Source organism: Oryza glaberrima, chromosome 12 (assembly GCF_000147395.1).
Source record: "Oryza glaberrima chromosome 12, OglaRS2, whole genome shotgun sequence".
NCBI lineage: Eukaryota > Viridiplantae > Streptophyta > Magnoliopsida > Poales > Poaceae > Oryza > Oryza glaberrima.
The window spans coordinates 15,152,101-15,295,364 of NC_068337.1; the positions used below are offsets into that span (position 1 = coordinate 15,152,101).

General features: G+C 42.2%; 10 protein-coding genes, 2 long non-coding RNA genes and 2 pseudogenes across 15 annotated transcripts; 8 read left to right on the forward strand and 6 right to left on the reverse strand.

Moving 5' to 3' along the window:
• Positions 1 to 2,885: 2,885 nt before the first annotated feature.
• LOC127756305 (uncharacterized) lies at positions 2,886 to 6,964 on the reverse strand. The gene is made up of 2 exons (XM_052281678.1): positions 6,264 to 6,964; positions 2,886 to 3,560 (listed from the first exon to the last, which is right to left on the reverse strand). Exons 1-2 carry the CDS (start codon positions 6,962 to 6,964, stop codon positions 3,008 to 3,010), a joined length of 1,254 nt encoding a protein of 417 aa, XP_052137638.1. The 3' UTR covers positions 2,886 to 3,007.
• A 1,134-nt stretch (positions 6,965 to 8,098) lies between these two features.
• On the reverse strand, positions 8,099 to 15,799 carry LOC127757301 (uncharacterized). 2 transcript variants are annotated; one of them, XM_052282803.1, is made up of 2 exons: positions 15,268 to 15,799; positions 8,099 to 8,985 (listed from the first exon to the last, which is right to left on the reverse strand). In XM_052282803.1, exons 1-2 carry the CDS (start codon positions 15,774 to 15,776, stop codon positions 8,373 to 8,375), a joined length of 1,122 nt encoding a protein of 373 aa, XP_052138763.1. In that variant the 5' UTR covers positions 15,777 to 15,799; the 3' UTR covers positions 8,099 to 8,372. The 2 variants fall into 2 exon arrangements, with proteins under 2 accessions (XP_052138763.1, XP_052138762.1); XM_052282802.1 differs by lacking the exon at positions 15,268 to 15,799 and adding an exon at positions 12,092 to 15,226.
• Positions 15,800 to 21,433: 5,634 nt separating this feature from the next.
• On the forward strand, positions 21,434 to 23,767 carry LOC127756766 (uncharacterized). 2 transcript variants are annotated; one of them, XR_008013301.1, is made up of 3 exons: positions 21,434 to 21,821; positions 21,892 to 22,164; positions 22,253 to 23,767. It is a non-coding gene; the product is annotated as an uncharacterized LOC127756766 (long non-coding RNA). The 2 variants fall into 2 exon arrangements; XR_008013300.1 differs by having other exon boundaries at positions 22,110 to 22,164.
• A 4,098-nt stretch (positions 23,768 to 27,865) lies between these two features.
• Positions 27,866 to 33,392, reverse strand: LOC127756306 (disease resistance protein RGA5-like). Its single transcript, XM_052281679.1, has 3 exons — positions 32,584 to 33,392; positions 29,120 to 29,855; positions 27,866 to 28,810 (listed from the first exon to the last, which is right to left on the reverse strand). Exons 1-3 carry the CDS (start codon positions 33,390 to 33,392, stop codon positions 27,866 to 27,868), a joined length of 2,490 nt encoding a protein of 829 aa, XP_052137639.1.
• Positions 33,393 to 34,510: 1,118 nt separating this feature from the next.
• Positions 34,511 to 36,277, forward strand: LOC127756740 (uncharacterized). Its single transcript, XR_008013298.1, has 3 exons — positions 34,511 to 34,729; positions 34,788 to 35,033; positions 35,208 to 36,277. It is a non-coding gene; the product is annotated as an uncharacterized LOC127756740 (long non-coding RNA).
• Positions 36,278 to 43,368: 7,091 nt separating this feature from the next.
• On the forward strand, positions 43,369 to 44,621 carry LOC127757893 (uncharacterized; annotated as a pseudogene).
• A 5,284-nt stretch (positions 44,622 to 49,905) lies between these two features.
• Positions 49,906 to 56,643, reverse strand: LOC127756307 (disease resistance protein RGA5-like). The gene is made up of 3 exons (XM_052281681.1): positions 55,844 to 56,643; positions 49,998 to 51,939; positions 49,906 to 49,926 (listed from the first exon to the last, which is right to left on the reverse strand). The coding sequence occupies exons 1-3, from the start codon at positions 56,641 to 56,643 to the stop codon at positions 49,906 to 49,908; spliced, it is 2,763 nt and encodes a 920-aa protein (XP_052137641.1).
• Positions 56,644 to 63,084: 6,441 nt separating this feature from the next.
• On the forward strand, positions 63,085 to 64,682 carry LOC127757408 (uncharacterized). Its single transcript, XM_052282907.1, has one exon. It carries the CDS (start codon positions 63,144 to 63,146, stop codon positions 64,296 to 64,298), a length of 1,155 nt encoding a protein of 384 aa, XP_052138867.1. The 5' UTR covers positions 63,085 to 63,143; the 3' UTR covers positions 64,299 to 64,682.
• Positions 64,683 to 64,759: 77 nt separating this feature from the next.
• LOC127757406 (disease resistance protein RGA5-like) lies at positions 64,760 to 72,343 on the reverse strand. Of its 2 annotated transcripts, none has more exons than XM_052282906.1 (5): positions 71,645 to 72,343; positions 71,340 to 71,404; positions 70,376 to 71,245; positions 66,340 to 68,429; positions 64,760 to 65,343 (listed from the first exon to the last, which is right to left on the reverse strand). In XM_052282906.1, the coding sequence occupies exons 3-4, from the start codon at positions 71,182 to 71,184 to the stop codon at positions 66,371 to 66,373; spliced, it is 2,868 nt and encodes a 955-aa protein (XP_052138866.1). In that variant the 5' UTR covers positions 71,185 to 71,245; positions 71,340 to 71,404; positions 71,645 to 72,343; the 3' UTR covers positions 64,760 to 65,343; positions 66,340 to 66,370. The 2 variants fall into 2 exon arrangements, with proteins under 2 accessions (XP_052138866.1, XP_052138865.1); XM_052282905.1 differs by having other exon boundaries at positions 71,611 to 72,343.
• An 11,938-nt stretch (positions 72,344 to 84,281) lies between these two features.
• LOC127756309 (uncharacterized) lies at positions 84,282 to 87,187 on the forward strand. The gene is made up of 5 exons (XM_052281685.1): positions 84,282 to 84,286; positions 84,461 to 85,142; positions 85,221 to 86,788; positions 86,896 to 87,012; positions 87,100 to 87,187. Exons 1-5 carry the CDS (start codon positions 84,282 to 84,284, stop codon positions 87,185 to 87,187), a joined length of 2,460 nt encoding a protein of 819 aa, XP_052137645.1.
• Positions 87,188 to 96,070: 8,883 nt separating this feature from the next.
• LOC127756750 (AAA-ATPase At3g28580-like) lies at positions 96,071 to 98,009 on the forward strand. The gene has a single exon (XM_052282126.1). It carries the CDS (start codon positions 96,202 to 96,204, stop codon positions 97,735 to 97,737), a length of 1,536 nt encoding a protein of 511 aa, XP_052138086.1. The 5' UTR covers positions 96,071 to 96,201; the 3' UTR covers positions 97,738 to 98,009.
• Positions 98,010 to 120,565: 22,556 nt separating this feature from the next.
• On the forward strand, positions 120,566 to 124,183 carry LOC127757624 (putative cyclic nucleotide-gated ion channel 7). The gene is made up of 3 exons (XM_052283183.1): positions 120,566 to 121,640; positions 122,449 to 122,979; positions 123,360 to 124,183. Exons 1-3 carry the CDS (start codon positions 120,762 to 120,764, stop codon positions 124,173 to 124,175), a joined length of 2,226 nt encoding a protein of 741 aa, XP_052139143.1. The 5' UTR covers positions 120,566 to 120,761; the 3' UTR covers positions 124,176 to 124,183.
• Positions 124,184 to 124,346: 163 nt separating this feature from the next.
• On the reverse strand, positions 124,347 to 130,599 carry LOC127757625 (uncharacterized). The gene is made up of 10 exons (XM_052283185.1): positions 130,284 to 130,599; positions 129,990 to 130,162; positions 128,705 to 128,863; positions 127,779 to 127,928; positions 126,964 to 127,107; positions 126,375 to 126,531; positions 125,576 to 125,748; positions 125,249 to 125,304; positions 124,872 to 124,974; positions 124,347 to 124,489 (listed from the first exon to the last, which is right to left on the reverse strand). Exons 1-10 carry the CDS (start codon positions 130,489 to 130,491, stop codon positions 124,400 to 124,402), a joined length of 1,413 nt encoding a protein of 470 aa, XP_052139145.1. The 5' UTR covers positions 130,492 to 130,599; the 3' UTR covers positions 124,347 to 124,399.
• A 625-nt stretch (positions 130,600 to 131,224) lies between these two features.
• LOC127756315 (uncharacterized) lies at positions 131,225 to 131,822 on the forward strand (annotated as a pseudogene).
• Positions 131,823 to 143,264: the final 11,442 nt, after the last annotated feature.

Here is a 143,264-nt window from a genome sequence, read left to right on the forward strand (position 1 = left end):
TTTGTGATCAGTATTATAACAACCTTTTTAAGGTTTAGTGATAGTGTCATATAGAGTTATCATCAAGATATTTAAATACAAAACTCCCATTGCTAATTGTCCATATGAGATACGCTCTCAAACAAGTCCTACCTCTGTTTCAGGTTATAAGATTTTCTAGCATTGCCCACATTCATATAGATGCTAACGAATCTAGACACCTGAAACAGAGGAAGTAGTTAGTAAACAAGATTGGCCCAATATATAAAAGCTCAGTGTCGTCCTCGCGCGGGCGGCTTGGGGCGAAACCCTAGCCGCCCGCCGCCACCCCTCTTCCCCCTCTCCTTTCCCTCGCGGCCGCCGGAGCACGTCGCCCGGAAAGCCGGGCGGCGAGCCAGGATGGTGGCGGCGGGGCTAAGCCCTAGCGACGCTCCACCTCTTGCGCGAGAGAGGCGAGGAGGAGCTCCGCGAAGACAACAGTAGCACCGGCGAGTCCCCAGCTTGGGGCTGCAAATCCGGTGTCGCCGCGACAAGATCTGGTGTCTCCACGGCCGGATCTGGCGCCGCCTCGACGGATTCAGCCAGGGGCACACGGCGTGACGGGGGGCGACGGGAGGCGGCAGCGGGAGATGGTGTGAGCAGCGGCGGGGGACGGGCCGGATGCGTCGTCGTTTGGCGCGGCTGAGGGAGGTCGGCGTGCCAAGGCCTAGAGGCTTGTGCGGCCAACACCGACAGCAGCTGGAGGTGGCGTCCACGGCTTCGGCATGCACGGGCGACGGGCCGGACGGCGACCGTGGACGGGAGGAGGAGGAGGACGGCGATCGTGGACCGTGGGCGACTGATAGCCACGGCAGGAGGATGCGTGCTGTGGTGGCAGGCGCGAGAGCTATGCCTGTGGTGCCAGGCACGGCAGCCGCGCAAGAGTAGGCGCGGGAGTGGCCGGCGGAGAAGGAGGACGTCGTGGGAGATGGCAGGGAGGCTGTTGTGTCCCGCAAGAGGCCGGCACGCCCAGCGGCGGGGAGTGGGAGACCGGCGCGTCCCGGCAGGCTGATGGCAGCGGGTGCTGCTGAGCTGATGGCGGCATGCAGCGACTGGCCGATGGGGGGCGCCGATGCAGTGATGCCTGCGCGCCGGCAGAGGCTTTGATGGCGGTGGAGCATCGAGGCGTCAACGGTCGATAGGCAGGTGGCAGATGGCAGGTGAAAACTCAGCCCGGCCTCGGCCGGGCCGGCAACGGTGGCGCTTGAGCGTCACTACCCTCCTGAGGGCGTTGTTGTGTTGTCTCACCTTCTCTGGTGGGTTTGCCGGGCAAAAACCCAGTCAAGGTTCTTCTAACCTCGACGGTCGGCGGCGGTTGTACTTTCATCATTTCTCTCCCTGGAGACGTCGTCTAGGCAACGCCCTTGCCGAAACCACCCAAACAACTGTTGCAAGCTCGTTCTAGAGTCTCTTCCTCTTGTATCGGCGTCCTAGTTTGTACAAGTTGGCCACATCGGAGGGCCTAAGGGGGAGAGCGGTTCCATTCTTCTTTCTCACCTCTCTCCCTGAATCCCTGAGATATGGATAGAGCGGGGTTTTGTGTCGGTTGTAAGAGTTGGGTTCTGGGCGATCCCTTTTGTAGCTCCTTTATTGGCCTTGCGGCGGTCGGTCACGTTTAGTGGCGGCCGGTCCGGTGCTGGCTTTCTCTTGGGTTTGTGTTTGGTGTGGTAGGCGGTATATTTTTTTTCTTTTCCTGGTTACGGCCTCCCAGGGTTGTAATCTTGTATTTTTTTTCTCTATCAATATGAACTTCGCACTGTCTGTCTGGTGCGAGTCGTTAAATAAAAAAGATTGGCCCTATAGGCTTAACTAATGTCCTTGCACATAGCTCACGAGGAAATATGCGAGGTACTTTTGAACCATATATATGAACATGTACAGTTCGTTATGTCGGACCGGTCTCACGTCGCATATTGTACTCCCGAAAAAGTAACTGTTGTGGCCATGTGATTTTGCCAGCAAAAAGAATATCCAAATCTCAGATTGAAGTTGTAAACAAAATCATCCAGCTATTTTCCCTTGTAGAAAATTCCCTGTTAGATGTAACAATTCTCTGATTTGAGTGGCAGCTTGATTTTCACCATATATAGAACCGGATTTTCTACCTATTGAGAGCAGAGTAGCAAGTTGAGGTGCAGTGGTACTTGAAGGCTTTTGCTAATGGCTAGTGTATTTATACTGAGGACAGTTAATTCGAATAAAAAAGTGAGAAAAAGATGAGTCAAGAAGCAGACCTCTAAAGGTTCGTTCAAAGCTTTATATATAGGGTGAATAGCTAAAGTGCTCCTCCAAGTTTCATGTAAGGATCAATTTAATCCTTAATGTTTCAATGTGTCCATATTAGTTCTTCAAGTTTTTATTTTAATTCAAACTTATCCTTAAACACACATAACCAATAACTCTCTTGATAAATGACACTTATGCCCCCTCATTCACATATATAAGAGAAAAAATTGTATGCAATGAATTCTTTTTATAGATAAAATAAATTATGTACTTGCAAATATATACGATAGCCATTAGGCTCAATTTTCATGTGCACATGTTGAAAGAATGGGAAGTACATATGTAATGTTGTTTGTTCATTTTGATTTTCTTTTTTCTAGTGTATAGTTGTATACAAACTAAAGGCAAAAGAGATATTTTCTAACATAATTGTTGACTAAAAATAGCCATATGGCATATTAAGTGGGCCCAAGGATGATTTTAGGCTAAAACAAATACTTAGAGGATCTATGTGGATAAAATGAAACCTGAAGGACTAAATTGAGCCTTCGATAAAACTTGAGGGACTAAATTAGCTATTCACCCTAAAATTATATGTATGGGTATGACCCGCACTCTAGCTATTTTATCAACACCCTCACTGGATTTCATGGCAATAGACAGCCACTAAAAATTAATGTTCTTATCGCATACAACGCTGAATAAAGGACGATATAGTATGATCTCGTTGCACGAGTAATAATAATAGAGCATATATAACTAATTAATACCACGAGTCGCAGCAGCAGCAGCAGCCACCGATGCAATCATCATCACTTTCAGAACTAGACACCTTAGGAGGAGGGCTGAAAAGCCTGAAATCCTTGATCTTCAAACACTTGTTCCTCAGCTCCTCCTCCTCGTCCATCCTCAGGTAGGCGACATTGGTAACATCAAGAGATCGCAGCTTGGGGCAACAGTTCAGTACACTCAGGATGATGGGCTTGGTGAAGGTGTCACCAAACAAGGTGAGGGATCTCAGGCCATGCTTCTTCGGGACCGTGAAAGCTTCCTGGCTCTCATCATCATGGTAGTATGTGCTCGCTAAGCTTTTATCGGCACATCTTATCGCGAAGGTCTTGAGATGGATGCAGGATTTCATGGCCGACTGAAGGAGATGCGCGAAATCGTAGCTTGGACGCGCAACGTAGTAGAAGCTGCATTTGAGCACAAGCTCAAGCTCCTTGAGCATGGGGAACTTTTGTATCACATTGGTGAGCACTTGACATGACACGTCGTAGTGTGTACTCACACGGAGGCTTTTCAAATATGGAGCCCTACAAAATTAAAGAGCATCGGTATTAGATTTAGATAGTAAGCACACTAGGTATATGGTACTGATGTTATATTAAGCGTGTGCCAAAGAATTTATAACAATGCTTTCGATTAATGATAAATTAATCATGCAATACATATTCGCGTGTGCCAAATAATTTATACCAATGCTTTTGATTAATGATAAATTAATCATGTCATACATATTCCTTTTTTAACAACGAGCCATGCAGATCAAAACAATTAAACCTTGCTCCATACGTTAAATAACATAAAGGAAAGTTTAAAACATAACATAACACCAACATGATCACATACCTTAAGTCCAAGAGCGATGCATGCACCGGTTCTCTCTAATGATAGGATTATACTACCAGTATTATTAGGGGTAAATTAATAATTTACTAATAAAATGATTAGGATCACTTTGTTATTTATGTTTTTTCAGGCTAAATCAATTTATGATCATCCATTGCGCTAGCATCGCTCATATTCCATTGGAAAAGAGAAAAATAAGGTTGAGCCAGTCCTAAATGAAAATTATACCCCTCCGCACCTTTTTTTTTACAATAATGCCCCTCTACATTTCTACTACCGCTAACTGGAGTAGTATAAATGGATCTGAACCCTTCGATCAAATAACATGAATGGTTTAAATTGTTTTCCACTACCAGAGTACCAATAGAGAATAGCATAGTGGGGCATTAAGTCCAAAGCCATAGTAAGAGAAATTGATTAAAGCTTCCCTCATCAACACTGCACCTAGAAAGCGTACAATAGGTACTGTGTATATTGTTAAATGTTCACTACTACATTCCTAAAATATAGTAAGGTTTTTTAGTGTTAGATATGGTTATTGTGGAATTAAATTGAGAAGGTTGTGATTGGTTGATAAGAAAAGGTATGTAGAGTATTTGAATTAATTGGTTAAGATAAGAAAAGACTGTATGTATGCAGAGACTGTGGTATGCAATTGCTTATTTGACCCTGTTTTGAAGCCTAACTACCAATATGACCCTATTTTTTCTAGTTTGCTTATTTGACCCTACTTTTTTAAAACGAACACTCCGTTTGGCCCTGTTTTTTAACACTGTTAAGTTTTCATTTAAAAATAAGAAAGAAATACAATTATTTTTCGTAATGACCAAAATACCCTTGACCAAACCCTATCCATATCTACGTCTCTCCCCGTATTCCGTCTCTATCTCTCTCTCTGAGTGCTGGCGGCGGCGGTGGCTCGTGGAGGGAGAGTGGCGGCGACCGCGAAGTGCTGCGGCGGCGGCGGCGGCTCGTGGGGGAGGGAGGGGATCCGCGTGGAGCTGGCTCGCGGAGGGAGGAGCGGCGACGCCGGGCTGTGGAGAGAGGGAGCGGCGGCGACCGTGTGGTGTGGAGGAAATGGCGGCGGCGGCCGTGGGGGGATCCGTGCCGGCGCCGCCATCGTAGGTCGTCTTCCTCATCGCCGAGCCACCGCTCCTTCGCCGCCAGCGGAGGGCCGCCTCGTCGCCGAGCCGCTAGCAGCGCTCCTCGTCGCCGAGGTGCCGCTCCTTCGCAGCCCCCGCCAGCGGAGGGCCGCCTCGTCGCCGAGCCGCCGCCGCTCCTCCGCAGCCCTCCGCGTCGCACCATCGAGCCGCCGCTCCTCCCACCACCCCTCCTCGTCACCGAGTTGCCGCTCCTCTGCAATCGCCGCTCCTTCGCCACCGGCGGAGGGCCGCCTCATCGTCGAGCCGCCGCCGCTCGTCCGCCGACCTCTGCATCCGCCGCCAGCAGCGGTCCTCCGCGTCGTGCCGCCGAGCCGCCGCTCCTCCGCCGCCAGCGGAGGGCCGCCTCGTCGCCGAGCTGCCGCCGCTCCTCCGCTGCCGGCCGAGGGCCGCCTGCTCTTCCGCATCGCACCGCCAAGCCGCCGCTGCTCTTCCGCATCGCACCGCCAAGCCGCCGCTTGTCGGCAATGCTCTGGTGAGAGAGAGAGAGAGAGAGAGAGAGATAGAGGAGAGAGTGGATAAGAATGAGTGGGAGAGGATAGATGGATGTACTAGGGGCATTTTCGTCATTTTACCACTTAGTTAACGGTGTTAACTCGTCTTAACGGAATAGGGTCAGCTTTCCTCTTCGATTTTGAAAAGCAGGGTCAAATAAGCAAACCCTAAAAAATAGGGTCAAATTGGTAGTTAGCTTTCAAAATAGGGTCAAATAAGTTTTGAATTCTATATTTGTTTTAATTTAGGAAGGAGTGAGTTTTATAAGAAAAAATATATGCATATACTACATGTCATATACTGATATACATATATATGAGATGAGATCAAGTTTTACCTTTTCAATCATATATATTATTTGTTTATTAAGTTTTGTATATGCAATAAAAAGAACAAACAAAAAGAGTAAAGTTTACAAAGCCCCATGTATTTTGATTTAGGTTGCACAAACCACTTATATTTTGACGTGTCACACCACATGTACTATATTATAATACTATATATTTATCATAAAACACGCCGTTAACCAATTTTTCTTAGATTTGGTATACACATGAATATATCCTAAACTTACACCCAAAATTTATGAGTTGGTTCAATCCATCGTCTATAAACGTTATACCAATCAAAGTAAATACCTTTTCATATATTGTGCAAAATATATTGTTTTAATTAAGTTAGTTAATAACGGTGCAGTTTTCTATGAGATTTACTGTAAAGAAAATTGCATACCTATCGGAGAGGTAAAGCAGAAGCTTGTCGTCGGCGCGTCCCCAGAAAGCCACGCATTCGCCGGCGCTGCGGTCCACGGCGGCGCGCGCCATCTCTTTCCATCCCTTCGGCTCGTACTCGTAGTCGGCGGATTCTTTTCTTGGAACATCGTCGTCGTCGTCGTCGTCGGATTCCTCGACGTCGACGAAAGCGTCGCTGAAACCGAAGAAGTCGTCGTCGCTGCTGCGGTTGGACTGTACGGAGGCGGCATCATCGCCGTTGTTCTCCGCGTCGTCGGAGTTGGATTCCTCGACGAAGGCGTCGCTGAAGAAACCGAAGAAGTCGTCGCTGCTGCGGTTGGACTGTACGGAGGCGGCATCATCGCCATTGTTCTCGGCGTCGTCGGAGTCGGATTCCTCGACAAGGGCGTCGCTGCTGCCATCGTCGACGGGAAGTCGGCGGAATCGCCGGCATCGTCGTCGTCGTCGTCGCTGAAGCTGGAGTCGGCGCCGTGCGCGGCGACGTCGCTGTGCAGGTCGATGCGGCGCCACAGCGCGGGTTCGTCGCGCGCGGCGCGGCGCCACGCGGAGCACGCGAGGCCGGCGCCACGGAGGATCTCCTCCTGGCCGGCCGCGGCGAAGACGCTCCACAGGAGGTCGCTCGGCAGCGCTGCCCAGTCCTTCGACGACGCCGCCGGCGGCGGCGAGGCGGCGGCGGGCCATGACTTGCTCGCCGCTAGCTAGGGTTTTTTTTGTTGACGCAGAGCACAACGTGTCTACGTCTTCGTGTCGCCTCACAAGGCGTGCTTATATATGCAAACACGTGGCGACGCGGAATCCTAATTTTGTTTTTTTAATCAGCTCACTCCCCTTCATATTATAAGTTTCATATTATAATTCGTTTGATTTTTTTTCAGTTAAACTTCTTTAAATTTTATAGAAAAAACATATTAGTACAAAACAAATATATTATCAAAATAAATTCAATGTAAATTCAATGTAAGATATTTAATAAAACTAATTTGATATTTTAGATGTTACTAAATTTTCCTATAAATTTGATTAAACTTAACAAAGTTTAACTAGAAAAAACCAAATGATTTGTAATATGACACGGAGGGAGTATATTCTAATCGTGCGTGTCACTGAATGTGCTGTATCAGAATTGTATTAGAAACAGGGTTTGAATCTTTGAGGTATTTTTATTTTAGAGCTAGAGCGTAATAGGAGCAATTCAATACTCACGACTTTGACAACATTCATATGGAGTACAACATATCAGGGTTTACATTATGTCGGTAGCCGCGTGGTTTCCGCTGGGGTACGATGATAGAAAAATCACGGTAACCTCCTTAAATTCAAATAAATTTAAAAATAATTTTAATTTTTAATAAATTTTGCATAATTTCGTACCGTTTTTCACAGTTATACCGTCAGGGCGCGCGCGGTAACCCCGGCCGGCGGTCTGGGAAACCCTACAACATATGCTTCATGAGAAAATCGAAATATCATCATGAACTGACAAATGAGCATTGCCATCGCAAAATTCACCCCTTTTGTTTGACGTGTCTAAGAGATTGCAGCTTGGGGAAAACCGTGGAGGATCCACCTATTATATGAATCTAATTCAACTCAAGTGGCATGTGTTTTCATAAAACTTTAGCTGCATATCTCCACTACATACATGTCCTGGGTATAACACCTACCTAACATTTTAGTTGAACTACATGACTTGATTTAGAATAGCTACATTAGCACAAGCTGAGTTGAGTTAGATAAGTTACATTAGCACAAGCTGCACTAACAGGGGATATTTTGGAGAGCACCAACTAGAAAACCAGAAATAACAACTAAGAATAAAACCAACATCCTAACAACGCATTAAAAAAACAGAGTGAAGTGCAACAAAAGAGGCTATCACAACATTCTGCACGCTGTTTAACAACAGGGCAGCTAACAGGTAGCTTAAAATCACGAGCTTACAGCCACAAAGGCAGCTAACTTAACCTCGGATCATACAACCAGTTAAGTATTGAACTAGAGATAAAAGTTATTGGCAGATGTAACGCATGCCTTCACCTACTTTCATGGTTCTTATTTTCCCCCCACAATCTCAGCCAGCTCACCAATCTTACCTAGAGTTCAGATCGAGTTCTCCTGATCTGCGCCAGTCCTCTTGCATATCAGAGTTCCCATTCTCAGGTTCATTTTCATCATTAAGGAAATCTTCAGATGGATCTTCATCGTCCCTTTGAGCATTTCCCCATCCATCTTCACCCTGCTCTTGCATCATCTCATGACTAGGACCATCTTCGCCTTGGGACGCTGCAGCATGGGCCCTCAAAGGGCCATGACCTATCATCTCCGAGTGCGCTTGGGCCTCCGCTCGAGCTTGTTCGGCCATTGCCATACGCATCTTAGCTTCAGCAGCCTCACGACCTGCTTTCTCCCTTGATTCTATCTCTGCTCTTAGCCCCATCATAGCTTGCTTTTCCTCCATTAACAAAGCCTGCTCCAGCATGAGCCGCTCCTCTGATCTGAACTCACCGATGGCTCTTTTCTTGGTCATTATATTGTACGCCAAAACTTGTTTCTCAAAAGTAGTTGTGAACTCAGCAATTTTGACCAGAATGTTATGATCCCATTGCTGCAGGCGCGAAGGAATCTGTCCAGTTGTGTCACTGTCAAGGATTCTGTCATCTTCTTCAGCCTCATAGTCAGCAACCACATGGTAGGGTAGTAGCCTAGTATGCACAATACATAAGATGGTATCAGTAACTTCAGATGTCATGAAGTGATCAAATAATCTAAAAGTACTGAAACCGCACATTTGAGCAAATAAACTCAATCCAAGTTATCTGCCAATTCAGAACTTATGCTCCAACATGGCATATTTGAAAATATCTAAGATCAAAAATGTTCTTGAGTGAATGGTTGTTAACATTATCCTGTCAGAAGGATTTATATAATTGAATTCTCTGACATGTAAAGTGAAAATCATTGATTCCCATAGTTGTATTTTCACTGACAGTTGATAAAGTGCACCCATACAGGTAAAAGAGAATTGGATGAGACAGGTGAGATGGTCTACCCACATTGGGGACCCCCACCATATTCAGCACATAAAGAATTTGTGCATCACAACTAAAATGTTTGATCATGATTCTATGAGCTATTTCATCACAACACTCTTGGCTGCACTCCTTTGCATCCTTGCATGTGATATCACCAGTGAAGAGTGTCTTTCTTCTATCACGAGGCTACCCCTTCAAAGCATACAAGGCTATTGTTGGGATACTGACCCAGAAGAATTTACAGGTCAACTGATTTTTGTTTTGACATAACTGTTAGTGTAATATTTTTTACTCAATGATTTATCAGACTTATCAGTTGTTTAATGTATTATGCAGTGTTAAGAGTTGTAGGCCCATATGCCATGAGGAAATACGGCTTCACTCCTGCTATACTAACCACTCTTTAGTGACATTTGGATAGGTGATGGGTTTAGGAAAAGCATATGGAGTAGGATACAAAAGACTGGGTTTGGCAGTCTGGGGTTATGGCCTTATGGGTGTTGATGTTTAATTCTCTTCCCATATTTTGTAATCACTCCACTTATTTTGGTTCGGAAAATAAAAGTAAAAGGAAATCACAGAAAAGAAGACCAGATCAAGGAGCGAGAGCAGTCGAGATTAGCAGCAACATTAATTAGGAATACAACCAGCTGAATGGATGTGCAGCTGGCAAAGAAACGACGATCCTGTATCAATTCTTCACGCCATCTTGCCTAGGAAATCAGATGGCGAGTACCTCAGAGTCAAAATGAACTCAAGGGGATGATTCATGAAGGTGGGTCTTCAGCTGATGGCTACCAACAACAGAACAACCCACGGAGCAACAGGCCCAGTGAATGGGTGTCAACAGCAGAGACATCACGCTAATGCTCAATAGGTGAGTAAAAAGGTGCTGATGCTCTTTTTCCACAGCCCAGCCACCCAACCAAACACACATTCCATTGTGTTTAGGCTTTAGAATCATGAAAAAAGAACCCATTTTTATCACAAATCCCAAATCAAAACCCACTTCTCTTCCTTTTCCTCCTAAGTCATAACAGGGATAGGAGATCCCCCGAACCCCCCTTTTCATTCCCACCCCTCATTTCCGATGATCCTAATGCCATCTTCTTGGTACGTATATATTATCATCCCTCAGACGCACGATGAAACAGTATAATATGATCAGCAAAAGCCTAAGGGTTGGTTACAATAAGAAAGTACGAAACCTTTCAGACCAAGAAAACAGCCAGCATTGGAAAACAGATACTAAAACTACAAACACAACTTCAGCAGTCGTCAGCCAACAAACTTTTAAAAGTTACACAACTAACTTAAGATTCAAGTATTAACACTTCTTTATGATCTTGGAGTAAAATATAAAAATAGTCGCAATGAATTAAATAAAGTATTGACCTTAATAAGAGATGCACGCCACCTAATCCACCTGACCACTGACAGATTTATTTGGAAAAACTAGTAACAGTACTGTGAATGTTAGCATTTATCACGGAATGGAAAGAAGGAAAAAATTGCCATCTTAAAGAATGATGTATGTGGTTTTGTCTATTCAACTTCATTTATGTTGCATAACTCATGATTGCTTGGACTTCATGCTTTGCTTATAATAACAGAATCAGCACAAGAAAATTAGTCACAGAAAAAAGAATGGATTATGAAAAAGAAAGGTTAAGGATGACTGGAGAAGTTACAAAGACATCCTTATCAGTAGCACAAACATTCTATAGCAAACCTACAATAAAGCAATCCATGAAACCACTCAAGTTACTATATGGAAAATCAGTCGTAATTACAACTTAATATAAGTCCAGAAACTAAAGTATGCCACGTTAATAAAATCTTAAATATACATGAATCAAAACTAATCAAGGACTATAGCCCTAAAAGATAACCAGCAATTCGTGCTATACTGGTCCTAATCTTCGCAATATGAGTTTCACTCATGAGCCACATCCAGGGTATAAAATTGATTGTTTAGAACTTTAGATACATGCTTGCCAATTCGGTATATTAGGTCAAGCTTGTGAAGGGAGGGCCAAAAGGAGGATCTTTGCCATTGTCTCCTGTAGTATGTGCGCTACTGCAAATAATTTTTGTTAACCTTTTAGCTGCTTTTGTGGGAATTTGCCTTGTTGATCACTTTTGGTATATCCAGTTTTGTTCTACAGTAATATACCTGAAATTCTGAACCTGCCTTGCTGTTAGCTTCAACAGGTTGCTAAGCATTAAACAGTGGAGCTGTATTTGTTTATATTCATTTAATTTGAACCATCGGGAAAAGGGAACTGCTAAATCTGCCTGTGCTCATAGAATTTTTTTATTGTGCTGTCTGTTTATATAGACCTTGTATGTGTTTACTCTTGATTTTGTTTTCTGAAATATGCACAACAAGACCTTGACCAGGAAAAAACGTTGCCCTGGTTCTCCAGTCCTAGTATTCACTTTTTTGGACAATTTTGTTTGATGTGTTTTCCCAGAGTTCCAAGCATTAGCATGTAACAACACGCACAATCCACCAAATAAAATGGAAATTACGTAACATTTCTTAGACGTTCCCAATTTTTAATCATCAATTGAAACCCCAGAAACGGCAAACAATCCAGACAAGCAAGAATAGGCAACAAATTCATTTCAAATGCTAATGCTGGAATCAGTACAGGTAAAAAATAAAGATACCCTAATTTCAGCCAAGCAAGCGAAACCGTACTGATGAAGACTATAGGCGATATCATGGATAATGGAAGAAAAAGGAGAAAACTTCGATACGATTCCCCACCTGTTCACGGCATCCTCGACGGACTGGAAGGGTGTCTTGATGTCGGGGTTGCATACCTGCATCACGTCCTGCAGAGCCATCTCAACCTCAGGGCTCTGCACCCTTGCCACGGCTGCCACCGCCGCCTGCTGCTGCTGCTGGAGGGACGCCCACGACTGCAACAGCGACGGGCCCCAGGAGTGGATCTGCTGCTGCTGCTGCTGCGGCGGCGGCGGCAGCTGCTGGGGCAGGGGTTGCTGGAAGCGGATCGGGCCAGGCAGAGGCAGGTGGGCATCGATGTTGGAGGGGAAGAAGGACATGGCTTGCTGTGACAGCTGCTGCGGAGTCGCTGTGTGCCCTTGCCCCTGCGCCTGCGCCTGGGCCTGGGCCTGCTGCATGAGGAAGATCTGGCGCTGGTGCAGCTGGTTCTGCACCACGGTGGATGCTGAGGAGGTCGGGGTGGAGTCCGGGCCAGGCAGGGGCAGGTGGGCATCAATGTTGGAGGGGAAGAAGGACATGACCTGCTGCGACAGCTGCTGCGGCGTCGGCGTGTGCCCTTGCCCCTGCGCCTGCGCCTGGACCTGGGCCTGCTGCATGAGGAAGATCTGGCGCTGGTGCAGCTGGTTCTGCGCCACGGTGGACGCCGAGGAGGTCGGGGTGGAGTTCGCGGCGGCATCCATGGTGGGGGCGGAGGTGGATTGGCTAGAGGGGAAGATCTGGGGGAAATGGTGGGGCTTTTGTTTCGGGCAAAATTTGTTAAACCAGTCCTAAACTTTTTTGGAAAGGATACACCAGTCCTAAACTTGCCAGTTGGATGTGACTACGCAGATACCTTTTGGGTCAAAACCGTGTGGGTCCAAATGGAAAAGGTAGTAATCTTTTTTATGTGCTCCGCTAATCAAAGCAGTGCCGGTGTCAAATATTTCCAATTTAGTATTTTAAACATGACTATAACATTGGTAAAAATGGTAATATCTAAACAGAAAATGTATATTTTGGTAGACGCCACTTCAAAACATGGCGTTTCATGCCACCCAGATTCTTAAAATTGGAAATATGCCACCCTGTAATTCCCTTTGTTTTTAAACAACGCAAATTATATTTAACAAAATAGATTATTACAACCCTGTTATTGAAAAACTACCAAAACTAGGATGATCTGCCTTCCATCATGCAAGGTAACAAATAGAACTCCTGTGGCAGGCAGCCAACCAATTTTCAGAAGTTACACTATTAAACTTATGGTCCAAGTATTAAGCTTTTTATGGTCTGGAAGAAAAATGGTTGCTGTGAATTTGACACCTTGAATGCCAGAGGCATCAAAAGGAAACAAATCTAGAAGCGTGCATACTGTGTGCCCAACTATACCATAAAAAGATAATAGAAAAAGATCTAGTTAATATGTGCACTAAAAATTTGAAGGAACTCAAGTAGTAATTGTATGCAGTTAGGCCTATTGTCCACAGACAGAATATTTATGTTCTCAAAACATATTTATATAATACTCAATAATCTTTGCACAGACATCCTAACATTAAAATCTTTTTTCCCAATTTTTCTCATAAAGAGTAGTTTCATACAGAACAAACTTGTTGGTACATAAATTGGCCCCAGCACCCAGAAGCAACTCTTTTTCTCATGAAAATATTTGCACTAATAGGTGCAGTCATATTTTTCTAAGAAATCATACAAAGATATATAAGGTATACCCCTTCCAGTGAAAAATATGACAATTTGGACATGTCCTAAGTCAAAACTTCATACATGTATATCTTTTCAAATATTTGGATTGTAAGCAAGAAAAATGAAAATTGTATGTGTAGATTTGTTACAGAAAGTACTTTTGTAATGGAGTTAGGTTTTATAAATACGTTGCAAAAGAAATTAGTGGTCATTGTTGCATTTTGAAAACCATGTTAATTTCCAAAACTTATTTTTGACAGGAGGGAGTACATATTAGTGCACAAGGCTCCATGCAAAGAATGAACAGGAAGCTCTCATTGTAGGGTGGTCGTTGTGCCTCATACATCTCTTGGAATGCAATAGAGTTCCTATAAATGTTCCCAATACAATATGCCCTGCCATAGTTCTACCTAAATCATTATACAATATAGTAAGATCCGAGCAAAATAAAAGAGTTTTCTACTACCAAAGAAAATACTACTAAATAAAGTATTGACCTTAACAGAAGATGCATACCATTTACTCCACTCAACCATGGACAGCGATTATTTGGAAAAGCTAGTAAAAGTATTATGGACCTTTGCAATTTTGCATTTATCACCGAATAGAAACAAGGAGGAAAATTTGCTATCTTAAAGAATACTGAATGCAGTTTAGTTTATTCAACTTCGTTTATGCTGCATAACTTCTGATTGCTCTGACTACATTCTTTGCTTGTATGCTCATTAAGCATTTTGAGCAGAATGCTGAAACAAGAATTTTTCAGTCACTAAAATGGAATGGATCAGGGAAAAGAAGTTAAGAATGACTAAAACAGTTAAAAATCTTATGTGGGTTAAGAATAACTGGAGTTAAAACATCTAAGATAACAATCTGCTAAGATAAAGCAATCCATAAAATCACTCAAGTTACTACACGAAGAAACCAGCTTGCAATTACTGGTTAGTATATGACCAAAAGCTAAAAGTATGTCACCCTAAATAAACAAAATCCCCATCAATAAAAAATAACCAGAGGCACATATCCCGAAAAGTATGTCACCTGCAATTCGTGCTAAACTGGTCCTAAATTGAGCCACGAGTTTCACTCATGAACCACATACAGCATTAACAATCTGCTGTGTGGAAAAGAAAAGACAGACCTCAACCAGGCCAAAAATTTGTCCTGATCCTCCAATCCCCTTATACCCCTACTATTCACTTTCTGGGACAATTTTGTCTGATGTGTTTAACAGGGAATGAAGATTAATGTTAAAATTTCTAAGACGCTCCCAAATTCTAATCATCGAAACCCAAAAAATGGGAAACGATCCGGGCAAGCCTCAAGCCCGAATTGGCAACAAATTCATCCGGAACGCGTAGCCTAAATCAGTATACAGTTAAAGAATTAAAGGACCCCAATTTCAGCTGACGCAGCGAAATCAAATGGATAAGGATTACCGGCAACATCGTGGATAATAACGTATATAAGAAAAAAAAAAAGAGATGCAGAGAAATTTGGTGCGATTCCCCCACCTGTTGACGGCGTCCTCGAGAGACTGGAAGGGCGTCTTGATGTCGGGGTTGCACACCCGCATCGCGTCCTGCAGCGCCATCTCCACCTCGGGGCTCCGCACCCTCGCCGCGGCCGCCGCCATCGCCGCCGCCTGCTGCTGCTGGGGGGACACCTGCGACTGCGACGGCGACGGGGCCCCGGAGTGCGGCTGCTGCTGCTGCGGTTGCGGCTGTGGCGGAGGCTGAGGCGGCTGCGGCTGCGGCTGCGGGGGCTGCTGGAAGCGGATGGGGCCGAGCGGGCGGAGGTGGGCGTCGATGTTGGAGGGGAAGCGGGACATGGCCTGCTGCGACAGCTGCTGCGGCGTCGGCGCGTGGCCCTGCGCCTGCGACTGCGACTGCGCCTGGGCCTGCTGCATGAGGAAGATCTGGCGCTGGAGCTGCTGGTGCTGCGCCGCGGCGGCCGCGGCCGCGGCGGCGGCGGCGGCGGAGGAGGAGGAGGAGGTCGGGGTGGGGTTCGCGGGGTCGTCCATGGGCAGCGAGGAGGGGGGTGGGGTGGGAGTGAGATCTGTGGGGGGAAACGGTGGTGGAGATTCAGTTTCGGGCAAAATCTGTTACATTGCACTGTAACACGCGTACGTTTTGGGAGAAAACGGTATGGATCCGAACGGAAACGGGAAATTTTGCTGGATTTTTCACAATTTGATCTTTTTGAAAAAACTTACACCCTCCGTTTCAAAATGTTTGACACTGGTGATTTTTTAGTACGTGTTTGACCATTTATCTTATTCAAAAAATTTAAGTAATTATTTATTCTTTTCATATCATTTGGTTCATTGTTAAATATACTTTCATGTACACATATAGTTTTACATATTTCACAAAAAAATTTTAATAAGACGAACGGTCAAACATGTGTTAAAAAGTCAACGGTGTCAAACATTTTAAAACGGAAGGAGTATTCGTAAATAGACCTCTGAAAAAACTTATCCCAGAAATGATCCTTTTTGGGGCGCCAGCCACTCTGGCGCCATCCTTGTGCCGACCTGGCAGGGCGGTGCTGAGGTGGCAGGCGGAGGGCGCCAGTGTGGCTGGCGCCGCCCCCCCCCCCCCCCCCCCCCCCCCCCCGCGCTATTTTTTCTTCTCTTCTCCACTATAGCGTAGAGGAGAGAGATGTTCAACATTTTTATTTTAATTTTTTCACACTTAGGAGCACACAAAAACCAACTATGAAAAAAATAAACTCAAATAAACGAAATACAATACGTGACTTGTAGAATTTTCTAAATCTCTACCGAAAATAGGGGTTATTCGGGTGTCATTTCTTAAAATAGGCGTAACTTTCTCATACGGACTCAAAATTAAGCAAATAATATATCCACGAACATCTAAAAAAAGGTTGCATCCGATTCTTGCAAGAGACTCCATGGAGTATGGGCTCCAATTGAGTGTATGAGCTTAATGGGTATTGTCAGGGTTATGGATACCACACACTTAGTAGTAGTTGACTACATCTCGACAGGACCCACCACATACCATGTCTTATATGGAAATTGACTTCAGATATGGAGGGAGTTCCAGATAAGAAAAGACAACCAGAGTTCTACATGAAAACGACAAGGACTGCTCGGATTGTATCCATATTGGTTTTACTAGTTCTACTTGGACAAGGGGTCACCTATGGGTAAAAATACAAGGCCCCCTACGAGGAGAGGGGACACGACCAACTCAATCAACACCCACCACAATATACGGAACAACAGAAGCCACAACATACAAGCCAACATACGCCAAGACAAGACGCCAGATATCAACTTCAAGGATAAGCACGGCTAGTCCCCTACGGTGTCTCCGGACACTGTCAGGAGAGACGAAAGCGCTATCTCTTATCTCGCCGGGCACGGATTCGAGGAGGAAGATTACCCTGTTGTCGACTACGAGTCAGACCTTCAGACCGCCATGTCGACAACAGTTAGATAGGCTACCCCACATTTTGTACTAGTGTGATTATAGTGAATAAGAGCAATACCGGCTTCGGCCAACATGATGTAGGGTTATTACCTGACAATTCAGGGGCCCGAACCTGTATAAAAATCCTCGTCTCCGTCTCTTTTACGTCAGTCTTGCATATATCCTAGCACCGACGATCCCGATACCATGCAAATACCAGAATTGCGACATCAAACGTCGACAGTGGCGCGCCAGGTAGGGGACTTTGGTGCTTCAGGATTTCGATGAGATAGGTTCATGAGATGGATTCTCCAAAAACAAACTACTCGACGACTTCGACTGTAAAGAAATCTAACCCGACTGAAGTATGTCCCTCGACGAGATTGGAATCATCGTCATCAACTATTCGATCAAGTGAGATCGACCAAGCTTCAAGACGACTTCGCCGCGGATGACGGTTCAGCATCATCTACCATGATGTCTCGGCCTTGGTCGACTACTGACCTCTGGTGCCAAAAATTACGACGGGAGAGCGCCACGCTTCTGTTCGTCGAGTCCGACTAAATCCGAGAAGATCTCGGCCAGTTGCCAGCCGGTTTGAGTTTTACTCGGAGACGTACATGTACACGAGTCTGACACAAGCACACAGTAAACCAACTGCTGTGCATCGGGAGTTTTGGTGATCTCACGTATGTGCGGCTGTACTGTTAGATGCATTCACGTCCAAACAGTATCGCTACACATACATGCGCCAATTATCCAAGGTATTTGGTGGACTAATTTATTAAATTAATCCACCAAATCCGTAGATACATCCGGCATGTATCTACAAAGTACGCAATATTTTACACACAATTTACCGTACCTATTTTCTATATTTTATTATGTTTACCTAGACCATGTTTTTTATACAATATCTGTTGCGCAAATGTCCCCGATGTTAAATCGACTATGGTCTAACGATGGGGGCTCGCTCTATTTTCTTCTGTATAAATCATGCTTATTTACGGTTTACATAATGCCTGATATTACATTTGCTCGTTACATCCTGATAATACTATAAGCTCCATGCAGTTTTTTGAGTACATACTCGATATTATCTGCTATATGTCTTGCCTTCTAGAAAATATTTTTCAGGAACAATTGAGCACTCGAGTAGGTTGTGGTCGAGTACACCGCATTATTGAGAACAATCTCGACAAATGCAGAGTCGTCGCGCCCAACCTACCAACGAAGACCAACGACCTATCTCATAGCACCGGCCATGGCTGGACTACTCAAGAAAAGGTTGTTAACGGATAATTCCTCGCGAACGTCGTCGTCTTGATCACCCAACATGATTGCGAACGGACATCCGGATATGCTACAAGTTGGGTATGTGAGTCATGCTGGCCACATGATACGCACATGTAATAAACCAACTCTAGCACCTCCATTCGTGTTCGAGAGATAATTCTACACGTTCGCTGGTTCTCAAACCAGTACGTAGCAATCTCTCGCACCGTAACCTCCATTGGTGTTCGAGAGATAATTCTACTCGTTCGCTGGTCCTCGAACCAGTACGTAGCAATCTCTCGCACCGCAACCTCCGTTGGTGTTCGAGAGATAATTCTACTTGTTCACTGGTACTCAAATCAGTACGTAGCAATCTCTCGCACCGCAACCTCCATTGGTGTTCGAGAGATAATTCTACTCGTTCGCTGGTCCTCGAACCAGTACGTAGCAATCTCTCACACCACAACCTCCATTGGTGTTCGAGAGATAACTCTACTCGCTCCCTGGTCCTCGAACCAGTACGTAGCAATATCTCGCACCGCAACCTCCGTTGGTGTTCGAGAGATAACTCTACTCGTTCGCTGGTCCTCGAACCAGTACGTAGCAATCTCTCGCACCGCAATCTCCGTTGGTGTTCAAGAGATAACTCTACTCGTTCGCTGGTCCTCGAACCAGTACGTAGCAATCTCTCGCACCGCAACTTCCATTGGTGTTCGAGAGATAATTCTACTTGCTTGCTGGTTCTCGAACTAGTAAAACGTAGCAATCTCTCGCACCTTAACTTCAGATGGTCGACGTACGACTACATCAATAACGCAGCGGTCCTCGCACCATGACTTTAGATGGTTGAGGAACAGCTACGACTGGTCTTTGACCGGCAGCGTAGCGGTCCTCGTACCATGACTCCAAATGATCGAGAGACACCTACTCACTGGTTCTCAACCAATTAATCGTAGTGATCTCTCGTACATTTACTTCTAGTGGTCGAGTTACGACTACTACCTGGTCCTCGACCAGTGGTGTAGCGATTCTCCCACAATTTCCACTTCTAGTGGTTGAGTTACGACTACTACCTGGTCCTCGACCAGCGGTGTAGCGATTCTCCCACTATTTCCACTTCTAATGGTCGAGTTACGACTACTACCTGGTCCTCGACCAGCGGTGTAGTGATTCTCCCACTATTTCCACTTCTAGTGGTCGAGTTGGAACTACTATCTGGTCCTCAACCAGAGGTGTAGCGATTCTCCCACTACCTCTACCTCAACAAAGTTGATATCAGGTACATAATATCGCCAAGTGTTTTACCCAGAGATCCCTTACCACGACGACACCTAGCGTTGAAACCTATCCTCATGACCCTTTACGCCGTCTTGACAAGGCCTCCGAGGAACCTAAGGGGACTTCGACTGGGGACGCCCAGGAGTGATAAGGCCTTGTCGGATCCTGTAGAGACGAAAGACCATGTAAGATCTGGTCGTGTAAGAGTTCTCGCCGTGCGTATTAACCAAGCCATGTAACCGGAAATTGAGTTTTCCAACTTCATGGCTAGGGGCTAGGATTAGTGCTTGTTCAACCGAGGCAGGTCAAGGGTCCAAGAGCCTTATCCTCCGAGAACGATTCTCGGACGACAAGGCTGGGGGCTAGGTAGAGTGTATGACTCTACAAACTGACTGAGCAGAGTCGGTAAAAGAGAAGACGCTACTATTCAAAACATTGGTTTGTAAGTTTAATTTATCTTCAATTTTTCCATACATATTATAACATGTCACCCTTTGAGCATTCGCTCGGCGGCTATTTTTATTTAATATTCTTTTCTGAGTATTGATTTCAGGAAAATTCTATTCGACATTGACGAAGACTCCATGTCTATATGGTTCTATACCAAGATCGACTAAGGCGAGTACGACCAATGTTGACAAGGCTCCATCGCAGACTCTACGCCTTCTCGATCGCTCGAGAACGGTTGCTGGATCTCGACAAGGAATACGGAATGAAGAGATGGTGTACCTGCCGAGATAAAATTTCTTGACTTCAATCCAAATTCTCGATTACAGCAAGACGGGAAACTTAGTCGTATGCTCTGTACTTTCTTGGTTGATATCGGAGATTGACTCAGACAAACCCTTTAGGTGCCCGCACGAGGCTGACAAAGGAAGTCTAACATTATCTCTGAACTTACCGAGAACGGTCACTTGAGCTCGATAACAGTTACTCCATGGTCAGCGGTCGAGAATATGAATTCGTTCTTTTGCATTGAAGTCGGGGGTACTGTCAGGATTATGGATACCATATACCTAGTAGTAGTTGACTACATCTCGGCAGGACCCACCACATATTATGTCTTATACGGAAACTGACTTCAGATATGGAGGGAGTTCCAGATAAGGAAAGACAACCAGAGTTCTACATGGAAACGACAAGGACTGCTCGGATTGTATCCATATTGGTTTTCCTAGTTCTACTTGGACAAGGGGACACTTATGGGTAAAAATACAAGGCCCTCTAGAAGGAGAAGGGACACGACCAACTCAATCAATACCCACCACAATATACGGAACAACAGAAGCCACAACATACAAGCCAACATACGCCAAGACAAGACGCCAGATATCGACTTTAGGGATAAGCACGGCTAGTCCCCTACGGTGTCTCCGGATACTATCAGGAGAGACGAAAACGCTATCTCTGATCTCGCCGGGCACGGATTTGAGGAGGAAGATTACCCTGTTGTTGACTACGAGTCAGACCTTCAGACCGCCATGTCGACAACAGTTAGATAAGCTACCCCATATTTTGTACTGGTGTGATTATGGTGAATAAGAGCAATACCGGCTTCGGCCAACAGGATGTAGGGTTATTACCTGACAATTCATGGGCCCAAATCTGTATAAAAATCCTCGTCTCCGTCTTTTTTACGTCAGTCTCGCGTATATCCTAGCACCGACGATCCCTATACCATGTAAATACCGGAATCGCGACATCAAACGTCGACACCGCCGCCGTCCCTCTTCCCCCTCTCCTTTCCCTCGCCGCCGCCGGAGCACGTCGCCCGGAAAGCCGGGCGGCGAGCCAATATGGTGGCGGCGGGGCTAAGCACAGATCCACTAGCGGCTGCGGGAGGAGAGCCCAGGGGCAGACTCGGTGATGGCTGGTGGACGACTGTCGTGCACCGGGTGGAGTCCGGCGGCGGGCGGCGCAGCCGCTCACTTCTTTCTACCACGCTGCCGTCATCGTGGTTGTCCTCCACCAGCTCGCCGTGTGGTCGCCACCTTCTCCCCAAACAGCCGCCGATGGACGTCGACTCCGACTTGGCCGCCGGGGACAAGCCCACCCAGATGAACCTCGAGGACTAGGTATTCCCCAATCTGATTATCCTTTCTTTCTCCTCCCTATTCATTTTTTTCCTTTTTGATTTGTGCCCAGGAACCCTAGTTCATCCCAATTTCAATTTATAGTGTCGATGCCGAACTGGAGGAGCTTCGTTTTTTTTTATTTTCAATTTCGTGCTCCAAGGGCTCATCCCCATCTATCAATTAAAATTTTCATGAACGCCAGACCTTATTAGAGATGCGGATTTTATAGTTTCTGAAAATGCACTGCCTTTCTTATCTTATAAACATGTATTGTTGCTGATGTACCAGCATTGCTTGCCAAGACAAAAACTTTAACGAATACAATTATGCAAGCAGCGAGGCCGTAAGTACAAAAGCTCTAATCAGTTTTATATCACTGTACTTGCTATTCATTTGGTCTTTACTGAACATCCCTGAACTTCAATTTGCAGGTTTGACAGCTGGTTTCATATTTTAAGATACCACTCAGTCAAATTCTTGTGGTAAATATTTTGCATTTGTATTTTCTTCATCATTGAGTTCTCCCAGGAGCTTTTTCTACTTGAGATTTAGCTCTTGTTCTGAATCTTTGGGATCAACAGAGCAATTTAAGTGGAATTGTTCTCGTGATTTTGTTGCCAGCCTATCTAAAATACATTTTGTTTTCTGAGCAGTACAGATGCATGAGCAGTACATACTTCTGCGGCAGTAAACGCAGATATGTCCATGATGAATTTTCGGGCTCTGATTCATTGATAGTGCTAGTTATATCAGAACTTATTTGATGGACTAGCTGTTCACATCTGATGCATTTGTTGCATTTCTGGGCCTTTTGTATTATCAATGAACAAATATGTTTGAATGGATTCCTCTTATACATGTGTCCTCAATGATTTTATCTATAGATTTTAAGGAAAAAATTGTTGTTAGGCTAGTAGTTTTCTGAATTTTTATGCTTCAACAGAGGAGGTCGAATGATGCCTGAAATGCTGAACTTCTGTTTTTTTAGTACTGCCACATGAGCATTGAAATTGTCTAGTTCAATAGATCATTGTTGATTGGTTAGTATTTTTCTGAAATTCCCTAGTTCTTGTAGAGCAGCACAAATGAATTTTCTTTGATCCTTCACTGAATCTGTAGAGCTGTTTTTTTGTCATCTCATTTGTGTGGTTTTGTTAGTACTTTAACTAAATCGAAGTCAGGGCATATTCTCTAACAATTGTGGCTAGATGTTCCTTTGCGCTTAACGTATTGTTGTTGCTTAAACATCAAGGTATTCCTTAGTCTCCTTTGCTCTCTGACTATGTATTCCAGATAAATTTAGAGCTGCTATGGCACTTGTGAAGAGTGACATTGGTGGTAATATCACGATAAGCATCCTTTTTTGCACGACACTTAATAGTACATTGTGTTTCATTCCTCATTTTCATTATTAAATTTCTGGTGTTATCTATGTGATAGATGCATGAATCATATTTACTTTAGTCAGATTTGCTTACTTAGAAGTTTGTGATAGAAGCGGCTCGGGTGAAATTCAAGGAGGCGACAGGCTTGACGCGATGGGCAGCATTGCACTAAGGGCTACCACGCCGAGCATTGCTGGCCTCTTTGGTGATTCAAGCTCTGCATATCGCCTAACGGTCGGGTCGGCGGAGGCAGGTGCCTTCCACCTGGTGCACGTTCGTGGGAACCACCTTGAGAACATCGTCAACAGTCTTCCTTTTGCATGTCGACATTGTTCTATCGCCAGAGTCAATTGTTTAAACTAGTAGTTTTTCTTCCGAGTATTTTTTTTTACTTCTAGATTAACTGTGTAACATTTTACTGGTGGATCATATGATCCACTGTAAAGTCTCCTTGTAGTTTTCAGACTCACAAAGTCAAATGATCCGGTGAGATTTTTTATTATAGAATGTAAAAATATGCATGGCAAATAAATGTATTGTGATGGTTGATAATTTTCTACTTCCATTTTTTACTTAGTGCATTGAAATAGATATGTGTTAACAAATCATGTTTAAGGTAGTAAATAAATTACTACCGTGGATAAATTTAATGTTTGCAAAATTTTTACTCACCTTTTTTTTCCATAGATTGAGTAAATATATTACTAACCTAAAGAATTACAAAAGTGATGTAAAAACTATACGGGAGTGAAAATATTACTGACCTTAACAAGTATTATCATGCCCCTCACTTGTGAGGAGTAAAAAATTAACTGATGTATAAATAGGCCTGATATTGGTCTAGAATTTTTAGTAAAATTTTTACTGAGAAGGAAGTATGCGGTATGAGGGAGGCACTTGGGGAAGATGCATCGATCCTCATGGGAACAGAAAAAACGGAGACAGGAGGCGGAGTAATTTTTTTACTTTTTGGAAGGTGCGGAGGTGGGGGCGCCAGAAAAAACGAAAATCTCAGAGGAGAGGGCTGGGTGGCGCGCTAGCTAGTTGGTGGCACGTTACTGGCGCTACGTAGCGTCACCGTATATATATCTTGCTCCACACACTGGCCTGGAAAATCTACTTAATTCCAGTGCAGGTCCTAAATTTTGCTCTTGGGTTCAAAGGCGTGCCAGTTCGTTTGATCCTGTAACCAACAAGAAACAAAGAAAGAAATAAACGAAGTTAAATCCATAAACGATAGCCGATCGGCTAATGGCCGATGACATATCGTTTATCCTTGAGCCGATGTCATCTTGAATTCGATCGGCGATGAATAATAAAGCAAAATAAGATTAAATCTACTCGATCGGCTATATATATCAGAAATATATAATCTATGTCTTGAAATATATTTAAATCAAGGGATTGGGATAGATCGAACAACATGCCGAGATAGTATAAATCACTTATATCCAAAAGTACTTCAAGATAGGGATTATATATGCTCATAGCTTAGCCGATGAAGATAGGTCTAATATGTATCGGCTATTGCTCCGATACTTCTCTATATTAAGATATTAAAACAAGCAAAATACACCGAACGGTAGGCTTAATATATTTTAGTGCACTAAGATCTTAATATAAAGGGCAGATTTAATATATCAAGTAACAATATAGATGACATGATAACTTAATCATATAAGATCGGCTAAAACCCTGACACTATCTCTATTGATGATCATAAAACAAGCTAGATATTATGGTTCTAAATATTACCTAATAGATCGAACCTAACCGATGCAGCATTAAGCATAACGAGAAACAAAAGATCTAGGCAAGTTGATGAAAACCTCTTGAAGATGACCGATATGTTATATAACCTAGATCAACGTTGGCATCTAACCCTAATGGTCGCTTTCTGATGGCAGATGTCAGCTGATTCAAGGTTAGATGACAATATTGATAGAGATTATATAACATATATGATAACTCGACGATTTACATAAACAAGATTAGAGTATCATGAAGATGTAAGCACTAATCCCGAGAACGCAAGCCGCCATAACAAGTTTTACCTCTCACCGGAGATCGAAACTGATGCAGCCCAACTCGAAGCAAGAACTCGTCGAAAATAATGAAAATAGAAAAGGGTGGCGATGCGCCGAAAGTGTTATTGAACCGTCGTTGTTGTTTACATGGGATCGGGCTATATTTATACCCGAGATATATAATGGGTCCTTGCCGGACATGACTCTTATCTCTAACAAACTATAAGATATGAACAAGTCTTTACGGCAGACTCTTACCGGAACATATCTCTAAAGAAACTATTTAAAATATCTTAATTAATAGATACAATTACTTTCCTAGGACTCAATCCATACGTGACAATACTTGGGCAACACGTCGATCAAACCTGAAAACAATCCTAGAACCAACTCATCGGCATCGGCTACATCGGCTATTCTTTGTTCGATCCAATATCAGCCGATGTAGGCACTAGCCGATGCTCATTGTAGCCGATGTGTACTCTCTTCCTGAGAAACAATCCTCCGCCAAATCCGCTTCGATCTTGACCTCGAACTTGATGTATGATTTACCAAATTTGGTCATCAACAACATAGTATTTCTATACATCTAAAGTTTATACACCTAAAGTTTATAGACCCAAATTTTATAAGTCAAAAGTTTATATACCCGATTCAAATTTGAATTTGAATTCAAATATTAGTTTATAGACCCAAAGTTTATAAGTCAAAAGTTTACATACCCGTTTCAAATTTGAATTTGAATTCAAATATTAGTTTATAGACCCAAAGTTTATAAGTCAAAAGTTTACATACCCGTTTTAAATTTTAATTTGAATTCAAATATTTTTTATATACTATTTCTATATATAAATTTTTCCAACTTTGTTTTTTTATTTTTTTAAAATTTATGGTGTAGTAGGAAGAGAAGAAGAGGAGGAAGGGGGAGAGGAGTGTACAGGGGGGATGGGGGTCCCGCAGAAGGTGACTTTTTCACTGGGGTTTTCCACCAACGAAAAGAACGAACAACTGGCAGGGCAACTTTGCGAGGCTATCAACTTTGTATTGATTTAATTACAATCAATACAATGATATAATCAGGGTCGTAGATTGGATAATTAGTTTTGGAGAAAAATCATTTTGAAGCTCGCTAAAATGCATGCATGCATGCATGAGTGTGGAGAGAGAGCAGAGAAAGAGAGAGAGAGTAGTAGTGATAGGTAGTTTTGCGAATTCTGTAAAACACACTGAAGACACGTATTGGAACATATTACTTTCATGTATGAAACAAAGAGTATTAATGGATTGAAACATATGATTATTTTTTTATCAGAATATAATCATGTGACATCTTGTTCTAAAGATTTAATTATAAAGAATACAAAGGTGTGATCGCATTGTAGATTGAATAAGTAATTTACGAGAAAAATCGTTTTGAATATCGTTAAAGGTGCATGTGTGTCATATTGGAGATAGAGATATAGGCTTGGATATTTGCATGTGTGTCAGAGGCAGCATAGTTATTGTCCGCTCGATTTTTCTCCTCGTGTCCGGGCATCCGAAGATGGAGAGTGCTACAAATCGGACGTCTAATATTTTTCAAAATATCGGACGGTGTTGCACTGTATTATTGCAAAATGTTTCACATGTTGCACTCCTCGATAAAAAAATGTTTCACTTAAAAAGTTTTAGATGTTTCATCGATCGAGGAAGGTGTTGAACTGTACTGTTGCAAAATGTTTCACATGTTGCACTCGATGAAAAATGTTTCACTTGGAAAGTTTAAGATGTTTCATCAATGAAGGAAAAATGTTTCATCGCTTCAACTGGAAAGTTTCAGATGTTTAATGAATGAAGGAAAAATGTTTCATCGCTTCAATGGAAGTGTTTCAACCAAATGCAATCAAAACATATTGATTGCAACATGAAGATTCAATATGTGCAACATCAAATCAAACCAAAATGAAACACCTTAATACAACGGAGTGCAACAAGCTAAAATAATAGGATGCAACATCCCTAAACTCCAAACAAAACAAACCCACCTCCGTCTTCTCCGAGAATACAAACCCACTTCAATCTTCGTCAACTCTGGTCGCCGGCCCCTGAGAAAACCTACCTCTCTTCTTCTTCAACTCCGGTTGCTAGTCCCCGACGAACCCCTCTCCTCTCCATTCCGCCGCGATGGCCGCCGCTGCCGCCACCCCCAACTCCCTCCTCCTCCGACGCCCGATGGCACCCAAGCTGGCCACGGCAGCCTCGCCGCACCTTCTCCCCACGCGGGCTGCCAGGAATCTCCTGCATGGTGGTGGCCAGGCCCGCGCAGTCTTCCTCCTCCCCCACCAGCGGCGGCGTCGCCGCTAACCGCGAGGTCTTCAACTTCGCCGTGGGCATGGCCACGATGCCGCTCTCCGTCCTCCAGAAGCGCAGGCGGAGCTTGTCCACTACCATAGCTCCGGCATGAGGAAGATAGATGGAAATGTGTGGGGAATGGAGTAAGTAGTCAGTGGGGAGAGAGAGAGAGAGAGTTAGGAAGTTGAAGGGATAAGGCTAACATGTGGCTGGTGGAGTTGAAAAGTGAACCAGTAAAATAGATGGGATGGTGGAGTGCCGACCGATTTTTTTCCAACTGCCAGACGTTCGGCTTAAAGCATTATAGATCCGAAGATGCTCCTATGCATACTTGGATGGAACCAATCCTCGGATGCCTATCGAGGGCTTCCCTAAATGAAACCAACACATTATTGTAATCAGATGTGATTATGACGTCTTCAAGGCTGTGAAGGTGCTGAATGCCATATAGAGACTTGGTATCTTGTTCTGCCTGGCCAAAAACAATAAGATGCATAATTCTAAGCTTTGGCATTGCTCCTGGCTCGATCGACAAACTGGAGGTGGAGGATCCGTAGGTCAACTTTAGTTCTTTGAGAACTGAAAATGATACACTATCTATAATGATCTCCATGCCAGGAACCATGAACACTTGCAAGTCAAGGTAAGCGAGGCAGGGTAACCTTGAGAGAACTCGCATATCATCACCCTTGAGTTCAACGACCTTGAGACACAGACTAGTTAAGGTCTCAACCTGTTGTATCCAATATGGAACCCTGTGGAACGCCTTGTAAATGTGACACCTCTGAAGGAATTGTGGAGGAGGAGACCAGCTGCACAAGAAGCTAATGGGTGGTTGCCTGATATTCCCCTCTAGAACAACTCTGAAATCTAGACAGCGGAGGTTGCAGCCGCCCAATTCCCTGAGAGAAGTGGCAAGAGCAGCAAACTTTACCATATCTATCAGGTCATCTTCATCGTTGCCTCGACGGCGATTGTAGATGACACCAAGCGTCCTTAGATTGGTTAGCACCCCAAGATGTCGGATGTTTTCAACAGAGCAATTGCAGAAGTTAATTCCTTCAAGTGTACGTATAGAGGTCAGCCTGTTAATCCCCCTGCCGAGCTCTTCACTCCCTGCAGCTCTCAGATGCCGCAATGATGGTAAACAAGCATCACTCAGAAATCCACCCACGAGTACGAGATTAGTGCCGCAATTTATGTCAACCACTTGCAAATATCGCAGTTCCCCAATTGTATCAGGAAACTGGAAAAAAATACCTTCCAACTTCAGATACCTCAATTGAAAAAGGTTACATATAGGAGATAAATCGTATATTGCACGGAATGAAAAATAACCTTCTATTCTCAGATGTAGAACCCTCAAGGCTTTAAACATGCGAAGACGAGGCAAGCTTTCACCACGCTGATGGAGCCAATTCCCAAAATAAGTGATAGATCGGACTTGATGTAAAGACTCACTTGCTTGGATTATGTTACCACAGTTTGATCGGTAGCTGAGCCGGCGAATCAAAAAGTTACTTCGTCTTGAGCAATCTTGATCAGTACTAATTACAGTCACAAAGTTTTCCTCTATCGACTTCTCAACAATAAGATCAAGTAACAAATTGTGCACAACACGACAGGAGACAACCTCACCATACTTAAACTGAACTGGCTTTATCAGGCTTCTATTTACGAGGTCTCTGAAGTAGCTCTCAGCAATATCTTCCAGGTCTCGGTTATCTCTTTGGGTAATAAATCCTTCTGCTATCCATTGTCTTACTAAGTCTTTCTTCATGATGTTAATGTTTTCAGGATACATATGAAGATATAGGAAGCACGTCTTCAGATCCCAAGATAAATTATTATAGCTAAGTTTAAGTATATGCTTCATCCATTTAAAGTTAGGATTTGTTTCCAGTTCAAACCCCATAGAGTTTTTTATCTTCAACCAATTATCCAGTTTGTTAACTTCTCCTTGACTAGCCAAAAGACTAGCTATGACAACTATAGCCAACGGAACTCCTCCACATTTTTTTAAAATATCAACAACAATTATGAGTTCTTCAGGTTCAGGGATGTAGTTATCTGACCCATATATTCTTCTGAAAAATAAGCTTTTGGAGTCCGTCCAACCTAGTGGTTTCATCTTATAGACAATGCCACGGAAGCTTGAGCAGCAGGCATTTGCTACATCCTTTGTTCGCGTAGTTGTAATCATTCTGCTTCCAGTGTTGTTTTCGACAAATGCACCACTAATACTGTTCCATGTTTCTATGCTTGATATGTCATCGATTATAACTAGGAACCTGAGAAACAAACAAGCTATAATCAATAGCAGAAAACCATAGATATCTATAGAAAACCATATCAAGCTATTTTTGTTATAAACCATATAGTTAAATCCCTGGCCTTCATACTCATTGGTATATCTATATCTACACCTATCCCAGGCATTATATTGTCCAGATAATAAACAGTTAAAATTTCTATCAAGTCTACAATCAGATAGAAACGATGACTGAATGCAGCATGGGTACAGAACATGCGCTGCCACAGAAAATATTAGTACAGATTCGTAACGCCCATTACAAATGGTTCTCGGTTATGTAAGTTGAGCATCTTCATTGTTTTCAGCGATATGGTCAACTGGTCAAGGTGATATTGTTACTTAACATATTACTGAAAACAACAAGATTTATAGGTTTCAAAAGAATGCCCTAAAACAAAATCAGAAACTACCACATGGTAAACATGCTGATGGTGTAATAAATCAAGATAATTTAGTATTAAACCTTAGACATTAAGTTTTCAGAACATTTATTTAGTGAGGCATTTCGATTATTATCAGCAAGAACTACACATGATGATTATCAGTTTGTTGCAAGAATAAATTTATCCATTTATTTTTATTTTAGATATATTTTATGACAAGAAATTCATTATTCATCAAGAAACAAAGTGGCTCACACTGAAATCCGACAGTATTATCTAAAGGACCTTCTGTAGTCCTTGTTGATATAGTACTAGTTCAAGGTCCAAACCTACTTACTCATTGTTTTAGCAATACTAATATTGTTCTTGTGTGCAACAGTACAGATCTTGCAAACTATAGTCTTTTTATAGCACTTGTGTGCAACAGTATTAGGAGGTACAAAATTAAATTTCTAGTGTTTATTTCTGGTATAATTTGGTACTTATGAAGTATCAAATTTTACATAAAAAATATAGTACCTCACAGTATCTTTATCAAGTACCATAAATATCTCACAAGTATAATGTACCTCTATAGGAACCTTAAAGAGCTATTCAATTGTTGTTGCTGCTGCTGCATGTTATTGCTGTCATTGTTTTTGCAATTTTAAACCTAGTTCAATGTTATACTCAACATAATTTACATTGAAGCTGAAATCACTCATCAAGTAGTAAGTTTGTGTGCTAGTGTGACAATTATGATATTTTATATATAATTCCTTTTTTTTTGCAGCAGTTGCTAGAAAACATTGGTTAAAATCTTTTGTGATGTTTGATAAAAAGGAAAAATTAGATATACAGTTATTTGATGGTTCTTCATGTAATATTTGCATATGATTTGTTCTTTTATAGGGAATAAAATTATCATATCCAATCACAATATGTTAAAAAGAAAAGAAGATATATTCCCTAGGATCAACCAACTATCCTTTCGTTGAAGAATTGGCTATCGGCTGATTTTGTGGATTGTGGAACTAAAAAATAATTCTTCTGACATGTGTGTAGAGTTGTTGATAAACAAATAGATGCAAAGGGGTGGATTTTTTTTCGAAGTTCTGACTAAAAAGGACAATAATTCTTTAAAAGCTTTCATGAAAGTAAAAGGTGGCGCAGGAGTATTGTGAAAAGAAAGTATTAAACAATGGGGAATGCACAAGTTTTGCGAGGAAGTTTGGGTTGTTAAAGTTACTTTGTGAGTACAATATCCTAAGCCATATGTTATTAGCAATCAACAAAAGCGATCAGTTAAAGATATGGTTTTACAGGAGGCCTTCCGATGAAACTTCATTGAGAATGAATAGGAGCATATTGAGTTATGTTCATTACTGGAGAATGTAGAATTAAACTTTGACAGCGACGGGTTATCTTTGCCTGACAGCACAAATGGGAGATATTCTCTACAAGATCCTTATACAGAATATAATACATATGGGTTTTATATGGAATAGTTTTGTGTATGGCAATAAGAGATAGATTACCCGATGGCCGCTCTCTTTTACCTGTTTTTATATAAGACTCTTGTATTGGCTTTTTTTTTAAGTAAAGTTGAATTGATATTCTTGTGAGTTTCTCAACTGTTTAAATCCCAGGCCATTGGACTTGACAATTCTTAGAAAATTCCAAATAAGATGGGGCTGGCAACGAACTGGCTCCACTGTAAGTTTCTTTTATAAAACTATGAAACTATTCTTGTAGTTAACTAGGAAATATTAAGATCTCGAATGTGTCTTTTGCTGTAACAAATTTTTTGTGATGTAGTTTTTGTATATATGTGGTTCCTCTTTCATAGTTTGCAGAATAGTATATATTTGCCAGAACAACTGAAACTTGAAGAAAAACATTGGAACATTTTGCTCAAGCTTTTGTCATATAATGTTGGGAACTACAAAAAAATTTCATAAATTTTAGAAGCATATAATGAGGCCAACTATCTATTAGGTCATCTTTGTCCATAAGGGCATTATGGCCTTTTTTTTTCAGAAGCATATCTGCTGATACGTATCATTAACATGACTAGGAAGTTGATTTATCGATCGTATATAAGGAATAGAGACAAACTAAATGCAAATAATTGATTGGTACTGAACTGAGTGCCAAGGAATATAATTCTCTTTAAACACCTAACTAGGAAAACCCAAAATATTATGGAATATTATACCAAGCTGTTTGCTACATAGACCTTTGATGGTACACTAAGTTGTTGTGATCCATCCATTGCCAATTGGAATAGTTGTATTGACACAACGAAATAGAAACATAGTAGCATGCTCTCAATTCTCATACCTCTTGCAAGCGAGTTTTTCTCTGGTTGCGTCGATGAGACTTTGTATATCATCAGCCGATCCATCGTATTTGAGTTGTGAAAGAATGTCCTTTAAAATCACTGACGCGCTACGGTTTCGTGAGGCAAACACAAACACCGCGCACTCAAATCTGCCATGGATTTTATTATAAACCTGGATGGCCAAAGTTGATTTACCAAGACCCCCAAGGCCCACAATGGAGAGCACCTTAGGATGCTGTCCTGACTCTCCTTCCATGTCCTCCATTAGCAACTGCGTAATCACCTCACACGGGACATTGATGCCGACGAGACTATTTGCCTCTCCACACAGGACAGGTGAAATATCATCATCGATTTCGTCTATCTGTCTCGGATTAGAGCTGATAGACCCGTCAACGTCGAGATTGTATCTCTCTACTCTTTTGACTTCCTCGACAGCATGATCCTTGATTTCGTCGATTTTGCCGAACAAGTTAGGGAGCATCAGCTCCATCGTGTCAGTGAGCAAGGTGGCCTTGTCAACTGCAGTGCCAAAACTGTGCATGAACATGTCAATTTTGTCCTCGACAAAGTAGGCCAGCTCACGTACCTTGTTCCTCAGCTCCCTCTCCTGAATATTCAGAGCCTCCATGTCAGGCAGCTTCTCCAGTAGAGCATTCATGCAGCTCAACTCCTCTTTCAAGTTCCAGATGTTGTTCTTGAAATCAAATTGGGTAGAAAATTGGAACTCTGCCAAGTCGTATCGACACACCTCTTCCAGCTTCACCAGGAGTGAGTTCATCACCCCAGTCGAAATGTTCACGGCCATGGCTCGATCAATTCCTCTCTCTCTCTCGCTCGCTAGCTCTTTCTTGATCTATGTATGTCAGTGATGTTGGCACTGCGTTTGAATGTCAGTAGCTAGCAGATCAACCCTCCAGTTATATAAGATAAGATACTAGCTAATTAATTGTTCTTTTTTTTTCTTTAGAATGACAGCTACTAATTTGGAATGTTCACGAACTTTCCTACGTGAAGAATATTGTACGTCGATCCGTATCAAAAAAAATGAACCGTTGAAAATCTTATAATTATTGCTGGTGATGCACATGCATGTTATCTCTCTCTCTCTTAAAAGAATCCATGGATGAAACTGTAGGCGAATTTTCTCCCGTTGACCATTTCATATCATAAAACATGTTGGCCACAAGGATCAATTTGACAAATCGATCTTAATGGTTCTACATCTATCGTTCCTTCGTTTTTAGCAGTGACACTATGGAGTATGGACAGAGCAACATGATCACCAAAACACCTAGTTTCATTATTAACATGTAGGAGTATAAAACATATGGAAATATACAGCAATGTTATACTATTATTTGAAACTAATTTTGAAGATAAATCTGGCCACGACAGTGTAAAAAAAATTGAATTAAAGTATGAAAAAAATATGAATGAGCAAGATTTAAAGTTGGCCTCATCTTTTCGCTTAATTATATTTATACTTATCAGATAAAATTTGAATTTTCATCTTTAAATTTAAAGCTGATTTTGAGTTTTTTTAATCAAAGTGTATTTTTCAGCCTTTGCTTTTAGATCGCTAATAACACATATATAAAAGTTTTGTTCACAGATTATTTTTCGTTTGCAAACATGTCGTTTGGCTTATTTCACGAATAAGCCAAATGGCGGAGTAATTTCCTTGCCACGAATAATCTATCTATCTTCTACCCTATAATTCACCAACTCATCTTACTCATCTTTCACTCCTACACTCTTACATTCATCACTCAACGGTTCAGATCGTTCAGTGTAAAATCGAACGATCGAGATCAATCCCACCTCCCACCTCCCTGAATTGCACACGCCCATCTCTCTCTTTCTTTCTCGCTCTTCCAGTTCCGCGTCTCCTCTCCCCTAACCGCGTCGCCGCTCTAATCACCGTGTGCCGCTGCGCCGCCTTCGATACTCTCCACCTCCCACCTCCCGCACGCACCCCGCTGGCCGCACCCTTCTCTGCGCACCTCCCGGAGGAACACCGCCGCCGATTTCCGCTTCCCCGCCATCGCGCCTCCAGATCGGCGACGCTGATGCCCCTCACGCTGACCGCGCCGCCGCGCCTCCAGATCGGGAGCCGAGAGCGAGGAGGCAAAAAGATTGGAGGTGAACCTGCTCCTCGCCGCCGCTCCCCTTGATTCGCCGTCGCCATTGATTCCTCCAGATCAGCCGCCGAGAGCGAGGGAGAAAACATATTGGAGGGAGCAAACACGGCCGATGCACCATCACACGACAAGCTTCTCGCTCGGTGGCCGTATCCAGGTGCGAGTCTCCTCGTGGGAGTCGAAGTCGCCGGAGCTGCTGAAGACGATCACAACGTGCACGCAGGAGGAAGGGTTGCTCTGCATCTTGTCTGGCCGTCTTTGTTCCATACTTCCACTGTTAAAGGGATTTACTTCATCTGTTCCATGTAACCACTCCGTTTCTGCATTTTGTTTTTTTTTCTCAACCAGTTTCTGTCCAGGAAAGTTCTTTATTACTACAAAATAATTGTGCAATCCACATGTTTTTCTTTTTCTGGGTTGTCATGAGATCTCTAATGCCATGTCTCTTATGTATTCTTTCATGCCCTATGGGGTGACAGGTGTGAGCAGTTGACTAGCTGATGAGGCTTGATGCGGGTGCTTACTTAGTTGAGTGACAATGCCACAGAATTCTTCGGAGGTGCCAATCTGAATACACCTTGGCACATTTCAGTTTCAGGAATTAAGAGGAAGCCAAGCACCAAAAGGACCTCATGAGCTCATGACACATATCGTAGGTACTTTCTTTGTCTCAATTATGAGTAGAATAAATTACCATCGATATGTCATTTGATCGATCAGAGGCTCAGCATGGACGACGGTAAGAGTAAACTAAATGCAATAAATAATCTGATGGAGCTCTTATCATTTAGTTTTTGCAAGATTAATCCCATGTACGTACAACTTGCTATTTCTTAATCCAGTTGCAAAATTGCTTTCTTGATTTGTGGTAATTATAGTACACTAATTTTATTATGTAGATTTCTTTCCAAAAGCATAAGTGAACACTTTGGTCTCCTTTTATGTGGATAACAGGATGGGCACATTACGCCGCCCCTACCATATGTACTTTACCCCTAATTGTCGACCAACATGGCGATGCCAAGCATGTACTTTATTCTATTCAGATTCATTATTTAGCATACCAGTCAGATACTGTGGTTTATTTAATTATTTAGCAATACCATTTAGATAATGTCGTTTATTTAGTTTTTGAGAAATTTTATGGTAGTTGAAAAATTACCTTAAGGTACTTAAATTTTATTTTAATACCTCGAGATACCACTGGTAGAGAAACCATCTTTGGTCGGTCGACCCAAATCCACAATAGTTCCGGTTCCATTAAAAACCGGCATAAGAGGAAGATCTTTAGTCCCGGTTGTTGTTACCAACCGGGACTAAACATTATCTTTAGTCCCGGTTGGTAACTCCAACCAGGACTAAAGTTCATTTTTAGTCCCGGTTGATTCCATGTCAGGCCGTGTCAGGGCCCTATGATCTTTACTCCCGGTTAGTAACACCAACCGGGACTAAAACCCTATTTTTAGTCCCGGTTGGTCTTACTAACCGGGAATAAAAATCAAAACACACTATATAATCCATAGTACCGATCCTCTTTTCCCGGTCCACACAGCAAACTCCTCCCTCTATCTCTTTTTTTCCTCTCTAACTTCTTATCTCTTTCCTTATCTCTAACTCCCCTCCTCTCCTTCCTTTTTTTCCTTCACCCACATTGCAGGCGGTCGGCGCGGAGGCGGCCTGTGCGGCGGCGGCGACGGGCGGCTGGCGCGGCGGCGCGGGGGGCCGCGCGGCGGCTACGGTGGGCGGCCGGCGCGGCGGCGCCGGGGGCCATGCGGAGGCGGCAGCGCGGGCGGCGGCGCGGCGGCGGCCGGCCGGCGCGGAGGGGAGGATGGGAGGCGGCAGTGGCCGCCGACCGGATTTTTTTCCTTTCTTTTTTTTTTTGAGATGTGAATCTGTGATGTATTTTTGTGTAAGATGTGAATCTGTGATGAATTTTTTAGAACCCTGTGATGTAATTTTTTTAAGAGTTTGTGATGTATTTGGAGATGATTTGTTTGAGGATTTGAGGATTTGGAGATGTTCTGTGGTACGTGATGATTTGGATATGGGAGGGGATGGTGTGAAATCAATATTCAATATTAAAAGCAGAAAAAAAAAAGAAAAAATATCTTTAGTCCCGATTGGTGTTATCAACCGGGACTAAAGATGCTCCCACCAACCGGGACTAAAGATAGCGATCTTTAGTCCCGGATTCGTAGTCCCGGTTGGAAAACTGGGACTACAGGGGGGTTACGAACCGGTACTAAAAAGCATTTCTCCACCAGTGTACTTCAAGTAGTTTTCTACCAAATTTTACATAAAAAATATGATACCTCTTGATACCTTCTCAAAAATAGTAAAATTACCCTTAGTTTTTTCCTTTTTGCAGTGCTTTTCGGTATTGATGCTTGTTAGCTTGTTTGAACAGAGAATCTCACCTTTTGGTTGTTTGATTTTATTACAATCTTAAGACAACGTTCCTGTAGTTATATAGAAATTCCTTAAGGAATTAGATTGCTTTAAAACATATAAAAGGGTGCAATGGTATTAAGCACATATGTATGTAATATATATTAAAATGTTGTCGTAGCGTTAGCACGGGCATATTTATATGTCACCAAGACGGAGGTTGGTCACCAAGGAGAGGGACGAAGAGTAAAATGGGTATAGAAGAGAGGTCTTGTACAAAGGTGAAAAAAAATACTGTACATGTGGGCCTCAGTTGATTAGTTCAGACCAAAGGCTGATTTTTTGCCTTGATTTCATTACTAGCCCTATGTTTCCAAAGGTCAATAGAGTTGGTGATTTGCTAACAAAAATTGTGTTTGATAGCTGGGATTGTTGTCTTTCGAAAATCTGTTTTTTTTTTACTTCCATAATGTGTGAGCGCGGGCTGCAAACCAGATTGATTCTATGCCCTGGATGTTGTTATTGTTTTCGATAACTATCTCCATGAAGCTTGAAGCTGATTCTGAAGTATTGGCGAGGTTTAATAAGCCCAATTTCTCCCACACCCTCATCGCAGCCTTGTTGTCATGGTTAATAAATTATGTTAAGATTACTTTGAATTAAGATACACCATGTAATATCAATATACTTTCTGCTGGCATATCAAGTTTGACGGTTATATTTCCGCCACTCTGGACGTGCTCCAAAGAAACATTTCAAGATTTTCATCCTGCTATGCCTTTGGTGTCTCTGGCTTCACATACACGACGTGGTGTTCCGCAATGCTCAACCATCACTGCTTTCAGCCCTGTCAAAATGCCAACAGGAAGTTAACCTCTGGGCGGTTCGCTTTGGTCCGAAAGACCGTGATGTTATTCTGGCTTGGAAAAATGTAATTTCATCCTCTATTCATGCTCTAAATTAGCTGTAAATCTGGACTGTAATCCTTCCTGTACTCAAATTCCTTGCTTATTGTCTCAGTTTGAATGAAATTCAGGTGGGGAATCTCTCCCCTCCAGTGACTTGGTAAAAGAAAAAAGTTTGACAGTTATTATACTTCCTACCTCAGTATGGAAACCTCGGTTCGTTAATTTGGATATGGGCTGGGGCCTTAGTGCCTGATATAAGTTGATTTGTGATGCTTTCATGGCATTGCCACTTAGCAAAATAATTTATCAAGATTCTATTTTGCTCAATTATTACTTTGGGTTGTTAAATGGAATCATACTCCAACCCTTTTTATTAAGAGAGAATCCAATTTGTTTTCTTTAATTCCAGGTAGTATATCACCTTTTTTGAGTAAGTAGAGATGTTGAAAAATTCACAGTTCATGTCTCCCGTGAATGTACTTTTTGTGTGCTCCGTTGTATGCTCTGGTTGCTCCAAGCCACCAACTGCAGCTGATTTTTTTTTTAATTTTAAGTTTGCATTGAAACGTAAATGAAGTTTGAACACATATTTTATTAGCTTTGTTTCTTAGCTACTCCCTCCGTCTCATAATATGATTTTAATTGTTGCTTTGATTTTAATTCATCCATCTCTTTTGGTTGTTTGATTTATGGTTGTTTGATTTAGATTAAAAACTATTACCGTAGCGTTAGCACGGACATGCTACTACTGACTATGGTTCATAAGTTGACCTGCTAACCATCACAACGTAATCCCACCGTTGTTCTAACGGCCGGGCACATGACAACCCTCAGTTTGTTGGAACCTATTGTACGGCCGGGTATGTTTTTTTCTTCTGTGCCGTGCAATATACCCTATCCGTCAATAAATATTTGATGTTTTAATTATATTATTCTATTAGATTTTTGAAACGTTGATCATAAATAATTTAACAAATGTTTTAGATAATTAAAGAGATAGTACAGGTAGATTTAATTAATACCTTGAAAAGTAATATCATGTACTTTTCTACATGAAGAGTATTGTACGTCGATCCGTATAAAAAAAAAGAACTGTTGAAAATCTTATAATTATTGCTGGTGATGCCCATGCATGTTATCTCTCTCATAAGAATCCATGAAAGATACTATTGGCGAGAACTTTCTCCCGTTGACCATACCATCATAAAACATATTGGCCACAACCCACAAGGATTAATGGCTTACATCTATATATGCTACTTCCAGTCACGGATAAATGATACTCCTGTGTTTCAGTTAATAGACGTTTTGACTTTAATTAAAGTCAAACTGTTTTAAATTTAACCATGCTTATATAAAAAAGTAGTAACATTTTCTCTTTCCGAGTTTTCCGTTTTTCTAGTATCTTCGCATGTTTCAAAAGTAACGAATTTACGTTGAGTTTTTCATTTACTCCCAACCTCCCACATCTGCTGACGCCATACCTAGATGGTCGCAAAAGAATTACTACCAGCTTACAACGCTAATAATTCTTTTACCAATATTATAAATATGATCTCGTAGCCACCGTGTATTAATATGTTTACTGATGTGTTCAATACACAGTATAAGAGTAAAAACTGAGATTTCGTGGTCTGCGTGTAAAATAATTACCACCTTACTCTCGATATAGCCATGATCTCGTAGCCACCATGTAGTAATATGTTTACTGATGTGTTCAATATACAATATAAGAGTAAAAACTGATAATAAGAGTATTGTTGATCTGTATCACAAAATAGTCGTATGAATGGAAAAATTACAGGCTCAATATCACACAAGCGATAAAATTACTCACAGGATCAAACTAGAAAAGAAAAAAAATGATTCAGCTAAAAATCCATCTGGTGGCTTTGTTGGATCTTGTTGTAAGGATGAAGAGCACGGTCTATGTCTTGTGACTGGTAGTGGAGAGGGCAACCGGGTGGCAAGCAATAGTCGATGATGGAATCATGAAAATATATAGCAGTGTGGTATAGAGATGAGCTCGATGTTGCGCGTAGCATCCATCCATCATCTAGCAAACATGAAAATAATGCAAAAACATTCTCGTTCATGTCAATAGAGATGACGAGCAAAAGAAAAATAGCAAACAGCCTCCATCACCGGCGGACTCCACCCTATCCTCTGCGACCAACCACATGAAGCACGATGTGCAAATGTAGGACCTATGCAGCCCATCAATTAAGATCAGGTAATACTGGAGATTGCACGTTAATTTGATTTGCAAAAAAAAAAAAAATTGGGGCTTCATACGTAAAGTTAAAGGAGAGTATGCAAATGCAAATCAGAGTGACATTTCCTTAATTGCTTGTTCTATCAATGTTGCCGATGTGGAGCAGTCGCTGGTTGTTGCTATTGGTCCAGGTGAACATCTCCTTACTGGTTAAGATGCTACCCAGCGTCCGGCAGTGAGGTCCGAAGCAGTGCCTTCGTCTCAACCGCCGCCGACCACCGCTCGCTGGCCACCACCATCAACCGCCACGGTGTCATCGTCCTCCTCCATGGTGTGTCGCCAATCTGTGGGCTGGGATGGTGGATCGATTCAGATCCGAAAAAAAAGGAAAAAAATGAAGTGGGGGCGAGAGTGGTTGGTATATTTACTAGAACTACTATTATCTGCAACTAGCTAGATGGAGTATTTTCCATGCCACGAATAATTAATGACTATGATGATGTTGCTGCCTCTGTTGTTGACCGGCTAACCATCACAACATAATCCCACCATTGTTCTAACAGCCGGGCACATGCATGACAACCATCTGTTGGTTGGAACGAATCTATTGTCTTTAACATCGAAAGGAGAGAGATTCTTCTTCCTATTAATAATAGAAACCGGCACGCTCTTGTGCCTCTGCAAATCTGCTATAAAGAAATAGTTACGGATGGAAGTCAAATTCCATCCCTTTGCCGAATTAAGCATCAGATCATCTTGAGGGCCGGGTATCCTCAAGGGAGGAGAATCTTCTGACCTAACAAAAGTGGGAGATGCTCTCACGCCACTTCAACATAGAATAGCTGGTTGATCAACCGGTACAACGTACTGCTAATTAGGAGTCCCAAATCGAGGACAGCAAACGCTGAGCTAGAAGAAAATAGGCAATGCTATTGATTAAGTCGAGCACGCACATTCCAGCTCTAAGCCTCTGACCTTATGTTCTTAGCTTCAATTAACGTTGTAAGATGCTTATGGTAGATAGTTACATAGTGAACAAACAAAAATGAGCAATAAAGAAAGGGGAACTTTTATAGTGCAATATACTAGCAGTATATACTTATGAACGAGGGCACGTTTGGAATTTGCCACCAAATTTAAAAGGATATTTCAGTAATTCGTGATTCAGCTTCAATCCAATCGGCAAATTAATCATGTCTAATCGATCTAGAGCGGAGAGACGACCCTTGGCATTGGCAGAATGACAAACATCGGCAGCGGTGTGTAGGCAATGACAGCACCGCGGGGAGGACAGGTACAATGGGAGGCGCGGCTGCGGTTTGTGATAGTCGTGTTTTCATGACAAATGTGAAGGAATATGGGTAGGCTACAATAGCAAGCAGCTCCCGTGCTCAGCGGCCATCGCTGCCATCCTCAATCAATTGCGGTTGGTGCATGAATCCGTGTCCCCTGCCTTGGCACCCCTCGAGCAGGCCTCTAGTTCCCACATCCATGTCTAACAGGGGGGTCGCTATCGCCGCAAAGGAACAGCATGGCATCACGCGGTAGGCGAAGTCCCTGTTGGCGGCTCGAAGCCAAAGACGTCGAAGAGGAGGAGCACACCAGTTCAGTGTTGTAGTACTTCACGGCCTTGAGGAGGTAAGCGCGGACACCCTCGTTATCACCAACACCCTCCCCGCCGCTAGATCCATGTGCGCACGAAGGGGAGAGCCTGCCAGATTCACCATCACCGAGCTCCCTAGCGCCAGATCTGTCGCCGCCGCGAGCTCCCCACCGCTAGATCCGTTGCTGCTGAGTTCACCGGCGCTAGAGGAAAGAGGTCGTTGGCCACTCCTGAGGTCACTGCTCGCACCCGCTGCATGTGAGGTTGGATCCATCCTTCTGAGCCCGCCGGTGGCGGATATCCCCCTTCCCGGAGAGAGTCGTTGCTAGATTCGTCGCGCCTGTTGACTGCCACCTCTGCCACCCTAAGAGCCGGCTGCCACCGTGGGAGAGGAAGGGAGGAGATGAGCGAGGGAGTAAGAGAGGGAAGAGGAAGAGATGAGGAGATGAGGAAGGGGAAGCGGCGAACGATGGTTCTGGAGAAGAGAAATAGGTGCGGTGGAGAGGAGGAAGAGAAAAAAGGTGCAGAAAAAAATCTATTTCCCACTTGCTCTCCACATTGCCCGCATGTAAAATTAGTTTTTCGCATGCAGCGCCCTTAAGAAGCCTTTGATCCATCTCAGGTTAACGTTTTTTTGCATGCGCAAACATTTATGGCCTACCTGTAATTTGGAGGGGATCTCGTCCTCGATTCTGTAGTAGTGAACATGCCTAAAAACCTGAAAAAAGAACGCAGCTATCATTTGCATGTTGCACTTGCAAGCGAACGTTCCAAAAAGAAAGAAAAAAAGAGTAAGATACACGAGCGGTCCTTAAACTTACAGCAGTATGTCATCTATGTCCCCAAACTCTCAAAATGCGTATCAAAGTCCTAGAACTTGTCAAAGTGTATCATCTAGGTCCCAAATCGGCACATCCCCTCTTGGATCCTACGTGGCGCTGATGTGACCTGCCACATGGACGTGACATGTCCTTTTTTTTCTTCTTTTCTTTTTATTTTCCGTTTTCTTCTCATTCTTCTTTTTTTCCTCTCTTTTGCTCGGATCACAGAGAAAGGAGAAGAAAGGAAAATACAAGAGAAGAAAAAAAGAAAAATTTTAAATGGGTCTCATTTGTCAGTCAAAATTATGCCACGTCATGTCCGTGTGACATGCCACGTCAGCACCACGTATAATCCTGAAGGGGTTGTGCGATTTGGAACCTAGATGACACACTATGACAAGTTCTAAGACTTGGATTTACATTTTGAGATTTTAAGGACCTATATGACACACTACTACAAGTTTAAGGACTACCCTTGCACTTTACTAAAAAAAAAAATCTGATTGCGACGGGGAGTTCAGTAGATGAGACGCAGTCAGGTTGCACTGTCCTGGCGGCCCGTCTCAAGTAGTAGTAACATTTGGCCCAGTCTCGGCTAGGCCCATGCTGTCCTCCGGATCCGGCCGACGAAAGCAACCCCACTGGGATAGGGGTTCCTTTCATCACGTCTTTGATATGTACTCCGAATCCAGTCGAGGGAAGAAGATGGTGACGCCGGACAAGAAGAGGAGGAAGAAACTCGTGGCGCCGAAGCTGACGCCGACGCCGGCGCCGGTACCTCGTCTCGTCCGCGTTCGCCCAGGGAACAAGAAGAAGAGGAAGGTGGCCTCCTCACCTGACAAGCAGCCACATGGTGTTGGCGCACGGAGTCGATCGAGGAAGAGCCCAACACCCATTACGTAATCGAGGTCGCCGCCGGCGCCGCCGCCCGCCTCCTACTTAACACCGGCAGCGGCCGCGGCCGCGGCATGTTGTTCGCCGCGGTGGGGGCACGGATCATGGGCGTCGGCATGGAGGCGACCACCGTCTACGATCCCGAGGCCTCCATGGAGCGCGGCGGCCCGCGATTCGTCTTCCCCAAGGTGAATCCCGTCCTCATCTCGATCTCGGACGACGGCGGAGTCGGCGGCGGCGGTGGCGGCGGCAAGCTCTACGCTCTCTCCCGCACCCCGGCCGTCGTGAGGCTGCTGGATTTCGAGCCATGGTTCTTCGTCCTCGACGACCTCAGCCACACAGTGTGGCGCCAGCTGCCGTCGCCGCCGCTCTTCCCGTGCCGCCTCAACCCGCTGGAGTTCCTCGACCCGCCCAAGGTGCGCGTCGCGGCGTACGCCCTCGTCGGCTCCCACATCGTCCTGTCGGTGTCCGTGCAGCCGCAGCAGCTGCAAGATCACAAGGGCACCTGCGCCTTCGACATGGACACCGAGCAGTGGGAGATGGTGCACGACACAACCTGCCTTTCGACGGCCAGGGGCCTTGCCTCTCGGCAGCGACGACCACCGCTTCGTCGCCGTCCCCACCGCCGCCGCCGATTTTGCGGTGTACCACATGGTGGTCGGGATCTCGGCCGTCACGGGGAAGAAGGAGCTGACCATCGTTGAGCTGCGGGTGGTGGTGGCATCCAATTGCCGCATTGTTCCGGGCAACCTTCTGTGCGCCATGGGGAAGGGGAGCTTCGCTTCTTTCGAGTTCCGATCCATTGCTGCTGCTTCTGTGGGAAAGGTGGGCAAAGCACGTATCGTTCATCGCACTTACTCTTTGGTGGAGAATACTACGGATGATGGTGACTTGGTGAGGGCGATTGGGTCGTCATGGTGAAGAAGCAGGATCGGCAGGTTTACAAGCGACGTGATCGACACGCATATTTGGCCCATCCTTCTTGGGCGGTTGCTGTTTTTACCATGTAAAAATTTTAGAGCCTTTCTTCTGCTTGTTCTAACATTATATTTATTACAATTAAATCTTTAAAATAAGATTTCGGATGATTATATTTTAATAATATATATATATATATATATATATATATATATATATATATATATATATATATATATATATATATATATATATATATATATATGACAAATGGGTCATACTAACTTATTGCTTTTCCTATCCCTGCTATATTCCTCTAACCAAATAAGAAATTAGATCGTTATATCCATACAAACCCAACAAAAAAAATTGAATCGTCAAATCTAACAAAATATGGATGGTTATATCCCATCCATGCATTGTGGGGAGATAGAGTGAGAAGAAAGGAAGAAACTAGAGATTCTGCTTCTGCTTTCTTTTGTTATACTCCCTGTCTGCTCCTATTTCAGTGTTCTTTTGTCCTTTTTCCCCACCTGTCTGCTCTGCTTCTCTTTTTTTTCTGACTATTTGTTACACTCTTTTTCTATAGGGACCTTATACGTGACTATCCATTTAGATTTGTTTGTTTCTTAATATTAAGAAGTTCAATGGATAATTTGCAATGGAAGTGGATTCTTTTTAAAGAAGTATAGAAAATATGAAAACAAAAATTTAGAATAATCAAAACCATTTTCAAAATTTTATCGAAAATGTGAAATTTGCAATTAGATAAATTCATAGCTCTCAATGTCCCCCCGAAAAAAAAAAAACCCCGCAAAAAAAAAAAGTCCACACGACGGGCGAGCACGGGTGGGCAACGACGAGCTATGAAATTTGCTTCTGCTGCTTGATGCTTCACAAATCAATTAGGCCAATGGATGTGATGGGGTTGCAGTTCATACCTTGCCGGCGCGTGGTGAGGATGTCTCGGTTGATGGCTAGGGTTAACCTTGCTACGGGACCATGTCACATTAGGAGATGAATTTGGGGAGCCCAATGGTCATATATATATCTCTATCTCTTCTCTTCTCTACTACTTAAAAAATAAGAGGTGCTTCCATCGTCTGTCAAAAAACCGGGTGAAAAAATAACGGGCAGAAAAAACCAGGTTTGTCCGATAAAAAAACCGGAATGGAAAAAAGAAGTCCGATCCAGAAAAAAAAGGGCGAAAAAAACCAAAAAAAGGGACGGAAAAAACCAGGTTTGTCCGATAAAAAAACCAAAAAAAAAGTCCGACTCCTATATCCGTAACCGTGAAAAAAAAATCCAACTCCTATATCAGATTCGCTGTTACAAACAAAAAAAAAAAGTCTGACACAGATTGGTGAAAAAAATTGATGTGCCGAATTGAAGATCTGTTTGAAAAACGGAATCTATATGTCGAGAGCATTCCATTTTTATATGATTTTAATTTTTGGATTTATACTTTTATATTTGAGTCCCTGTAATTTTTATATCTACATCTGAGTCCCTATAATCTTGCAACAAGCTACTTGAGGTCGTTTTTGTTAAAAAATTAATAAAAGAGAAAGAGAACAAAGGCAGAAAGGTGCATAAAAAGAAAAAGAAAAGCAAAAAAAAGTCTGACTCAGATTGGTGAAAAAAATTGATGTGCCGGATTGAAGATCTGTTTGCAAAAAGGGAATCTACATGTCGAGAGCATTCCATTTTTATATGATTTTAATTTTTGGATTTGTACTTTTATATTTGAGTCCCTGTATTTTTTTTTTATTTACATTTGAGTCCCTATAATCTTGCAACAAGCTACTTGGGCCGTTTTTGTTAAAAAAAATAATAAAAGAAAAAGAGAACAAAGACAGAAAGGTGCATAAAAGAAAAAGAAAAGCCGCACAAAAAAGAAAATAAAGAAAAACAACAACAACAAAAGTTTTTTCCCTGGGTGGCGGAAAAAAACTGTAGATCCGACGGAAAAAAGATCTGATTCATATAAAAGGCAAAAAAAAAGTGGTGACAAAAAAAACGCTAGATCCGAATCCTTTAAAAACAGAAAAAAAAAGTCTGATTCCTATAAAGGCAAAAAAACATCTAAAAAATTTGTTCGATTCCCTAAGAAAATGGTGGAAAAATGGTTCGTAAAAAATAAAAAATGCAAGAGATAAAAAATAAAATGGAAAGGGCGAAACAAAATCTGATTTCTAACCAGTATATATATCTCTTCTCTATCTCTAATCTAACTATTTAAAAAGAGAAAATGCATGAGAAAATAAAAACGGTTAAAATAACGTGTGAGGCAAAAGTCAGAAAAAAAGCGCAAAAACACGCTAAAAAGGTTCTCCATCATCAATAAAAAAAAAGACGCGCGAGAAAAATTATTTCCATTGTCGGTAAAAATAAAAAGACGCGTGAGGAAAAAACTATCGAAAAAACACGCCATTTCTAAAAAACTGGTTTTAAAAAAACCGTGCAAGAAAAAAACACCGTCTATTAAAAATAATCGCTCTGAAAGAAAAAAGCTAAATTGACGGACGCTTGAGTCGGATAGGATCCGTCGATTTTTTTGCCATCTACTACAGGGCTTTATTTTGTCACATATTCTCCTGTATTGGAAAAAAGCAAAAAAGAACCTTCGAAAAAAACAAGCAAAAAAACGTGCGAGAAAACAAGAAAAAAAACACACGAGAAAAGAAAAGCAAAAAAAGGGAGAAAAATATGGTTTTCTTCATAAGTAAAAAAAGCAAAAAAAAAACATGGTAGGAAAAAACTGTTAGAAAGAAATGTGCCATTTCTGAAAAATGGTTTGAGAAAATCACGCAAGAAAAAAAACATTGTTTATAAAAAAACAAGCCGCTCATTAAAATAGAAACATTGTCATTGACATGATTATGCATGAAAAACGTATATTATTATTAGAATTTTTTTACCCGTTGCAACGCACGGGCATTTTTGCTAGTAAAAATATTTTTGGATCGCTATACGTTTTACTCTTTTGGTTTGGACCGCTACCTCCCTTTGCTTGGTCCGTCTCTCTTTGACCCAACCCATGAGTGGAGCATCGGTCCTGCTCGCATAGCGGACTGCCGTCTTCCATCTCCGGAGGAGGGTCTTGTGTCCGTACAAAGCCAAAACCAGTCCTCCCCATCAAATCCGGTCGAATCCTCCTGGTCATCAAATCAGGTCGAATCTTTCTCGGTCTTTCAATATTGGTTGAGGGTCTCGTGTATGTGCAATGCCAAAACCGATCCTCCCCATCAAATCCGGTCGAATTTTTCTCGATCTTTTAAAATTAGTTAATGGTTTTTGATACACTTTATCTCCTCACCCGGGATAAGAATGGTGACTTTTAAATGGAGATTAAATTATGTGAATACAAGGGAGTAGTGGGGAATCGATTTTTTTTGCAATCAATTGGAAGACGGAACGCATGGGGGGATAGATCGACTATGCTTGGAAGACAGGAAGAGCGAACGCATGGGGAGACAGATGGATGAGGCGGCGATGCTAGGGTTCGGCCGAGCAACGAAAAAATATGGCAGATAAAAAACAAATCCTTTACCGCATGCGAAATAATACAATAATAGTGAAAAAAAAGGTGAAAAAACCGGAAAATAAATTAAAAAACCAGCAGATGGAAAAAAAAGTCGGATGAAAAAAAGGCGGGAAAAAAAGGACGGAAAAAAGGACGCGCCTACCTATCGGGCGACCGATCCGGCGCCGGGGAAATCGGGCGCTGACGTCAGCATGACGTCAGCGTCCGATTTACGTGCAACACTATTTTAAACTGATTTTTCTCCTAAATTACATATCCAAATCATGATCCAATTGCACCATTAAATTCGTTGCAATTAAATTTTCAAAACAAGACCACACATGGATATATTCCAGCGAAAAAAAATTAGCTTATTATTGAATTATTTTTAAATGTTTCACGATGTTCCACCAGGTATATCGGAATTGTTTCACTAAGTAGAGCGAAAATGTTTTACTCGTTTAAATCGGGTGTTGTTTCACCTTATATAAAAACAATGTTTCAGCAAATAGCGAAAGAATGTTTCAATTCACTGCAACATTAGATCTATACATAGTAAAACATTGTGTGTACACTAGGTGAAACATTTTTCGGTGGAACAAAAAATAAACTAAATTCCCTTAATAGGGGGTTTCCAAAATATATGGTTTTTTTGTTGCAATGGAATGTTTGTTCACTGCAACATTAGATCTATACATAGTAAAACATTGTGAGTACACTAGGTGAAACATTTATGGTGGAACAAAAAATAAACCAAATTCCCTTAATAGAGAGTTTCCAAAATATGTGGGTTTTTTTGTTGCAAAAGAGTATTTTAATTCACTGCAACACTAGATCTATAAATAGTGAAACATTGTAAGTACACTAGGTGAAACATCTTTTGTGGAAAAATGAGAGAGAAGTGGGTGGAACCAACAGTAGCGTGTGGGGAGGAGAGCGCATGGGGGGAGCGCCCGATCAGGCTCCCCCCGCGCCGGTCGCCCGGGGACAAGCGTTTTCGCGGAAAAAACAGCAAAAGAAATAGACTAACGAAAAAAAGGAAACAACGGAAAAAAAATGACGCAAGAATCAGATTTCTTTTCTTTTTTGCCGTTCTTTACGGGTACTTTTTGTTTCTTTATCGCCCTTTTTACGGGCTTTTTTTACGGACTTTTTTCTCCACGTCGGACTTTCCTTTTTTTTTTTTCACCCTTGCACGATGGAAACATCTCTAATCGTGCGGATCGGATGGAGGAGACTGAAAAAAAACGGAACCAAAAAAAACCGCGATCCACTAAAAAGCAAATGAAAAAAATGACATACGGAGAAAGAAAAAAACCAGGCCCACAAAAAACGCGTACAAAAATGATTGGACGGATAAAAAAAATGACGACTGAAAACAGAGTCGGACAGAAAAAAAAAATCGTGCTATTGCTTTTGTTTGCTAGGAATGGAGTCGAGAAAAGATCGTGAGCTATCAGCAGTAACGTACGAAATTTGTAGGCAAAAACACCTTAAACTTTTATAATATGTAAAGATATATATTATCGAGGGAACTATTGACGCAAACACGAGGATTAATTAATTAGCAAGGTTAAGGCACATATAGTCACAAGACCTCCCTTCTCCACTCAATTGACTTAAGTAAATAGAATCGGGAAAGATAAGATGGAGTGCGGCCAGGTTATGAATATAGAGAGATAACAAGTTTAACAATTAAAACACTTGAGGGAATAAAAAAGGAAAAGACAAAAATATCTGTTAACACAATAGTCATATGCTCTTTCATATGTGTGCCTTCTTTCTACTACCATTCTCCTTGGCTCTCTAGCATTCCTAGTACAACAGTAGAAGCAGCCCTTTGTTCTTAATTACCTATATGTGCCACACTACCACCGTCGTTGCAGGAGGTAGTTTCCCTAACCTTAAGCATATCCAACAGATAGCTGAAATTCACTCAGGAATGGGATTGGGAAGCCTTTGGAGATGCGCCTATATATACTTGGATGGAACCAACCCTCGGATGCCTATCGAGGGCTTCCCTAAATGCAACCATCACATTATTGTAATCAGATGTGATTATGACGTCTTCAAGGTTGTGAAGGTGCTGAATGCCAACTAGAGACCTGGTATCTTGCTCTGCATGGCCAAAAACAATGAGATGCATAATTCTAAGATTTGGCATTGCTCCTGGCTCGATCGACAAACTGGAAGATTCATAGATCAACTTTAGTTCTTTGAGAGCTGAAAATGATACACTGTCTATAATAATCTCCATGCCAGGAACCTCGATCGCTTGCAAGTCAAGGTAAGCAAGGCAGGGTAACCTGGTGAGAACACGCATATCATCGCCCTCGAGTTTGTCAACAATGAGACGTAAACTAGTTAAAGTCTCAACCTGTTGTATCCAGTATGGAACCCTGAAGAAGAATATCATCTGAGGGTGAAACTTCTGAAGGAATTGCGGAGGAGGAAACCAGCTGTACAAGAAGCCAATGGGTGGTTGTCTGTGCTCCATTAGAGCAACATTGAAATCTAGACAGCGGAGGTTGCAGCTGCCCAGTTCCCTGAGGGAAGTGGCAAGAGCAGCAAACTTTACCATATCTGTCTGGTCATCTTCATCGTTGCCTCGACGGCGATTGTAGATGACACCAAGCGTCCTTAGATTGGTCAGCATCCCAAGATGTCGGATGTTTTCAACAGAGCAATTGCAGAAGTTAATTTCTTCAAGTGTACGCATAGAGGTCAGCCTGTTAATCCCCCTGCCGAGCTCTGCATTCCATGGAGTTCTCAGATGCCGCAATGATGGTAAACAAGCATCACTCAGAAACCCACCGACGAGTACGAGATCACCGCTGCATTTTATGTCAACCACTTGCAAATATCGCAGTTCCCCACTTGTATCAGGAAACTGGAAACGATTACCTTCCAACTTCAGATACCTTAGTTGGAAAAGGTTACATATAGGAGACAAATCATACATTGCACGGAATGGAAAATAACCTTCCATTCTCAGATGTAGAACCCTCAAGGCTTCAAACATCTGAAGACGAGGCAAGCTTTCACCACGCTGATGCAGCCGATCCCCAAAATAAATGACGGATCGGACTTGATGTAAAGACTCACATGCTTGGATCAAGTTACCACGGTTTGATTGGTAGCTGAGCCGGCGAATCAAAAAATTATGTCGTCTTGAGCACTCTTGATCAGTTCTAATTACAGTCACAAAGTTTTCCTCCGTGGACTTCTCAATAATAAGATCAAGAAACAAATTGTGCACAACACGACAGGAGACAACCTCACCATGCTTAAACTGAGCTGGCTTTATCAGGCTTCTATTTATGAGGTCACTGAAGTAGCTCTCAGCAATATCTTCTAGGTCTCGGTTATCTTTTTGGGTAATAAATCCTTCTGCTATCCATTGTCTCATCAAGTCTTTCTTCATGATGTTATAGTTTTCAGGATGCATATGAAGATATAGAAAGCACGTCTTCAGATCCGAAGATAAATTATTATAGCTAAGTTTAAGTATATGCTTCATCCATTTAGAGTTAGGATTTCTTTCCAGTTCAAACCCCATAGAGTATTTTATCTTCAACCAATTATCCAGTTTGTTAACTTCTTCTTGACTAGCCAAAAGACTAGCTATGACAACTAGAGCCAACGGAACTCCTCCACATTTCTTTAAAATATCAATAGCAATTATGAGTTCTTCAAGTTCAGGGCTGTAGTTATCTGACCCATATATTCTTCTGAAAAATAAGCTTCTGGAGTCCGTCCAACCTAGTGGTTTCATCTTATAGACAATGCCATGGAAGCTAGAGCAGCAGGCATTAGCTACATCCTTTCTTCGTGTAGTTGTAATAATTCTGCTTCCACTGTTCCATGTTTCGACAAACGCACCACTAATACTGTTCCATGTTTCTATGCTTGCTATGTCATCGATTACAACTAGGAACCTGAGAAAAAACATAGCAATAATCAATAGCGGAAACCATAGATATCTATAGAAAACCATATCGAGCTATTTTTGGTTATAAACCATATAGTTAACTTCTGGCCTTCAGACTCATTAGTATATCTATATCTACACCAATCCTGGGCATTATATTGTCCAGATAATACACTGTTAAAATTTCTATCAAGTCTACATGCAGATAGAAACAGCGACTGAATGCAGCAAGGGTATAGAACATGTGCTGCGACAGAAAATATTAGTACAGATTCGTAACGCCCATTGCAAATGGTTCTCGGTTATGAGAGTTGAGCATATTCAGCAGTATGGTCAACTGGTCAAGGTGATATTGTTATTTAACATCTTACTAGTTGAAAGCAACAAGCTTTCTGCAAGGAGGATGAGACACGTAATCTAAATAACATGGACCGTTGGATGGATCTTGTAAAAGAACACATACCGTTGGATCATCTATATAGGTAGTTTATGTTGGACCAATTAAGAGGCTTATATGTGAGTGGAAAACCATCAGGTCAATCAAGAGGCTTAAGTAGATAACTCATGTACCTAGATTTTTTTTTACACAGTACAAACATTAAACTTCTTATCAAATAAAGAAAAAAAAAGCTAAATGAAGCTAGCTCAGCCGTACATTCGTTCTGAATTTATTGGCCGCCATGATTATCCTTAATAAGGGAATTGTGATAAATTTAGCATGAGATCACATTCTTTAATTTCCCAGACATTCAGTGGTCACATGTGGATGGAATGTCCTAAATATGTATATATGCCTATATGTAATTTTCAAATATTCTCAATTCACAGTTTATATGCATATACAAATACTCTAATATAATTTCTCTTTTCAAAAAAAAAAATACTCTAATATAATTTTGGTTTATATTGGAACACACTGCACCAAATTTGACATGGCACCTAATTGGCATACACCATGAAGTACCATTTTTTAAAAAACATAATACAAACACACGAGCTCATATACACATGAGCACATTAGTTACTATGAATAAACACGTGTACACGAAATCGTTATAACAACTTAATGTTATTGCTCCTTCGTATTATATTAAATATACTTATCTTTTACAATCAAAATTTATCGTAAAATGCAGCTACTTCTATGCCCACTCTCTCATCTCAACCAACCACAAGCATATCCTATTTAATTTCTTCGCATACTTTCTAATTTCAACCTTACAACCTTCCTCCATTAAATTTTACCCCTCTTCATAATAATCACTAAAAAGGGTCTAAAGGTAACTACTCCCTCCATTCCTAGAAAATAAATATTTTTAGTATTCAAATTTTATATACAAATATAAACATTTCTAGACATTGATTCTAATGCGTGAAAATCCAAGCACTTTTAGTTAACCAGGGAAACTAAGCAATTCAAAATTTTAACTTTGACAATAAGATGATTGAAAGAGAACACTTTCCATTAATCTTAAACTTTACTAAACAAACTAAAAATGCTTATATTTCCCACTAATACAGACAGGTTATGCGAAGCTCAGAGTCGCGCGAAGTGCGACTAGGTGGCTAGTATTACTGAAAACAACAAGATTTATAGGTTTCAAAAGAATGCCCTAAAACAAAATTAGAAACTACCAGTAACATGCTGATGGTGTAATAAATCAAGATAATTTAGTATTAAACCTTAGACATTAAGTTTTCAGAACATTTATTTAGTGAGGCATTTTGATTATTATCAGCAAGAATTACACATGATGATTATCGATCAGTTTGTTGCAAGAATAAATTTATCCATTTATTTTTATTTTAGAAATATTTTGTGACAAGAAATTCATTATTCATCAAGAAACAAAGTGGCTCACACTCAAATCCAACAGTATTATCTAAAGGACCTTCTGTAGTCCTTGTTGATATAGTACCTAGTTCAAAGTCCAAACTTACTTACTCATTGTTTTAGCAATACTAATATTGTTCTTGTCTGCAACAGTACAGATCTTGCAAACTATAGTCTTTTTATAATGCTTATGTTCAACAGTATTAGGAGGTACAAAATTAAATTTGTAGTTTATTTGTGGTATAATTTGGTACTTATGAAGTATCCAATTTCACATAGAAAAATATGGTACCTCCCAGTAGCTTTATCAAGTACGTACCATAAATATCTCACAAGTATAATGTACCTCTATAAGAACCTTAAAGAACTATTCAATTGTTGCTGCTGCTGCTACATGCTATTACTGTCGTTATTTTTGCAATTTTAAACCTAGTTCAATGTTATACTCAACATAATTTACATTGAAGATGAAATCACTCATCAAGTAGTAAGTTTGTGCTAGTGTGACTATTATGATATTCTTCATATAATTCTTTTTTTTTTTCACAGCAGTTGCTAGAAAACATTGGTTAAAATCTGTTGTGGTGTTTGATAAAAAGGCAAAATTAGTTATTCAGTTATTTGATGGTTCTTCATGTAATCTTTGCATAGGATTTGTTCTTTTATTGGGAATAAAATTATCATCTCCCATCACAGCATGTTAAAAAGAAAAGAAGATATATTCCCTAGGACCAACTATCCTCTCATTCAAGAATTGGCCATCGGCTGATTTTGTGGATTGTGGAACTAAAAAATAATTCTTCTGACTTGTGTGTAGATCTGTTGATAAACAAATAGATGCAAATTAAGGGGTGGACTTTTTTTCAAAGTTCTGAATAAAAAGGATAACAATTCTTGAAGAGCTTTCATAAAAGTAAAAGGTGGTGTAGGAGTATTGTGAAAAGAAAGTATTAAACAAATGGGGAATGGACAAGTTTTGAGAGGAAGTTTGGGTTATGAAAGTTCCTTTTTGTGAGTAGAATATCCTAAGCTATATATTATTAGCAATCAACAAAAGCGATCAGTTAAAGATATTGTTTTACAGGAGGCCTTCCAAAGAAACTTCACTGAGAAAGAGCAGGATCATGCATGTTGAGTTATATGTTCAATACTGGAGAATGTAAAATTAAACTTTGACAGGGATGAATTATCTTTGCCTCACGGCACAAATGGGAGATATTCTCTACAAGATCCGTATACATAATATATAATACATATGGTTTTATATGGAAGAGTTTTGTGTATGGCAATTTGAGATAGATTACCCCATGGTCGCTCTCTTTTACCTGTTTTTATATAGGACTGTTGTATTGGCTTTTTTTTTTAAAAAAAAAAGTAAAGTTGAATTGATATTCTGGTGAGTTTCTCAACTGTTTAAATCCCGGGCCATTGGACTTGGCAATTCTTACAATAATTCCAAATAAGATGGGGCTGGCAACGAACTGGTTCCACTATAATTTTTTTTAAAAGAACTATGAAACTATTTATGTAGTTACCTAGGAAATATATTAAGATCTCGCATATGTCTTTTGCTGTAACAAAATATTTGTGTGTTTTTTTTGTATATGTGGTTCCTCTTTCATAGTTTGCAGAAGAATATATATATATTTACCAGAACAACTGAAACTTGAAGAAAAACATTGGAACATTTTGCACAAGCTTTTGTCATATAATGTTGGGAACTACAAGAGGCATCTTTGTCCATAAGGCCTTTATGGCCCTTTTTTTCAGAAGCATATCTGCTGATATGGTCCATTAACATGTCTAGGAAATTGATTTATGGACTGTATATAAGGAATAGAGAGTAACTAAATGCAAATAATTGAATGGTACTGAACTGAGTGTCAAGGAATATAATTCTCTTTAAACAACTAACTAGGAAATATATTCCAAAGTATTATGAAATATTATACCAAACTGTTTACTACACAGACTTTTTGATGGTACACCAAGTTACTGTGATCCATCCATTGCCTATTGGGATATATAGTTTTATTGACACAACGAAATAGAACCATAGAAGCATATGCTCTCATACCTCTTGCAAGAGAGTTTTTCTCTGGTTGCATTGATGAGACTTTTTACGCCATCGGCCGATCCGTCATATCTGAGTTGCGAAAGAATGTCATTTAAAATCATTGACGTGCTACGGTTTCGTGATGCAAACACAAACACCGCGCACTCAAATCTGCTATGAATTTTCTTGTAGACCTGGCTGGCCAACGTTGTTTTACCAAGACCCCCAAATCCCACAATAGAGACCACCTTAGGATGTTGTACTGACTCTCCTTCCATATCCTCCATTAACAACTGCATAATCACCTCACATGGGACATTGATGCCGACGAGCCTATTTGCCTTTCCACACAGGACAGGTGAAATATCATCGATTTCTATCTGCCTCGGGTTAGAGCTAATAGACTCGTCGAGATTGTATATACTCTCTACTCTTCTGACTTCCTCGACAACATAATCCTTGATTTCGTGAATTTTTTCAAACAAGATAGGGAGCATCAGATCCATCGTGTCAGTGAGCAAGGTGGCCTTGTCAGCTACAGTGCCAAAACTGTGCATGAACCTGTCAATTCTGTCCTCAACAAAGTAGGCTAGCTCACGTACCTTGTTCCTCAGCTCCCTCTTCTGAATATTCAGAGCCTCCATGTTAGGCAGCTTCTGTAGTAGAGCATTCATGCAGCTCAATTCCTCTTTCAAGTGCCATATATTGTTCTTGAAATCAAATTCGGTAGAAAATTGGATCTCTTTCAAGTCGTATCGACACACCTCTTCCAGCTTCACCAGGAGTGAGTTCATCACCCCAGTCGAAATGTTCACGGCCATGCCTCGATCAATCCCTCTCTGTCTCTGCTCTTTCTTGATCTATGCTTGTCAATGATCTTGGCACTGCGTTTGACTGTCAGTAGCTAGCAGATCAACCCTCCAGTTATATAAGATAAGATACTAGCTAATTAATTGTCTTAATTTTTTTTCTTTAGAATGACAGCTAATTTGGTACGTTCACGTACTTTCCTACGTGAAGAGTATTGTACGTCGATCCGTATCCAAAAAAAAAAAAAGAACCGTTGAAAATCTTAAAATTATTGCTGGTGATGCCCATGCATGTTCTCTCTGTCTCTCTCTTAAAACAATCCATGAAAGAAACTGCTGGCAAACTTTCTCTCGTTGACCATGTCATCATAAAACATTTTGGCCACAACCCACGAGGATCAATTTGACAAATCTTAATGGTTCTACATCTAGCATTACTTAGCATACTAGGTAAAACCCCGCGCATTACTGCGGGAATTTAGAATGATAAAAATAAGTAAAGGTAGTAACAAAAAACTGTCGCAAGTTTTTTTAGTAAAAAACTTTCGGATGTAAGTGTAACTATACTATATTTGAAGCGTAACTACTGCACTGTAACTACAATGTAACTACGATATAATAAACTTGCATTCAACTATGCCCTGGTAAGTTAGCACTAAAATCTTACGCTTGACATGTGTGAAAATTTATTTCTATCAAAATTTTTCCCTTCATGCACAAATGTCGAGGCGATCGGATGGTCACTTATCTAAAAGTTTTGGGGGCAAAAACTTTTGAAAGTTTTATAGCAAATCCGATAAGTAAAAATAATGTATAAGATAGCTAGACAACATAAATTTATGTAAGTCGGTGTGGTTTTACGAAAGAAAAAAAAAGAAAGAGATAATATGGAGTATAGATTAATCATCTATGGCTTAAAAAAATTAAGATGATATGGCTTGATAAGAGGAGAGAAAAATAACATTAACCGAGGATGAACTACATAGGTATATAGTATATTTAAAAAATAATGGAGAGATATATTGAAATATTATGTGAATTATGTGCGATGATAATTTAACATGCTTCTATTTTAAAACTCCAAAATTTAATAAATTACAAAATATAGATAATATAGCATGTATAATGTTTAAGTGTAATAATTGTTAGTGCATAATGATGTAATATCTTTGTATGTTGAGTTTTAGAATTTAATGGGTTGTAACCTTTAAGTAAGATAGGATACACTACCGCCTGTCGTGAATAAGTGATACTATGTAGTATGGACGGAGCAACTGATCACCAAAACACTAGTTTCATTGTTAAGAAGTAGGAGTATAAAGCATATGAAAATATAGCAAAGTTATAATATTATTTGAAACTAATTTTGAAGATAAATCTGGCCACGACAGTTTTAAAAAAAATGATTTGAGATATGAAAAAAAATATGAATGGGCAAGATTTAAACATATTGACTGCAGACATTAAAAAACACTTCACTTATCTGCGAGCTAGATGGAGTAATTTTCCATGCCACGAATAATGACTGATGATGTTGCTGCCTTCTTTAGTTGACCGGCTAACCATCACAACATAATCCCACCACTGTTCTAACCGCCGGGCACATGACAACCCTCTGTTGGTTGGAACGAATTGTACGTACGTGTATCCATCATAAATATTTGATGTTTAATTGTATTATTCGATTAGACTTTTGAAACGTTGATCATAAATAATTTCACAAATGTTTTAGATAAAGAGATGGTACAGGTAGATTTAATACCTTGAAAAGTACTCACTCCGTTTTATACTGTAAGACTTTTTAGCATTGCCCACATTTATATTAGATGCTAATAAATCTAGACATATATATGTGCTTACATGGATATGAGCAATACTAGAAAGTCTTACATCGTGAAACAGAGGAAGTAATATCATAAACTTATTTAACTTTAGAAATTTAATTTAATCAACTCTTGTCTTTAACATCGAAAGGAGAGTGATTCTTCTTCCTTTTAATAATAGAAACTGGCACGCTCTTGTGCCTATGCAATAGAGAAATAGTTACGAATGGAAGTCAAATTCCATTCCTTTGCCGAATTAAGCATAATATCATCTTGAGGGGTATCCTCAAGGGAGGAGAATCTTCTGACCTAACACAAGTGGTAGATGCTTTCACGCTCTTCAACATAGAATAGCTGGTTGATCAACCGGTACAACGTATTGCTAATTAGGAGTCCCAAATCTAGGACTGCAAATGCTGAGCTAGCAGAAAATAGGCAATACTATTGATTAAGTCGAGCACGCACCTACCAGCTCTAAGCCTCTGACACTTTATGTTCTTAGCTTCAATTAACGTTGAAAGATGCTTATGGTAGAGAGTTACATAGTGAACAAACAAAAATGAGAACTTTTACGATACAATATACTATACTTATGAACGAGGGCACGTTTGGAATTTGCCACCAAATTTAAAAGGGTATTTCAGTAATTCGTGATTCATCTTCAATCCAATCGTCAAATTAATCATAGATGTCTAATCAATCTAGAGCGGAGAGACGACCCTTGGCATTGGTAGAACGACAAACATCGGCGGCGGTGTGTAGGCAATGACGGCATGCACCGCGGGGAGGCCAGGTACAACGGGAGGCGCGGCTGCGGTTTGTGATAGTCTTATTTTCATGACAAATATGAAGGGATATGGGTAGGCTACAATAACAAGCAGCTCCCGTGCTCAGCGGCCATTGCTGCCATCCTTAATCCGTCTCCCCAGCCTTGGCACCCCTCGCGCGGGCCTCTAGTTCCCACATCCATGTCTCACAGGGGTGTCGCTGTCGCTGCAGAGGAACAACACAGCTAGCATCACGCGGTAGGCGAAGTCCCGGTTGGTGGCTCGAAGCCAAAGACGCCGAAGAGAGGAGCACACCGGTTTAGTTTTTGTACTTGACGGCCTTGAGGAGGTAAGAGCGGACGCCCTCGCTGTCGCCAACACCCTCCCCACCGCCAGATCCATGTGCGCACAAGGGGGAGAGCCCACCGGATTCGCCGTCGTCGAGCTCCCCAGCGCCAGATCTGTTGCCGACGAGCTCCCCATTGCTAGATCCGCAGCTGCCGGGTTCACCATCATGGAGGAAAGAGGTCGTTGGCCACTCCTGAGATCACCGCTTGCACCCGCTGCATGTGAGGGTGGATCCGCCCTTCTGAGCCCGTCGGTGGCGGATCCGCCCTTCCCGGGAAGAGTCGTTGCCAGATTTGTAGTGCTCGTTGACCGCCACCTCTGCCACCCTACGAGCCGACCACCACTGTGAGAGAGGAAGGGAGGAGATGAGAGAGGGGGTGAGGGAGGAAAAAGGAAGAGATGAGGAGAGGAGGAAGGGGAAGCGGCGAACGATGGTTCTGGACAGGCCTGTCCCTGGGGCTGTGCGGCCAGCGCGCCCGCACAGGGCCCCCAATTTTCAGGGGCCCCCTAGGCCCAAAACTCCAACACTATATATGTATATAGATCTAGCCCAATAAGGAATTTGATAGCCCAACTAGCCCTAAAAATATGTTATTTTCTTTCATGTTTTATTTACGTCGTTTCACCTCGGTTTTGCTAATTGGCGCAGACGCGCGCGCGTTGCCAAGATGGTCACCAGGGCATGCAAGTGGTGATTTATCGGTAACTAATGGGCTAATCCAATTAGGATGGTGTGATTAGCGCTAGCTTCACGTAATTAGCTTCCAATAATGATAAGCATTAATTACGCGCCGGTAAATCAAATTGGCACGCACGCGGTTAGTATTTTCTTTTTTCCCGGACTTTCTTTTCTTCCAGGAGATGTTTATGCATTAACAACGTAACTAATTTGATTAGTTTTAGATAACGATGATAATAAAGATAATATTTTTTATTTAATGTTCTTCTTTTACTAATAGATTGAAATGAAAACTATACGTGAAGTTAAAATTTGAAAACTTTTTAACCCATACTTGAAAACTTTCAACTCGAAATTTGAGTTTTTTTAAGTCAAATTTTGAAAACTTTCAACTTTTAATCTCAAATTTGAAAAACTTTTAACTCAAATTTGAGACTTTCAACCCAGATTTGAAAACTTTCAACTCAAAATTTGAAACTTTCAACCCAAAATTTGAAAACTTTTAACTCAAAATTTGAAACTTTCAACCCAGATTCGAAAACCTTCAACCCAGACTTGAAAACTTTCAACTCAAAATTTAAAAACTTTCAACTCTAGATTTGAAACGTCTTTTATATTGAAAAACTTTTAAGTTAATATTTAAAAACTTTTAACTCAATTATTTTTGAAAACATGTGTGCTACCAATGAAAAAATCGGAAAAAAAACACGAAAAAAAAGGATAAACACGCGAGGGGAAAGGAAGAAAAAAAGATAAAGCGAGAAAGATGGAAAAAAAAAGGAAAACGAAAAAACAAGAAATAGCGTGGGGGGAAAGGCAGAAGGGTAGGCTGGCGTGCTCGTCAGTTCCGTTACTGGCGCGGCCGCGCCAATTAGCATCCCACGTTTCCCCTTTGATTGCGGCATCGCGCGATGGGCCTCCGCCTCTTGATCGCGGCGTCGCGTAGAAAACGAAACAACGCCTCGCCTCCCTGACTCTTTCTCGATCCGTTCGCATCTGGCGCACTGCCGCGGTGTCATCGCTAAGTCCTGATGCCGTGTCGCCGTCGCCGCCTAGAACTGAGAAACTGGTGCTGGCTGTGACCCGTCATCGGCCGGCCTGCCTGCCTGAGTCATTGTCGGCTGCAACGCCTGATGGCCTGGTCGTCTACTCTAATCAGCAATCAGGTAATGTAATCCACTAATCTCTATTCTCTAATTTAGTGTATCATGTATGGATTATTAGGTTTTTAGGCTCATCTACTGTATACACTAAATAAATTTTTATCCTTACATAGATACATCCTGTATTTTAATTTTGAAGACATGTCTTCAACAAATCGGAATAGGAAATATATTATGCACATGTATATCATTTTAGACCATTTTACATTGCTATGAAATGTACTATAGAGTATAAATTATTGTTGTATTATATCATCAATTAAGTTTTTATTCTTCTTTACGACTGCACGACTTTGCACTGGGCCCTCAAATTTAATAGGATAGCCCTGGTTCTGGAGAAGAGTAGACGGTGCGGTGGAGAGGAGGAGAAAAAAGGTGCAGAAAAAAAATCTATTTCCTACTTGCCCGCATGCAAAATTAGTTTTTTTTACATGCAGTACTAAGAAGCCTTTGATCCATCTCTCGGGTTAACTTTTTTTTTTCATGCGTGAACAGTTATGGTCTATACCTGTAATTTGGAGGGATGTCGTCCTCGTTTCTGTAGTAGTTGTAGAAGTGAGCATGCTTAAAAACCAGAAAAAAGAACGCAGCAATGCTATCATTCGCCTGTTGCACCCGCAATCGAACGTTCCAAAAAGAAAAAAAAAAGGGAATAGCTAAAGCTCTGTCAACAGAAAATCCTACCTCAAATCTTGCAAATTTTAGATCACTGGATGTGCTTCACGATTCGTGCTCTTCTTCTCCAACTCCGGTGACCACCTCTTCTTCTCCGGCGCCGGTGAACCCAAACTTCGGTAGAGGGCCGACGAATTAGGGTCCCGGGGTGGGGTGGGGGTGGGGAGGGGGGAGGGGGAGGGGGAAGAGGGGGGAGTTCGCCGGCTTTAGAGGGATGGCCGTGGGAGGCGGCAGCCCGGCGGTGGGCGCGCGGCGGATCGGGCGGGCGGCGAGGTGGCGGCGGCGCCGCCGAAGCCGCGGGGCTGGAGGATGGCGGCGGGCCGGTGTAGGCGGCGGGGGCAAAACGGAAAGAGTGGGGAGGAGGCGGCCGGTGCTGGCGCCCCGCCGCCGGCGACGGGGAAGACGATGGACAGCTCGTCGCCGCCGGCTTGAGGCAAAGGAGAGGGAGAGGGAGGGGGAAGGGGAGGGGGAGGGGGCCGGCCGGGGGGGCCTCGCCGGCGCCGTTGACACCATTCGGCCAGCCGGCGAGGCCGGGCGGCGGCACGCTGGGGCGGCGGCGGCGGTGGCGGAGGCGCTGAGGAGCGGCGGCGCGTGAGGAATCGGGAGAGGAGAGGAATCGGGAGAGAGAGGAGAGAGGAGTTTTAGGGTTTGGTTGCCTGCACGAATCTTAAAGCAATCGGGTGGTCCAAAATTTGCAAGATTTATGAGGGGGTTTTCTGTCAAATGATCTATAGACAGTCCCAAAAAAAATCCTGATTGCGACGGGGAGTTTAGTAGTAGGTGAGACGCATGTTGCACTGCCTTGGCGGCCCAGTCTCAAGTAGTGGAGTTGTAACATTTGGCCCAGTCTCAAGTAGTGGAGTTGTAACATTTTGCCCAGTCTCAAGTAGTAGAGTTGTAACATTTGACCCAGTCTCAAGTAGTGGAGTTGTAACATTTTGCCCAGTCTCGGCTAGGCCCATGCTGTCCTCCGGCCGAGGAAAGCAACCCCACTGGGATAGGGTTTCCTTTCATCGCGTCTTTGATACGTAAATCCGAATCCAGTCGAGGGAAGAAGATGGTGACGCCGGACAAGAAGAGGAGGAAGAAACTCGCGGCAGCGGAGCTGACGCCGACGCCGGCGCCGGTACCTCGTCTCGTCCGCGTTCGCCCAGGGAACAAGAAGAAGAGGAAGGTGGCCTCCTCACCTGACAAGCAGCCGCCGGTGTACATGGTGTTAGCGCACGGAGTCGAGGAAGAGCCCACCACCCACTCCGTAATCGAGGTCGCCGCCGGCGCCGGCGCCCGCCGCCTGCTTGACACCGGCAGCGGCCGCGGCCGCGGCGGCCCGCGACTCATCTTCCCCAAGGTGAACCCCGTCCTCATCTCGATCTCGGACGACGGCAGCGGCGGCGGCGGCGGTGGCGGCGGCAAGCTCTACGCTCTCTCCCGCACCCCGGCCGTCGTGAGGCAGCTGGATTTCGAGCCATGGTTCTTCGTCCTCGACGACCTGAGCCACACCGTGTGGCGCCAGCTGCCGTCGCCGCCGCTCTTCCCGTGCCGCCTCAACCCGCTGGAGTTCCTTGACCCGCCCAAGGTGCGCGTCGCGGTGTACGCCCTCGTCGGCTCACACATCCTCCTCTCGGTGTCGGTGCAGCCGCAGCAGCAGCAGCAGCAAGATCACAAGGGCACCTGCGCCTTCGACATGGACACCGAGCAGTGGGAGATGGTGTACGACAGCAACCTGCCTTTCGACGGCCAGGCCTTGCCTCTCGGCAGTTGCTTCGTCGCCGTCGCCGCCGCCGCCGCCGCCGACGTTGCGGTGTACCGCATGGTGGTGGGGATCTCAGCCGTCACGGGGAAGAAGGAGCTGACCATCGTTGAGCTGCGGGTGGTGGTGGCATCCAATTGCCGCATTGTTCCGGGGCACCTGCTGTGCGCCATGGGGAAGGGGATCTTCTCTTCTTTCGAGTTCCGATCCATTGCTGGCAAAGCACGTATTGTTCATCGCACTTACTCTTTGGTGGAGAGTACTACGGATGAGGGTGACGACGATTGGGTCGTCATGGTGAAGAAGCAGGATCGGCAGGTTTACAAGCTACGTGATCGACACGCATATTTGGCCCATCCGTGTAGGGCGGTTGCTGTTTTTACCATGGAAAGTAAAAGTTCAGAGCCTTTCTTTGCTTCTTCCAACATCTTCTGGTTCGTTCTCGGCGTCTATCGCTGCTAATTCAGCAGCAGCTATCCTTTCTTTTGGTTATTTTTGATGATTGCTGCCCTAGTCCTTCAAGGCTCTCCTGTTTCACCTTTTATAACTTACCCCAATTAAAAACGATTTTAAAAGTCAGTGTAGTCAAACTGGTTTGAGTTCGAGTTCACATAGCTTTATATTTGCATAGTGTTCCATCCATTTCAAAATATAAGCACTTCTACCATTTAAAATTTATATCAAAACATAAGACCTTCTTGCACGGTTTATATTATTTACCTTCTATTCAAATTCCGTCTCATACGCCCAACCACCATGGTTTACACTTCCATTTTTAGCCAAACTTTTGGAATTTCAGTGGAAACCGAAATTTCTAAAATTTCGGTACTTTTTACCGATATTATTTGAAAATTTAACAGATTTTAAATCAATTTGAATAAACTTTGAACAAATTTACAAAAATTTGGAAAAAAAAGAGAAAATTTCATACAATATATGTGCCTGCCGGTGGGGGCGAAATTACCAAAGTTTCAGAAATTTCGTTCTGAAATTGCAATCCCTGCCAACCACCCTCTGGCCCAATCATTCCTTGTTTAATGAGGTGCACTATAGTCTTCTATCCAAAATCTTAGTCTCTACTAAACAACCTACAAATGCCAACAAGGCCTCCTTCTGCATAAAGCACCTAAAATCGGGTATCAATTCTTATGAACCTATCACCAGAGGTTGATAAATCGATCTTGTATCGATCACGCCGAGAGCTCTCCACGACATGCGACTTGAGTTCTTGAATTAGGAGGGCGATTTGATGGCGGGCACATAGTTGCTTTGATCTTCCGGACCGCCTTCCAGATCAGCCTATCCTTGTCCTCTCTAGGATGAACTTGGTGCAGGAAGATGTCGATACAGTCCTCAATATCGTAGGCCAATTCCCGCACCTTGTCCTTCCACTCCTATGTCGATAAGCTTCTGGAGAAGGGAATTATGCTGCTCAGCTCATGCTTCAGGATTGCAATATCTTTTTGAACCCCCTTGAGTAGCTTGTATTCATCACTGAGAAGCGTGTCTGCATAACACGAAATAACTTAGGTCAGCTGTGGATATTGTGTGCATTGATGTTTTTGTGTCAGGTCAGTCACAAACAGAACAAGGACATTAAGTAGAGCCTGCAGAGAGTAGTTTCAGCTGGCATTTAGGGGACATTCAAAGTTTCGGTTGGTACATGCGACCTAACAACTTTAAATAAATTCTCCATGCTCTCATTGAACATGTTTCTCTTCTTATAAAAGATGTCACTCCCCTAAAGAAGGGGAGAGAAAATGGTGTGATCAAATTTCATATTTATAAGTGCAAAGCCTCACTCCAGTGCTGTTTTTAAAGCTGATCAGTCTATTAAGTAGTGTGCTCCTGTAAAAGCAGATTAATTGGACGTGAAAGGATCTAACAAATGGTAAAGTTCGCTTTTCCAATCTGGACTATCAAAAAAACCTGAATTTTCCCTTCTTCAAAACCAGTCATTGGTCGACCTTGAATTTTTGGAGGTTTTGTGAAAGTACAAGTCTATGGAATTATCATTCATCGACAAAAATCATGTTTTGACCAATAATAGCCTAAATGAGAGATATTGCAAGTCTGCAACAGAGAATGGCTAGAGAAGTATGTTAATATAAGTGCAAAGTCTCACAGACTTGCAATATCTCTCATTTAGGCTATTATTGGTCAAAACATGATTTTTGTCAATGAATGATAATTCCAGAATGGCATGTGCCCATGCCATGTAAGGACTTGAACATACACAAATATAAGTAACCTAGACAGGTCTCGCAACATAATACAAGTTCTTAAATACAAGCCCCAAAAATTAATCGTACTAAAGTGTGATGCTTAGGTCGTGCAAACAAGACAGCAGCAACTGTGGCTGCGCTTCTCTGGTACGTACGTTTCATGTCGTAGCGTTCTTCTCCCAGTTATGGGCAATAATCAAGCTAACATATTCCCATAAAACAGCAGCAAACATTAATTATTGAAGCAACGCAGAGTATAAGCAGGATATCATGAGTACCTTGAGCACTATTTTCTGAGTCCTTTGTACTTCAGTTATAGATATTAAACGTGGCACGTATGCCTTGAAACCTTGGATGCCTTTGGACGGCGTCCCTGTATGCAGACACCTTGCTGGAGTTGGCTGTCACTTGGACCTCTTCAAGCCTTGGTAGGTGCTCGACGCCAATAAGTGGAGTGCTGCCATGTTGCGCCGCTCCATAGGTGCCATTACCTTCCTCCAAGTTAGAAGGCTTCTTGTCATCTAGCTTCAGAATCTGAAGCTGTGGCATTACCCCTGGCTCAAACGTCAGGCATGTCAAATCACATGTTAAAACGAATTTCTGCAGCTTTGGGAAATTGTCGGTACGGGTGATTCTTCCCAAACGCGTGCTGATGAAGTCAAACGTAGTGATGATGTCGATGATGATGTTCTCAGGGGTAGCTTGAGCAGTCAAGTCGAGGTCAACAAGGCAGGGCAGCCCAGCAAGAAATCGGACGTCGCGGCAACTGAGCTCCTCAACACGAAGCTCTAGCATTGTGAGCATCAGAGAAAACCACAGCCAGGATGGGACATTGCGAATGTTCTTACGGATGATGAGTTGCTGAAGCCATAACGATGCAATACTCAGAATATGCGGTGAACAAGCAACCAAATTTGGCGAGGAGAGGTCCGAATGTGAGGAAGCTGGTGAATCCAGATGCTGAGATAGGTGGTCCAGAATGGATTCAGTTGACCAACCATCATCGAAACTTGGAAACTCAGGGGAGGCAGGGGGAGAACGAAGACCTCCATTGGTAGAACGAAGACCTCCATTGTTGAAACGACGTGCTTTTGCCAGTCTGATAACAGATGAATTAAATCGAGAAATTTTCTCCACAAAAGTAAAAATGTCGGGCAACCCCCCTGAACTAAAGGTCAACAAAGTTTGTAGAGAGACCAGTTTCTGAATCCCATTAGGCAGCTCTGCATCACCTGAAACTGTTAGATGACACAATGATGATAGAGAAATAATATCTGATGGAATACCAGTAACCAAAAGGCTGTCTAGTAGATCTAGCGTCCTCAAACACTGGAGTCTCCCAATTTTCTGAGGCAGCTTTAACTTGAAACCTCTGATACTCAAATGTCTCAACAGGAAGAGATTACTCACATCAGACAAATCAAGGAAAACTGATGTAGAATAAGCCCTAAGTTCCAATACCCGCAAATGCTCAAACATAGAAATAGGAGGCTGCATACTGCACCCAAACGCATGGAAAGTAATATAGGATCGAACCTGTGATAGTTTCATTCTTTCCATGGCCAAGTTTCCGTATGACAACTGATGGCACAGACGACGAACTGGAAGCTCTGATACATCATTCTTTACAGGCTGCTTAGATGCTATAGTGATGAAGTTTTCCTCCTGGCACTTTGATATTATAAGGTCAAGCATAAGGTCATGGACATGACATGATATCGCCTCACTGGAACGATAATCATCTAGCTTAATCATACTCCTATTAATGAGTTCGTTGAAATAGCTCTCAGCTGTTTCCTCCAGATCCAAACCAGGTTTCTCATGGATAAATCCTTCAGCTATCCATAGCCTTATCAAATCAGCTTTGAAAATTGTATGGTCTTCAGGATATATTCCAAGATACAGGAAGCATGTCTTGAGATTATGTGAGAGGTCAAGGTAGCTCAGATTCAGTACATGTCTCATCCATTCTAGAGTGGGATTTGTTTCCAACTCAGAACCCATAAAGTTATGTATCTTCTTCCACTTACCCACATTCATGCCTTGACTAGATAAAAGGCTAGCAATGCTAATGATTGCCAATGGAACACCTTTGCATTTTCTTAACATATCTTCTGATACATTTTTATACTGCTCAGGAATACTATCCGAATCAAATATCCTTTTACAAAATAACTTTTGTGAGTTAAACTCATTAAGTGGCTCCATCTTGTACACCATACCATGGAAATCAACGCAACACATTGTAGCTACATCTTCGATTCTTGTTGTAACTATAACTCTGCTACCATGATTATTTTGAGCAAAAGCACACCGAATAATGCTCCATGCTTGAGTGCTCCATATGTCATCAACTACAACAAGGTACCTGCAAACATATTTTTCATAGATTAACATATGGTTGTTGAGTGCTCCCTATATAATTCTTTTCAACTAGTAGAAACATAGAGAAATTCTTTTGTAGGATGTGGCAACAGTAGACTCCACAAATTAATACTAGAGGAAAATATACGAAAACATAATTTGCAACAACTTGCCCAAGTGTGTACCATTTGACTAAGATTTAGCTAATCTAAAATAGAACCCCACTTCTGTTTGAAAATATAAAAGAAAAAAGTACGAATTACCCTCCCCCGCCCCCCCCCCCCCCCCCCCGGAACTATCGCGGTCAACCGAATTACCCCCTAAACCCGAAAACTAGACAAATTACCCCTCTCGACCCAATCTAGAACGGTTTTGTCCTACGTGACGTATGCGTGGCAGTCCAGTAAATATTTTTATTTATTAAAAAAAAATGTGGGACCCACATGTCATACTCCTCTTCCACTATTCCTCTCCCTCTTCTCTCTCTCTCACTCTCTCTCTCTTCTCTCTCTCTCTCTCTCTCTCTCACTGGTCGGCGGTAGGCGGTGGGCGGCGGCGGCGGGGGGGACGCGGAGGCGGCGGCGCGAAACACAGAGGCGGGAGCGAGGAACTCCGGGAAGAAGCGGAAGGGAACTCCGGCAAACTCCCTCCGCGTCCCACGCTGCCACGCACCACCCGCCCCCGCACCACAGTGCGTGCCGACCACCAGCCTCTCCGCCACGGCCCCACCTCGCCGCCTCTCCGCCACGGTCTCCGCCGCGCCGTGAGTGCCACCTCCGTGTCCAGCTGTCCACCGTCCACATCCGCCCACCGCCCGCCCCCGCCTCCGTCCGTCTGTCCCCGCGCCGAGGGGGTTGCTGCTCCTCATGGCCGCCGCCGCCCACCTCCGCGTCCCGTGCAGCCACCTCGGCGTCCCACTCCGCCGCCAACTCCGTGTCCCGTGCAGCCGCTGCCTCCGCGTCCCGTGGCGCTGCCCACCGCCCGTCGTGCGCGCGGAACACATGCCGCCGCTCGACCCGCGCGCGAGAGAGGGGAAGAGAGAGAGGAAGAGTGAGAGAGAAGAGAGAGGAAGAGAGAGAGAGGACATAGAGGAGGGGAAGAGTATGACAGGTGGGTGTCACTTTTTTAGTAATAAAATGCTAACTGGATTGCCACGCGTATGCCACGTAGGACAAAACCGCTCTGGATTGGGTCGAGAGGGGTAATTTGTCCGGTATTAAAAGTTCAGAGTGAGCAATATCTGGTTTTTGGGTTTAGGGTGGTAATTCGGTCGAGCGTGATAGTTCAGGGGGGTAATTCTTACTTTTTCCAATATAAAATTATGCCAAACTTTTTCAACTGAATGAGCAAGAACGTTATGGGGTTATTAATGTGGCTAGCACAAAGAGGGATCAAGAGAGCAAGGGAACCTCATGCATCGACAATGATCAGCACCAGGGCAAGGCCGTGCTTGTGCATGCACAGGAGATGGACAGAGATATCAATACATGCTTAACTCATAATAGGATATGGCTGACCCTTCTATAGGATAGCCCCTAACAAGAATCTCTAATAAAAAAAAAGCCAGCTCTAATGGAAACATAAATAAAGAAGGCAACTGGGGTCTCTAATCCCCTAATTATAGCAACAAGGGATATCTAATCCTCTAATTATCTCGTGGCGGCCTGCCTTCTACTGCAGCACTCACACGTTGTCAGTACTGATTATGTACGATAGCAAGGAACCTTGCCAGAAGTGTGTCTATGAAGTCAACAGTCACCTAATTTGGGAAATGTGCCTAATTAGCTGTCAACCTTAGACAACATTTTGATATGATCCAAACAGACCCAAAATCAAGTCAATACAGCAGAAATGAAGACATGGTTATAAAATATTAGAAAAACATGAGAAACATCCATAGGAACTCAACATGAATGCCACCTCAAAGTTATACTATGGATTTATACATACCTCTTATTAGCAAGATGTCCTCTGATGGTGTCAATGAGCTTTTGATGGTCATCAAGAATTCCGTAGCCTTGAAATCCTGTGTCTGAAAGTAAATTTCTCAGCAGCTTAACCATGTCAGGGTTTTGAGACACTGACACGAATGATGTGAAATTGAATCGTTTTTTCAATAGGTTATATACTTGTTTGGCAAGAGTTGTCTTGCCAATGCCTCCAAAGCCAACTACAGAGAGAACTTTAAGTTGTTGTACCGAACCATTCTCTCCTTCGTCCATTAGCCACTGAGTGATTTCCATACATGGACCGTCAATGCCCACAAGATTTTTTGCATCTTCATAGAGTGCAGGTAGACGCGGATCAACTTCCACCACTTTGGGAATGCTTGAGGTAGATACACCTAGATTGGCATACCTATCACGGCGCTCAGCCACCTGCATGACACGAGCCTTGAGTTCTTGAATCTTGTCGGCAATCTGATACCGAGCACGCAAATTCCTGAGCTTGCGTGCAGTCTTCCTGAGCAAGCCATCCTTGTTATTACCATCACCAAGATGGTGCATGAAGATATCAATGCAGTCCTCGATGTCGTAGACCATCTCGCGGATGTCATTCCTCCACAGCTTCTGCTGTCCATCTAGCTTCTCCATATCTGCAAGCTTCTCCAACACAGCATTCATTTCGGTCAACTCATGGCTAAGGAACTCAATGTTCTTACGCATTCCCTTGAGTTTCTTGTACTTGTCGCCGAGCAACACGGCAAGCTTGGTGAGGAGCGGCGCCATGACTCCCATGGAAGCGTTCACCGCTGCCATCGTAAAACCAATGTGTTTGCTCGCCTTTGCTCAATGAGCTAGCTTGCTAGTGTGGATGTGCCTGAATGGAGAAGCGGTGCCATCAGTCAAGAAATATAGTGGACCATATAGTCTACCTTAATTTCTTGGAAGCTCGATCAGTTCTCAACTGCTACCTTTGGGGCCTGCTATTGATTGACATGTTGGCCATTATATGTTCCATCGTCCAGAAATGACAAATCTGGATAATGATAGAAACAATATTAAATATCCCACTGATGTAAAGCGAGCAATACCCAAATTAAGCACTAGACCAGACGACCGACCTAGCTAAACGAACAATAATTTTTTTAAGACGACTAAACGAAGAAAATTAGGCCGATTAAGACAGCTCAACTACTAACAAGTATGGCAAAAGGCAAAAATTAGGCCGATGAAACGACGAACCAAATCATGAGCCATCACTGTGTCCTCCCGTCACCTGGCATACGTGCTGATGACGACCCAACTTGGTGCTTTGCATCCTCTTGATGGACATCAAAATCAGACAAGAGTCACGAAATTTCTTGGAATCTCGTCTACAATTTCCCAGAATTGGTTTGTTTTGTCTTTGGAATATGTCAGTATTGGTAGGGGTACAGTACTACAGTTCACTATCTATTGACTTGTTGGCCGCGTGATGCAGACCAGCAGACGGACGGACTACAGGCCCGTCACCCGCACACCATTCTCCCGAAGCCCGGCCACGACGCCGGCGTTGGGGCCGATCCATCACCGACCACCGTCCGCCTTCGGCCCGGAGACCGACGTACGGATCGGAGGCACCGGTGCGGAGCTCGATCCCGCGACAGATTGAGGCGACGGCGGAGCGCTTACCTGCAGAAGGGAGCGGAAGTGGATAACCTGGAGGATGGATGGCGTCCTGTCCCGTCTAGAGCTTGGTGGCCACGACGCGGAGGAGGAGATCGGGGAAGAGGAGCGCGTGCTCCGCCGCGCCGCCGGCGAACCGCCCGCCGGCGAGCGCTCGAGGAGACGAGGTGGGGAACTGGGGATCGAGGAGTCGGGTTTCTGCGGATCAGTGGGGAATGGGTCGTATGGGCCCACACTCGGCCGAGCAAACGATGGGGCTACCGAGACGGCCCAAGCCCATAGGGTCGCGAAGCAGACTCCTAAGGCTGTATTAGTCGAAAACTCTAATCAGCAAACGTTCGCGCGAACCTTAGGCGGCGAACGGGCAGCATCTCTTCCTATTTCGGTGGAGAGCAAGTATAATAGGAGGCTATAAACCGGCTAAATATTAAGGTGGAGGAGAAAAGAGAGGAAAAAGAGGAGAAGCGGGCTGTAAACTTACAGCTAGACCTACCAGTGGACTGACTTTGCTTGGATTAAGTGGGCTGGATCCTCATTTGGATCATTTTGGTTGGATTGAAACGGCCAGGGATTTCATTTTGGATCGGACTGCACTGGGCTTACAAAAAATGTGGTTTGGTTTGGGATGGATGCGGGCTGAGTAAAATGACTGATCTACGGACTGAATCCACACGCAGACGCTAACTCATCCTCCTCGCGCCATCCGCTCCTCGCGTCCTCCGCTCCTCCGCCTCCGCCGCCGCCACCACCATCGCCGCCAACGGGCGTCGCTGCTGCTGCTCCTCACCACTCCGCCCTCGCTGCAAGCGGCTACGGCTGCGGCCCCACCGGATCCCGCTCGTCCTTCGCTCCGGCGTCATCTCCCGGCGTTGGTCTGCCAGATCGCGATCTTCTCTTCATCGGCGCCAAGAAGTTGCTGCTGCTCGCCACTTCGACCTGGTTGCAAGCGGCTACAGCTCCACCAGTTCTCGCTCGTCCTCCGCTCCGGCGTCATCTCCCGGCACCGCTCCGCCAAATCGCCATCTCCGCTCCGTCGGCGCCAAGAAGCTGTTGCTCTCCTCCATGCAAGATCCGCTGCCGTGTGTCCCTGCTCCCCACAAGATTCGGCAATGCTCTCTCCCTTCAAGATCCGGCGAGTACTCTCTCCTCCATGTATTGTGGATTGTGTGCTGAATGCCATGCTTAAAAGATTTGTTCTAAATTGCATTTACAAGCAGCTACCTTTCATTACCATGCATGCATAAGAATATTGATTTCATGTATGGAGTTGCCATGGCCACAACTATGAATGACCTGTATGTTTTCCAAGATCAGTTGTGCTAATTTAACCATGGGTACCTAACAACAGTCTAAAATTATGATCTCTTTTCAGCAAACTATTATATGCACAATAGTTGGATATTTATCACGGCCTCAACTAGACAACTACTGTTGTGGAACATCATTAGATTACTATGTAGCATGTACTGAACAAAAATCTGATTTATTTTGATTTTAGAATACTTACTGGAGTCCTAAAGAAATTGGTAGCTCATGGTGCTACCATTGCTGCTGCTGATCATACTGCACCAACCTCGCCTGCTTGAAGCGGAGAACCGCAACCTCACAGCCTCAGCCACTCTGAGGTCTCCGGAGTACCTCACCAGATCAACCCGTGACTTCACCTTCTTTGCGCCTGAGTACATTATAAGCAGGTGCACCCCATGCTGATCCCCTCCACCTCTCGGTTCAAGTTGTGTTTGCAAGATCTATTATTTTTTATTCGGACACATGAGGGTTTTCTTGCAGTGAATCCGATTGTTCATGTAGTCCATATGATTGCCTCATAAGTCACATAATGTTTTTGCAACTAACTGAAAGTATGTCGACCTTTTATTCACCCACAAACTTTGATGTGCACCCACTGTGCTGATACTCGCCCACATTGTTGCACACTATGAATTAATCAAGATCATATTTGTGTGCTACATTAATTAATTAGCTAGGAACTTAATCAAGCATATTGCTTAATTAAATGTTGCTATAAAAATATTCTGTATATATAAAATATTCCTTTTCAGGACTTATGACTTATGCCTGGTAATACTGATTTGGAAATACCTCAGATTGATAGTGGATTCTACAAGTTTACAAATATGGGTTGAATTAGATTCATACTAATTTGGCTGTTTGTAGCAGATTGAATGCTAATTTTTTAATCTTGTCACAAGCAGGCTTATTAAACTTGTCTACACACAATTCAGAAAGTTCAACTGGATGAATTATATTGATTTTTTAATTATATTGATTTGCTGCCTGACAGTTTTGAGTTCTTTAATAATAAAGAATGTTAATAGTACGCTGTGCTCTAAAAGGTGCCCATGCAATAGGTAGAGCTGGGATTGACAGTGCATTCTATAATATTCAAAAATATAGGTTGAAATAAATGCAAATTATTTAACAAATCATTACAGATTAAGTCTTGATATGATTTTGAGATGCAAATTAATTCTATGGTCAATGGAATTCTAGTGTGCAATTTTTAGCTTGTAGCACGTGTACAATGTGTGAAAAAACTAATTATAGACCATGTTCTTTCAACTGTCTTCATTTTAGATTTCTTCCTCTATGCAGACAATTGAACTAACTCAATAATAAATATGTCCATACAAATGTCAGAGAGTTCAGGTACTAATAATCCAAATAATAATCAATCTTCAAGAACACGTACGAGGGCTAAAGTATGGGAACACTTTCAGCAAGAGGTTGTGATGATAGATGGTGTCCCCAAGACTCAATGCAAATATTGTAGCTTAAGATTGACAGCCACCAAAAAGTCAGGCACAAGTCACCTTATTAATCACATAGCCGAATCATGTCCAGCTATTGATGGTGATGCTAGAATCAACTTCCTTGCAACAATTAAGAAATAGACTGGGGAAGGTTTCGTGTTTGATCCCAAGAGAAGCCGGGAGCTAATGGTCACATACTTCATTCACGCAGATAGAGGTGCCATTCAATAAAATTGAGGATCCTTATTTTTTGGAGTGGGTGGAGTCCGTGCAGCCAACTTTCAAAGTTGTGGGGCGTCAAACACTTCGTGATGATGCCTTTAACTTGTATGAGTGAATGAGGGAAGACTTGCGTGCTGAATTACATAGTCTTGATTCGTGTGTATGTCTGACATCCGATATGTGGACTTCAATTCAAAATATAGGCGACATGGTTGTCACAGCACACTATATTGATAGAGAGTTTAACATGAAGAAGAAAATTATAAGCTTTAAGGAATTGAAGTATCCCCACACAGGATTCGCCATTGAAGAAGCTATAATGAGTTGCTTGACATATTTGGGCATTAGAAACAAATTGTTTACTATAACTATAACTTTAGATAATGCCAGTAATAACAATTCTCATGTCAAGAGTTGATAAAGAATCACAAGGATGCATTGATGTTTGAGGGTCAGCATTTGCATGTTAGATGTTGTGCCCATATCCTAAATATTTTGGTTCAGGATGGTATGAAGATAATTAAACCAACAAGACACAAGCTACGTGAGTTGTTGAAGCATTTAGATTCTTCAGCATCAAGAATGCAAGATTTCAATTCTATGGCAAACTTGAAGAATCTTCCTTCAAAGTTGGGTTTTTCTTTTAATCCACCGACTAGATGGAATTCCACCTATAAAATGATTGCAGAAGGATTAGTGTACATATCTGTCCTGGATAGCTATGCAAATCAACATGATGAAGTTGTACTATTAGGATTAGTTTCCTAATAGTACTTTATGTCTTTCTTTTTCTATTAGGTGTTTTTATTTTTATCTCATATATATACTCTTGTATGCCATACAGGAAGGGGTGATATTCCCAATGTTATTCCCCTACGTTTGTAATCAACTCCTCTAGTGATCATTGCCGGTCGACGCCCATGGTTTTTTCCAGCAAGGGTTTTCCACGTGAAATTCGTGTCTCCGTTGTGCATCCATTTTCATAACATTACTAACATGCTAAATAATAAATCAAGTAGTGGAAATTGCAACATAGTAATTTATTCTTGATAAATAATATTGATAGTGTTATCGACAACTAAAAGAATCATGAAGGCAAGGTAATATGAATACTCTCACAAACATATTATGATTCTAAAGTTCCACACTTGATGAATAAGGGTTCATTTTGGTGGAGGGATATCACATCTCTTGCAAACATCTTCAGGGGGATAGCCAAATGTGAAATCAGGATAGGAACAACTGCCCTTTTCTGGAATGATCTATGAAATGATGATTTTAAATGCACTAGCTACCCCAATTTTTTTGCTGTGACCATGTATAAAACTAATTCAGTGAAAGTCATGTGTTCAAGACCTTTAGAAGATTCTTTTACCCTACCCCTCTCAGATGTGGCCTATTCTGAATTTTTACAGCTACAGGAAGTTCTAGGCAATCTGAATATACAGTCAGGAAGGGGGATGCTTCGAATTTTATCTGGGGTTCAGAGTACACAGCTAAGAAATTCTATAAGCTCAACTTTTCTGCGTTGCAACCCCCCAAACACATGATTTGGTTATGGAAAACAAAATGTGTCATGAAGATAAAAGTTTTTGTCTGGCTCCTGTTCTGTGACAGACTCAACACAAGAGATATGCTGGATAGACGACATTGTGCTAAAGAAGATGATGACCTCACATGTGTGTTGTGCAATGCGGATTGCAGAGAAACAAGGTTGCATCTTTTCTTTTCCTGTCCGTTCAGTATCAGGTGTTGGCAGCACCTGGGAATTGACTGGAATCATAATTTGGAGTTTTTCCAAATGATCGTCCTAGCAAGAATCAAGTTTGCTTAGAGGGGATTCCTGGAGATTATTTTCTTTTTGGCAGCTTAGCACATATGGAAGCAAAGAAATTGTTTAATATTTCAGAACGTTCAACCTTCTTTCCAAGTCTGGAGATCACTTTTTGTGAAAGAAGTTCATCTGCATATGTGCAGAATGAAGGATCCCTCAAAGCAATTTGTTTTTAATTGGTTACAAACCTTATAGTCTTCCTTGCGGTTTCCTTTTGTAACTCTGTAATCTTGTACATATTTTCAATCTTTATAAAATTACACTGCTGGGCAAAGCCCTGGCAGTAATTCCGGTCAAAAAAAGGTAATATGAATACCTTAAATTGGAGACCACAAATATGCAATGTCTCTTGTAAAAAATGTCCTTTTCACGAATTTTTTAAGCAAAATCATTAAGAATAGCTTGGAGATCAATGATATCTAATATATTCTTTTCAATGCTGCACATAGCCAAGCCATTCAGTATATCACAAGACAGTTTATCTCAAATAATTTTTTAATAATTTTAGTTTAAAAAAAGTTATTTCAGTTAACGATACACATAAATAAAAATTGCTAAGTAAATTAAGTAGTAAGAAGGGAAAAAAAATCATAACCTAACCTATCTATTATCTATTATATACTAAAAGTCCATTAATCTTTCTACAAATGCTCCTAGGCCGCCATGTGCTATTCCTACAAATACTCATAAACCGTCACGTGGCACTTTAACAAATAGGGTGGACCCACTGTTTTGAAATATGTGACACTTTAACAAATTGAGTGGACACACTGTTTTGAAATATTATATTTGTTTTTTTAAAATCCCCCAAAGCCGAAAAGGCTAACGGGCGATCGATCGCCCCTAGCGATCACCCCCTCCTCCACGTGGTTTCCTTATTTGGCACCGCATTATTTTCCTATTTTTGTAAATTTATGAAGCTCAAGTTTGTACACCTCAAGTTTACACATCTAAATTTTATACACCTAAAGTTTAGAGACCCAAAGTTTATAAGTCAAAAGTTTATATATCCGATTCAAATTTGAATTTGAATTCATATATGTTTTATATATAGTATTTCTATACATCTAAATTTTATACACCTAAAGTTTAGCGAACCAAAGTTTATAAGTCAAGAGTTTATATACTCGATTCAAATTTGAATTTGAATTCAAATATTTTTATATATAGTATTTCTATACATCTAAAGTTTATACAACTAAAGTTTAGAGGCCCAAAGTTTACATACCCATTTTAAATTTTTATTTGAATTCAAATATTTTTTATATATAGTATTTCCGTATATAAAATTTGCTAACCTTGTTTTTTTATTTTTTTAAAATTTTATGGTGCAGTAGGACGAAAAGAAGGGGAGGAGAAAGGAGGAGAGGAGTGTATAGTGGGGATGGGGGGTGATCGACCACAGCGATCACACGCCCATTAGCCACGCCCCCCCCCTCCAAAGTCCAACTCTCTTTCCACCTGCCAAGCTGGACGTATGTCCTTAAAAATGGCCTACGCGTCGGGCGCCCGATGGTTTGGAGAAAAATTAGGCGCTAACGTCAGCGCCACGCATGCGTGAAAAACCAATTTAAACTGATTTTTCTCTTAAATTATTTATCGAAATCATGATCCTATTGCACCATTAAATTTGTTACAATTAAATCTTTAAAACAAGACCACATATGGATATATTCCGACGAGAAAAATTTTTAGCTTATTATTGAGTTTTTTAAAATGTTGTACGATGTACGAGAAAATGTTTCAATCGTTTAAATCAGGCGTTGTTTCACCTTATATAAAAACAATGTTTCTGCAAATAGTGAAAGAATATTTCAGTTCACTGCAATATTAGATCTATACATAGTGAAACATTATAAGTACACTGGTTGAAACATTTTTCCGTTGAACAAAAAATGAAACGAATTCCCTTAATAGAGGGTTTCTAAAATATGTGGGTGATTTTGTTGCAAAAGAATGTTTCGTTCACTGCAATATTAGATCTATACATAGTGAAACATTGTGAGTACAATAGGTGAAACATTTTTGGTGGAACAGAAAATGAAACGAATTCCCTTAATAGAGAGTTTTCAAAATATGTGGGTGATTTGTTGCAAAAGAATACTTTAATTCACTGCAACATTAGATCTATACATAGTGAAACATTGTGAGTACACTAGGTGAAACATTTTTGGTGGAACAAAAAATGAAACGGAGTATATGGCGGGGACACGTAGCAGATAGACAGGAACACATCGTGGGGCCAGGACGCACCCGCGCGCGCTTCGTGGGGGGAGGGGGAGCGACCGATTTTTTCCCCTTCCCCCGGGCGACCGAGGCGTAGCATTTTCGATGTACTTACATTGTAGGTATGCAATCCTCCCTCTCTCCTTCCTATTTTGTAACTAACAATTTTTATTTAGGGTCGTTAATAATTTTAATATAAAAAACATTTTAAAGACAAAATAATATATATTATTATTGATCTATTAATCTCAAGCCGACAGGTTTGCCACTACTGATTGGTCCACGTGGAGCTATCAAATTGTCAGATAAATCTTTGGAATTTTGGACGGTAATTTTCTTGCGGCGTGGGGAAACGGGTACCCTTGCCGTCTCGTGAATTCTGGATAAATCCGTACGCTCTTGCGACGTGGGGAAACGCCACGCCGCTGAACATCTATAAGTGCTACGGGTGCATGCACGGGCTAGCATCTTAAAGCCCAATCATGGACTCATGCTTGCTTAGGCCTTGCCGGCTGCTAATCACAGTATCACACGCGCAGGAGCAGGCAAACGAAGAAGAATAAAAATAAAATAAAGAAGCACAAATAGTTTTGTGAAATTATTAGGGGTATGATATCACGTATATATTGAAGCTGTAAATTGAAGAATGCTCTTGAAAACAGAAATTTGAAAAATTAAATGACAGAAAAAGTCAAGGAGCGGCCGAGTATAGAAAAAGCGCTAGCCATGGCCGCCAGGCGCCAGTGGGGCGCCTAGTTCGCGCGTCTGCGCCGATAGAATAGTTAGCACGCACTTTTCCTATTTTGTCATATACTAATCTTAGTCCGACTCCCAGCGCTCAGGCCCACCTATGCGCACCATGTCTGTACCGCTAATTACATAATTAGCAAAAAATACCATCATTAGCATTATTTTTCAGAAAACACACACATAATTTAGTTAAAATTTTGAAAAATAGTTGAAAGTTTTAAATATATAATGGACGGATTTCAAAATTTGAACAAAAATTTTAAAATTTGAGTTGAAATATTTGAATTTTGATTTATGAAAGTTTTCAATTTGAGATGAAAATTTTGAATTTTGAGTTGTAAGTTTTAAATTTCGATATAAAAGTTTTTAGTTTTGAGGTGAAAATTTTGAACTGTGGGTTGAATGCTTTTCAAATTTGAGATGAAAGTGTTTAATTCCAATTGAAAGCTTTCAGTATTTGAGTTGAACGTTTTCAAAGTCGAATTGAAAGTTGTCAAAACTTGACTTGAAAGGTTTCAAAATTCAAGTTGAAAGTTTTCAGAATTTTAGTAAAAATAAAACAAATGTTATCTGAAACATTTATCTTGATTGACCCGATTATAGGAACTAATTACGTATAAAAGTTAGGCTAATCTCGTTTTTTCATAGTCTTGCTCAAATTCGCAGATTCGCTGCGTAAAAGGAAAGGAAAATGCGTATATTGTATAGGCCGAAAAACACCCGCCACTTAATTACCTCCTGACGTATCTGTGCTAATTACTTCCTCCATTTTATTATAAGTGAAGCAAGTTTCCATGCCCAACGTGTAACCGTCCATATTATTGAAAAAAATTATGAAAAAAATTGAAAAGTTAAGTCACGCATAAAGTACTATTTATATTTTATCATCTAATAACAATAAAAATATTTTAAATAAGACGGATGATTAAAGTTAGACAGTGAAACCTACAACAGCGCTTATTATGGGCTGAGGGAGTAGGATTCTTGTTGTTTCTTCTGCTCGTCTTTTTCCATGTGGCTGGATAGGAACATGATGGTGAGCTCGACTTATTCAAATCAAGAACCACGAATCTACCTAATGCGTGATTAATGACGAGAGGGACAGGAGTGGAGGACGCTGGTCGGCTGGTGGCAACTTTCCTTTTTCTTTGGAACGCTGGAGGCACTAATGAATAATGATCTCGAGGTGAAACAAAGGAAGCTTCCTGGTCCAGTGAGAACACAGGGTCCTGAACAAAGGGAACAAAGGAGCGGATGCATGCGTTAAGAGCATGAACAATACCAGACTATTAGGCTATTCCCAACCCAGTAAGCTGCCACCTAGAATAAAAAATAATATGGCAAGTGAATAAATAAGAAAATATGTATGAGACATGGTTTGTACACAACATTCAAAACATGATGTGAGATAAGTAGCACTAAATTTTAGTGTGGAATAGTGGTGCTTGCATTAGAAGAGTAATGTATAGTACTAATTTCCTGATGATGTGGAGTTTATGGAAACTATATCTAGTGTCTTGGGTTGGAAATGGCCTAAGTCAGCTAGAAGCATATGTGAAGGAGATAAAGAGAGGAGAGAGAAAAAAATAGGCTATAGTATGAACTTCAAGATATAATATGTGTATGACATGTGGGATTACTTATTAATGATGTAGTATATATTTATAGTTAAATATTGCATGAATTAACTATTGGACTAACTATAGACTAATTAGAGCTAGCAGTTGGCTATACCATTAAACTTGCTCTAATTGGACTGGAACTAGAATATATATATACACTTACTAGAAAAAGGGTGATATGAAAAAAAGTCCAATCTTATTCAAATACTAAAAAAAATACCCTCGTACCTTTGTGTTTGTAGGAGTGGGGTTTTCCTACTTAAATACTCTCTCCGTTTAAAAATGCAAGTCCTATAATATTTCTACAGTCTTTAATGTAAAACCATTTAAAATTGTAATGCCTATATATTTTTTTCTACAGTCTTCAGCTTAAAACTTTAAGGGGACTATTAAAAATCTACGACAAGTTTTTTTAGAACCTTTAAAATTTACTATAATATAGTATAGTTATAATATAATTTTACCATAACTATAATATAACTTATATAAAGTATTAAAAAATATATGCAACTTTTTATACTAAATTATATAGATGTTATAGTGAGTTATAATTTGTTTAACTATTTGTAATATCTCGTTGTAACTATACTATAATTTAACTTATATGTAATATAGTACAAACCTTGCCGTAGCATCATAGGGTTGAAAATTTAAAAGCTAGGGAAGAAAACACAATTCCACAAGTTCTCTATGAAATCCGAACTTTAATTATTAGCGAAACATTACAAATGTTGGTTCTTTAAGCTATATCCCTTTCTTTACTTCATGCATTGTGGCACACGAGAAGTAATGGGATGGCTTAGCTACCTCTTTTTTTTTTTTTTTTACATACGGAATTTGTGTACTAGGTGACTCCCCACGCTTGGCTAGGTAATTACAAAGCAATTCTCAATATATTTTTTTCGATAATCAAGCTGTGAGTAAAAAGGAAAAAAATAAAACATCGGAGTTTATCATGAAAATACAAATGATATCCACGCTTTAATGTGAAACATATTGATAAGTATATATTAAATATTATAAAGATGATAGATAGATTTGGTAAAATATTATGCGAATGATGTGAGAGGTGACGTTGTATATGCTTGCATGTTGATTTGTAGAATCTATACCTCTATATACCTATACTAATTGGGCTTTCTACTAGCTCCCACGTTAACCAGAAAAATATAACCGTTAGATAAATAAGTGGTTTAATCAGGACCGTAGATTGTATGTTATGCTTTTACATTGTGTAGTGGTCGTGGGCTCTTTCAAAAAGCCCATCTAATCTAATCTCCAGCCGAAGTGTTCGGGAGAGGCAGAACTATAAATCTCCAAGCGCACGTACGTATCACGAGAAGAAGAGAGATGGGAACGCAAGGAGAGGAATTCGCTCGAGGCAGCCATGAGCCATCAATTTAAGCTCCATTGACTCAGACCCTGACCAAAATTGATTTTTATCTGAACCAACATCAATCAGGACTTCTTCAGGTAACGGTACACACAAATTCCATGCATGGCGATGCATGAAATGTAACAATTCTGATGTTAATGACTGCAGGCGCAGGTTGCAGATTGATCTCCGCAGAGGAGCCGCTGTATGTTGGGGGCGGATGAATGCAAAGGAATTACGATGAGAAGTTTTTTTCAATCCGCTTACATATATGCTGATAAAACGTTAATAGCAATGGTATCACCAGGAACAGCGCAAGGTTGTTAATCAACTACAGGGCAAGGAGTACAAGGTGATATAAATAACCTGGCAAAATAGGCAAAAAATACCTGATGGTACTGTATTCCAAAATCAACCAAAAAAAGGTGCATGTATTGACGTTTGCTCATGTTCGACCTACACTAGCTCCTTTACACAATAAATTTCATCAATATTATAAATCCGCGATTCATTATTTTTGCACTTCACTATTTTGTAGATTTAATTAATATATGCAACGCATGCTTTTGTTAAAGAAATATTTTCTTATTCCACAGTGTCAAAACAATTATGAAATTTAATCTACTGTTTTCTAGAATAATATTTGAAAATTAGAATTAACACTTATACTGATTCGGCTCTCGAAGAAAACTCCCATGTTAACTAGAAATATAACCGTTGATTGGGTAAATCATATGATCGTAATGTATTGTGAATAGTATTGAAAATTCATATTAAATGAGAAATATCATTGGGAATACTATGGACACCTTATTATCTTTTAAGTTTTAATAATTCCATAATGCAGATTAATAAATTTTGAGTGTATCCATCATAGATTTTATGTTTCATATTTTATTAAAATAATATTTTTAATTTCGAAATTAGTAAATACCAAGTATTATTTTATTCTAAGAAATTATTTTTTAAAATATAACTAACACATTCATCACATGATTAAAATTTTATTATTTATAATATGAATATTAATAGAGTATGCAACGCATGGGTTGGGAGAAAATGGACATTATGCCACTCTCAAGAGTGGGTTTCGCTGTAATGCCACTCCGCAAAGTTGCTTCGCTAAAATGCCATCGCCAAGGAGTGCCAACCCGCTGCTTCGCTGATTCTCCATCTTCGCCGGATTAACGCACAAAATCGGCTGTGTTATGACCAATGTGCCCCTGGCTCAGAAATTAGGTCACTGAGACAAGAGAAGGGGATCGAGATGCAGTCACTCCTCCCCTCTCATCGTCGGCTCTAGCTCATGGCGGCGCCCTAGATCGATCTCATCGCCATCGCCATTCCACCCGCTGCCGCCGCCGCCGCCGCCGCAGTCCCCCTCCCCCCTTGCCTTCACCCCTTCTTGTTGACGCCGAGGGCAGCCTCCGGATGCCGTCGTCGCCGACATGAGGTAGAAACATGGTGGAATCGATGGATTGTACCTGGCATGAGCTAGTCGTGGGGTAAGAATTTGCTTGCCTCCGTGCTTTCATTTGTCAGCTTGATTTTTCATTTACTTTGATTGCCGACTGCTGCGAATCCATTAGATATTGCTGTAACAATCGCTACTATTTTTTTTCTTCAGGCTCGAGGAGGAGCCTGCGCTTAGTTTAGCTGTGGTCGAACCCGAAATCGACCATGCTGTTAAATCTGTTTATATTGTTGCGCCGGATGGGATAGTTGAGCCAGTTCCAGTTCAAGTTCCAGCTGGTGGTTTTGCCCTAGCTAGTTCCGATATCGATTGGGATAGCCTAGAGATTCTTGCTCGAAATGATGATGAAGGGAGGCTAGATATCGTTGGGGATGATAAATTCTACGAGCTATTAGGTTTGAGGGCTGAAGATGAGGTTGCAGATGAGGCTAGACAAGCTGCTGCTCGAGGTGGAGGTCCTGATGTTGCTGGTGCTGCAGCTCCTAATGGTGCTGCTGCAGGTGGTGTTGGCGGTGCTGCAGCAGCTGCTGCTGCTCCTGGTGCTTCTCCTGTTGTTGATGAGGATGATATAACTGGGGCAGCAATTCCTGTTGATGATCAAGTACCAGGGGAGAGGGTCATGGCCTATGACCCTAATAATCCTTGCATGAAGGCTGGCACAGTGTACCCTAACATGAAGGAATTTAGATTGGCAGTGAGACAGTTTGCTATAAATGCTGAGTTTGAGTTGAAGTTGGTGAAAACTGACCCTGAAAGATACATAGGTGGTTGCAAAGTTGAAGGTTGCCCTTGGCATATAGTGGGGCATAAACAACCTAACCAGAAGACAGTGATGGCATTTAATTTCAGTGATTTTTGTTTGATTTTGGCATAATGGTTGTAGAATTGATGGATTGTTGCATTTAATTTGCAGGTGACTGTGTTACAAGACTTGCATACATGCACTTCTAGCAGCAGGAGGAAGACTACCACACCAACAGCTAAATGGGTGGCAAGTAAGGCAATTCCTATTCTTAAAAAGAATCCAGGTATGGGCCCTAAAGCCTTGCAGACCCAACTAATGGAAGATCACGAGTGCACAATTAACTATGACACTATATGTAGAGGTAGAGAAAAGGCTATGGTTGAGCTGTATGGGACATGGGAAGAAAGTTTTCACATGCTCTGTAGATGGAGGGCAGAGGTTCTAAGAACTTCACCAGGGAGTGTGATAGAGATAGACACTGTAGAGGTTGGTGGGAAAGTATTTTTTCATAGGTTTTTCTGTGCTTTGAGGCCCTGCATAGACGGTTTCCTAGAGGGATGTAGGCCATATATTAGTATAGATTCCATTGCTTTGAATGGAAGATGGAATGGTCACTTGACTGCTGCCACTTCTGTTGATGGGCATCACTGGATGTATCCTCTAGCTTTTGGGTTCATTAATGCTGAAACTGAGGATAATTGGGAGTGGTTCATGCGACAACTTCATAAGGCTATAGGAGATGTGAATCCATTAGCTATTTGTACTGATGCATGTAAAGGCTTAGAAAAGGTTGTACATACTGTGTTTGAGCATGCTGAGCAGAGGGAATGCTTCTGGCATTTGATGAAGAACTTTGTGAAGAGATTTGGTGGTGATGTGCACTCACACATGTACCCAGCAGCAAGGGCATACAGGAAAGAGATTTGGCAAAGTCACACAAAAGAAGTTATTGAAGCTTGTAGTGATGTTCTTCCTTGGCTTGAAGCCTATCATCCATTGAAGTGGATGAGGAGTGGTTTCAATCCAGCAATAAAGTGTGACTATATTACTAACAATCTGGCGGAGAGTTTCAACAATTGGATCAAGGATTATAAGACATTGCCAATATGTGACCTTGCAGACAAGTACAGAGTGTTGGTTATGGTATTGTGGAACAAGAGGAGAAGAATTGCAGAGAAGATGACTGGGAACATCTTGCCTGTTGTAACACAGAAGCTTAAGGCAAGAACTAGGGGTTTGGGTCACCTCTCAGTAGTGAAATCTGATAGTTTCTGTGCAGAGATTGTTGACAACAGCACCACCCATGGGAAACATGTTGTGAAGGCTTACAATCAGTACTGCTCATGTGAGGAGTGGCAGCACACTAGAAAGCCCTGTCAGCATGCATTGGCTTTGATAACCTCTCAACAAAATAGGGATGTCAACATTGAGGACTTTGTGAATCCCTATTTTTCAGTTGAGCTGTTCAGGAAGGCTTATAGGAGGATTATAGAGCCATTGGGTGACAAGTCTTATTGGCCACAGGTTGAATTGCCATGGGTGTTGGGTGCACCTTTGCCAAAGAAGACAAATGGAAGATACATAAAGCTTAGGATCAAAAGTTGCCTTGAGGGTGGTGGCAAGTCTAAAGCCAAAACTACTCCAACTGATAATGATTCAGGGAAGAGGGTGCTGGTAAGGGGCAAGAGAAGATGCAAGGGATGTGGGGAATTTGGTCATGTTCAAACAAGCTACAAGTGTTCCCTTAATGGAACCAAAAAAAGACTAGTGTACTAATACCAATTTTTTTGTCTAGAGTACAGTTTCATAACTGTAATGCATTATTTTGTATTGTAATTTGCAGGAAGAGGAAGCCAAGGAGGAACACTACAAAACATGGGAACACTTCTGACATTCCTAGTCCCGAAAGACCAACTGTGCAGACAATACTTGAAGAAAGTCCAGGAAGAATTACAAGAAGGTAATCATCTAAAATACATTCACATTACTTTAGATTTTGTCCTATATCGGTCTATTCACTCATTTGTTCAAATACCATGGCTTACAGCCGGCTAGCATCATTGATGAAGGGAGGAGCTCAGAACATTCCAGCTTCCAATTCACAGCTAGCTGACATTCCATCTTCAAGCTCTTAGCCTGCTGACATTAGGGCTTCAAGCTCTCAGCCTACTGCTGACATTGGGGCTTCAAGCTCTCAGGCTACAAGCAATGCAGCACCAAGCTGGCAGCCCAGAATGTCTCCTAGAAAGAAGCTCACACCAAAGAAGAAACTTAAAACCTGAACTTAGTTTTAGTCTGGTCGAATTAGCCTAAAAACTTCATCTATTAGGCCATTTTGCTCCATGAGGAGTCCAATGTAATATATTTGAACCTAAGTGCTATGTGTGAACCTAAATTGTGATGTGGACAAATGCTTATGCCATGTTTTGTATGAAACTATGGATGCTTGATTATGTGGTGCACTGCTGCACTGCTATTGTCTGAAATTATGGATGCCTTCACTATTGTCTGAAATTATGTATGCGTTTACTGAATTTATGTGCCATTGTCTGAAAATATGGATGCTTATGCTGAAATTATGGATGCTATTGTCTGGAATTATGTGTTGCAGTACTATTTCCTACAAAACAACTTCTTGCACTTGTGCTGAACTGATGTTTCATGGAGATCTGTCACTTGTGCATAAAACATGCCAAAATTACTCATCTCAAATGGACATGCCCAAATTTTTGTAATTGCACAACAATCGAAAACAACATAATACCATTCCAGATATTTCAGCAAGCAAGCAGGACAAACAAAAGTTGCCATTCATTAGTCTAAATGGATACATTGCAATGCTTACATTCCTGGTACTAATTCTAGGGAAGCCACTTCACTTGAAAATCATCACAAGCACGCCAATAAAACAAAGAACTAGTAGGCCTATGTTGATCATCACTAAAACTTGAATCCAATTTATCAACTTATCCATCTTTCCATCATCAACCGACCTCAGCTTCATCTCTACAGGAGCAGCAACCATATGCTCCAATGCAACATCACTGGGAGCTTCATCAACTGCATGTAGACTCAATCCTTCAACCATCTTCTTGTAACTTTCGATCCACTTAAAAAACTTGCAAGAATTTGGCACCTAGTAACAAATGCACATTAGTAACAAAGACCAAAAGACACCAAATGCAACAAATGGAATACTCACATCTTATTCGTTTTCCTCACATTTGAAGAAAACCTTTCCACCATGCCTCATCGATCTGCACTCGACTACTGCAGCGCCACACCTAGGGCAACGAACGAGAGGGAGGCCGGCCGCTAAATCCTACAGGCAGCCGAGCATGATATGAGCTACCTTGCGACATTCCCAAATCGTTGCTTCCGGCGGCAAGTCTTCGCTGCATGATGACGACGGCTTCCGGCGGCTGCTCTCGGTGTCGGCCAAGCGCCCCTTGTTTCAAAGAGAGGAGGACGGGTTATTCACATTTAATTTGATGGTCAGAAGCGAATTGAAAGCTAAGCAGTGGTAATTAAGACCCCCGGGGGAAAATAGGGATGTCTCCTACGTTACCCATAATATGTAGAAGTATCGACGTAATTTCATAGAGTCATTCGATATGAATGCTACATGAAGAACATAAGCCAGATGATGGAACGCGGAGACCTAGGATGTAGAAGATCATAACATGAGCGATTCGGCAGATTTGGATTCCTTTCCTATATATCCACTCATGTGGTACTTCATCATACGATTCATATAAGATCCATCTGTCTAGAGATCGTCATATACATCTAGAAAGCCGTATGCTTTGGAAGAAGCTTGTACAGTTTGGGAAGGGGTTTTTTTGAGAGAAAAGAAGAATCTACTTCAACCGATATGCCCTTAGGCACGGCCATACATAACATAGAAATCACACGTGGAAGGGGTGGGCAATTAGCTAGAGCAGCAGGTGTTGTAGCGAAACTGATTGCAGAAGAAGGTAAATCGGCCACTTTAAGATTACCATCTGGGGAGGTCCGTTTGATATCCCAAAACTGCTTAGCAACAGTCGAAGGGAGGGAGGAGGAGGGCGTCGGCAACGCGGATTTACCACCGCCGCCGCAGAATGGTCACCGCCACCGCCGCTTGCAGCCATCTCAATCCCCTTCTCTTGTCTCAGTGACCTAATTTCTGAGCTAGGGGCACATTGGTCACAACACAACCGATTTTGTGTGTTAATCCGGCGAAGATGGAGAATCAGCGAAGTAGCGGGTTGGCACTCCTTGGCGATGGCATTTTAGCGAAGCAACTTTGCGGAGTGGCATTACAGCGAAACCCACTCTTGAGAGTGGCATAATGTCCATTTTCTCATGGGTTGGCATACTAATTGGTATGGAGGCCTTATTCAAATAAATCTAAATTCACTAACTCCTTGCCTTTGTTTTATATTATCACCATGCATGTGTAAATTGTGCTACTATTTTATTTTGGGGTTTTTACAGCTGAAAGTAACTTCGATAAATACTATGGAACATATTATCTTTTTTCAGGTATGCTATCGAGACTTCTTAGTTAATTTGTTTATGCTTTGCACAAGTCAAACATAGATTTATCACACAAGATTTCAGGTAAGTTCAACTATTAGATAATATAACAGTTGCTTCAACAAAAATCATTTTACTGAATCTATATATAATTTTTAAGGGTGATCTATATCTACAGTGTTTGAGAAATAGATTATACGTAGTATTTATTATAACGTGCTTTATATTTCTTATTCATTCCTCCCCTTTTATAACCGTGATATTCTTCTTGATGATATTGATACTATATTTACATATATGCATGAGGAAAGATCATGTAATATAAAGGATATTAATGCTGAGGATGCTCATTGACCGAGATATTTCACACTTTCAGTTTAAGATTTCCATATTGCTAATATAGGTGAAAAATAATATGTTATAAATTAAATAGCCCGTGTGAATGCACAGGACCGGCACAAAATACAGCTGTATGCTTATTAATTCCAATTTTGGAATTACATCATGGCGAGTTGTAAAAAGTTGAAAAAATGAAATTATGAAAAAAAAATATATTTGAGACTGTAAACTAAGATGGATATCTCTATAATTTTGAATGAAATAAGAGAAACTTATTATGGATTCTGTTATAATAATTGAGACAGCATGCAGTACACCAGTTCATTGAGTTTTTTTTGAATTGAATTCATGAAAATAATTACCAATTTGGATATCTATGATTGAGCCTGCAAACTAAGGTACCTTGGTATATTAGCTCTAAAATTATGATTCTCATAAATTTTGAATTACAAATTATGAAATTATATCATATTTATTTTCCTGTGCTAACTATGCACTTTGAGGTGGTATGCATGTTAATCAAATTGCTCCAACCATGCTTTAATAATAACCCGTGCAACGCACGGGTTGACGACTAGTCTATCTATCTATCTATTATATACTAAAAGTCCATTAATCTTCCTACAAACGCTCCTAAACCGCCACTTGGCGCTCTAATAAATTAGAGAAATCAAAGAAATTCTGAGAAAAAAGAAAAGCATCTATCCATTGATTTTTACTTAAAATAGTGGGTCCACTATTAGAAACCGTCAGATTAACTATATTGATCTTAAAACGTACAATTCCACACCATCCGTAGGTACATACGTACGTACGGTTCCATCTCCTTCCCTCCTTTTTCTTTTCATATATATATATAATCGAGATAACAGTTAATATAGTTAAATTTTATATAATCATAACTTATATGATTATATTATGATATATCTCTTTCCAAAATAAAGTTTACACCACTATATTTTTACCCATTAAATAAAGGTATACGTGAACCCTTTATGTGGAGCATTATTTTCAAATAATACATTATTTAAATAAAGTTTATAAAGTTTATACCGTTACATTCTGTACGCATTAAACTAACAAAGAAATATATTAACTAATTTATACTTAAACGTGCTATTTTAGACTTTTTAATAAAGGCCTGATTAATTTTACGAGTCTTTACAATTATTTGTACCATAAATTATATATATCTATTTTTATTTTTTAAATAAATATATAATTTTAATATCTATATTGGATTTATTGCATTCTAGACCTACATCCATCTTGAGTGCTCCACTAAATAAAAGAAAATATTAAAATTTGTCATTGAAAATCAAAATATGCTAGCTTATTTTTTAATGAAACTGTTAAACCCATTAAAAGTACATTGTTAGACATCTAATGACTTTCTACCAACTTAATTAATTTCTTCATAAAAAAACTTTATTAATTTCTCACAACATACACGTGGGGGCTATTTACATATACGAATTGATCTTGATGCTTTTGTAAATAAATAATATTTTAAATTTAAAAGATAAATAAACGATCTTAAAATGATCATAGCATCTAAATCATACATATGATTGCTTCTAGCACTCCTATTGTCGCGTCCCAAAACGACCCTAAAATATACCCTTTAAATTATACCTAGAATAATTAAAATCCTTGTGAAAGCCTCCAAAAATTAAAATGTGCAAAGTTAAAAGTCAATTAAGGCTTGGAGGATTTTTGTATATTTTCTAAAAGCCTAAAATGTGTAAATAAATTTTAGTGGAATTTTCAGAGCACGAATAATAATTATTAAGAAATAAACAAAGTTAAAAAGGTTTTATAAAAAGAAAACCCTAAAAATCCCTCCTTCTCTCTAATGGACCGGCTCGGCCCATCTCCCTCCCCCTCTCTCCTCTCTCCCCTGCGGCCCACTCGGCCCCTCCCCGCGCGCGCGCCGCTGACGGGCGGGCCCGCCCGCCACCCTCGCTGACGGGTGGGGCCCACCCGTCATCCCCGACCTCCCGCCGCTCCGCCCGCGCCAAGCGCCGCCGCCGCCGCCGAATCCACCGCACCCCGCCGTCCCCGCGTGCATTTAAGTGGGGGGAATTACTCCCCGTGATCCCCCTCTCCCTTTCCCCCCATTTTCCCCTCTCTCTCTCCCTCATTCAAACGGCCGGATTTGCCCCCGCAAATCTCGCTGGTGCCATTGATGGCGGCCGGACCTTCCGGCCGGTTTCCTTCCCTCCCCGGCCGCCCTCTCCCCCTTCCAACCCCATTTAAACCCTCCCCGCACCTCCTTCGCCCGTTTTCACCCTTTGCCGCGCCTTCTCCTCGCCGGAATCAAGCTCGCGCCGTCGCCCTCTCTCTCCTCCGTCGCCGAAGACCTCCGGCCGCCTCTTCTCGCTCGCCGGGACCGTCTCCCGCCCCGGCGTCGCCTTCTCCGGCTTCGCCGCACCGCCGCCGTCCCCGTCCACCCCTTCGTCGAGCTCGCCGACCACCGGAGCGCCGCCGTCCCCCGTCCACCCGAGCTGCGCCGCCGCCTTCCTCCGCTCCGGTCGCCTTTTCCGTCGTCGCCGTCGACCCGGGGTGAGCCGTGGACCGCCGTCTCTTTTCCCCCTTTCCCTCCCCTCTCTCGGCCGCCGCTCCGCCGTGCCTATGGCCGCCGCCGGCGACCATAGGGGCGCGGGCGCGCCGCCTCCCGCCGGCCGCGCCGACGTGGCCGCCTTCGGGTGCGCCGAGCAGCTGCCGCGTGGGGCCCAGCCGTCAGCCGCCCGCGCCCTCGGGTGCGGCTGACGCGTGGGGCCCACGGCGCCGGCCGGTGTGAGCCCGGGTGCACCCGGTCCACCGTGGACCGTGAGGCTGCCGCGTGGGCCCCACTCCTGTGGACCCGGTCCGCGCGCCCCTCCCCTCGGCTGACGCAATAAACCGTTGTTTTTAATTAAAATTTAAATGAAGAAATTCGTAAATATTCATTTAAAGAGCATATAAACTTCAAATGGCCATAACTTGGCCATTTGAACTCGGAATTGGACCGTTCAAGTCTCTAATTTTTCCTTAAGAAGTCAAGAACCCATTTTTTTGCTTTGTTATTGCTTGTTATATGGAGTTTATTAGAGTAAAAGCCTTTTTTCTTTTCCGTTGGTCGTGTAGACGTTGCAGCTTCGGAAGATCCGCTCTTCGTGGAGGTTGAAGCCGACGTTTGGGAAAGCGAGCAAGGAAAGTCACATCATCTTTGAATATATTGGATCCCACTTTGTGAAATTATTTTGACTTAAATTATTGCATTATCGCTTTATTTAAATTCCCGCGCTATCACTGTTTTATTTAGCCATGCCTATTTACCTTTGTTATGACCTTATTATTGTTATTGATATTATTACCTTGTTCACCCTAGAATAAACAAAACCCCAACTAGTGGGCACTCTACTCATGGTTCCCCTAGTATGAATTTAGGTAGATGCTTCGCTGATTAATAAGACAACATTAGGTGGTTTTATAATTTTAGACTTTGGGAATATTCATATCTCTTGGACTTTATGGAATGGTTGGACTATTGTGGAATTGGATGCACACCTCTCCCTCTATTCAAAACCCTCAAAATGGTTTTAGGCTGGGCTTGGGGTGCATGGTTTTCATAGTAGCACCTCGGCCACATAAGGACCGGTCTTCGGGCCTCTGTTGCAAAGCACTACCGTACTTCCACATGTCTAGTGGGTAAGGCTTAGTTTGTGGCTCGGTCTGGTTATAAACAAAAGTACACGGATGGAGATGGACGAAGTCGGGGGTCGATGGACATCTCTAGGACAAATGAAGGCTACACGAGCTGCGGCCCGGTAGTCGAGATGTCATGGCACAGGGCTGGTGTCCTGCTGCTAGGGGCTCAGTCCTACCTACCTGTCCCGGAGGTTCCGGCCGTAGGTGGGGTTGGGTCGGTACTCTTGTCTATGGCTAGGATGGGTTGGAAACTATGTCATGTCTTCCGTCCATATGCCGTGGTGGTATGTGGCACGTGGTCGCGCGTGAGGAAGACGTGTCTTGTGGGTAAAGATGTACACATCTGATCAGAGTAAAACCTATTCGAATAGCCGCGCCCTCAGTTATGGGCAAGCCTAGCAATGTACCCAAATTAGTGTTTTTAATTCTTAAAACCTGCTTAACAACTAAAATATAGAATGATTGGCCTGGGTTGGCTTGGGACGAGCTGGGACCCAGGGTCGGGTTGCCAGTTCGGTCTGAATCATCGTAGGCCTTGGGTTAAGACAGGTTCGTGTGGGTTCACGGCCTTGTTTAATAATATTAAATAGTTCTAGGATCGTGTTTGCAATTTAGCTTTGAGCAACTAAGTCTCTTTTAAATGCTGTTTACTGCAAAACCTAACCCCTATACTATAACTCCATTGTACTCCTTTGCATTTATGTCGCACTTGTGGGTGTGTCTTGTTGAGTACGGTGGTTGTACTCAGTCTTGCTCAATTTTTCCCAAACCCAGAAGAGGAGCTCCTGGATGATGAAGGCTTTGGTGTTTAGCTCGTGCCTACCGTCAAGCGCCTGTGGTCGTCGCCCTAGTCTTCCGCTGTTTTTCGTTGTCTTCGTGTGTGCTGGGCCCTCGTCGCCCATGTAATAATAACTATTTACGCTTCCGCTTGTTAAACTCTGAATTATATCAACTTTTGGTGTACCTTGCCTACTGGGACAAGGAATAATACACGCACGTAAGGAACGCCCGTTGGGTTATTTCCGGTCGTGACACCTATAAACACTTTTAAGTCGCTACGTGGCATTCTATTAATTACAAAAACACTCATATAATCGACCATCGGTTTCCACTTAAACCGATGGACCCAATTTTTATACCATCATATCTATCTTTTGGGAAAAAAACAAAGTCTATCAGAATCTCTGTCTGGCTCACTGCATAACATGCACCTTTTAAACCGGTAGAACCATTGTTTCTAACAAGTGTTTATTCATGGTACATGACATTCCAAAAATATTACTGTGCAATGATATTTTGACGTTATTGTATTCCTGCTAGGTTGCGTGGAACTTCTCATTCACTCTACATGAAATGTTTATAGGTAGATCGCCTCTCAAAATATATCAATCATATTAGGCTATATAAACCCATGCATTTTTCGTGTAGCTTAATGTCCCACCCAATTCATCCTTTAACATATTATGATAATATATTATACAATTAAAAAAATAAAAACACCTTAATTTTTATTTTACACTTACTTTTACTTTCGTTGACATGTTTTCTAAAGAAAATAAATCTACCTTTTTTTAAAATGATGAAGAATATTATAAATAATTACTTATAGATACTACTTATATTTGATATAATATAAATCTAATAGGTTAAAATATTATTAAAGAATTAATTAATGCTGACAAAAATAATTTATGGAGAAATCGTGGCAGATGTTCTCCTGTTAAATGTCGCTTTTATAAATACCTCAAACTTGGCGTACGACGCATGCCCGCGCGAACGCGCGGGCTACCTTCCTAGTTAAATAAATTGGACGTGATATATGATGTTGTATGCTTGCATGAGGTTAAATAAATAATTATTGCTAATGGGTGATGATGTGGCATGGTTATACGGCTATAATTATAACTTTATGAAAATATTGGTTAGATTGTGGCATGATTGCTGATTGCCATGGTTGACCTATATATAGTTGCACGACTAGTGGAGCCCCCTATTATAGAGAGACACGTCCAAACAAAGACCTCGACCTCTTTGCTTCAACGAAGCTTCAACGACGCGCGCGTTCTCACACGGTCACACCTTCTTCCACGCTGAAACGGTGTGGAACTGTGGATCATTAATTTTACGCGCTAAATCACCAGTTAGGACTTGTTTAGATATAAAAATTTTAGTAAAAAATATCACATTAAATGTTTGGATACATGTATAGTATATTAAATGTGGGGGAAAAAATAATTGCACAGTTTACACGTAAATTACGAGACAAATCTTTTGAGTCTAATTACACCATGATTTAACAGTGAACATTTGCTAATGACGGATTAATTAGTTTTAATAAATTTATCTCGCAGTTTACAGGCGAAATCTATAATTTGTTTTGTTATTAGTCTACGTTTAATAATTAATTCAAATACGTGTCCGTATACTTCAAGACCTTTACACGCAAGGAACACCCTTATATAAGCTGGGGCCAGAGAAGCGATGGTGGAGGGAGAGACATACACATCCACAATCGGCAGCTATTAATTACACAGAGAGCTCCTAGCTTGCCAGCTTGATTAAGCAAAGGAGTGACGTCGTACTGCACTGCGCAGCCATGGCGACTCTGGAGACGTGGGTAGGGTTCGGGTCGGCCATGGCCGGCGTGGGCTTGCTTTGGTCCCGGATGCCGGAGCACGTCCACGAGGAGGCTAGGTACATCATCAGTAGCGTGGTCCCCATGGTGATGTCCTACTTCAACCCCTACGAGCAGATCACCGTGTCGGAGTACGGCGAGGAGCGGTTCCGGCGGAACAAGATGTTCGACGCCGTCTCCACCTACCTGAGGAGCGCGTGCCTGGGCAGCGCAACCAAGCTCAAGGCCGAGCTCGGCAACAACATCGGGGATGACCCGCTTGTGATTCTAGACGAGAACCAGGAGGTCGTCGACTGCTTGGATGGTGCTCGCATGTGGTGGAGGCTTTGCCCCAAGGCCTCCAAGAACAAGGGGAGCACCATCATCAGCATGTTCCCCGGGGACACGGACGAGCCGCGGTGCTACAGGCTGGTGTTCCACAAGCGCCACCGCCAGCTCGTGCTCAAGACCTACCTGCCCGGCATCATCCGGCGGTGGCGCGAGCTAACAGCCAAGGACCGGCAGAGGCTGCTGTTCACCAACCACTCCAAAAAAGGGGAGATCAGCATGTGGACCAGTGTCCCGTACAATCCCCCGTCGACGTTCGACATGCTCGCCATGGGCCATGCCAAGAAGGTTGAGATTATGGACGATCTCAGGGCGTTCCAGAAGGGGAAGGAGTACCACTCCAAGGTCGGCAAGGCGTGGAAGCGGGGCTACCTTCTGTACGGGCCACCGGGCACTGGCAAGACCACTATGATTGGGGCTATGGCCAATTTCCTCGACTATGACGTCTACGACCTCGACCTAACATCTGTCAAGGATAACGCCGAGCTGCGGAAGCTCTTCCTCGACACGACGGACAAATCCATCATCGTTATCGAGGACATCGACGCCATCGAGGTCGAGCTCACTACCAAGCGCAAGGGCAAGAAGATGGACAACGGCGACGAAGCCGACAACAACCATGTGCTGGTCGAGCTTTCCAACAAGACTGATGATAAAAGCAAAGTGACGCTGTCGGGCCTGCTCAGCTTCGTCGATGGGCTGTGGTCGGCGTGCGGCAGCGAGAGGGTGTTCGTGTTCACAACAAACCACGTTGACAGGCTCGACCCGGCGCTGATCCGGCCGGGGAGGATGGACAAGCACATCGAGATGTCCTATTGCCGCCTCGATGCCTTCAAGGTGCTCGCCAAGAGCTACCTGGACATCACCGAGCACTCGCTTTTTGGTGAAATCGGGAGACTGCTCGACGAGACCGACACGACTCCGGCAGATGTTGCCGATAACCTCATGCCGCGGGGTAAGAGGAACGGTGAAATCAGTCGACTGATCGAAGTGATCGACGGGTCACCGGCAGACGTGGCCGGTAACCTCATGCTACGGTGCAAGAGGAAGAGAGAAGCGGATGAGTGCCTGGCAGGTTTAGTGGAAACACTGAAGAAGGCCAAGATGGAATCAGCAACACCTCCTATGGACACAATCGAGGAAGAGGCCAACAAAGAGGAACAAACCTAAATCAGAAGAAAGCTAGACAGGGGCTGATATATGATGAGGGCTGCTACTTCTTGGTCTCCTCGGTTTGTGTTTCCTATTTTACCTGACTTCCGTGTAACGGTGCGTACGGGTTTATTAGTCACTTAAGCTTGCATAAGCCATACCATAAAATGACAAAATATATAATAATAGTGGTGTATTACGACTTATGTTCTGATCTATTATTTCACGCTCCATAATTCGTCTTGTGAACCTTCTAAATTCTGATAAATTATATGTTTATATATATGTGAGTTTAATTGTGTCATTGATAAAAATCTTGACAACAAGAAACCAGGTTATGTTTGTGTGTCGTCTCTCCTATGAAGGGAGAAGATGGCTAGACTCCGGAGATTTTTTTTTTATGGGAATTGTTATACAGCTGCCGGTTGTCTTTTTCGTTTTCATCAGCCGAATTTGTGGCCATCAGATCCCTTCAAGATTCGTGCTGGTTACGGACCGGTCCAGACAATCCCGTTGTGAACCCATTTTGTTCCCCTATAGGCTATAGCCTTGATGAAAATAGGAATCCCCAAAATTCACCATTCACGCGGAGAAAGAGAAGAAGCAGCAGCTGCGCCCATCGGCGGTGTCACTACAGCGTGGTCGCGACGCCCTGAGCGTCTCCTCCGACCGACGGAGCCCATGGTCTCGGTGTCTCCTCTGGCATAAGCGGAGTCCGCTGCAATGGATGTGAGCTTTGGGGGAGAGTGGTTGTTCAAAGGACGGTAGCGGAGGTTGTGGTTGCCGACGAGGTTTCAACGGAGACCTTCGCGGCAGATGTCGATGCAGCCAAGGCCGTTCTCGCGGCGGATGGTGAGGTGGCCAATCCTTGCCTGTCTGTTCCAGGAATGGAGCTAGTGACATCTGAACCACCAAGCAAGGGAGGCACACCGATCCATACAGTGAGTCAGTATAATGTCATATCTCAGGAGTGATTATTGTTTCACATATGTTTTAGAAACTATTTTAGGGGGGAATGAAATGCTTGATATCATGATACGTGTAAAACATTTTGGGTGTGTTTAGTTCTTTGGCTGTAAAGTTTTTGAAGTGTACGTACACACATTTGAAGTATTACACATAGACTAATAATAAAACAAATTACAAATTCCACATGTAAACTGCGAGACGAATTTATTAAACCTAATTAATCTATCATTAGCAAATATTTACTGTGGCATCACATTGTTAAATTATGGTGTAATTAGGCTCAAAATATTCGTCTCGCAATTTACATGCAAACTGTGTAATTGGCTTTTTTTTTCTACATTTAATTTCCCATGCATATGTCCAAATATTTGATGTGTGACGTTTTTGGCCAAAATTTTTTGTGATTGCCTTTGCTGTTTTGTTTGTCCAGATCTATAAATGCGTCAACCTACCCAACTCCCATTCTGAAATATTTGCATGACATGTACATCAACAGCTCAATGTCTCTTTGCTGGCTTTTTTGTGGCCAGGATCAATCGGATTTGTGGTAAAAAATGAGTGGTAGTTTTCATTGATATTTAATATAACTAAACGCTAAACTATTGTGTTAATTCTTAATTGAAGTACTGTGTTATTGGACACTGGGCTACTTATACTGAAATGCCGTGTTCAATTTTTACTCTGTTTGATTCGGCATTGTTTCAGGCTCTGGTAAAAAAATCGACTATGTATTCTATGTACCCTTTTTTGTGATGTGCTCAGCTAGCTGCACAACCGCTGCTCTGGTGCCTTCAGTCTTTGACCCTGTTTGGTAGTAAATATGTATTCTATGTACCTTTTTTTTATGATGTATTCATTTGTATAAGTTAAATCACAAGTTCTCATGCAAAAATTCTATTGCTTAGCCTCAGGAGGACACCATGCTTGATAGTGTTAGATGGTTATAATATATAGCGCTTCCAATATTTGTAAGATAGCTTATTTTGTAGGATTCTAAGTTAGTTTAATTTTGTGCATTTTTCATTGAGGAAAATAAGTACATGAGGCTGCCCTAAATTGTGCTTGCTGGGTGTTTCTACCAGTATTAAAGACAAGTTGGTTCAGATCTATGTAGGATTGTGCTCTTATATTAAAGATGCATTTTTTTGGACAATTTGCATTGCATGTGATCATGGATGGAAATATCCATACTTTACATCTGTTTACTGCTCTGCTCTAGTGTTGTGAGCAATTTGTGCTGCTCACACCCTTCATGCTCCTCCTTTTCAATGCTGATGATTCTTTTCTTTTTCCTGAAGAACTTGGTTGGATGTTGTTCTTGCAGTAGGTGTTGTCCCCATGTGCCGCATTGAATGCAAGCTGGTTTTCCCTATCTCTGGGTTAGCAGCACATAAGATCAATCTTGTTGGGAAAGATGAGGAGATATACATCTATAAGCTCCCCCATCCCTCCTGTAGGATCGAACAGCAAGAACTAAGACAACCAAAGGGGAGTGAATGGTTGTAGTACCCAAAAACCAAAACTTTCAGCGGAAATAAAAATTACCCTTGAATCGATGGATCGCGGTCTGATCAAAGTATATTGGCCGGTCTGACCGCCTGGATATCGTCGGTCTAACCGGATCAGATCGTCTGGTCTAACCGCCCCGAAGAAGCTGCAGTCGCCTGAAGCCGCCACCGGTCTGACCGCCGTATACCTGCCAGTCTGACCGCCACGATGTCGCCGGTGTCTCGTCGGTTAGACCGCCGAACCCGAGCAAACACAAATCGAAGAACTCTTGATATAGATGACAACTTTATTACTTCTCTATGTTTACAAAGTGCAACAACAGCACTCACGAAAATCTCGACTAAACTCGATACCCTAACTAGTCTGTCAACTCAATGCTCTCTAAAGCGATACCGAGAGGCCAAACACTCTCTCTCTATTTATACATGAGGTAGGCAGTCTAAAGCTACGAACCGAACTTATACAAGAAGTCCTAATTTACCTAGGAAATCTTCCCATATAAGAAACCAACTTTACAAACTCTAATTGTACCAAATTTGGACTCCTTCCAAATTCGACTCCACATCGCATAGACACACAATATCTCTATCGTATGCCATATGGAATCTTCACCAACCATGTGCATTGATCTTTAGCCTAAGTATCCCGCATGATATCTGACCGTCCGGATGTCACCTTAACTTCAAGTTGACTCCCGATCCATCACCGGCAATACTCTCCCAAGGCATCAAGTCATTACACATGAATAAAAAAAACCATATTCCGAGACAAAGCTATCTCCAACTTGACTTATTGTGGGAACTAAACAAGACCTAATGTGGACATCAGTCAGTACTAATGAGTTCATGTATACTGTGGCCACCTGTTATTTTTAGCGAGACATACTCATGTGGGGGAAAGAGCACACCTCCTTTTTTTCAAGAAAGGAGCGTGTCACTGATTAGTCCTACTAGTTACCAACCCGTGCCTTTGCACGGGCTATTCTATGCTACTTAAAAAAATAAAACATTTCATTCATCCGTCAAAACAAAAAAATAGCAAAAAAATAACCTAAATAAAGTCCTACTCTCCTAAGTAGATCCGATTCCCACTTAAAAACAGGAAAAACATCTGAGAAAAAATAGCGGAAAACAAAAAAAAAAGTCCATTTCCTCTGAGTGGCGAAAAAAAACTGTAGATCTAAACAAAAAAATCCGATTCCTATAAAAAGCGAAAAACAAAAAAAGTATATCTCTATCTCTACAACTTAAAAAATTCTAAACGTTTCCTTCGTCCGTCAAAAGAAAAAATAGCGAAAAATAACCTAAAAAAAAGTCCGACTCCCAAGTAGATCCGATTCCCACTTAAAAATTGGAAAAAAATATGTCTCTAATACTTAAAAAATTCAAAACGTTTCCTTTGGCCGTCAACACAAAAAAAAGTGAAAATAATAACCTAAAAAAAGTCCGACTCCCCTAAGTAGATCCGATTCCCACTTAAAAAAGAGAAAAAAATCTGAGAAAAAATAGCGGAATAAATAACAAAATAAAGACTGTTTCCCATAAGTGGCGAAAAAAAACTGTAGATCTGAACAAAAATAAAAAGATTCCTATAAGAGGCGAAAAAAATCTATCTATCTCTACTACTAAAAAAAATTCAAAACGTTTCCTTCGTCCATCCAAACAAAAAAAATAGCGAAAAATTATCGTAAAAAAAGCCCTACTCTCCTAAGTAGATCCGATTCCCACTTAAAAATAGGAAAAAAAATCTGAGAAAAATACCAAAATAAACAACAAAAAAAAAGTCTGTTTCCCCTAAGTGGCGAAAAAAATGTAGATCTGAACGAAAAAAATCTGATTCTTATAAAAGGCGAAAAACAAAAAAAATCTATCCATCTATATACTACTTAAAAAATTCAAAATATTTCCTTCGTCCGATTCCTAAGAAAGTGGCAAAAAAAACGGTTCGTCAAAAATAAAAAAAGGTTCATATAAAATAAAAAATACACGTGAGAAAGAAATAAAAAGGGCGAAAAAGAGTCTGATTTCTATTCATTTTAGTAGTCTATATATAATCTGATCTAACTATTCAAAAAGAGAAGTTTTCATTGTACAACTAAAAAGAAAAAATGCACGAGAAAAAAAAGGTTTAAAAAACGCGTGAGAAAAAAAAGTCAGGAGATAAAATTGATGGACGCTTGGGTTGGATAGGATCCATCAATTTTTTTCCATCTCCTACCACTACACTGGCGAAGGTCACCTGTGACGGGCCCAAACCCTCATCTTTGATGGCTTCGCGCATGGTCAGTGATCAGTGGTCACTGGTGAGTCCAGTCACCTTTGACGGGTGGCCGGCCGTCACAGGTGACAGCCACCTCTGACGGGCAAGTTACTAGAAGGCCGTCAGAGGTGTTGGTTTCCGCTAGCCTAGGGCGAGTTAGGACCCGTCACAGGTGACTCATCTCTGACGGCCCTTTAAATAAAGGCCGTCAGAGGTTGAGGTCTCCGTAGTTAGAAGCTGTCACAGGTGATCTACCTATGACGGCCCCAAAAGTAAAGGCCCGTCACAGGTAGGTCACCTCTGACGGGCCTTTATTTGCTAGTCCGTCACAGGTTAGGTTACCTTTGACGGATTTTTGTTCCGACCCGTCACTGATGAGTTAAATCCAAAAAAAAAATAAATGCTAAATATTGGCTAGCCTCAGGATTTGCTAGCCATGCCCTCTGAAACACAGATACATTACAGATATATTCCAGTCACAGATACATCACCCCCCAATATAACATCACAGATCCATCTCAAACATCACAGATCCCCAACAACATATATATGCAGTTCAAATGCCACAATTTTGCACAGCAAATTCACACCCCTTGAAAGCCACAATTTCGGTCGTTGCTCATAGAACCGCATATATACTTACCAAATGGATTAAAGCCATAATGTACTCGACCTCCACAACCTGTCAATAAGGAAAAAAAAGGAGAAAACAGATGAATAGTACAACGTAAATCGTAGTTGATCAAATGTGATGACAATTTAGTAAACTACCATAAATATTGCACATATGAAAGTAAATTACATTGCACTCCATAAAAACATAATTTTTTACATCGCAAGAAATTATAAAAACATCATTTTTACATCACAATAAATTATCTAGCCAAGTTCATGAGTCTATTTGACATGAAAACGTCATTTCTTGTTTATTATTTCTGCAAGAATGAAGGCGCACACTTCGCCTCTGATAGCGGGGGGGTTGATGGGTGAGATCTTGAAGCCAGCTCTACCTTTCTGTTTAATAAATAAGAGGTTAATTAGCACGTTTTGAATAGCAATGTAGGTATTGAAATGAGCTTATTCGCCATTAGCAACAACCTCAGGGTCGAAATCTTTCACCTCTCTTAGAAGTGTTGACATGTTGTGGCACACGTGGAAACCACATTGGTCTCCGATCTGTTGTGCGCATGCAAACTTGGTGTCATGATAAAGTTCGTCCTTGCCCTCCTTGTGCCTACCACCCTTTTCCACATATGGGCCCCAAGCCATATTTAAGGCCTTGGTGATTTCACTGAAATCATAATCTTTGGACTTATTGGAGTTAAGGTAGGTAACCCTACTCCACTTAGGTATGATGACTAGGAGAATCCAATGTCGCCTACGCAGTGGTTATGTAGCGTTAGTACTAAGAACCTTAACTTCAAAAACAATATACACGAAGGGTATTGTCCTCTTACTCTTGGTTGTGTGCGTACATGATGTACTCCTTGTCTTGATGGGCCCATAAACACCGGTTGACATAGTCAACCACCTCAGTGAAGCTCTGTCGTAAATTAACCTCGTTCACCATGGATGGATCAAGGAACCCAACCTGATTACCAAGGCGACGACTCTCGATCCAACACAACCTTAAAACATTTACGTATTAGAACTAATTTAATTAGGAGATATAGTCCAATCATATCACAAGTATAGAAGGTATGCACTTACAAGGAGTAGCATTTTAGAAGACCAGTTTCCAACTTCCGGATCCTGAAAAGGTCGAAGAGGTCATCAAAGCCTATAGTTATATAGGCAGGCGACGATAGGAACGGCTGGTGGTCATGATGTCCAACTATGGATGACTCCCTCATTTTCCGCTTGGCATTGCTTAGCTCCATGTATTGCTTATGTAGCTCTCGGCAAGCAATACCCATCACGGCTAACACATTGTCCTCCACCAATGGCATGCCTAGCTCAAATTGGGCTGGCGCCCTCACGACCTTCCCCGCTTTGCTCACCGGCATCGACGTCGCAGCCTTGCCCCTTTTTGGCTCCGGCGCCAACTCCCCGACCTTCCCCTTGCCGCGTTCACGCTTCTGGCCCTTGACAAGTGGTGGGGAGCTATCGGCCTTTCTTGTGGTCTTTATTGGAGCCAAGCTTTGAGCTATATCTGCCAAGTCCATATCAGCTCCAACGGGAGAATGAGGTACTGACAATGCCGGTCCACGGGGAGCCTCAATTGATAGCTTAGACTTGGGAGGTGTGAGCTCCGTCGGTCGACTTGGACGAGGAGTCATCTTCACAACTATGTCTTCTTTGGGCCATTGTATGAACGTCTTGCGCGCATCGCCCAAAGTTATGATTTCATCATTTGGGGGCACGGGCAGCGGATAGCCTGACCAGGTGTCCTTTACTGTATCGATGGACACCTTGGCATACCCAGCTAGCAGGTCTGCGCCGTGGACCTTGTCTGTAACCGAGGGCTTGAAAGCCATGCCCTCAGCGACTTCAAGAGCGAAAGTTGGGTGGACTCTCGCTAGTAGGACACACTGTGCTGCGCCCTGCATAAGGTGAAAGTTTGAATTTAATATTGGAACGTGTAAATGTCTTTTATTAGATATGGATCGGACAACAACAATTACCTCGATGTGGTCCACTGCAGCTAGTGGTGCGATCGGGAGACCCGGGGCCGGCACCTCTGTGGATGCACAACTACTCCTATGCTGTGACGGACTCGCGTCGTGTTGTGCACGAGGAGTTGGTTGCACAGCAGGTGTTGTGACTCGGGGTATATTCATGTCAGCGATGACCTTGTTAACCCTTTCTTCCACCCTTGCATTCATGCTAGCTTCTAGTTCTTGAATGACCTCAACCTTAAGTTCGGCCTTCAAACGAGCGTCCCTCTCTTCCTTGGAGACTTTCCGTTTCCTGTATTGGGAGCTGTACTGAGGGAGTCCATGCTTCCAGGGCACATCGCTACCAATTCCCCGAGTTCGGCCGGGATGTTCTTTGGTTCCGAGCGCCTTTGTGAGGATGTCATCTTCGCGCCTCTTCGGCGCGGACTCAACCTCGCTTTGTGAAGCTTGTTCAGCAACCAAGCCCAACTAGAAAAGAAAATAGTCGTTTATACGAACTTGTACTTTATACGAACGGAAATTAGTTAGGTTAAGTAGTGAACTCACCAGTTCCTGATAGACGACGGCATCACTTTTGTTCTCAAATGTGACAGAGCCGTCCGGGTTGACCTTACCCCTTGCCCGCGCCCAGTTGCGAGCTCTTTGTTCAGGGATGTCTGAAAACGGGGCAGGGACATTCGCTGCTGTAGCGGCTGCATCTTCTTGGGCCCATATTGCCTCCTTGCCGATGTACCCTGCGGTGCCCAGCCGATGCGGGTGCTCATTCCTGTCACGCACAGAAATTCCCGAATAGAATTCCAAGCAGAATGTGCATTAAAACCCCCGTCCAGGACCGGCCGGGGTACACAAACGACAATGTTGACATACAGATCCACGTCTTACAAACATTATAAAAGTCTTACATAAATGCAGCGGAAGAACGAAAGATAACAGGAGCTAGGCCTTGACTTGAACTGCAGCGGGAACACCACTCCACAGGCATCCTCGACGGCACGGACGAAGCCTACTCCTCGGAGAACCCACCATTGGACACATACTCATACTCTGGGGTTGGGGAAAATAGAGCAAGACTGAGTACTAACCACTGTACTCAGCAAGTCATACCGGAATAGGGGGTATGATGTAGGGATTTATCAAGGGATAGCTATAAAGGTTCATTTGCATAATACTGGCATTTATAAACAGAAGTTGAATGCGAAAACGGTTGTAATAATTAAACAATGTTAATCATCCACTGTCCAACGCTACACCACGTTGCAACAGGCCCAACCATCCACCTGTACTATCCAATTTCATTAGACTAAACTAGGATGAGACTAATCACGGTGAATCTGGTTGACCGCCCATAACCGCGGGCATGGCTATTCGAATAGTTTTACTCTGATCAGAGGTGTACAACTGTACCCACAAGACACAGCCCCACGACACGTTTCCGTGCGCCGACATGCCACCACGACATACCGGAAAGAGGCCGTGACAGGACCTTTCGCATAACCCCCTCTAGCCAAGCACACCACACCTCAGGTTTCACCCCCGTCCCCAGCGGGCGACGGGCAGTCCCCTCTCGTGCCTAGGTGAATCCGGAAGCGACAGAGGCCGTCGCAGGGCCCACCCCGCTCCATCACGCCCACCCTTGCCTGGATACGTCAGCTAGAGGAAAGCTACACTACAAGCCCAGCCGTTGCCCACGCTGGCTTGTGGTAAGTACGAGGAGTTCTTCCAAGGTTTCCCGCGAACCGGTCCTTAAGTACCATGGGTGCGACTAGCAAAACCATGCACCCACGGTCCACCATGTGAATCATTTTAATTAACCAACACCAAAGCGGTGGTACTAATCCAACATTACCATTCGAACCTACAGTCTATATTTTAGTGAGATTTCCCCATTGTGCGCTAGTTGAACTAAGCATGGCTAAGCAATTCCTAGTCTAAAGTCTATTCATGTTATAACCCAAGCTAACAAAGGAGCATGGTACTAAAATAGCATGGCTGTAACAATATGTAAACATCCCATAGTACTATTGCAAAACGATGCAGTATTTGAAAGAAAACATTAGAACATTTGCAATATAGGATCAACATGATCAAGCGACAGGCATGACTTGCCTTGCTCTGCTGCTGGAGGAACCTCGGCAACTATCTCGAAGTACACCGGAGCGTCGGAAGAGCCGGAATCTAACGACATACAAAGCAAACAATGCAAACAGGCTATAAGACTACTGAAACAGAGAACAAAACCATTTTTAATGGATTCTACACATTTTTCTGGATTTACTGAGACTTGAATGTGCTTAAACGGAGCTCGGATGAATTAGTTATGAATTTTAGAAGATTCACTGTGTTTTTACTATAAACAGAAAAATCCTTAATTGAATTATTGCGCAATAATTAAATCCCGAGGAGAGAGAGGGCGGCCCCGACATGCGGGCCCCACATGTCAGCGGCTGCGGGCGCTGGTCCATGGTGGATCGGGTCCACGGACCGGGGAGAAGGGGCGCACCACGTAGCGCCGACGTGGCACACACGCGGCGCACACGTGGCACACACGCGGCACACACGCGGCGGCCACGTGGCGGCCACGCGGCAGCCAACCAACGGCCCCGATCTACCCAAGGGTATATCGGACGGCGGGGTGGCTCGCGGTCAGCGCGCACGGGCACGGCTCAAGCCGGCCCGGCGGCCATGGCGCTCGGCGGCGCGACGCGCAACCGGCGGCGGCGCGAGACGGCGACCGGCGGCGACCGACCGACGGCGGAGAGCGGCGGCACGGGCGGCTAAGCGGCGGCTAGGCGGTGACTAATTGGCGGCCAAGCGGCGGCTAGCGGCGCGAGGGAGAGAGAGAGAGAGAGAAAGCCTCACCGACGGCAACCGACGACGGCAAGCAACAGAGGGCGGCGGCGATGGCGAGACGATCTCCGGGACCACCTAAGAAACCGAAAGGGAAGGATTAGAGGGAGAGGGCGAGGACGCCGGCCGAAGGCGGCGGCCATGGCGATGCTCACTGGCGCACGGCGCGGAGTGGATGCCGACGGCGGATTTCGGCGGGGAAGGGGTGGACAGGATGGCCCGCACGACGGCGAACGCGACGGTGTTGACGGCGCGGCTCGGCACGACGGCTAGCGGCGGCTAGCGGCGACCGGAGCGGTGACAGCGGCGGCGGAGAGGAGGGTGACGGCGCTAGGGCGTTAGAGGGCACGAGAGAGCTCGGCGAGATGGGGAAAAAGAGAGAGGGGTGGCGGTGGAGCTTAAATAGGGGAGAGGGAGCTCGGACGTGGCCGGTAGGGGCGGGATTTCGCCGGCCGACATGGGGAGTGGGGGAGGAGAGAGAGGCGGGATTCGAAATTCGAATCCCAGCCATCTCGGGCGCGGGTGCGAACGAGAGAGAGGGGGAGTGGGCGCGGGAGGCGCGGCGCATGCGCGGGCGTGGCCGACGTGGCCCGGAGAAGACGGGGACATGGGCGCGGCGGCGGTTGCAGGCGCGGCGGCGCGGGCGCGAGGTGGGAGACGGGCCCGACAGGTGGGCCCCACCTGTCGGCGACCTCGGGTGAGAGGAGGCGGGAGGCCGGACGGGCGGCTTAGCTGGGCCTTGGCCTTCGGCCGGCCCAGCGGGAAGGGAGGGGAGGAAGGGGAATGGGCCGGCGGCCCATTCAAAGGAAAAGAGAAAAGAAAAAGAAAGAAAAGAATTTTTCAGGGATTAAATATTGCTTATGCTCAATTTTAATTGGTTAAAATTATTTCTAGGGCTCTGAAAATTCCACTAAAAATCTTGTTAGCGTATTTCGACATGTAGAACTCAAGAAAAATTCCACATGCCAAATCCGATTATTATTTGGATTAATTAATTAGGGTTTTCTCTTGCTTTAGCACCAATTTTTTCTCGGGTGGATTAAGAATTCCATTTTTAGGCTTAGGAAAGAACTTCAGGGTCTGACAATTCCGCTGTTGCAGTAGGCGATGTGCCTCGCTTGATTCCCTAAACTCTTGGTTGGTCTTGAGAGAGCAGAATTCCTCCCACACCGCTTCGGTTATTTGAGGCTATTCATCGAACAGTGTATGATTGCCGGGCGGGTTGACAAACTCGGTGAAGAGCTTCGACTTCCAATTCTTCCAAGCTTTGCTCATCTTTTGGAATGCCTTCCGCTTGAGCCTATCCTTTGCTTCAGCCGGAAATGTGAACCATTTCTCCATTGCCGTCCAAGTTCGCTCTTTCTCGGCTTCTGTGACCTTCCCGATATCTTTATGGAGGATCCCGAAGTTCTCACGTGCCGCTAGCCCGCAGCAGTTAGACCATCTTCCAATGACAGTCCTGGGCGCCGTGGGCCTACCACTAGCGTCAACCTCTCTTATAACTTGCACTGTGGTCGGCCATATATTTTGTGACCGGGGATTTCTACTAGACCTACTTGCACTTGTCCCGCCCGACATCGACGTATGTTGTTCCTGCGGCAATTCTGCAGCACAAACAGAAGGCAATATTTGCTAAGGGGTGCTAGCTAAAATTTATGTAGCCATGTGGTGAAAATTTATCCTATAAATTACCATGAATTTCGGGTTGTTCGACCGCCGTTGTCGCGGGATGACCTTCGGCAACTGTCTCCGTGGCTGGGTTTGCTTCTTCCTGGATCCTCGCAGGTGTTGGGGAGGGCGGGTTTGCGCCGGGCGTTGACATGGTCTAATTTTCGCGAAAAAGCTTATAAATTTCCTACCATTATACTAAATAGCATTAGATCCAATATAATACGGGGTATATTATGAAAGATATGGCCTCAGTTTTGCTCAGAAATATGCATCAATTACAATCATTTGCATGAAGGGATAAAAAGATGAAATCATAACATCAAAAGAGCAAGTGCAGAAAATCTGTTCTTATGCATAAAAAAAGAACAAGTGTAGACACTCTGTTCTTATCCATAAAGAACAAGTGTAGAGGTATATAACCACTGAATCAATCATGCAAATTTAAAAAACAGCAGCAGCAAGGGTACAGAATTTGCATGATTGACATAAAACAGCAGCAGCAGGAGTATATATGCCACAGGGGTAGCAACAGCAGGGGAAATTCACATAAACAGCAGGGTGAACAAGTAGCCACAGTAAGACCAGTAGCAGGGCAAAGATAGTCCACAGGGGCAGCAACAACAGGGGCAAATTAACTAAAACAACATGTCTAGATATACTCCTCTTATCAATCAAGAAGAAAAGAGCAAGTGCAGAAAATCTGTTCTTATGCATAAAAAAAGTACAAGTGTAGATACTCTGTTCTTATCCATAAAGAACAAGTGTAGAGGTATATAACCACTGAGTCAATCATGCAAATTTAAAAAACAGCAGCAGCAAGGGTACAGAATTTGCATGATTGACATAAAACAGCAGCAGCAGGAGTATATATGCCACAGGGGAAAAGAGCAAGTGCAGAAAATCTATTCTTATGTCTAGATATTGAGCAATTCATCACTGGCCATTTAATAAGGAACACATTGGGCAGCAGCAGCAGGGGCAAAGATACTCCACAGGGGCAGCAACAATAGGGGTGTATTAACAAGTAGCCCACAATAATAGCAGTAGCAGGGGTGTATTAACATAAAACATCACCTCATATATTTCACATCTCAAATATGCATATATTTCATCAAAAAAAAAGGAGACAGTACTACTAACTTCATGTAAACAGCAATTCATCCATTCAATTCATTTATGTGGCAGCAGCAGCAAGAGTATATAAATCATCAAAGAATGACAGAAAACAAAATGCATGGAGAACTTTAGTGTCTAGGTCGGTTCCGTCCATGGACTACACTGGCCTATCCACCAAAATTCCCCATGCATTTTGTATTCTGTGATGGTTTGATAACCTCGGAACTACATTAAATCTGTGGCCAATCTATCAATTCTTCCCTTTTAACTAAATTTCAAACCCTAAACCTAATAAAGGTCTTTAATTATCAAAGAATGACAGAAAACAAAATGCATGGAAAATTTTGGTGTCTAGGTCGGTTTCGTCCGTGGACTGCACTGACCAAACCACCAAAATTCCCCATGCATTTTGTATTTTGTGATGGTTTGATAACCCCTAACTAGCTAGCTTAATAAACTTTTTCTAGCTAGCTACCCTACCTAGCTAGAAACACTCCATGAATGGTTATATGTCCAAATGGCACTTAAATCCACTATCAAGTTGCAAACTAGCTACACATTCAATTTTTAACTAACAGTTGCAACCTTAGACAGCAGCATGGGCAAACATAGACAGCAAGGGGCAAGTGTAGATAATAAAACAACCCACAGTAATTTATGTGGCAGCAGCATCAGGGGTATATAAATCATGTATATAAACAACAATTCATGCAATTCAACTATTCATAGACAACAAGGGTATATAAATCAACAAGTGTAGATAATCTGTTCTTATCCATAAAGAAAAGAACATCCACTACAGCAAAATTCATGCTAAGATCCTCTATTGATGCTAAGATTCACTGCACCAAAATCATGTATATAAAATCTAGCCCCTACATTCATCCAAAACATCCACAGACAACAAATCACATTTAATTCATCTATACAGCAGCACCAACAATCGAAACAACAAATCACATTTCATTCATCTAAACAATGCAATTCATCCATCGAAAAAAGGAGGAATGGGGGAGGGTGGCGGCGTACTTGGAGACGGCGGCGTAGGCCGTAGTCGTCCTGGATCCTGGTGGCGGCGGCGGAGAGGCAGCGGCGAACAGGTCGAGGCGGTCGGCGGTGCAGGCCGGTGTCGTCAATCCAGGCGTCAGGGAGGTCGGGGAAGTAGATGGCGACGGAGAGGGCGGCGGTGGTCGGGGATCCCGGTGTCGGGGAGGTCGGGGTCGGGGAGGTCGGGGAAGTCGATGGACGGACGGCGGAGAGGACGAGCGGCGGCGAGGGCGGCGGTAGAGAGGGCGGCGGAGATGGCGGAGGAGAGGGTGGCGGAGAGGTTGAGGCGGCGATAGTGGAGATGGCGGTGGAGAGGACGGCGAAGGTCGAGAGAATGGCGGCGAGGAGGCGGTGGAGAGGTCGAGACGGCAGTGGAGAGGGCGGCGGCGAGGAGGACGGTGGAGAGGTCGAGGCGGCGGTGGAGAGGGCGGCGGAGATGGCGGTGGAGAGGGCGGCGGTGGAGAGGTCGAGGTGGCGGCGGTGGGGAGGGCGGCGGATCTGGATCGAGACGAGAGAGGCGAGGCGGCGGTCGAGAGAGTGAGTGAGTGAGAGTGGGTGCCTGATCTGGATCGATCTAGAAGATGTCCAACCCTAGGTCAACCCTAGTCAAACTCACCTGTGACGGGCGCCAACTATGGGGCCGTCACAGGTGGCCTCACCTGTGACGGGCGCCAACTGTGGAGCCCTCACAGGTGAGGCCACCTGTGACGGGCCCAACACTCTGGGCCGTCAAAGGTGAGGTCACCTGTGACGGCCCCACAGATAGAGCCCGTCACAGGTGAGTTTGCCTACAGCAATTTTATTTTATTTTATTTCACTTAGTTCTTTTATTTTCCTTAACATAGTTCCACATACACTACATATTTTTGTTATACTTAATTATTTTATTTCACTAACAGTAGTAATTGCACTTCATTATTATACTAATTTTATTATTTTATTTCCAATGGTTATACTTGCTTAATTATTTTATTTCACTTCTAGTGGGTGCTTCACTTAATTATTTTATTTGACTATTTCATAAGCAATAAACTATTGATCATTGCGAACATATTAGAGTCATACAGATAACAGACATGTAGACATAAACTACGTATATAAATTACAAAAATAATCCTTCCTCAAGGTCGACACGTGCATATTGAACTTCATCTTCTTCTTCCTCCTCTTCTAGAGGTATTTCTTGACCTATGCCGTGGACGTGCTGGTTGTGATCATCCTCGTCTGCAATATTGTCCAATCCAACAATTCTCCTTTTCCCTTCACGAACAACATGTAGTTTTTTGTTACACGGGTCAACTATGTAGAACACTTGAACAACTTGTTTGGCGAGAACGAACGGTTCATCCTTGTACGCGTTGTTAGCCAAGTTGACAGTGGTGAAACCTTCATTGTCAACTTTTACATTGCGAAGATCGACCCATCGACAACGAAACAACGGGACTTTGAACTTCAAGTAATCTAGCTCCAATATTTGCTCAACTCTACCATACTATTGATCACGACGACCACCGTCACTACCAGCCTCGATGCGTAACCCACTCTTCTGCACTGTGCATTTGCTGTCTTGCTTTACCGTGTGAAAGGTGTATCCATTTATGTCATATCCTTGCCAGGTGGTGGCACTCCATTCAGGACCTTGTGACAACCACTGAAGTGTTTCACTAGACAAGTTCTGCAACCTGGCAATTCGGTTCTTCAGCCACTCGTTGAATGAAGACATGTGCTTATTCCTGACCCAACTCTCTGATCGGCTTCGGTTCTCTTGTCGGATAACTGCAAGGTGTTCGTCAACGTACGGCACCACCTCAGTCATATGCTGTAGTACCGTGAAATGAGCTTTATCGTACACCTTCCGATCCAGCCTAATAGTCTTTCTTCCAACAGTACCAACACCATCAAGCCTCCCTTCATGATAAGATCGTGGTAATCCAATTGAAGATGTTTCTGACATGTAGTCCACACAAAAATCGATGACCTCTTCGGTGGTGTAACTCTCGATGATACTACCCTTGGGGTGTGAACGGTTCCGTACATAACCCTTAAGGATCCCCATGTACCTTTCGCAAGGATACATCTGCGTCATGAATGCTGGACCACAGCACTTTGTTTGCCTCACAAGGTGCACCGGAAGATGTTCCATTATGTCAAAGAAAGTTGGAGGAAAGTACATCTCAAGATGACATAGGGTTCTCACAAGTTCTGCCTGTAGTTCATCTAGTCCCTCGGGATCAATGATCTTCTGGCCGATTGCATGGAAGAAGGAACACAACCGCTGGATCGTGTGTCGCACCTTAGGAGGCAAAATATTCCTTATTGCAACGGGCAACAGCTGTGTGATAAGAACGTGGCAATCATGCGACTTCATTCCTACCAACTTAAGATCTTGCAGTGAAACGAGCCTACTGATTCTTGATGAGTAACCAGATGGAACCTTTATACCACTCAAACATGTTAGCAAATCAATCTTCTCTTCTTTCGAGAGAGTGTAGCAGGCTGGAGGAAGGTAAACCCTGCTGGATTCTGTGGTTATGGGATGTAGCTCCGAGCGAACACCCATATCTTCCAGATCTCGTTGGGCGTTGAGACCATCCTTTGTAGTACCTGGGTTAAGCAGTAATCCCATTAAACTCTCGCATACATTCTTCTCGACATGCATCAAATCTATGCAGTGGCGAACTTCAAGATCCTTCCAGTATGGTAGTCTCCAAAATATTGACTTCTTTTTCCACATGCTCCTCTCTTTTGTCTTTTGTTTTTCCACATGCACCTCTGTTTTTTCCTTCGATGTGCTCTTCTCTTTTCGCTTTCCAACTTTCCTCTTTTTTCCAAACTCGTTGGTTATTCCCATCACTAAGTTGTGCACCTCTGTCCCTGTTAGCTCTGCCGGGGGTCCGGCTGTATCTCTGTGTCCATTGAAATTCTTTCTCATATTCCTATACGGGTGATACCTTGGGAGAAATCTCCTGTGACCCATGTAGACCGTCTTGTGTGAATGCTTCAACCATTTGCTTCTTGTTTCCTCCATACACTCCGAACACGCCCATTTCCCTTTCACAGTTTGGCCAGAAAGGTTGCCAAGGGCCGGATAATCGTTGATGGTACAAAACAGCATCGCATGGAGGTTGAAATACTCTTGTGCATATGCGTCCCATGTTCGTGTGCCCTCATTCCATAGCCTTTCGAAGTCATCGATTATCGGTTCAAGGAACACATCGATATCGTTGCCAGGTTGTCTCGGTCCTTGAATGAGCATGGCAAGCATAATGTACTTTCTTTTGAAACACAACTAGGGAGGAAGGTTATAGTTAACAAGCAGAACTGGCCATGTACTGTGACGACTGCTCAAATCACCAAAAGGATTAATGCCGTCCGTACACATTGCGAAACGCATGTTTCTTGGGTCATTTGAGAATTCCTGGTAAATCCTATCGATTGTCCTCCACTGTACTGAATCTGCTGGGTGCCTCAGCATACTATCGACTTTCCGTTCTTCGGCATGCCAGCGCACAAGCTTAGCTTGTTCCTTGTTCGCAAACATTCTCTTCATGCGCTCCGCAATTGGGAGATACCACACCACCTTTGCTGGGCCTCCCCTCTTTGACTTACTTCCTTCACCTTCACTCTTTGCTCGTTTGTATCTTGATGCCCCACAGATAGGGCAGACATCCAAGTCAGCGTATTCCTTGTAATACAAAATGCAGTCGTTCGGACATGCATGAATTCTTCTGACCTCCAGGCCCAACGGATATAATACTTGCTTCGCTTCATATGTCGTCTGCGGTAAATTGTTCCCCTCTGGCAACAGATCCTTTAACAGCTCAAGAAGTTCTGTAAAACTCTTGTCCGACCAGCCATTACTGGCCTTAAGCTTCATGAGTTCCAACACGCATGACAACTTGCTGTGCTTCGACTTGCATCCATCATACAACGGCATCTGACAATCTTCCACCAACTTACTAAACTTCTCAAAATCTCTGTCGTTGTCCTCTGCGTCTTCAATGTCATGCAACATTGTAGATAGACATTGAGTGTCCAAATCTATGGTCTCTCCACCTAAAGGAGAAGGTACGAACATGCCTTCTCGAGCTGCGGCGGTGTTCTCTACATCATGATCCAACACTTCTTCAGCTGCGACATCAGGCGCCTCTTGCTCTCCATGCTTGGTCCAGCAGGTATATTTCTTCATGAATCCATTCCTTATCAAATGAGCATGCACTTCATCCTTGTCTTCGATCATCTGTTCATTATTACAGTCCCTACATGGGCACAACATGTGCATGCTCATCCTACTTTTTCTGTCATTATCCGCAAATGTGACAAATTCAGTGACCCCCTCTCTATACTCGGTAGACGAACGATGCGCATAGTACATCCATCTACGATCCATCTGAAATCAACAACAAACGAAGAAAAATATATGATGATCGATATATTGAGAATGAATGGAGAATAATGTGTTTTTTACCTTGAATTTTAGCAAAAAAAATCGCCCCCTTGCCCTCCCAACCGATTTGTGAACAGTAAAATGGTCGGGATGGAAAGCAGTTGGCAGTTTGGGGGATATTTATAGACCCAACACACCTTAAACGGGTTAGATAAAAAAAGCCCATCAAAGGTATTGGTCATACCTTTGACGGGCTTCTATTCAGTGGCCCGTCACTGGTATCCCCTCACCTGTGACGGGCCAGAGATGAAAGCCGTCACAGGTGGCGGCCCATCACCTGTGACGGCTTGTAATGTATCGGCCCGTCACAGATGAGGGGATTCCAGTGACGGGTTGGAAGCAAAACTCGTCACTGGTATACCTGTGACGGGTTTTCCTTTCGGCCCGTCACAGGTGAGGGGATACCTGTGACGGTCCGCGGCCGGATGGCTCACCGATGACGTTATCCCATCTGACCCGTCAGAGGTAATGGTCACTAGTGACCAAATCGTTTGCCCGTCACAGGTATCCCGTGAGAGGTGTGAGGATCTGGCGTAGTGCACACGGCTTTTGTTTCATCATCTATTCTCATGTATTGGAGACCCTGCACGTCTCTGTATGCAATTATCATACTATTTTTGTTTAGTATAGCTACTATTCTTGATAACATATGATATGAAAATAATATTATAAAATAAATATATTTTTAATTGTTATTTAGAGAAGAGTGCACAATGACTCTATTTTCTGTAGACTTGATCATGCGAGGCAGTGTAGGATTTGATTGATCCTATTATTAGTTGCAAGAATGAGATTGAAATAGTATTTTAGATTATATGCATGTTGTCATATGAATAATCCAATTATTTTAGGTAAAATAACCATTGATAAGGTTGCCATCAACAAGGTTAGACCATTACGTTGAAGATGTTTCAATTTTCTGATTGTGTTAGCTACAAACGATCTGTACAAACATTGTCATTGACATAGTTATGCATGGAAAACGTATATTATTATTAGAATTTTTTCACCCGTTGCAATGCACAGGCATTTTTGCTAGTTTTATATAAAATTTATTTTTTTAAGATAATGGAATCTAACATCCCGGTCTTTGCTCAGAAGACCTATAGCCAATTATTATAGTCGAGCACTCAAAAAAGAGTGTAGTTCAATGAAACATTGAAAACACCCACCGAACCAAAAAAAAAAAACTCCAATCAAAGATACAGAGTACACATTTCTTGAAGTCTATTTGTAAATCTCCATCCATAATTAGCAAAAAAGTTATATAACCGTTGTCTTAAGCTTCCGGCATGCAACTTTCATAAACTCTCCATCTTCATCAGACCTTTGTAGTTGAGCCCAGTACCTGAGCCAATATGTTACCCTGAAAATTACCTGCATATATGAAATGGATGGTGATCTGTCAAAACCATATCATTCATGTTCAACCACAGAGCCTAACATATTGCAGCAGCTCCTACAAGTATAAGTTTACTCTTTTTCTTGTCCACCCCCATCATCCAACCATCAAAAATATGTGATATGCTACTAGGGAGGTGTGAGCCAAAAGAAAATTGTACTGCTCTCCAAATAAAATAATCCATGAAAAGATGTTGAATAATCTCTTTTTTCAGACAGAAATAACATCTTAAACTACCATTCTAATTCCGTCTTGCCTGATTGTGTTTAGTTAACAAAACCCCTTTATGTAAGTGGCATCTTAAGCTTACAAATTTTTTTGTTTCTCTCAATATAACCACTATTGATTAAAGCAAGATACATTGACCTAACTGAGAACCATCCATTCTGATTAAAGTTCCATCTAAAACAATCAAAAGATTGATTCAACTGGATATGTACAATAAAAGCACACAAATCATGCTAAAAAATAAGATTCTGACCCAACTAAAACTCTACTAAAAGAAACATTAGTCTATTATATACTAAAAGAAAGTCCATGAAACACCCTATAAACGCTCCTAAGCTGCCACGTGGCCTCCTACAAATGCTCCTAAACCACCACGTGGCGCTCTAAAAAATAGAGAAATTCCTAAAATAATATGAGAAAAAGGAAAAAATCTAGCCGTTGATTTTTATTAAATTTGGTGGACCAATTATTTATAACCATTAGATTTATGTTCAATAGAAAAGTTCATCTCCCAAACCGGACCCACCTGGGCCAGTACATGTTACTTTATTAGAGAACCGTACGTACTCATGTCCGTGCGCCCCTCTCCCCTCCTCAATTCATTCATCGGTTTCTCCTCTTTTCCACCTATTCTTTTTTTCTATTTTGTGCTTTATCTATCTGCATCTTCATGAGACAATTCGATCACAGTAACTTTGAGTTGCTTGCTTTCGCAATTTTTACTTGTAGCAATATTGTACGGTATGTGTTCGAATGGTATACATGATATTTACTCACTCAATTCAAAAGTCATATGACCTTCATCTATTTTCTAACTCAATGAATGGTTTTTGAGATATGCCCGACCTATAGTTTGGCCTTATCTCTACTATTATAAAAATTGAAGATGTTTTTGTTAGTACTTTGATACATCATCCATGTATGAGTCGATTTTTAAATTTGTTCGCTTTTCTGAAAATACATATATGTATTTGAGTCGGGTTTTAACTTCGTTCGCTTTTGTAAATACAGGAGCAGTCGTATAAGATATCTCTTTAAAATATTAACTTACATACTAACTGAGATGATTGGACTCCTAATTGCAGCTCATGATTTTATAGAAAAAGTACATATCCAAACGAATTCTGAAAGTGAATTTTATCTCAACTAAACCGTATGGCAATAATAAAATTAAAATTGTCATCACCCGTTGCAACGCACGGATATTTTTTTTTAGTTTAATTAAAAAGCGTAATACTTAGACCTAAATCATTTTACGTTTGCACAAAAATTTTGAATAAAACGAATGGTCAAATGTTCGTAAAAAAGTGAACGGCATGAAATACTAAAAAATGGAGATAGTATTTCTATATTTTTCATATCTTGCGAATCTTTCACTTACCCAGGAAAAGAAAAATCCTTCAACAATTTACTCAACTACTAGTCAACTTCCATGACTGTGTCCCAGATTATTGCAAAAACGCTTTGTGTCGGGCGTCCGATGTGGAGAGAAAAATCGGACGCCCGCACACCCACACCACTCTTCTCTCAACCTTATCTCTTCCCCACCCCCCTCTCTCTCTCACATGTCACTCTCCCCCTGTACTTGAGCGAGGCGGAGACGAGGTGGAGCGCGGCGGGCGGGTCGCCGGAGTCGAGGGAGGCAGCCACGGCGTGGAGGCGGTGGAGGGGAGAGCGGCGCAGGGCCGCGCGTAGGGAGCCCGGCACCGGGTGCGCCGCGATGGCTGCACGGAAGGGCGAGGCTGAGTTCGCCGACGCACGGGGTCCTCCCGACGGCGTGGCGGGGAGGAGGATGAGCAGAGCGAGCACCGTCGCCACGGAGGCTACGGGGAGGAGGCAACGCCGGTGGAGTTCCTAGTCGTCGTGGTGGCCGTGGCCGTGGCCGCCGCCGCCCTTCCTCCTCTGCCTCCTCCAAGCCCTGCTCCCGCTCTTCCTCCCCTCTACACGCTACTCTCCTCCGTCCGCGCCCGCCCCAACACCTCCTACCCGGAGTGGCCCTGCTCACAGCCGCGTCGAACCGTGGACCGGCGACCGCCTCGATCTCCCGAATTGAAGGTACGCGCGGAGGTCGCCGGCGACGGCCTCCCCACGACAACACGACGAGGAGGCGCGCGTGCATGAACGCATCCAGGTCGGCGTCCCTCTCCGCTCGTCGAGCTGTCTGATTCGGCCTCTTGCCCGTGAACGACGGCATTGGCATCGGCACCGGCACCGCCCCGCTCGACGCTCGTCGGAACGGCAACTTCAAGGCGAGTTCAGCTACTAGCACATGCTTTGTTGCAGTCTATTATCTATCTTTGTTTCAAATTATTATATTGAAGTGTTTCACTCTTTTTTAGTCGGATGTTGCACACAATGCACACTGTATTTTCTTCGTTGTCGCACACAACAGGATTTCAGTGTTGCCATAAGTTGTTTTTCATGTTGCATCTTTGGTGAAACAAATTTTGTAAAGTGATGAAACATTTTTTCATCGAGTAATGGAACATCTGAAATATTTTCTTTGAAACATTGTTTACTGATTGGTGAAACATCTGAAACATTTTTTTTGCATATGGTGAGACACTGTCCGGTGTTTGGACTGGGATCGGACGTCCGATCCCTAGTCCTCTCCAGATTATTGCTCAGTGAAATGTGGGGCCATCCCAAGCTCCACGTGTGAGGCTCGCCTCTTCTCACGGCATCACAACATGCAACCACTAACACAGCACAGCCGCGAGGGAGATCGATCGATCGAGAGAGAGTGTGTTTCTGATCGAGAAGAATGCTTCTGACAAATCGATCCCTCTGAAATTTCGTTCGTCAGATCAATCGATTCTTCAAGAAGGAATCGCAAATCGCAATGCATGCATGAGGAAGCAATTGCATCGATTGATGTCATCAGCAATGGCGGCGGCAAAGGAGGCAGCAGGTGAGGAGGCGTCGTAAGATGTTCGGCAGCTGCGGCGGCGGGTACAGGACGCAGACGATCAACGGGAGGAAGGGGAGGTTCGTGCGGCTCGAGCAGCAGGAGGATCAGGAGCGGCAGCCGGCGGCGGCGACTACCATGGACGGCGGCGGCGGCGGCGGGAGGGTGCAGCACGTGATGGACAGCTACTTCTCGAGCGCGCCCAAGATCCGGACGCGGTCGGTGCGCATGGCGGCGGCGGGCGTGATGAGCATCGGCGGCTACCGGGCGGAGCGGCTCAAGAGCATCGGCCGCGTGTTCCAGGAGGACCTCACCAACATGTCCCAGAAGATCTTCGACCCGCAGGACGCGTTCCTGGTGCGGATGAACCGCCTCTTCGTCATGGCCTGCATCGTCTCCGTCGCCGTCGACCCGCTCTTCTTCTACCTCCCCGCCGTCACCGCCACCGACAGCAACACCTGCATCGGCTTCGACCGCGGCCTCGCCACGGGCGCCACCGCGGTGCGCTCCGCCATCGACCTCTTCTACCTCGCCCGCATCGCGCTCCAGTTCAGGACGGCGTACATCGCGCCGTCGTCGCGGGTGTTCGGCCGCGGCGAGCTCGTCATCGACCCGGCCGCCATCGCGCGGCGCTACGTCCGCCGCTTCTTCGTCGTCGACCTCCTCTCCGTGCTCCCGCTCCCGCAGATCCCCATCTGGAACTTCCTCCACCGCCCCAAGGGCGCCGACCTCCTGCCCACCAAGAACGCCCTCCTCTTCATCGTCCTCGTCCAGTACATCCCCCGCCTCGTCCGCTTCTACCCCATCACCTCCGAGCTCAAGCGCACCACCGGCGTCTTCGCCGAGACCGCCTTCGCCGGCGCCGCCTACTACCTCCTCCTCTACATGCTCGCCAGCCACGTACGTCCACTAATCTTCTCCTTCAATTTGTAAATTTCACATAAAAGTACCTTCAAGTTTCAGAAAACAACGCATGTTTTGATACTTGGCATTTAACCCGTGTTAGAAATTCCGGAATGAAATTTCTGAAATTTCAGACCCCCGATACGATATTATTTCAGCCGAAATTTTTAATTTTTTAATTTGATAATATTTTGTTCAAATTTCATCAACATTTGTTTAAAATTACGGAAATTTTGGTATATCAGTAACCACCGATAGAATAAGCCAAAACGAAATATTAAGCCCTGCAATTAACTACTCCCTCCGTATTTTAATGTATGACACCGTTGGCTTTATAACTAACGTTTGACCACTCGTCTTATTCAAAATTTTTATGCAAATATAAAAATACTTTGTCATGCTTAAAGAACATTTGATGATAAATCAAGTTACAATAAAATAAATTATAATTACATAATTTTTTTCAATAAGTCGAAAGGTCAAACGTTTATCAAAAAGTCAATAGCGTCATACATTAAAATATGGGGGGAGTACATATGTTTTGGATTAAAGCTTCATAAAACCATACTATCAACGAATAGAACGACCTGCAAGATGGCGTGGTTGTTCCACGTCCAGCGCACACATCCTAAATATATATAGATAAAAAAACCACGTTATCTCGCCATTGCACATGTTCGTTGATAGTGTGATTTTGTAAACATCAGTAACAAAATATATGTAGGTAAGTGTTAAAATATGTATGGTTTTCTATATTGAACCAATTTACTTGTGATATAACAATTGATACTACATTTTCGATTAGATGGTGGGGGCGTTCTGGTACCTGCTGTCGATCGAGAGGCTGGACGACTGCTGGAGGGAGAACTGCAAGGTGCTCAAGTTCCATCAGTGCAAGAAGTACATGTACTGCGGGGGAGGCAACCTGGGGCAGTCGGGTTTCCTGGAGTGGAGGACGATGATCCGGCAGGTGCTGGTGATGGAGTGTGCGCCGGCGGACGAGGCCGGGACCGGGTTCCAGTACGGGATCTTCACGACGGCGATCCAGTCGGGCGTGGTGTCGACGACGAACCTGGTGGCCAAGGTGCTCTTCTGCCTCTGGTGGGGGCTCCAGAACCTGAGCACCGTGGGGCAGGGGCTGAAGACGACGCACTACAAGGGGGAGGCCCTGTTCGCCATCTTCCTCGCCGTGTTCGGCCTCATCCTCATGGCGCTCCTCATCGGCAACATGCAGACGTACCTGCAGTCGATGACGCTGCGCCTGGAGGAGATGCGGCTGCGGCGCCGCGACTCGGAGCAGTGGATGCGCCACCGCGTGCTCCCCGTCGACCTCCAGGTATGCAAGTGGGTTATTTTAGCCCGCTAATTATCTCACTTCTAGTTTATTTTTTCTTCTATACTACATCCGTCCCATATTATTTGTCGTTTTTGACTTATAATGTTTGACCATTTGTTTTATTTAAAAAATTAGTGTAAATATAAAAAAGATAAATCATAATTAAAATACATTTGATAATAAAATAAGTCACAAATAAAATAAATAATAATTTCAATTTTTTTAATAAGACGAATGATCAAACATTACAAATAAAAACTCAAAACGACAAGTAATATGGAACGGAGATAGTATTTTATAGTACCATGTGGAAAATGAAATAGCAAGCGGGTTTTTATACCGGTAGCCGGACTACCAACTTGCATCCCTACTGCCTCCAGGAGCGCGTGTGGCGGCACGACCAGTACCGGTGGCTGGAGACGCGGGGCGTGGACGAGGACAGCCTCGTGCGCAGCCTCCCCAAGGACCTGCGGCGGGACGTGAAGCGGCACCTCTGCCTCCGCCTCGTCCGCCGCGTGCCGCTGTTCGCCAACATGGACGAGCGCCTCCTCGACGCCATCTGCGAGCGCCTCAAGCCCAGCCTGTGCACGGAGGCCACCTACATCCTCCGGGAAGGGGACCCCGTGGACGAGATGCTGTTCATCATCCGCGGGAGGCTGGAGAGCTCCACCACCGACGGCGGCAGGATGGGGTTCTTCAACCGGGGCCTCCTCAAGGAAGGGGACTTCTGCGGCGAGGAGCTCCTGACGTGGGCGCTCGACCCCAAGGCCGCCGCCAACCTGCCGCTGTCGACGCGCACCGTCAAGGCCATCTCCGAGGTGGAGGCGTTCGCGCTCCACGCCGACGAGCTCAAGTTCGTCGCCGGCCAGTTCAGGCGGCTGCACAGCAAGCAGCTGCAGCAGACGTTCCGGTTCTACTCGCAGCAGTGGCGCACCTGGGCGTCCTGCTTCATCCAGGCCGCCTGGAGGAGGCACCTCAAGCGCAGGGCCGCTGAGCAGCGCCGCCGCGAGGAGGAGGAGGAGGAGGAGGAGGCCGCGTCGGCGTCGTCGTCGTGCCAGATCACCACCACCGTCCTCGTGTCGCGCTTCGCCAAGAACGCCATGCGCGGCGCGCAGCGGCAACGGTCGCGCCGGGACGCCAACCTCATCGTCCTGCCCAAACCGCCGGAGCCTGACTTCCAGACCATGGAGTACTGATTGGTAGTGTCGAATTATACACAACATGCAAATCTTGATGGAGAGGAAACCAATTATACTTTTGTCAGTCTGGCTGTACCGCTGCTGCAGCAATTTCTTATTTACTACTTTACATGTTGAGGTACCACCACCCCTGGCCAGGAGATTATCATACAATCCGTGCAGAATACTGGACAGATTCAAGCAGTGGCACATGAACAAAATGCAAGACGATCATCACAAATTCACAAGTAGTTCATCCGATTGGGTAGGTTGATGCCAGCTCGCGCTAGAAGGTCCCTTGCTATTTTTTCAGCTGAAGCAATTACCTCCTCCTGGAATAGATCACAGGAAAAGTAAAAACAGAGCCACAGAGGCCAGAGTGTGAGATACACAATCAGTTTTCAGTGCATTATAGATACTTAAGCAGGGTGTAAAATTATTGGTTGGTGAACCACACAATTATATACCAAAGCCTATTTTTAGCATATGGTCAGCTAGGGGTAGGACTGTTGGAGTACCGTTTCTACTTTCTAACCATTAGAAATCTGAACTTCAGAAGTGTTTATTCCTCATGAATGTTTTGACATTACCTGTTCTAGTTTAACCAGTTCGTGAATTGTTGGCATGCAATTATGTTCATCGTGTTTACTGTTTAATCTAGCATATTTGGCTCATCTCGATGTGTAAGGTGCAAATACTAGAGCTGTAAATTACCTCATTCAGATTCACGATCTTCTTTTCCCTCATAATCCATCGACCGTTGCACATAACAGATTCAATATTTTCTGTTCTCATGCAATAAACTATGTTGGCAATGCTGCATAACGAGAGTCAATCAGTCAAGTATTATGGCATGACCAAAAGTGTGTCCCAAGTCACTACTCGACAAGCTAGATACATCAATGAACAATCAGATCCAATAATCATGGCCATACAAAGCTGTTAATTGGTTGGTTGATGGATTCAAACAAAAGCTGTTCTAAAAATCTTGAGAAAAGTGAAATGAAACCCGTTCGTAAAGCCTATTTTCAATAGTGCCACAATTGAAAGACTTAAATAAACTCTGCAGTCTGCACGGTAGCAGTGCTTACCAGTCATGCACTGGGACCATGGACCATATAAGTGGATTCACAACAACCATGTCCGCCTGCACAAATTAGAATACTGAATGCTGTAATGTCAACTTAGGAATTGATATACTAGAACTCAAAAGTCAAGACCATTTGAATTCCATAGGAAATCATAGGCTCGCATGATGATGCGATGCTTATGTAGGACAGAGAGAAGTACAAGAACAACATATCGTAATTTATTTAATATGGATTTTGAGATGAATATGGAAACAAAATGTGGGCAGTGTTAATACTCATAAGGCTATCGAATGCAACGCATGACAGAATAACAGCTAACGGAATCACCTTCTTCCCAACCTCCAGCGAACCTATTTCATTGTCCCACAGAACTGCTTTTGCACCATTAATAGTAGCCATCTTCAATACAGTCTCTGCAGGAAGAGCAGTTGGGTTCGTTGTACCAGTGATGTACGCCTCACGCCCTTTGTTAATAAGACAGGCTAGGTACATCTCATCGACTGCACATACGGGTACATATGTAAATGTTTTATATACTATGATATATCGAAGCATCAGTGCAGACACGGTGGTGGATAACAAAGTAATAAAAAAACTGCCTGGAAACTTAAAAAGAAAAGATGGATATGACCTAGAATCTAGCAGAGTGTGCAATTTATGTGCGAAAATATTTTAGTTTCAAATTTTCAGGGAGAAGGAAAAACGGATTCATTAATGAAGGTCAAAGCTGGCAAATGATACATATATTAAACAATGCAGAAAAAGCAATTAAAAAGGAAAGGTAACACCTTTGTTTTTAATCTTTTTTCCATTTGAACTTTAATTTCAAGATTAATTTAACGATGAGTGCTTTCCACAAGTTCTATTCGATTTTTTCAGTTGGTATAATGCTATTGTGCATGACTGCACACCAGAGTAAGCACTCTTGGCTCTACACTACATAGCAACTTATTAAAAACAATAATTAGTTCTTTTGTAGACTTAATTGACAGAGAGTTGCAAAATGCTAAGGTATATCCAATTAAGATGTATATAATCTACATTTCATAGTATAAGAATTGTTTTTGACATTAGTCATGCCTCTAGCTCATAATATGTTTTTGTGTTAAGGATTTCTGAAACAGACCAATGCTCATCCTGTTATTGCTTGGCGCTCCATCTGTACCAAGAGAGACACAAACACCAGAATCCAGCATTTCTCTAATTGGAGCAAACCCCAACATCCTCATAGCAGATGCAGGGCAGTGAGAAACCTTAACATCAGCCTTTAAAAAGTGCCCAATCTGCATGTAAGAACCTTATAAGCTGAAAACATTGCAAAAATGCTATTAGAAGCTACTCCCTCCGTTTCATGTGGGAAATGCTAGAATGACTTACATTGTGAAACAGAGGAAGTACATCTTTAACAATCCAGACACAATCTATCAGGAAAGAGATGCCAAACAATGCAAAATAGAATTTAACAAAATCCAACAGACTGACGTGACAAAGGAAACATTTCTTGTACAACTGTGGCAGCAGATTCATGATTTGTCAAGTGATGACCTCTACATGATGTAATCAAGCACAAAATTAGGGTGACTTCTTACAACTAGAAAGAAACAGTATTTACCATAGTTTTGATATTACATAGGAGTAAGTAGCTTACATTTTCAGAGCACAAAGAAATCGGACAATGTAAAAGGTAAGACTTCATAATGAAAAAGTTTACTCACCTCAGGCTTATTCAACCAAACAGAGTGAGCAGCCAGCAAATTGCTCCTCAGAAAATCAATTTTCTCTAAATACGTCACTGTCCCATGATCAATTCCCTTAGTTCGAATTACCAGCTCATTTTCATAGGGTATTTCTGCAATATGCTGTACAGAAGTGAAAATGAATGAGTAAGAAATTTATTGATGCTATTTAAGCAAAAAGCTATTATTGTACAAAACTTCTAGGGAGCACCACCAAAACAGTAAAAGAACTCAATGCAGTACTCAAAATATGAAAACTTAGCTGAATTCCCCCATGCAATTGCGTGGCTAGATACACAATACATATGCTTATATCTACCTATGCAAGAAAATTCTAGTACATAACTGAAAATACATATATATATCATATAAAATTGTAAGTAGTATTGGCCCTAACATATATGATCAATGTCAATTTGTATATATGTTTGCAAAAATAAGTGGTGTGGACTGTTTTTCTCTGGTAAATACGATCCTTCCTGGCCACACAAAATGGAATCTAAAGGCTACTTTTAACTTTGTACTTCCTCCGTTTCATAATGTAAGTCTTTCTAGCATTGCCCACATTCATATAGATGTTAATGAATCTAGACATATATATGTGTCTATATTCATTAACATCTATATGAATATGAGCAATGCTAGAAAGTCTTACATTATGAAACGGAGGGAGTACTAAAAACATTAAAGACGTGAAAATTAGTTTTTTTTTAATTGTATGAATCAAATAACGCACCACACTATCTTAAAACAGATAAATTTGGTTGCACCAATAAATCGATTTACATAAGTACCATGTGGATTCCAGTATTCAGTTTCTGAGCAGCATCTCTTGTTTCAAGCAGTAAACGATCCGTTGCATTCATGATCTGTCTCAACCCAAACCATATCCTGATACGCCCGTCAGCTGTGTTGTGATGCTTTTCGTATAGATCTTTCTGCGACTGTGGTAACGCAATGCAACTTGTCACTTGCATCAATAAAAAACAGACATGCAATGAATAAACAGTCAAACACATGTATATCTGTATTTACCTGAATCTTAAGTTGTGCAAAACAGAAACTACCAAATATGAATAGACTCAATTTGCAAAACATCAAAACAAAGTTCCTAACAGCTGTGACATGGAGAAAAAAAGAAAGGAAAAAATGGCTAAAAAATGAATACATTACATTGTGGACGAATATTTTCTCTTTTTTTGTTGTTTTGGACTTCTTTACATTACATTGTGGACAATATATGGACATAGATACTAGTTAGGTATTGTTGAATTTCAGGCTTGCAGCATGTTCCTAGATAAAGAATATGATTCTCTGATAAGCAAGACTGAGTTCTTTCCCCCAAAAACTCTTCCTATTAAAAATCCTACATGTCTGACTTTGGAGATTTTACTGCAATTGTGCCTTGAATTATTTCAGGAAAAAAACTACTACCATATATAATATAAGTCCTGAAAGCCATTTGCATGTGTATGACAGTTAGTACAGAGCTCAATGGTAGCATTACATATAAGGGAACAATGGGACATATAGTCCTCATGTGTTTACTAAAGATGCTTGAGTTCAGATATCCAGTAAATGATTTTATTAAAAGTAAAAAAAAAGTGTGTAAGCAGCAAGTGACAATGTTCAAGAAAATGGTTATTCGTTACAGGTAGCCAACATATGGAAGGAAATGATGTGAAACAAAACTAGGATAAGTTCCAAGCCAGAAGAAAACCTGAATGCAATCATCAGTTGAACAAGAGCTCCAGTTTGGAGGTAACCCATCACCACAATCCATTATTGATTTTGTCAAGCATGCACGTAATCCCAGCAACTCCACTGCACGTGCCATTTCTGAAACATACTGCCCACCTGCTTCCGCAAAGCATGTTACCTGTCATTTGAGTTTTAAAGGGAAAAAAGTTAGGAACACTGGCTTATTCGCAGTTACAAATCTTCATGTGGTTGCTAGTTTGAACATTAGTCCTATTCAGCAAACTGAGAAAGTACGAATCAAGTGCAGCACAATTATATTGCAGAGCCCATTTCATATATATGAGAAACATATGTAGCATGAGTCAGAAGGGTAGGAAAGATTGAGTTAAACAAAACACAAAATTAAGAATATCAGGACCTTCGGACTTTCACAGAAAAGAAACTGACTGGACAGATGTGACAGAAGTTTTAAGGAAACACAAATATAATCAACTTTATCTCATATAAAGAAACCTACAGGCTACAGCAGAAGATAACTGTATCCGTCCAACATGATGATAACACAAATACTACCAGATTATAAACCCATGAGCCTTTAATCACGAATACAATTAATAGCACAATGGAATACAATTAATAGCACAAAGGATATTAATAACTTCAGATGTTGATTTCTAAACATTGTTTTGATCCATTGGAGTAGTAAATGAAAAATAACATCTTCCGATATCGTGAACCAGCGTTATCATAGGATTTGAAACTTTTGAGGCCAGAAACCCCATATATTTTACTTCTGAAACTATTATAGTACCATATCGCTCCTGTTAAATCCACCTTTCTATACAATGCAATGTTCGATAACAGAAAGAAACTATCGAATGCAGTAATATGCAGACATCCAAGCAAGATGCTATCCGGGTTTAAGTCAAAGAGCCAAAGTACATTAACAGCTCTGCATCTCCCTTTGACATCCCCAAAAACCATAAATGCATATACTTCCCATGACAATCCACGTCCACCACATCGTGGACATAAACCAACTATTCTTAAACTTCTCCAACGAAAATGCAAAATCATGCACAACACTTCCAATATAAACTAAATCATCAAGGGATGTACTGCATGGGCTGCTCAATTCTGACAGTGCTTTAGGCACCAAATTCAGTCATGCAATCGCAATCAAGCAGTGAAAAATTAATTACAGATTCCAGCAAACACGCTGACAATGTCACTATCATAGTATCATCCATCACAACCTAACAGAGGAAACTGAACTGATGTCAGTCAGGGGATGGTTAGCTCACCCCGGATCGAATGAGCTCGATGCCGCAGAGGAGCGTGGAGGCGTAGGAGTCCTCCTCCGTCATGTGGGACTCGTAGGGCCAGATCCTCCCGTGCAGCCACGTCATCAGGTCGACGTCGTCGGCGATCCCCCTCGCCAGCTGCTGCGACGTGTGCACGTGCGTGTTGACGAACCCTACCAAACCCCAATCGAACAACAAAAAACAGTAAAATCCGGCCTCAAATTCCGAATTAGGGATCCAAGAGATTGAAACCAACAAAGCGGCGGCAGCGCGCGCGGCTGGCTAGCTACCAACCGGGGAGAAGGATGCGGCCGGCGAAGTCGACGGTCGCCGCGGCCCGGGGGAAGGACGAGAGGACGTCGGCGGAGGGTCCCACGGCCGCGATGCGGTCCCCGGCGACGGCGACGGCGCCGTCCCGGAAGACGCGGAAGCCGCCGTCCATTGTGACGACGACCCCGCCGTGGAGCACGGTGACTTCGTCGGCCACCACCGCCGCCGCCATTTTCGCGCGCTCCTCCACTCCCCGCGGCGCCCGTCCGTACGCCGGCGAAGCTAGTGAGGTAGTGGAGGCGGTTTGTTTTGGTCGGAATGGAGACCGAAATGATTGAGAGGAGGGGAGACTGTCAACACTCAACACTCAGACGGCGAGTCGTATGGAGTCAGCCAACTAACCAAATGATGAGGATGAGATCTGATCCGTTTAATTTTGATCGGTAGGCGACTGATAACGGTTAGAATATTTGATGGCATCGCTCACGAGATGCTTGTTTGTTTAGTTATGGAGGTGGGCACATCTAACTTTTAAACCGAGTTGAAACGTATACTTTCTCCATCCCAAAATATAAAAATAGACCAGTGTCCCAAAATATAAAAACTTAGGACCAGTGTCCCATCTGATTCTAGGTTTTCATATTTTGGGACAGAGAGAGTATTATGGAAGTAACTACGGATCGGATGTCTGATCCACATGTGTACTCCCGCCATTCCACAAAGAAACGATTCCGGGAGGGAGTACTTTGTCCAAAAAAAAACCGATTCTAACACAGATAACAATAAACTTCAATTCTATCGTATCATGTGCAGGCCATAAGTCGATGGCGACTCTCTCCTCTCGTTCACACCGCAGAAACCTTATCTCCTCCTAGTCGTCTCTCGCATCTTTCTTGTTCTCTCGCGTTTCTCTCCCGTCCCCCCCCCCCCCCCCCCCGGCCCTCCCTGCCAAGCTTCTGACTCCCTCCCGCTCCTCCCCGCACGTTCTTCCCTACTCCACACCGCTCCCCCCTCGCTCCCGCATCTCCCTGCGAAGTTCCCTATCCACTAGGATGTGGCAGGGGAGGGTTGCGAGCAGTTAGATCTGATGCCGGAGGCGGCTCTAGTGGAAGGATTTGGCTCGATCAGTAGGCGTTCATGGCAGCGACAAAACAGTTTATGGTTTTGATTCAAGAGACACGAGCCAAGGCAAAGGAGGCGTGTTGGCTTCCGGTTTTGATACAACAGGTGGCAGGAAAGGGCTTAGATGTGGTAGTGGTATTGGAGGTTTGTAAGAAGGCGGCAACAACAACAACAGCGGTGGGTGGAGGCGATTTGGATGCGACAGTTGCATCAGAGGTTTGCAAAGCGGCGGATATGATGCACAAGGAGGTGGCGGCGCCCACGGATCCGATACAGGAGGGGGCAATGGAGGACAAGGCTTACCGGCCTCCTATTCTGATTCCGACGTCAACATTTGGAGACTTTGGCGGCGGTATGTGTGGATTGACTAAAAGGTATCTCCCACTCTATCTCCCTGCCACCAATGTGTTCCTCTCGTGCAATGAAAAATGCTTTCAATGACATGTGTAGTACATATGCATTGGGTGCGGTTGCATCCCAATTTATGCGTGGAAAGAATTGTTAGGTATAGAATATCTTAGGTTAAACTAATGCTTTTTTCTCATCTGGTGTTTTATATCTTTATAATCGTCTAGCTGTTGTAATTCATCAAGTGCTACCAATGTTGAAGTGACATACTCCGTAGCAGTTAGCAGGGCTTATACATTTTGTTGTGTGCAAAATTTGGCATGGAGAGAAGGGGTCATGCTTACAAGTTACTAACATACTCTGTAGCTAGCTGTTAGCAGGGCTTTACATTACGTTGTGTGCAAAATTTGGCATGGAATGAGAAGGGGTCATGCTTACAAGTTTCAAATAAATTAGTGTTAACAAAAATCCGAGCAGTTTTAAACCTAACCAAGGTATTCCCTTCTGTTTTTTTCCCCGTGGGCACATATAGGAAACAATTAGAAATTCTAAGAAATTTTATACTGAACATGAGAAATTTTTATTTCTCTAAGTTTGTCTGACTGGTGTATTGCTTAATCATGAGGGTTGATGAAAAATCCAAAATTACAGTCACACTTTGATGCATGAATATTACTACCTCCGTTTTCAAATATATAACATTATTAGCGTGCAGGACATGACGCTTGACTGATCATCTTGTTTTTATTTTTAAAAAAACTATGTATATATGGTAATTTTTTTTACTTGTTTTCAAATCCTTAAATATACTTTAAGCGCAACTTATAGTTTTCCCTATCCATACAAAAGTATTAAAGTGCAAAATTGGGGAGGATTTCCTTTTGTTTTGAAAGGAGATTGTGGAGGATTTCCTGGGTACTAAATAGTAAAAATAGTTGATTAGCTATGTTATTGAACCTTAAAAGTGAAAGTGAAAGTATATTGATTTTTAAAATGCGTGTCTAGTTGAAACTTCATACGACTCCACTCCAGTACCGAGTCATGTATAATGAGCCCTTGCAGTCTTATATTTTCGTTTATTCTTATACTTATCAGTCAAAATTTAATTTTTCAACTTTAAATTTAGAGTTAATTTAGAGTTTGTTTCATCAAAGTTTATTTTTCAGCTTTTGCTTTTATATCGTTAAGTATATGTATATAAAGTTTTTTTTATAAATTATTTTTCGTTTGTAAATATGCCATCTGTCTTATTCCCCCGAAAGCGAAACGATGAGGCTCTTGATCGATCGATCGATCCGTGATTCCTTACAGGTAGTCAGATAATATGTAGACTAGTGTCCATGAATGCAGCTCGTCACACTTGTGGCACATAAGAGCACCTGTAGTGTTCGGTTCGTGCGGTTGACGAAAACCGAATAAAATTCGGTTTGATAAGTACAACGTCTACACGATTTCATGGGACCCATTGAAAAAAATCACAATATTTTTCTGCCTCCACCCTCCTTCGCGTGATCCAACGACAAATCTGTTTGTGTCCGCCTTCTTTCACTAAGGGCAACAGCAATGTATATTGCCTAACTAGGTAATAAGTAACGGGGCTAAGCTAGTAGGCCTTTCTAAAGGGGTCCCATGAGAAAAAAAAATATTGTTTTTTAGTTGCTTTTTTCCAACTTAGCATGCAGGAGTAGCACATCTTGTGTTGGAAGGAGGGAGTGAGAGAGATTTTAATGTTTTTTTATTCTTATGAGTGGGTCATAAGCTTACTACCTAGCATTAGTTACTACCCACTTCCACAATGCTTATTACTAGGTCATAGGAATATTATATTGTCTAATACCTGCTTTTTACTAATATTGTGGATGCCCTAACACAACAACGGTACGTCGGTATCGTTCTTCATCCGACATGACGCTTACGCGGCATTACTATCTATTATATACTAAAAGTCCATTAAACTTTCTACAAACGCTCTCAAGCCGCCATGAGACTCCTACAAACGCTCCTAGGCCGCCACGTGGCTCTATCTAATCTAACCGTCGATTTTCACTTAAACTGGTGGACCCAATATTTTAGACTTTTAGATTATATTTTCACTTAAATCGGTGGACCCGATATTTTAGGCCATTAGATTAGATGTATTTTATTTTAAAGAAACTAATTCCTTACTCTAATACGTACGTATATGGGAGAAACATCATACGTACATACAACGAGGGAACCAATGAAGCTTACCAATTGTTGGCGTCAGAAGAAAAAAAACCTACGCACAGAATTACTATAAAATCAATAAGAAAAAAAACATACGTACTTAGTACCATTGGAAAAAATTGATGATATTTAAAATAGGATTTTCTATTATTTAAAGATATAAAACATTTTAGTCTATAAATTTACGTAAATATCACCATTGATTTTCATTTAAATTGGCAGACCCTATCGATGTTTTAGAATACTAGATTAGATGTACCCATTATAAACTAAAAGTTCATTAAACTTTCTAAAAGTGCTGCTAATCCTCCATATGACATCCTACAAACGTTAAGTTGGCACGTGATGCTCTAATAAATTAGTGAATTTCTTAAAAATTCTAAAAAAATTTGGTGAACCCATTATTTACAACCATTAGATTAATTTTCAAGAAAAAATTTCTCTCCTATACCCAGGCCCACCTAAGCCTGTATGTATAAGTTAATTTCTTTTAGAAAAAAACGAACAGACGTATGTACGCCTCCTCTTCCTTCAATTCATATCTCCACTTTTTTACCTATTCCTTCTCCTTTTTTCATGCTTTATTAGTTAGATAAGTAATAATTTAGTGTTAAACAATTAATCTTCTAAATCATACAACTAATGATCCATGTAAATCTTTAGATTATTTATAACTAAATTTATGGATGAAGACCATATTTCACTATAATTTAGCTTTAAAAAAATATCATTTTGGTTTATATTTTCTGACTTTTGCGTACCATTCAAGCAATTAAAAAATATATAATAATAATAATACAGATTTTTTCATCATACATAACTTCGTAATAATTAAAATAGGTCGACAATCATAAATGTAAAATGAATATATTATTAGTAATGACTCCAAAGTATGTTAGTTAGGTAGTAAAACTTATGAAAAAAATAAGCAACTATAACATCTAAATCAAACAACTAGTATTTGATCAACTTATGTCTTTAGATTGTTTTACATTTAAAGACCCATATCCACTGTAATATCAACTTTGAGAAGAAATATGTCACTTTGGGGCTATATTTTCTAATTTTTGTGTGCTTTTCGAACAATTATAAAATTATAGAAAGATAATTACATAGAATTTATCACCATATATGACTTCGGAATAATTAAATTTGATCTATATGGAAAAAAGTATGTTTTAAAAACTACTCCCCCAGTATAACATTAGAATAAGTCAAAAAAACATTATTACAATATAACATTATTAGATTGTAGTGTTTGTATTTTTAATATCTACTACGAATATACCGGAAAAGACAAGCAAAAAAGATATATTTTAATCAATCAATAGAAACTAAAACACTACAACCCCGTAAAAGGAAATATTACAATTATATGCACGCGTAATCTCTTCCCTTAAACTCTCTCTTCCTCTCCTCTCTCATTTAATTTCTTTATCTCCTAATTTTTAAATAAGTAAAAAAAAGATCAATAATTAGAAAGCTAAATGATTATAATTATTAAGTTCAATAATAATTTTCACTTATTTGAATTTTTGTTTTATTTATAATTAAATAGATAATTTAAGATCCATGTTACCCATATTCACTCTATAAAAATGAAAATACATCATTTAACATAGACACCGTTCCTTTTCATCGTAGCCAAATAGAAAAAAGACAACATAATACAAAATGAAAATAAGTATTATATTACCATAAATCATTTTGCATCCTCTGAGCGCACTTAAGACGTCACGTGTTACGCCTTAAATAAAAATAAAACTTTACAAATTGGAAGAAAAACCATCTGACCATCAATTTCCATTCAAATAGGTAGATCCATCCGATATACTTTTAGGAAAATCTTAAGCCGCCATGTGTTACGTCTTAATCATTAGATAAAATAGAAAAAACCACCCCTCCACTTCGCCCTCCCCTACACATACTCACAATACGACACTACTCGTCCCACCCCTTCTCGGCTTGAGCTTCCACTCTATCCCTTCCTGTTTATACAGCGAGAAATAATCAAAAATATTAAAACATGCATAAATTTAAAGCTACACATCTTATTTCTAATCTAAATATTGTTGTATTTATAATTAAATCAATGATTTAAAGATCCATAAAACCTATATTTTGAATTGGTATAAAATATAAAATAAAGCAAGCAATAGAATATGTCAATAGGGACTCAATTGAACTATTTAGAGAAAACGTAATAAGTTCGTAAAAAATTGGCTCTTCCATTCACTAAAATTAGACCAAACATTGCATGTTCCATTTTCGTAATAATTTTAAAATGCTTAGACATTAATGGACTTACATCTATCCTATATCATAGCATTATGAGTTTCTCCACATATTATTACACATATAAAACACACAAAGGTTCGCAATATATAGTTCATTGAAAATTTATATTTGTTACTATTAGATTTAAAATTTTGGATTCATGTTAACTAGGTATTTTCTTTTGAAAAATATAGTATAGGTCACACAAATCACAAGAAAGCGAGGTATATGACATTCCTTTATTAATTTATATATAAGTATGTAACAACTTGCATCAACTTAAACCAACTAGAAGGAGAACTACTTGATGGTACCGATAAAACATATTTATTAACAATAATAGTTCTTTAGAATTTGTTAAGAAAGCAAGTAGACATTCAATTAAAAAAATGACAAAACACCTTATTTCTAATTTACACTTGATTTGTTAGACACATTTTCCAAACAAACTGAATCGAACTTCTTTCTATATAATAATAAGATCATAGATAATTATTTATACATATGTATTAAATATTATATATTTTAAAACATAACAAATATATAGGAAAAATTATCAAAGGAAAATACCGATGAACAGCGGAGGCCTCACCTGATGTGTCTTAAAAATAGTACAATATTTTTAAGAATGTACAATATATATATATATATATATATATATATATATATCAAACAGAATGTACAATATTTGCCTGCGCGAATGCGCAGGCTACCTTCCTAGTTAGAGAAAAAAAAAGGAATATGATCAGCCCCGCATATCAATAACCTCTGCGACGACAGCGACCCGCTTCGCCACAGTAGTCTCAGTCATTCATGTTCACTTCGTCTCCGGCTGCTCGTTGAAGGATGCGGGCAACGAGCTCAACAATCCCCGTGGCCTCAGGGGGAAGAGACGATGTTAGAGTGTTAAGGCCGGTCACAGTGGAAGCTATGGGCCCCACCTCCTTTGGCCAAAAAGTTGGCACAAAGCCACGCCTCCCACAGTGCAAAAGCCTCTGTTTTGTCGCGCCTATGTTTCGTCACGTCTCTGTTTCTCACCTCACGAGAGAAAGTTCCGCGTGGCTCAAGACGGGAGCGAGTCGCTCTCCACGGGCGCGCGCCCTCCCTCCACGCAAGCAAGCATCCCATGTAGCGCCCAGCTGTATGCACTGTGAAGGGCATAAGGGCCCACCGCCCACGGCACGGCCACGATCCCCGGTGGACACAGACAGCAGTACAGCACCGTGTCGTGGATGTCTGTGGTGACGACGGCAGCGCGTGTCGTGGAGCACGGTGACTTGGTCGGTCACCGCTGCTGCCATTTTTCGCGCCCTCTGGGCCCCTCCTCTCCCCTTTTCTCTCCCCGCGCGCGACGCGCATCCACGATCCATACACCGATAAAGGGGAAAATATGTAGTGCAAACCACATATGTAGTGGAAACTTGGAAACTACCGTTGGATCGAGAAATAGACGTCCGAGATTCGTCCACGTCACCATGAGTTAAAATTTAACTCCCAGTAAAATTTTAACTCATGAGTGAATCTAGGAGTTAAATTTTAACTCATGGTGATGTGGACGAATCTCGGACGTCCATTTCTCGATCCAACGGTAGTTTCCAAGTTTCCACTATATATGTAGTTTGCACTACATATTTTCCCCCGATAAAGCTAGCCGTTAAAGCTCGGAATAGAAACCGAAATGATAGGAGATGGGACACTGTCACCCCCACATACTGCGGCGACTCGGGTGGAGTCAGCCAACTAATTAACCAAAATGATCTCACGATTCGTTTGGTTTACTGTACTTCCTCCGTCCAGAAAAGGTGTCGTTTTAAGGAATCAGACACAAATTAATGTTCAGCACAAATGACTAAATTACCCTCAATTATTAGATTCAGCTCCGATTTGAATACAGCCCAGAATGTTCCACACAATTACAACTATTGCAGTAAAAAAAATGAATCAACCACATACTGAATGCCGCTCCGCATCAGAAAAATATCCACATGCATGCTGCTCCTCGGTGAGTAACTGGAAGCCGTCGGCACCGAGCACCCCACCACCACGGTGCTCGTCGGTGAGTACCTGGACGCTGTCGGCGCTGAGCAACCCACCACCACGGCGCCTACATCCACCTCGCCTTCCTCCACTTGCCTGCTGTGATTCAACGTTCAGTTCAGCCACCCTCCGCTTGGGTGTGGCCCTTCTGGCCAGTCGAGCCGTGACCTCCAAAGCCGCAACGGGCAGTGAATTGGCGCCCGCCCGTCGCACCATTGCCACGCGCCCACGCCGACTGTGGAGGGGAGAGGAGAGGCGAGGTGAGGAGGCTAGGGATTTGGGATATAGGGACCGGATCGAGATAGGAGAGAGTGGGGATTAGGCTTGGGAGTGACAGAGGAACCGGATCAGGATGGGGAAGATTGGGGATTGTGTGGGGGGCGGCATTGGAGGGCGACGGAGATTGGGGATCGGCGCGGTGGCTCCGGGCAAGCGGCGAACCAGTCGAGATGGGGGCGAGAGGATGGAGCGATGGGGGCGAGACCGCGAGAGGATAAGATCGGTCATGAAAAAAAAAACGCTTCGTTTTTTCTGGTCCACTTCCACGCATAGGGAGTAGTGGGGCCCACCACTTCTCTGAACGAACGACATTTTTTCTGGGACAAGCCGGGGGCGGTGAAACGGCAACTTTTCTGGGACAGAGGAAGTATCTACGTTGGACGCTCTGACAAATATATTCCCTCCGTCCCAGAAAAACTCAACCTAGGAGGGATGTGAACTCTCTGCTACGAATGGTTAACTTTTTTTTTTTTCTGGGACGAAGGAAGTATGTGTCCGTTGGTTAGATGCATGATGACATGACATGATCGTGGAACACACGTTTTATGTTATGGCCCACTTAAAGCCAATTTTTACTTTGACGTGTGGTCACCGGATCTTTATCTTATGGCTATCTCATTAGTCATTACGGATGTGATTTCTCTCCAATTGATAACGTGAGCGGAACGTAGATGCAACTGCCAGTGAACACGACTTCTCGTGCCATCGGAGACGCGTCCACTACCTGCTCCAGCCTCCAGTCGACTTCATCGTGATCAGTGGGGATTTGGAGTTTTGGACTCGATCGATCGCCAATTCAACAGCTATACCACAACAGTGCTATAATTCGCCGCCGCCTATCGCTCGTCAATCTACACGTCCTTCGCTTATAGTAAAACAACTTAATTAACTAATTAAAGTATTCTGAGTAGATAGTACTCCCTCTATTCTATAACTAGGAAGGTAGCCCGCGCATTCGCGCGGGCATGTATATTATTTTGTTTCAGAAATAGTTCTAACAAAATAAGTTGAAATTAAAGTAAGGTATTTTTTATTTTTAATTGAATTCTCATTGTTTACTTTTTCCTTAAGAAGTCTCGAGAAAGCTTTCATTGCTCGTAAGTTTATTTTTTTACCATCCAACAAGCCCTCTTTTTAATTAATCAAATATACATATCTTATATAGCACTTCTTTTTAATATGTGAGACCCTACGGTATTTTATGGAAAAGACCTAGTCAACATGAATCTTAAAATAATAATTTATTAGGAAAAAAATATAACTTTTAATCATATTATTATAAAATGGCTACTTATTTTGTATTGTCACCTTATCGGCTTATACATGCAGATTATGGAGAAACACATGGAGCTACTTTAATGTTTAATATGAAAGGAAAAAAATTGAAAGAATAAAGTATCATTATGATGTAAAGTGAGCTATGTTTTTCTATAACGAAAGGAGCAGTTATTCAATACTATCTTACGGGTTAAGCGCTCCACTAAAATAGTTTTATGTGTAAAAGTTTCAACACTACATTGCGGTTTAAACACTCCACTAAAATAATTCTGTGTAAAAGGATTGCAAAAATTATTTTCAAAGATGACCCATGAGTCTGAGGTAAGAGGCTCACCACATAAGAGGCTGCACATTTGAGCCACATGTGAAAAGATGCTCGCAAAAATTATTTGTGCAGTTGTGATTAAAATAATTATTCATACAATTAAAAGTTGGAAATCCATGTGTATATATAGATGTGTAAAGAATATAATGCAGCAAACTTTTCAACAATATAGGCGTATACAATGATGTTGTCTACGTTTGCAAAGTTATAGTTGATTATTTCTAATAATGAATGTTATCTCAATTATCCTTAGAAATTATAAAACGGAAAGGAGAGAAAAACGGACGTGATCGGGGTGAGCGGCTTCGCACGTACATACGTACTTCATATGTTCAGACCTATGGGGGAGGTTGAGCCATTGTATGTGGTAAAATTAATCTAATCTAAGAGTTTATAATATCGGACCCACTAATTTAAGTGAATATTAAAGATAATATATTTTGCTTTTTAAAAATTTTCTATAATTTATTATGTGGTTTAGGAGCGTTTGTAGGGGTGATTCGAGGATGTTAATATCACACAAATTAAAATTTAAATTAGATTTACTTTAAGAAACACAACTAATTTATGTTGTTTGCATTTTTTTATATATGAAGATTTAAATTACCATTGTATATTTGTTAAGTAATATTTGATACCATAGAATATTATGATGTGATATTTTTGAAAAATTGCTATGGAATTAATTAATACATGTAAATGTCATTAGTTGCAATGTATTTTGCGCTAAAATATAGCCAACATAAGTCATCAATATAAAATCATAACAAAATAAATGATAATTACCTTCTTTTTTAGCAATCGTATACTGAAACGTCAATAGCGTAAAAAATAGAAATACTAAATATATTTATTATGGGGGTATACTAAGTAAAAATAACAAATAGAGATGAATGGTAAGGGAATAAAGAGACAGGTATGTACGTATTACCTGTACCCGTACGGCTGTACGGCTGTAGGTAAGTACTTGCGGGGAGGGAAACATGTGTATGTGGCAGAGGATAGAAGAGGGAGGGGCTAACATATGTTTTTAATCTAATCTAATGGTGCAAAATAATGGACCTACCACTTTAAATAAAAATAGAGGGTTAGATGCTTCTAATCTATTAAAATGCCACGTGGCGACTTAGGAGGATTTGTAGGAGTGCCACGTGGTGATATGAGAGTGTTTGTAGGATGTTTAATGGACTTTTAGTAGATAATAGATAGATGTTTATGTGTGGATGATATTTTTGAAATATTTTTTTGACTCTATTTTAATCATGTGTTCGTTAATAACTAGTTTGGGCATATTACTTGAAACTGTATATTCTCAAATTATTTTAAAAAATGTGTCACAATAATGGAGTTGGTTCATATCTATTTGTATTATGTGTGATTCTTTCTTTAAAATTTTTGGAGTTTCCAAACTTCATATAACATTGTTTTATTTTGTATGATATAGATGACTTTAAGTAACATTTTAATTTTATTATGTATTAATGAAAGAGATTTTCTATTAAAAATATAGCTAATGATACTACTTTATCTAACCAAAGATAACTTATATTACTTATATTCCTTCTGTCACATAAATCAAAGAAATTGGATTTTATTCCAAAACAATAGAAGAATTTATACGTAACCAAGACAAAGTGATTTTTTTTAAATACTACCATGATAATCTCGAAAGTACCATATTATATCTTGACAAATATCTATAGTGTTTAGTGCATGTTAGTTTAGTGTCTAGTTTGTTTTCAACACCTACTCTTTCACATGAGACACCTTTAGTAGTTTGGAGAATGCATATGCACATTAGCGTTGTATATTCGTCGAGTGTTTTTTAGACCTAAAATATGATGTGAAATGATTACCATAAAATTAATTATTACATTTTGGCTCCATATGTTGTGATGTATTTAGGCTATAGACACATTAATAGTTTATTTATTTAAAGGAATACAACAGGATCACAAATTTGATATATAATTTTAAAATAATTTAAAAGATAGAACACTTAAAAAGCATTGACTGGATATTTTATAATTATATTTGTGTAAATTTGAAGATTATTATATTTTATCTTTGAATTGTAGATAATTCTATTTTAAATACGGTCGATTTTTTTTGGCTTTATCATAAGTACGTTTTCTATTCTTCCGGCAAACGATACATAAGCATTATTGTTTTTCTAATCACATGTACGTACAAAATACTTTTTCTTGTCAACAATTTATATTTCTCATGTATCCGTATATAGGAGAAATGTATTATTTTTAAATAATAAATCTGATATAATGGTGTAAAATAAAACAACTAATTGTGTTGTTTTGAATTTTACATATGTAGATTTAAATTAGGGTTGTATATTCGTCAAGTGCGATATTTGACACCCTAAAATATGATGTGAAATAAAAAATTGTCATAGCATGAATTGTTATGTACATCAACCTTGCATATAAACATTTAAAGATCATTTATTGGATATTTCATATTTATAATATAATCTATTTTAACTACGTATATTTACATAAATTTGTAGAGTAATATATTTATATTTAAATTGTAGAAAATATTATTTTAAAGACCATCGATCTATTTCAGTGATACATATTTTTTTGTTTTATTGTTTTATAGTATTCCGTGCGTAGATTTTTCTTTTCTTCCAATGGATAGTAGGAAACCTTTATTTCTTTTTTCCAGTTGTACATAAGTATGGCAAGTACGGCCTACTTATGATTTTTTTTGTCTTTTTCTAGCCAATAGTTATATAGTTGTCCCGTGTATACGTACATATATAGTAATAAGGTATTAGTTTTTTAAAATAAAATACATCTAATCTAATGGTATAAAATATTGGGATCATCAATTTTAGTGAAAATCGATGGTGCTATTTGTTTACATTTATGTTGTAATATATTTTATCAGTAGAAAATTCTATTTTAAAGATTATTGTTTTTTCGATGGTACTATGTACGTATGTTTTTTTGCTTTATTGTTTCTATAGTATTTTTCACCGTGCGTAGATTTTTGTTTTCTTCCCATGGACAGTAGGAAACCTTCATTTATTTTTCCCAGTTGTACATAAATATGGCCTACTTATGATTTTTGTCTTTTTCTTGCCGACAGTTATACAGTTCTCCCACATA

What these genes read in the sequence shown, in the direction of transcription:
- LOC127757624 (XM_052283183.1), top strand. Translation starts at nt 120,762, where the DNA reads ATGTTCGGCAGCTGCGGCGGCGGGTACAGGACGCAGACGATCAACGGG. An exon ending in TCTACATGCTCGCCAGCCAC is followed by an intron (nt 121,641 to 122,448) that starts GTACGTCCACTA and finishes ATTTTCGATTAG; the next exon opens with ATGGTGGGGGCGTTCTGGTA. An exon ending in TGCTCCCCGTCGACCTCCAG is followed by an intron (nt 122,980 to 123,359) that starts GTATGCAAGTGG and finishes TACTGCCTCCAG; the next exon opens with GAGCGCGTGTGGCGGCACGA.
- LOC127756309 (XM_052281685.1), top strand. An exon ending in CTAACCAGAAGACAGTGATG is followed by an intron (nt 85,143 to 85,220) that starts GCATTTAATTTC and finishes TTTAATTTGCAG; the next exon opens with GTGACTGTGTTACAAGACTT. An exon ending in CCAGGAAGAATTACAAGAAG is followed by an intron (nt 87,013 to 87,099) that starts GTAATCATCTAA and finishes CATGGCTTACAG; the next exon opens with CCGGCTAGCATCATTGATGA.
- LOC127757625 (XM_052283185.1), bottom strand. Translation starts at nt 130,491, where the DNA reads ATGGCGGCGGCGGTGGTGGCCGACGAAGTCACCGTGCTCCACGGCGGG. An exon ending in CGGCCGCATCCTTCTCCCCG is followed by an intron (nt 130,163 to 130,283) that starts GTTGGTAGCTAG and finishes GGGGTTTGGTAG; the next exon opens with GGTTCGTCAACACGCACGTG. An exon ending in TTTGGTTGAATAAGCCTGAG is followed by an intron (nt 126,532 to 126,963) that starts GTGAGTAAACTT and finishes TCTTACATGCAG; the next exon opens with ATTGGGCACTTTTTAAAGGC.
- LOC127757406 (XM_052282906.1), bottom strand. Translation starts at nt 71,184, where the DNA reads ATGGCAGCGGTGAACGCTTCCATGGGAGTCATGGCGCCGCTCCTCACC. An exon ending in GGACATCTTGCTAATAAGAG is followed by an intron (nt 68,430 to 70,375) that starts GTATGTATAAAT and finishes ATATGTTTGCAG; the next exon opens with GTACCTTGTTGTAGTTGATG.
- LOC127756750 (XM_052282126.1), top strand. Translation starts at nt 96,202, where the DNA reads ATGGCGACTCTGGAGACGTGGGTAGGGTTCGGGTCGGCCATGGCCGGC.
- LOC127756306 (XM_052281679.1), bottom strand. Translation starts at nt 33,392, where the DNA reads ATGGCCGTGAACATTTCGACTGGGGTGATGAACTCACTCCTGGTGAAG. An exon ending in GAAAAACTCGCTTGCAAGAG is followed by an intron (nt 29,856 to 32,583) that starts GTATGAGAATTG and finishes TTTGTTTCTCAG; the next exon opens with GTTCCTAGTTATAATCGATG. An exon ending in TAGAGGAAAACTTTGTGACT is followed by an intron (nt 28,811 to 29,119) that starts GTAATTAGTACT and finishes ATTTTTTTCCAG; the next exon opens with TTTCCTGATACAATTGGGGA.
- LOC127756305 (XM_052281678.1), bottom strand. Translation starts at nt 6,964, where the DNA reads ATGGCCCGCCGCCGCCTCGCCGCCGCCGGCGGCGTCGTCGAAGGACTG. An exon ending in CTGCTTTACCTCTCCGATAG is followed by an intron (nt 3,561 to 6,263) that starts GTATGCAATTTT and finishes TTAATTTTGTAG; the next exon opens with GGCTCCATATTTGAAAAGCC.
- LOC127756307 (XM_052281681.1), bottom strand. Translation starts at nt 56,643, where the DNA reads ATGGCCGTGAACATTTCGACTGGGGTGATGAACTCACTCCTGGTGAAG. An exon ending in GAAAAACTCTCTTGCAAGAG is followed by an intron (nt 51,940 to 55,843) that starts GTATGAGAGCAT and finishes GTTTTTTCTCAG; the next exon opens with GTTCCTAGTTGTAATCGATG. An exon ending in CCCTCGATAGGCATCCGAGG is followed by an intron (nt 49,927 to 49,997) that starts GTTGGTTCCATC and finishes AGTGAATTTCAG; the next exon opens with CTATCTGTTGGATATGCTTA.
- LOC127757301 (XM_052282802.1), bottom strand. Translation starts at nt 12,750, where the DNA reads ATGGATGCCGCCGCGAACTCCACCCCGACCTCCTCGGCGTCCACCGTG. An exon ending in GTCGAGGATGCCGTGAACAG is followed by an intron (nt 8,986 to 12,091) that starts GTGGGGAATCGT and finishes TGTGCATACTAG; the next exon opens with GCTACTACCCTACCATGTGG.
- LOC127757408 (XM_052282907.1), top strand. Translation starts at nt 63,144, where the DNA reads ATGGTGACGCCGGACAAGAAGAGGAGGAAGAAACTCGCGGCAGCGGAG.